This window comes from Dendropsophus ebraccatus, chromosome 4 (genome assembly GCF_027789765.1).
Source record: "Dendropsophus ebraccatus isolate aDenEbr1 chromosome 4, aDenEbr1.pat, whole genome shotgun sequence".
Classification (NCBI taxonomy): Eukaryota; Metazoa; Chordata; class Amphibia; order Anura; family Hylidae; genus Dendropsophus; species Dendropsophus ebraccatus.
The window spans coordinates 44,470,675-44,612,830 of NC_091457.1; the positions used below are offsets into that span (position 1 = coordinate 44,470,675).

Sequence of the window (142,156 nt, forward strand, 5' to 3'; positions counted from 1 at the left end):
CAAGATGGTGCTGACCCCGGCTCGGCACTCGATTGTTTTCGGCTGCAGCAGCCAAAAGCAAACGAGTGCTGATCTCATTGATCTTTACTACTTCTTTATTACTATACAGCAAAGATCTCAATGAGAGATCAAAGTGTATATACTAGAAGTCCCCCAGGGGGGCTTCTAGTATATGTGTAAAAAAATAAATTAAGTCTGAATCATAATCCTCCCCTAATAAAAGTCTGAATCACCCCCCTTTTCCCCAGGTTATAAATAAAAATAAATAAATAAACATGTTTGCTATCGCCGCGTGCGTAATCGCCCGAACTATTAATTAATCACATTACTGATCTCGCGCGGTAAACGGCGTAAGCGCCAAAAAATCCCAAAGTGCAAATTTGCGCATTTTTGGTCGCATCAAATTTAAAAAAAATGTAATAAAAAGCAATCAAAAAGTGGTATATGCGCAATCAAGGTACCAATCGAAAGTAAACATCATCGCGCAAAAAAATGACACCTCACACATTGGCCCCTTAGACCAAAGGATAAAAGCGCTATAAGCCTGGGAATCGAACAACAGGTTCCAGCAGCACCTGAAAAATAAAAAATAAAAAATGAATGGGTGCTAGTCTCACTGAATCGGACCCAGGTACGTATAATCATCCAGAAGAAACAATGTGGAGACAGCACGTCCAAAAAACTTCGCTTTTATTCACACCAGTGCAACGTTTCGGCTCTTATTGTAGCCTTTCTCAAGCAGTGATACAACACACTTCTAAGTCTCAGTATATATGTGCAAGTGTTCAGTATACAAATGATTACATCATAATAGTTTCAATAAACAAATTAAAACGAAAAAAATGTGAAAAATGCTTGTGTAACAAAAATCAAACAAGTAAGTATGGCAATACAGTGCAGCGAACAGACTATAAACAGCAGATGTCAATATGTGTAAATGAATCATGGGGCAAAAATCGCTAATGTGCTTCTCCACTGTCCTGGTATCGGTACCTCCATCTTGGAAGAGGGCAAAATTGCCCACATCCAAGACTGAGTATGCTGTATACAAAAATGAACATACAGAGGGGGAAAACTGTAAAGGGGAAGCTCTTGTAAGAGTATGTGGGCAATTAATGGGGTTTACATAATGAAATAAAGCAAGTAGTGATATAGTTAGCGGTACCATAGGGAAGAAATATATCCATATCTACATATATTATATATTTTTTATTGGACTATTGTATAGAGCAAGTCCTAGGAAGGCATAGCATGTCCTATGTGGCTACATTGAGCAAATAGGGAGATAGACCGGAACACCATCCTGGAGAGATATGCGGTCCTTTGATACCCTTAAAAGCACCACAGACCGCAACAGACCAGGTACCAGACCAGGGCCAGCCACACCAAGTGTATGTGGTCCTAGACAGTAAAATGGTTACATCAGTCCTCTCACCTAAACATACAGGTATAATACCAGCCTCCCAAGATATGGACCAAGAGCTCATATGCATGAATAGGAATAAAAATAATAAATGTAAAGGAGTGGACCGCATTTCATAAAGCATATGTTCATCCATGTATATCCATACTGTTTGCGCTGTTGCATAAAAAATCTAAGAGAAAAGAACACAACATAGCACAGCTAGGAGGCAACCCAAAAAGAGGAACAGAACAAGGTCCATGTAGATTCCGACGAATGTGTGTAGAGTTTCCGAGGAGAATAATCCAAAATCTTATTCAGAATAGCTTCCATACTGAAAAAAGAGCGAGAGAAGGTACAATGTTATAGCTGTTTACAAAATTAATATAATAGTTTCCATAAACAAATAAAGTAATGTAGTACAACCCAAAAGGAAAAAAAAACATTAACTATTAGTGATGAGCGAATACTGTTCGATCGAATAGATATTCGATCGAATAGTGAGATATTAGAATATTCGATATTCGTACGAATATCCCGCGAATATTTGATAAATATTCCATAAGCGTTTAAGTCCCCCAGCTTTCGGTTTCACCCTCCAAATGGTCAAATAGATGTTTTTAACTAATCGAATACTTGTTCCCATAGACTTTAATGGGATCGAATATTCGATCGAACATTCGAATATTCGCGGGATATTCGTACGAAAATCGAATATTGGAATATCTCACTATTCGCTCATCACTATTAATTATGTATGTAAGGAATACCCTTATTGACATAAATATATGTATAGTAAATGAAGTGTATCGTATGAGATAGTCCCCGCTAGTGGATTGGCGGCCGGGAAACCCTTGTCTGGAAGTCCAGGGGGGAGAGAGTAAAAGAATAGAACAATGTAAAGGAAAACAAAGGACAAAAAGAAAAAAAGGGAAGATGATTGTAAAAGAAAAAAAGAAAGGACATATTATAATCCTGTAGCTGGTCCTAATTTGAAGTCAATATTCAGCCCATGTGGTGTCAGATCCTCTAGTTTATGGATCCACACCAATTCACGTTTTTTTAGTAGGGTTACCCTGTCTCCACCCCTTCTCGGTCTGGGAACGTGATCAATGATGGTAAATCTAAGATCAGAGATGGTGTGATTGTTTTCCATGAAATGTTGTGGAACAGGCAGTTCCACTTTACCTATTTACCTGCATTGTCCTGTTGTCTCACCTACATACAGTAGTTTGCAAGGGCATTGAAGAACATATATTACATATTCCGATCTGCATGTCAAAAAATGTTTGATTGGAAACCTCTTGCCTGTTCTCGGATGTATGAACACTTCACTCTTCAACATCAGATTGCAATTGCTGCATCCTAAACAAGGGAAGCACCCTGTTCTAGGTCTGCCAGTCAGTGTTTGTGTGTTACCAGGGTCAAGAGGTGGGCCCAAGTCTGCTTTGACAAGTTTGTCCCTCAAATTTTTGGAGCATCTATATGCCATGATCGGTGGTGTGCAAAGTTCTGGTATGTTGGGGAATGCCCTAGATAGTATACCCCATTCCCTGCGGATAATCTGTGCCATTTTTTTTGCTCTGATGACCAAATGTAGATACAAAAGCCAACCTTGGGTTTTTTTTCTGTGTCTCTTTAGGTTTCAGTAGATTTGGTCTATTGAGGGTGGTGACCTTGTCCCTTTGTTGTCTGACAATACGTGTTGGGTAACCTCTTTGAACAAATTTCTGGCACATGTTGTCTAGCTGTGTTTCACATGTGTCTGGATCCTGCACTACTCTCTTGACTCGTAATAGCTGACTATAGGGTAATGATTCTATCATTGGACATGGGTGGTGGCTTCAGAAATGTAGCAAAGTGTTGCGGTCAGTGGGTTTTGTATACAAGTCACTAAAGAGTTTGTTTTCCTTGATGTAAATTCTAGTATCGAGAAAGCTGAGAGATGTGCATGAAAATTCTCTAGTGAATTTGATGTCTGGGTCCGTCTGGTTGAGAAAGTCAAAAAAATCATGAAGCTGTGTCTCAGAGCCTGTCCAAATAACAAAAATGTCATCAATGTATCTCCACCACCTCAGCACATGGCTGAAGTGGCGAGATACATAGATGTGACTCCTCCAGCGCTGACATGAAGATGTTAGCATATGTTGGCGCCACGTTGGAGCCCATCGCGGTCCCCATCCTTTGGACAAAGAAATCATCCTGAAAGAGAAAATAATTCTCCATCAGGATGATCTCCAAAAGTTCGAGAAGAAAGTCAGTGGCATGATGGTAAAAGTTGCTGTGGTTCAAAATGTCTCATACTACCTCTATGACTCTGTTGTGATTGATAGATGTGTAAAGATCCTTCACATCGAAGGATACCAAAATACATTCTGGAAGATCATGTAGTTCTGCCAATTTATTCAAAAAGTCAGATGTGTCTTGGATGTATGATTTAGCTCCCAGTGCATAGGGGCGAAGGATTTTGTCCAGGAATTGTGCTTTTGGGTTAAAAAGGGAGCCCATCCCTGACACTATGGGTTGTGCAGGTGGTTGAATCAAGGATTTATGTATCTTGGTAACCCATATAGAACCGTGGTTATTGGATTTGTGACAGTCAAAAAGTCTTTGAGGGCTTTGTCAATGATGTTGATCATATAAGCCTCATTGATAAGCGTATCAATGCGCCGTTTGATCCTGAATTTGGGGTCATGTGTCAGAGGTTCATATACAGAGCTGTCATTTAGTTGTCGATGTATTTCATTGACATAGTCAGAGGTGTTCCAAACTACCACAGCACCGCCTTTTGTCAGCCGGTTTGATGGTTATGGATTTATCCTGCATAAGATAAGCCTGGGAATGGAGCGATTTTAAGGAACATATATTTGTAAACAATGGTTTGAATTTTTTACAGGCTATCAGATACAATAAAAGTTATATATCATTTTAATCGTAACAACTTGAGGAACATGCATAACAAGTCAGTTTTACCCCAGGGCGAATGGTGTAGTAACAAATACCCCCCAAATAAAAGAAATGCTTTTTTTTTTTCAATTTCACCACACATTGAATTTTTTCTTGGTGTACTTTATGCAAAAATTCTGCCTGTCATTGCAAAGTACAATTAGTGACGCAAAAAATAAGGGCTCATGTGGGTTTCTAGGTGGAAAAATGCAATTGCTATGGTCTTTTAAACACAAGGAGGAAAAAAAATGCAAAAACAAAAAGTCGCCCCGTCCTTAAGGGGTTAAAGGCAGAGCCCCTTCAAAGACAAGAGGCCCTACCAGCCCTCTTGTACACCACCAGGTCACCGAGTGTGCCCCTAACCACCTCACACAGGGAGGATTTTACGCTGCGTTGATACTAAACACCATGCACTCCATGTGTGGTGTACTGTACTACAAAGCTTGGTGTCATCTGCAAAGATAGCAATGCTGTTAATTCCATTCCCAATATCATTGACAAACAAGTTAAACAGAAAGGGGCCAGTACTGACCCTTGGGGTTCACCACTTATGACTGGGGACCATTCAGAGTAGGAATCATTGACCACCAAAGATCAGTAACCCCTTTATGACTGGATGTTTAGGTCAAAATGAAGCAGCGCTCTTTTCCCCACCTTCTAAGAGCCACATCGCTTTTATTTTTTCACCTACAAGGCTGGTTGGGTTGTCATTTTTTGCACCATGATCTCTTGTTTTTATTGGTATAATACTGGTGTACAAGAAAAATTTTGACCACTTTTTATTTCTTTTTTTTTATATATAACATATCCTGTTCCCCCCCCCCTTTTCGTTTATGCCATTGTAGAAACAATATTGTTATATTTTAATAGATTGGACAGTTTTTTATTTTTAAAATGGGAAAGGAGGTAATAATTTTTTTTTTTTTTTTTTTGGGGGGGGGGGGGGGGGTTATTTTATAAGGTTTTAAAAAAATATATTTAATAAAAAAAAAATCTTTTACCACTTTTTTTTTTTTTTCACTTTACCCACTGTGTATTTGAGTTTGACACCTTTGCCCTTGAATATCGTGCCCTGTAACATGGCCCTAAGCTAAGATTTCTTGTTCTGTCTGTGGTGATAGGAAACTGCTGTAACGTGATTAAGTATAGCGACAGGTGACATAGGTAGATAGACAGCTACAGTATAAGACAATTGCAACTCCCTGTAGAATAACCTTTTCCACAGCGTATGCTCAGTAATCTTTTACAATCATCAAGGGGACAGGTTCTGTCTATTGTCATTTATGTCCATGGGGCTCGCCATAAGGCATTTTACTAAGATGGCAAGCTTAATAACAATGTAGAAAAAATCTAGGTGAAAGAGCTGAGCGGGTGATGGTTACACTGTTGGAGTAAATCCTTCTACCTTTCTGAGAGTTACAGAAATAGCACTGGAAAGCACACTTAGCTGTTTCCATAACCCTGACAACTTCTATTTGATTCAATTTGATTACAGAAATACCAAATTTTTATAGTTTTTATGTTTTACTACTTTCATTTTTTTCCTTTCCTTTCATACCTCCTTTTTCGTTTTCATGCATGGCCATATACAGTACTGATGGCTATAACTTTTGTTCTGTCTATGGATCAATGTGAGGGCATGTTATTTGTTTGGTAATCTGTCGTTTTTATTGGGGTAGGTGTGCCCTTTTGGTCGCTTTTTATTCAATATTTTCTGGAAAGTAAGTAACAAAAAAAATGGCAATTTTATAATTTGGTAAGTTAATTATTAAAAAACTGTAAAAGGGAGGTGATTTAGAATTTTTTTTTTTTACAGTTCTACTATTTCAACTTGTGATCTCTTGATAGTAGTTCAACTCCCAGTGCACCAAAACACCTAATTAGCATAGGAAATAAACTGCTAACATAATGAGTACCGGAGGATGAGGAATGAAGGGCCAGATGCCAGATCATAGGCAGCGTGGCTGGTAAGTATAGACTGCTGCTTGTGATCTGGAAACTGACAGCACAGATATATATATATAGGGCTGCATGAGTGATACAAGGATTGTTCATGCAGCCCATCTGCTTAATTTCTTGTGCCATGTAAAGGCACTGCAAACTATTTTTATGCTATTTTCTGGTTCATGTCTTAACCCCAATATTCTACAACAAAAACACCAAGCATTATTTTTGACTAATCTCTTTCTCGTGAAAGTGAGAGGAAATGTTTTAAATACATTACATATTTGCCACATGCTGTGTGCCTTATTTGTCTGCTCCAGCTAAAGAGGATCTGGCACCTCTCCTGTCCTAGCTGTTTTTGCACATACTTCTAATGCTCAGGAATTAACAATGCTGGATCACCTATTTTTATAGCTCAATGTCACTGTCTGACACAATATATTCAAAGCTGACTTAGCCATAGCAACATGTTACTGGGGTTGTAGGAGAGCTGACCAAATTTTTATTTTTACCTGTATACCTATCTAGTAGGGGTAACAGGGGAAAGGCACAGAGAACACAGATCTATGAGAGAAGATGTTTCAGAATTGTTATTTCATGGAGAATACTAGATTCAGTACAAGTATTTACTAAAACAGACGGCTCTGGAGTAGTGACATGTTGCCTTTAAGTTCTGACCCCACTGCCTGAATACTTTTTTAGTTCAGATGACTCACAGTAAAAACACACAGAATGGTTGGGTTGGGTTGCAATGAGGTGAAGTTGCGATGCAGTTGGTCATATATAGTACTTTTGGAACGTTATAATATTTATGTGTGTGCAATGGAGAAAGAGGAATCCGCACTCACCGGTAAGCAGAAAGAGTAGGTTTATTGATCCAAACACCAGAGGCAGTGGCTGGGAGGGGGAAGGTCTTACGCAGGTGAGCTCCTTACAGCAACAATTGTTTCTCGCCTGCTCGGCGCTTCGTCTGGCTGTGAGCAACGTCAGAGGAAGGGGGAGGTACAATATACACGGGATACAGGTGCACAACAGAAAACAAATCATATACACCGTAAACGTGAAAGGAAATATAAACCAATATCTACAATAATGTATTCATATCGTTACGCTCATTAAGGCCACATGGGCCTGTGGCATCTAGCTTAAGAATCCACTGGGTTTCCCGTTTTAGCAGGAGCTTAAGCCTATCTGAACCGTCTGTGGTGGGATTAACCCTCTCCAGACCAAAAAATTGTAAGAGCTTAGTGTTAGACTGATGCACAGTCCTAACATGCTCAATAAGGCAGGGTACACCTTTGCCCGTGCGCACAGAATATAGGTGTTCTTTAAACCGCGTCCATAAAGGGCGCTTGGTTTTTCCTATATAAAATCTGTGGCACGGGCAAAGGATGGCATAAACCACGTGGGTAGTGCGACAGGTAATTAGATCTCGTACCAGACAGTCATGACCTGCTAGGTTCAAATATGAGGTATTATACATTTGTACACAGTAGGTACAGGAACCGCAACGTCTGTTGCCCTCCGGTCTATTTTGTTGGAGCCAGTTCACACTACGTTTAGGCGTCACCTTGGCTAAAACATCCACATCCTCACAGGCATGGGAAAATCTTCTGAATTTAGATTATTCATAAAAGAAGCTCTTCTCTTTGTGCTCCAGAACAACTGTTTCACTTTCGAGGGAGATTGGTACCGTCAGGAGACCGGCACTGCGATGGGCACGCCGGTCTCCTGCACGTACGCCAATCTCTTTCTGTCATGGTTTGAAGTTAATCTTATTTTTTCCCCCACTAATCATTTTTTGGATGACCTGGTTTGTTACAAACGTTTCGTGGATGACATTTTTATTATTTGGAAGGGTACTGCTGATAGGTTTAATTCATTTGTTTTATTCCTTAACAACACCAACACTTGTAACATGTTTTTTACCTCCTGTTTCGGAGGCAACAGCCTTGAGTATCTAGACATTCTAGTCACTGCGACGACTACTCATCTACATACCACAGTTTTTCGCAAACATACAGCAGCTAACGCCATACTTCATTACCATAGTTCACACCCCCCCCCAAGTGCGCAACTCCATTCCATATGGACAAATGTTGCGTATAAAACGTATTAACGACACTGACACTGGTTTTCACAAACAGGCCAATGAATTGAAAGTTCGCCTCCTGAACAGAGGCTATCCACAACCTGTTGTCGACAAAGCATATGTCAGAGCTACATCCATAGAAAAATCTACACTACATAGTCCCAGGCAAAAATCTCACGCTTCCTCTGTTAGCACTCCTGATCACAGCAGATTTGTTTTTGCATTTCAGAACACCCAGATGAGCAACACTTTGCGCAGTATTATCACGAAACATTGGTTCTTGCTGCAACAAGACCCTGATCTTGCTGAGACGGCTGACAATAAACCTCTCATTACGTTTAGGAAAAATGCCAGCATAGGCGATGTTTTAGCCAAGGTGACGCCTAAACGTAGTGTGAACTGGCTCCAACAAAATAGACCGGAGGGCAACAGACGTTGCGGTTCCTGTACCTACTGTGTACAAATGTATAATACCTCATATTTGAACCTAGCAGGTCATGACTGTCTGGTACGAGATCTAATTACCTGTCGCACTACCCACGTGGTTTATGCCATCCTTTGCCCGTGCCACAGATTTTATATAGGAAAAACCAAGCGCCCTTTATGGACGCGGTTTAAAGAACACCTATATTCTGTGCGCACGGGCAAAGGTGTACCCCGCCTTATTGAGCATGTTAGGACTGTGCATCAGTCTAACACTAAGCTCTTACAATTTTTTGGTCTGGAGAGGGTTAATCCCACCACAGACGGTTCAGATAGGCTTAAGCTCCTGCTAAAACGGGAAACCCAGTGGATTCTTAAGCTAGATGCCACAGGCCCATGTGGCCTTAATGAGCGTAACGATATGAATACATTATTGTAGATATTGGTTTATATTTCCTTTCACGTTTACGGTGTATATGATTTGTTTTCTGTTGTGCACCTGTATCCCGTGTATATTGTACCTCCCCCTTCCTCTGACGTTGCTCACAGCCAGACGAAGCGCCGAGCAGGCGAGAAACAATTGTTGCTGTAAGGAGCTCACCTGCGTAAGACCTTCCCCCTCCCAGCCACTGCCTCTGGTGTTTGGATCAATAAACCTACTCTTTCTGCTTACCGGTGAGTGCGGATTCCTCTTTCTCCATTGCACAGTCATATTCATCTCCTCAGTCTCCAGCACCCCGGTTTACTAGGTTATCCTACACTGACTGTTTACTGCATTTATTTGCCCCCGGTTCCATTCAAGTGCTGACATCAGCTGGTGCCGGCTGAACCTCTCTCACCCATCGTTATAATATTTATACTTTCCATTTATAGTTATTGTGCCCTAACTACTAAATAGAACACTTCCCATTCACATACCCCTCCAATAATTTAACCCCTTAAAGACCAGACCAATTTCCATTTTTGAGTTTTCCCTTTTCCTCCTTGCGCTTAAAAGGCCATAGCACTTGCATTTTTTCACCTAGAAACCCACATGAACCCTTATTTTTTGCGAAACTAATTGTACTTTGCAATTACAGGCTGAATTTTTGCATAAAGTACACTGCAAAACCAGAAACAAATTAAATGTCTGGTGAAATTTGTTTTTACGGTGTTCGCCCTGGGGTAAAAATGTCTTGTTATATATGTTCCTCAAGTCAGTGCGATTACAACGATAGGTAACTTGTTTAACTTTTATTTTATTTGATGGCTTTTAAAAAATTTAAATCTTTTAAAAAAAATATAAGTTCCTTAAAATCAATCTATTACCATACTTAGCGTTTTTATCCCTTGGTCGAATGGGTCTGAGGTGTAATTTTTTGCGCCATGATGTGTTCTTTCTATCGGTACCTTGATTGTGCATATGCAACTTTTTAATCACTTTTATTACAATTTTTTCGGATTTGATGCGACCAAAAATGTGCAATTTTGCACTTTGGAATTTTTGAACGATTACGTTGTTTACCATGCGGGATCAGGAATTAAATAAATTAATAGTTTAGGCGATTACACACGCAGCAATACAAAACATGTTTATTTATTTATTTTTATTTATAAGATGTGAAAAGGGGGGGTGATTCAAACTTTTATTAGGGGAGGGGATTATTTATTATTAATACAACACTTTCTTTTTTTGACACATACATTAGAAGTCCCAGTGGGGGACTTCTAGTATATCCAAACTGATCTCTCATTGAGATCTATGCAGTATAGTAATTAGCAGAAAGCACACGGGATCACGGCAGTTTAAAGCAGGGTCGACGCGCGCCCCCCCTCTGAACTCCCTTAACAACCTCAGGGCGTATACACCTTATACACCCGTGGTCGATAAGGGGTTAAACTGGTTTGGAAGGTGATATCTGATTTTGTGTGGGAGGAACACAAACTGAGGATAGCTTATCACTAGAGATGAGCAAACTTCGAGCATGCTCGAGTCGATCCGAACCGAACTTTCGGCATTTGATTAGCTGTGGCTGCTGAAGTTGGATAAAGCCCTAAGGCTATGTGGAAAACATGGATATAATCATTGGCTGTATCCATGTTTTCCAGACAACCTTAGGGCTTTATCCAACTTCAGCAGCCCCCGCTAATCAAATGCTGAACGTTCAGGTTGGGATCGACTCGAACCCGAACCCGGTTCGCTCATCTCTACTTATCACACATTGACTAAACCACTTCTAGCTAGAGGCATGGGTCTGCCCGAACCCTACCTTTACCACTCTGCCACACTTTTAATGCAATTGAAAGAATGGTGGGCAGAAAGCCTGCAAAACCTACTATTTGCTTATATGTGGTCAATCCCAATGAGGCCTTCCAGCACAGGTGGCAGGTTTGAAGTGCTGGAAGGCCCCCCCCCCCCAATAAATTTTTACTATTCCTGTCCTCTCTATGGCATTAGCTGTGAGATTACCAATATCCTCTATTCCTAGTATATGTATTTGGCACAATAAGGGGATTCATACAATAAGAGACCTGCTTGATGGTTATACCCTGCATAATTTTCAGTCTCTGAAGTATAAGCTTTCTGTTAGGAATGTGACTTTGCGCTCCTCGGTCTGTGCCAGGCGGCCGAGGAAGCGCTGAATTTTTGTCTGTGTTTGCATAGGAATTGTGTCTGAACTGTGTTTTACTTCAGCCACACCTGCCTTGCCTGTGAGTCTTCTGGCAGTGCAGGGGTTACTGCACTGCTAGGTCTGTTCAGCTGAGCTTGGTGCTGGAATCAGGGCTGCTCCAATCAGCTGCTGGACCTAAGCTCTTACCCTGGATAAAAAGCAGTCAGATCCTCAGTTCCCTGCTGGCTATTAGTTGTCACTAGTCCCAGCTCCCCTACTCCTTTCCCAGCGTTCCCTGTCCTAATCCCCTTGCTATTGCTCTGCCCGTGTTCTGACCTCTTGCTTGACATTTGACTATCCGCTCTCCTTCTGATTTTGTACTGCGTTGTCTGTTTGGTTTTGACCCTGCTAGTTGACTATCCTCTATTGTGTTTTGTTTGTCTGTCTACGTTTTGTGTATTCACCTACGCAGTGTAGGGACCGACTCCGTGGTTGTCCGCGACCGTTTAGGGTCGACCGAGGCAAGTAGGCAGGTGACAGTGGGTGGGTTCAGATCTAGGGTCACTGTCTCTTGTCTTGTCTACGCCTGCCAGTCCTGACAGAATAGCCAGCCATATTAAAAAAAAAAAAAAAATTTTTTTTTTTTTTTTTTTTTTTGCAGTCACCTTGCATCATGGACGCCATGGAGGCTCTGGTTAACCAGATGCAAGGTCTGAACACGCTGGTTCAGAACCTTGCTGAGCGCGTCCAGGAGCAAGAGACTGCACCACGACAGGTGACCATGACCACCCCTCTACCTCTGGAACCTCCTGTGCAGCTCCCTGAAAAGTTTAAGGGAGACAGGAGGAGTTTCCGAACATTTAGAGAGGGATGCATGTTGTTTTTTCGTTTGCGCCCCTGCTCCTCTGGGGGCGAGGACCAAAGGGTGGGCATTATTATGTCCCTCTTGCAGGGTCCTCCTCAGGAGTGGGCTTTTTCATTGTCCCCTGGATCCATGGAGTTGACCTCCGTGAATCAATTTTTTGCTGCCCTAGGGCTATTATATGATGACCCAGACCAGGCGGCAGTAGCAGAGCATCAGCTTACTTCTCTGAGACAGGGTAAGAGACCTGTAGAAGAATATTGTGCTGAGTTCCGGCAGTGGTGTGTACCATCCGGCTGGAACGATCCAGCTCTGCGTTGCCAGTTCCGGATGGGGTTGTCGGATCAGCTTAAAGATCTATTGGTAGTGTACACTACCCATGATACTTTAGAGGGGACCATGACATTAGCCATACGGGTGGACAGACGACTCAGAGACAGACGCAGAGAGAAAGACACCCCTGAATCTTCTAAAACCCTGTCCTCTGCTGTTTCTACTCCTAAGTTAAGTCCTTCTGTTCCCCGATTGCAAGATGAACCCATGCAACTCGGGGTTGCGGATGCCAAGATTAGACGGGCTTACCGCCTACAACATAATCTCTGCTTGTACTGTGGAAAGGCCGGACACCGGGTGAGGGAATGTACCTCCAAACCAGAACCACCTCCGGAAAAACTCCAGCGCCTGAGTGACGATCGAGGGGGTCACTCAGGTGCCCAGGTACCTCTTGAAAAGAAAAACAAATTAATGTTGCCTATTTCTTTGTTTTTGGGAGACAAATCTGTTTCTGGTTACGCTCATGTGGATTCGGGGGCCTCGGCCAACTTCATTAATTCTGCATTCTGGTCAGCTCTGGGAATATGCCCGCTTCAGCTTAGATGTCCGTTGACTATTACTGGTGCTGATTTTACACCCCTGGCCCAGGGTAAAGTCAGGTACATTACTCCTTCTATGGAGGTGCAGGTTGGGTCAGTACACAAGGAGATTCTTGATTTTCTGGTCATGGATAACTTGTCTTCTGACATAATTTTGGGTTTGCCCTGGTTGGAACAACATAATCCTGTATTTGATTGGTCCACTAAGGAGTTGATTAAATGGGGTTCTAAGTGTTCTTCTCACTGTATTGCATTAAATGTCACAGACTGCTCTACTATGGAGGGAGAGATTCCTGAGTTTGTAGCTGACTTTGCTGATGTGTTTGATGAAAAATCTGTGGAAGTTCTGCCACCGCACCGTCCGTACGATTGTGCTATTGATTTGATTCCAGGGTCCAAATATCCTAAGGGGAGAATTTTTAATTTGTCCAGACCCGAGAGGGAGGCCATGCGAGAATACATCCAGGATAGTCTTCGCAAAGGTCATATTCGTCCCTCTTGCTCTCCATTAGGTGCTGGTTTCTTTTTTGTGGGGAAGAAAGATGGTGGACTTAGACCCTGCATAGATTACCGTGAACTTAATAAGATCACCATTAAGAATCAGCACCCCCTTCCTCTTATTCCGGATCTGTTTAATCAGATTGTGGGTGCTCAGTGGTTCTCCAAGATTGATCTTCGTGGGGCCTACAATCTGATTCGAATAAGAGAAGGGGATGAATGGAAAACTGCCTTCAATACCCCTGAAGGGCATTTTGAATACCTAGTCATGCCCTTTGGGTTAAGTAACGCTCCGGCAGTTTTTCAGCACTTTGTAAATGATGTCTTTCGTAAATATCTTGGTCAGTTTCTGGTAGTATACCTGGACGACATCTTAATTTTTTTCACCAGATTGGTCCTCTCATGTTTGTCATGTCCGTAAGGTATTGGAGTTACTCCGACAGAATCACCTCTACGCTAAATTGTCCAAGTGCCAGTTCGGGATCCAGAAAGTCTCTTTTCTTGGTTATATTATCACCCCTAACTCTTTTTGTATGGACCCCCTTAAAGTGACCGCTATTGAGAAATGGGAACGCCCAACTAACCTCAAGGCCCTGCAACGGTTTTTGGGGTTTGCCAATTACTATAGAAAATTTATTAAGGGGTTCTCTGTCATTGCTAAACCATTAACTGATTTGACCAGAAAAGGGGCAGATCTGGTGAACTGGAGCCCCGAAGCCGTACAGGCATCTGGACAGTTGAAGAGGTGTTTCTCTGAAGCTCCAATCCTTATTCAGCCTGATCCTGAGCAACCATTTATCATTGAGGTGGATGCTTCGGAGGTAGGGGTTGGAGCAGTTCTCTCACAGGGTCCTGTGACACTGACTAACTTAAGCCCTGTAGCCTACTTTTCAAGAAAATTCTCTAAAACAGAGTGTAATTATGATATCGGCAACAGAGAACTACTGGCCATTAAGTGGGCCTTTGATGAATGGAGACATTTTCTTGAAGGGGCTAAGCATAAGATTAAGGTTTTAACTGACCATAAGAACCTATTATACCTGGACAAGGCTAAACGCCTTACCCCCCGGCAAGCCAGGTGGGCATTATTCTTTACCCGGTTTAATTTTGAGATTACCTTTCGTCCTGGTTCTAAAAATGTCCGAGCTGATGCCCTGTCTCGCAGCTTTGATGTCAGCAGTGCCCCCAGGGAAGAACCTGAGACTATTTTAACACCAGGAGTGGTCATTGCCACTCTCCAACCTGAACTTGCAGCTCAGGTGGTAAACTCACAGTCCCTAGCACCCAGGAATACTCCAGATGGGAAACTCTTTGTACCTCCTAATCTTAGACTCAGGGTTCTTGAAGAGACCCATTGTTCTGTATTAGCAGGTCACCCGGGCATTGCTGGCACAAAGTATTTGCTCTCACGTTGTTATTGGTGGCCTACTTGGGCCAGAGATGTTAAACTGTTTGTTGAGGCCTGTGAGGTCTGTGCCAGGTCCAAGGTCCCTCGCAGATTACCCGAAGGTCTTTTACATCCTCTACCTTTACCTGAGAGACCTTGGACTCACCTTTCAATGGACTTCATCACTGACTTGCCGCCATCAAAAGGAAAGACTGTCATCTGGGTTGTTGTTGATAGATTCTCCAAAATGTGCCATCTCATTCCCCTTAAGAAACTTCCTAATTCACGTACTTTAGCATCTTTGTTTATCAATCATATTCTACGGCTACATGGGGTGCCAGAGAACATTGTATCTGATAGAGGGGTGCAGTTTGTGTCTAAGTTCTGGAGGGAGTTCTGTGGTCGATTGGGCACTTTATTATCATTTTCATCTGCCTTTCACCCTCAGAGCAATGGGCAAACTGAAAGAGTGAACCAGTCATTGGAACAATTTCTCAGATGCTTTGTTTCTGGTGCCCAGGACAAATGGAAGGAGTATTTGTCCTTGGCAGAATTTGCCCTCAATAATAGGGAAAATCAATCTATCAAAATGTCGCCGTTTTTCTGTAATTATGGTTTTCATCCAAGGTATTCTTCTGCGCATGCTTCTGAATCTGTTAACCCGTCCGCTGAAAAGACCTATAGTAGACTGTGCACAGTCTGGGCTCGAGCTCTTGAGAGCTTGGTTAAAGCCCAAGAATCTTCTAAAAGACAAGCCAACAAAAGACGCATATCTGGCCCAGAGTATTGTGTGGGTGACAAAGTGTGGCTTTCCACCAAAAACTTGAAGCTTAGGGTTCCGTCCGGAAAGCTAGCACCTAAATATATTGGTCCATATGCCATTACTGAAATCATTAACCCTGTTTCTTTCAGGTTACAACTGCCAAGAACCATGCGCATTCATGATGTGTTTCACAAATCTTTATTAAAGATGTATGTTACTCCAGTGTTGCCATCTACTCCCCCTGCCCCTCTGGTCGTTCAGGGGGATCTTGAGTTTGAAGTGGAAAAGATTCTGGACTCTCGTCGGGTGCAGAACTCTGTCCAATACCTCATCCATTGGAAGGGGTTCGGCCCAGAAGAGCGAACTTGGGTGGCGAGCAAAGATATTCATGCTCCTCGTCTCATACGCCAGTTCCATGCTCGCAATCCCTCTAAGCCAAGTCCTTTGAAAGAGGGTCCGGAGGCCCCTCATAAGAGGGGGGGTACTGTTAGGAATGTGACTTTGCGCTCCTCGGTCTGTGCCAGGCGGCCGAGGAAGCGCTGAATTTTTGTCTGTGTTTGCATAGGAATTGTGTCTGAACTGTGTTTTACTTCAGCCACACCTGCCTTGCCTGTGAGTCTTCTGGCAGTGCAGGGGTTACTGCACTGCTAGGTCTGTTCAGCTGAGCTTGGTGCTGGAATCAGGGCTGCTCCAATCAGCTGCTGGACCTAAGCTCTTACCCTGGATAAAAAGCAGTCAGATCCTCAGTTCCCCGCTGGCTATTAGTTGTCACTAGTCCCAGCTCCCCTACTCCTTTCCCAGCGTTCCCTGTCCTAATCCCCTTGCTATTGCTCTGCCCGTGTTCTGACCTCTTGCTTGACATTTGACTATCCGCTCTCCTTCTGATTTTGTACTGCGTTGTCTGTTTGGTTTTGACCCTGCTAGTTGACTATCCTCTATTGTGTTTTGTTTGTCTGTCTACGTTTTGTGTATTCACCTACGCAGTGTAGGGACCGACTCCGTGGTTGTCCGCGACCGTTTAGGGTCGACCGAGGCAAGTAGGCAAGATCTAGGGTCACTGTCTCTTGTCTTGTCTACGCCTGCCAGTCCTGACACTTTCCCAACAAGATTTTTTCTCTATTTGCAGATTTAAGGGCTTGAAAATTCTTTATAATTTATTAGGGGGATTCAACTCATTTACCAAAGATGTAGCTATTAAAGGGGTAGTGCGGCGGTAAAGAATTATTGACAGAATAACACACATTACAAAGTTATACAACTTTGTAATGTATGTTATGTCTGTGAATGGCCCCCTTCCCCGTGTCCCACCACCCCCACCCATGTACCCGGAAGTGTGGTGCGCTATACATACCTGTCACGTGCCGACTCGTCTCCGATCTTCAGTCTGCGATGTCGTCTTCGGACGGCCAGGCCGAATCCCTCCGAGTATCCTGAGTGCCGGCCGCCCTCTTCAGCGTCATCAGATGCTCAGCCGCGATTGGCTGAGCACAGTTTGGCTCAGCCAATCGCGGCTGAGCAGCCGATGACGCTGAAGAGGGCGGCCGGCACTCAGGACGCTCGGAGGGATTCGGCCTGGCTGTCCGAAGACGACATCGCAGACTGAAGATCGGAGACGAGTCGGCACGTGACAGGTATATATAGCGCACCACACTTCCGGGTACACGGGTGGGGGGGGTGGGACACGGGGGAGGGGGCCATTCACAGACATAACATACATTACAAAGTTGTATAACTTTGTAATGTGTGTTATTCTGTCAATAATTCTTTACCGCCGCACTACCCCTTTAAGTACTGGGAATCTTCACTTTACAAAATGTACTCTGGACAGAAATGGCTTAAAGCTTATAGGTGGGCGATGAGATTTCTAATAGGTACCTTGCTCTGTTGGTACTATACCCCAGAGGTTACACCAACTTTTCCCATCTGCTGACCTGACTCAAAATTGGTCTGATCTGTCATCTGTATTACAAGACATGACAGGCCTTAGTGCACAATTGACTCAAGCTTTGGCTCATTGCACAAGCTATTTTGTTCCTGGACCTGGACTTTGTTCAACCATGCCATAGGCCCTTGTTTTACAAGATATTAACTATTGTCAAATTAGCTGTAACCCGTAAATGAAAGATAGTGTCTCCTCCATCCTCCAAGGAGGTTTTAGAAGATATAGCACAAATCTACTCTATGGAGAAATATATTGCATATGGTAGAAACAACAAAAAAGCATTCCGATCTCATTGGCAAGCTTGGGAATTAAGCAAATACTTTGCCCCCTGAAGTGTTGCTGTTCTTTTTTTAAACGATTTTGTTCTTTTCTTCTCTCTTCTAGCTCGGAATGGACTCGCCTAGACTAGTCTACCTATAGTTTAGTTGCCTTGACCACCCTCACAGTCTCTACCTAACTCCTTGATTTATAGACCTGCACTTACATGCTTGTTGGTTATTGTCTATCGTTATAATGTTGGACTCACCTCGCTGGACCGTACACTACACCACTGGTCTACTTGTTAAACTTGTTGGTTCTATGCCATGGACACCGCTGTAGCCTATTTTCTCATGTGTTGACATCGTCTACTCGACATTTATGTTTTAGTTTCAGAGCTTGTTCTCTGAGATGGATGTCATCCCACCTTCAACTCACCTATGCTTACTTTGACATGGACTACACATACTGCTCACTCAAAATAGCAGTCTAGAAACTTTTTGTTACTCCTATGGACATGACCATTGGACTAAGGTTCACTTCGCCCTTTTGCTCCCCCATTATCCCCCTCCCCTCCAGCATATGATCTTAGATTATGGTCCTTTGTGTTTTCTTGCTTTGTTATGAAGTACAGTGGTACCTTGGTTTAAGAGTAACTTGGTTTAAGAGCGTTTTGGTTTAAGAGCTCACAGTTTTTCAAAATTGTGACTTGGTTTAAGTGGGTGGGAGGGCGAGTTGGGGAGGGACGTGGTCTGCATAGTGGGGTCTACAGCCCTGTACTCTGACCTAGAAAGTCTCCCTCACCTTCCAAATCATAGCAGATCCACTTCAGGCTGGGGCTTGCATCAGGGGACAGGACTGTGGAGGTAATCTCTTCATAGCTGTAACCCCTCTCTCCCCAGACAGAGAGTGCTGCATGTATGTGCCCACATATGTCCGGCTCATTCCTTCATGCTCCCTGCAGTCTCTGTCAGTCCTGATTGGTCCATGCTGAACACACACCCCTACCCCATTGCTGTCATGTGACCACACAGACCTCTGACAGCAGCCCAGCTTCTCTATTCTAGCCTGTTGTACTACGCTACTGCATTGGGGGGATCTGCAGTTCCATCCTCTGTCTACAAACTGCGTCTGTTTTTGCTGATCGCTATACTGTGCAGTAACTTATAATATCACATATTCTGCTGTTTCTGAATGTTTGTTTCATTTGTTTTACATGTTATTCAGAATATAAAATCATTTTTTTTGGGGTGTGGAACCAATTGTCTGCATTTTAATGATTTCTTATGGGAAAATTTGCTTTGGTTTAAGAGGATTTGGATTACAAGCACGGTCCCGGAACGAATTATGCTCGTAATCCAAGGCACCACTGTACTTGTTTGTACTGTTTTGTTAAAAAAAAGAAAGAAAATCTTTAATAAAATACTATTGAAACAATAACTACTAAATAGGTATGACTGGCAAGTATTTAAAATAGGTAGATTAACAACAGTATTTCCAAAGTACTTGCTGCATACGGCCAACTACAACGCAACCATAATGCAACTGCATTGCACTGTTTTTACCAGTAGGGTGGACTTACATGTGGTAAATATTGTTACACAAAATTCTGTTACTGTCCCTTCTGTCTAAACATAACTTGCAGAAAACCATATACATGTCACCAGCATAACCCCTAAAAGGTGTTCAGGGGCAGAAATGACTGCAGCAATATCTGCCTAGTAAGGCCAAAGTCTATGAACATTAGTCACAATAATAAAATTGTGATTCTGTCAGTGAGATCCATGATCCCCAATTCTCTCTTCATATAATGTCTGCTGGGTAGCTCCTGTATAAAGTTTCTCAAGTCAGCAGTCACGCCAATATCTCTTATTACGCCTCGGGGAAATACCATTTTTAGATAGCAGTTTACATACCTGTTTATTATGCAAGAAGTCATCTAGTAAATTGTTTAATCCAGAATTTCTGTGTCTTGTTCTACAATTTCTGTTGAGATCTGCAAAATCTTTGCAATTTCTCACAAAATGAATGAAGAGAAGCTAAGGAGTGTAGAGTGGTATGAAACAAGGAAAAACCTGTTGGCCTTATTATCATTATGAGAAGGCGTTTATGAGATCAAGTTATCCAGATATGCATAATATAATAAAAGCATTATATGCCATGCAGATAGTTTTGGGTGGTTTCATACAGTGGAGCAGATTCAGATTTGTGATTACATTTATTCGAACCAAAAATGGTGTACATTCCTTATACCGCAATGTTGTATGTTTTTTTGACAGTTTGTGTGTTTTAGGCTGGGTTCACACTACCATTTTTGTAATCCGTTTTTTTTTTTTTGCAAAACGGATGGAAGAACGTTTGCATTTGTGTGCACCTGTTTTGCTCCGTTTTTCCGTTGACTTCCATTATAACAAAAAACGGATCAAAACGGATGCGTTTTTATTTTAACATACACAAAAGTGTAGTCCGTTAAAAAAATTATCACTTTTGATCAGTTTTTCTTTTATATATATATTAGGAGTCAATAGAAAAATGGATGCACACAAATGCATACTTTTTTGCAAAAACTGATGAGAAAAACGTAGTGTGAACCCAGCCCTAAACACTTTTTACATCAGACAAGGGAGAGATAAATAAACGGCCACGCGCCATTAACCCCTTAAAACGCCACGCCACGATCGCAGTTTTAAAGTATAAGTGACCCGAGCATCTCCTGACTGCCGGAGGTCTCTTTCCTTCCTTAGTGCAGTCAGGTCTTCACTCTTATGATAGAGTCTGCCACAGGCAGGCTCTATCAGAAGATCACAGATAACACTGATCCCTGCTATGCTATGGCATAGCAGGGATCAGTGTATACAATCCAATGTATGTCAGTGATAGTTCCCTAAGGGGACTATAAAAGTGTAAATAAATAAATGTTTTACAAAATGTCTCAAAACCCCTCCCCCAATAAAAGTGAAAATCACCCCCTTCCCATTTATATACATACGATCTATTAAAGTAAAACAATACTATTCCCGCATGGTGAACAACGTGAACAAAAAGTGGTAAAAAAAATGCAGAGATTGCTTTTTTAATGACATTTTATGTATAAAAGCGATCAATACGCTTGATCTAGAAAAAAAAAGGTAATAATAAAAACTAGAGATCATGACACAAAAAATTACCCTGTAGGTTAAAAAATAAAAGCGCTATAGGAGTTACAGTAGGACCATTTTAAATATGACTACTTGCAAAAAAAAGTTTTACTGCTAATAACCTATGTAAACATGCATATTGCTGTGTTCAGACTGACGTATAGAATAAAGAAAAAATGCCAGTTTTACCGTTAAGTGCATTACGTAAAAATGGAAGCTGCCCAGTATTTGTACATTTTTTGATACCCCATAAATTATATTTTGGGGGTTCAGTCATTTTATGGCAGAAAGATGAAAGATGCAATTACAAAGTACAACTGCTCCTGAAAAAAACAAGCCCTCACATGGCCCTGTAGGTGGAAAAATAAAAGAGTTATGGGTCTTAGAAGGCGAGGAGGAAAAAACAAAAACGCAAAAGGGACAATTGGCCTGGTCCTTAAGGCCATTTCAGACCCGGTCCTTAAGGGGTTAACTAGCTAGCAACAACTACGGCCTTTAGCAAGTTATCCATTGACATTTGGCATTTAATGTAGTTTTATATGCCGTCTTTCAAACCATTGCTTGTTTATAGGGAAACCACTTCTTTTTTTTTTTTTATCCACTTTTAAATTTGGTTCAAAAAACAGCATAAAAATGACACATAAACAGTTATGTTAAAAAATTCCCCCTACAGTTATGGTAATAAAAAACCATTGGTTGTGCAAGTAATTAGAGGCAACTTAATTACACCTTAGCAGTAAACACTGTATTGTCCTCCTTCCATACATGGCCACATGAAGAGCTTTAAAAGCTGCTGAGTATCCAACAACAATACAACACATTGTATACTCAATAGGGCTTACTTTGTTTTCTCAAGCCTTTCATGAAACGGTATAAAAGATAGAGAACAGAGCAGGTGGGAGATGTTTGTATTCAGGTAACTTACATTGTATGTAAACAAGAGGTTGTGCCGCATTCAAACTCCATGACAATGGCCAGGCTATATCAATCTGTGTAAAACAAAAAAAATTCTGTAATTTGTCCATAACAATCAATTACAGCTCAGTTTTCCGGTAGAATATAATCTGAGATGTGATTGGTTAGTTAGGGCTAAATACAAAAATGTTTGTTTTATGCAGATTAATAATTTTAGACCAATGTGTCAGCTGCCTCCTCTAATTAGATTCCTTCTCATTCACCCAGTGACATCAGAAAAGTGAACTAAAGGGTGGTCTTTTGTTTGGTTCCGTTCCCCTGATGAAAATATTTTTTTTTCTCTTGTTGTATGATTTTTGAAAGCGCAAAAAGTTCCCAATAAAGTGCAAATTAGTTATTAGTTTTAAATTGGTTTAATTTTTTGATGCAATGATAAGAAAAATAAAAAAATAGATTACCTATATATTTGTTTTTTTAATTTTTTTTCTCATTGTTGCATTAAAAAAAAACTATTTTGACCTGGTTGTGAATTCTTTGCGCTTTTGAGAAAAATACAGAAATGAAAATTTAAAGGATACATATATTTCCATCAGGGGAATTGAGCCGAGGAAGGCAGGGTGTTGCTGGTCTCTAGACCAGTAGCAGTAGCAAATCCTCATAGAAACCTCTTCTGCTCTGGATGGTTCCTGACATGGACTGTGTCAGGCTGAAAAGAATACACCACATCCTGCAGGGCATACAGCAGCTGATAAGTACTGGAAGACTGGATATTTTTTAAAAAGTAAGTTTCAAATCTAACTTTCTGACACCAATTTACCTGAAAACATTTTTTTCCTCTGGAGTATCCCTTTAAATTCCTGAAAAACATGAATCACCTTTATTCTCAAAAACCAAAGAATGCAATAAAGAATAGTGTGGCTTCTGAATATAAAAAAGGGTGGTCTTCACAAAGTTACAAATACAGATATGTAAGAAAGGTTTATGGAGTCAAAATTACCCTTGCTATTAGCTTTCCAATACATCTTTCCATCATTTGGTCAATTAGTGTTTTAAGAGAAACAGATCACTGAGCTCAGGGAAACCAGCCAAAGATAACACTGCCGGCTGCAGATTAAAGCGCTCAATGCAGTGAAATCCTAAGTGCATTGCTTCCTGGGAAACATAAATATGCAAAAAAAAAAGAGCCTGTGGAGCCTTATTTAAGAGTCTCGATACATAGGTTTAGCTAGATATCCCTCCTGAAGGGACCCAGCAAATAGAGGGGAGATGGCTCAAAATACTCAGGGGGACTTGGTAAGAACAGCTAGGTGTGGAAGGTTTTCATTTTTTACCTCTTGGGGAAATACCCATTTTAAATCCATCTAAATACGAATATTCAAATTCAATTTGTTTATTTATTTAAAACAATATTATTAAAAAATACATTTATTTAAAAAAAAACATATTTTTTATCAACAATCATGTTTTGTGGACAGTTTTATTGTCTTATGAAATACAAATTTTATTTTACAAACATTTCAAAACATACTACATATAAGGTAGGTAAATTGTAAGCTTAACAAATCCATATTTCTATACAGCAGAAATCCTTTCTAACCTTTACTAGAACTGCTTAATGCTTACGACATGTGGCTCCAAATGTCAAGTCAGTTCAGTCTTCAAAACAGTGGTAAAACATGGGGAGCTGGCTGAGTAAGTTACCACAAAACATGTGGGGTTGAAGTACGGAAAATACTGGCCACTTTTGTAGAAAAATGATGAAGAAAACTTATCATGATGTGTTTCAGCGAGGTGAAACCAGATAATATGTAGGCCGAACATCTGTGTAAGGGAAGGATAACGACAACCTCCATGGATACCGTAACATATTGACCATAATACAAGTCACTTTTTCTTTCTGGAACCAGATCAATATTGAAGGAGACCCCTGTGTAGAAAAAGTGGTGGGGTCCCCAATATGTCTTTGATAGTTAACATGGTTTATAATGGAGCTAATTGTACAAAAATGAAAAAAAAAAAAACTACTTTCCAATATACTTACCTAATTGATAGCTTGTTGTTTGGCCTTTCACTAGTGTTGTCTATATCCGCCTTTGCCACCTGCATGTATGGTGGGTGATCTCTCATACATACCACTTCTTTTTCTCACTCATATTTTACTTAAAATAGTCCATCTAATGTCTAGGAGGTACTGCAAGAAAGTGGTAGCTGAAGGCTCCTGCACGGTTTCTTCTTTTGCCCTTCCTATAATAGACCCATTACCAAAAGTATTCTGAACCTAATTTAGGACAGTGGAAAGCCTTTGGCTTTTATCTCATCATGCAGTAGTAGCATCATGTGTATTTATTCCTAATTCAGGACATTCCAGCAATTTCTAACATCAAGTATTAGCCATGAGCAGAACAATGACCTATCTTCTTCCAGTGGTCAGATGTCAGCTGTGTTATGTGCCATAGAAACTGTTGACCATGCTTTGTAATTGACATTTGGCAATGTAAATACTTCTGAGATCTGTTCAAAGACAAAAGATGGGAGATTGTAGATAGTAAATGGGCTATCCATGAGTAGAATAAACCAGTTTCCCAGTAATCCTAATGCAAATCACTCCACTCCAAAACATAGGTAAAGGTGGGCACAGGTCACACAAGGTTCCAAATAAAATATATATCTTTTTACATTGAACCCTTAATACATTTTTTTTTAACATTTTGTACCTTGTGTGACCTGTGCCTGACTTCACCTATGTTTTGGGGTGGAGTGAATTGCAGTATGTTCCTGGCGAGGACATCATAGAGGCTGCAGTCTGATTATATATGCGTTGTAGAGAGTTGTGCCTTACTTTTGCACAATTACCAAAGGTGAGTGTTTCCATCACACTTTTGTGTACCCACCACCCTTTCAGAGGAGTCTGCACCATTGGAGCGCTGTCTTTTTTTTTTGTTTCCTGCAGTAATCTTAAGGTCGTGTCTGGTATTGCAACTCAGTTCTATTCACTTCAATGTAACTGAGCTGCAATATCACATACACACATAGAGAACAGGGGTGGTTCTGTTTCTGGAAGAAAGAAGTTGTGTTTGTTCTAATCCTGGATAACTCCTTTAAATGAAACTAGTAATACACATAGTCACATAATTACACAGTATAGTTGAAAAACAACATATTTATCTAGTTCAACTCTAGGTAATATATAAATTGTGTCCTCATAATAATGATATGAAAGGAAAAGGTAAAGTAAAGTGCAGTCTTTAAAGGAGAAATTTGTAAAACTAGGCAGCCGGCAGGGGCAAAATTGATTACAAGTAAGGACTTACCTCTTCGCTTGCCCATAGCTAGCAGCGGGTGGGATTGAGACCCCTGCCAAGCATTTTCCCCTAAGTTGTGATGATGTCACCACTCTGGGATGGGGGGGGGTTGGGGGGGCGGTCCCGGCTGATGGACTGACTGCTCAACCAGTGACTGGAGCGTCGCTCCACCCCATTCCCTGACTGGCTGAGCGTCTCGTTTACCAGCCGGGTCATGACTTGTCAGCACCGGAAATAATTGTCCCTGCATTACAGAGTTGCAGATAGGGACTTGTTTACATTAGCTGTCTCAGAAGGGGGCAAGGGGGAGACCAAGAGAAAGGCTCACACACAGTTTTTTGTGTCTTCAGTAGAAAGCAGCAGCTCAGAACTGGGTGAAGAAGACTGAAGAGTATGGAGTTGTTATACTCACCATGGGCAGCAACATATTAAAAAAGTTATGTTTGAGCTGAATAACCCTTTAAGTATAGTGGTTTACATAGGCTATAAATGCATATGAACCAGGTAGAACCCTACTCAGTAATAAACTGTAGGTTTGTAAACACAGAACACCCTAAGATGATTGGATGATCTCACCTTTGGAATGATTAAAATTCTTCGAGGAGCTGACATCAGAAGATAATAAGAGTTCTGGTATATGTAATCCTGGATCTTTGAAACATGAAATTCTCATGGCCTCAAAGTCCCATCCACAATTTTAGGCTCAATGTCTGTAACTAATGGAACCCAGTTCATCTGGTTCAACTTGTCTGTAGGGTTTTGATCTAAAGCAAAGATAAAAAGGTAAATTATTCTCAACTTAGTGTCACAAAATAACTAAACACTAGGTGGTTTGTGTAAGACACACACATAAACATATATCATTTGTGAGGGATCAATAAAAGCCAACCCTTTAAGTGTCAACTCTCCATTCTATTGAGAGATGTATATTTTATAACAACTATTACTATTAAAGAGTTTAGGATTCCAATACGAGTCCCAATACAGTTAGATTTAGATTTAAAACAAATTACATTATTGTAGACACGTTGTCCAACATAAAAATGTATGAAAACAACATGTCTAAAATTAACATCTATTATCTAATTTATATCTATTATGTTGTGTAGGGTATAATTTGGGTGGAGGTTGTCTTATAGGTAGGGCTGGGCAATATACAGTCATGATACTGATACCATCTATGATGTCGATTAACCGACCTTATGTTTGTCAGTTTGGTATTTTCAGTATTTCCTCTCTCTCTCTCTCTCTCTCTCTCTCTCTCTCTCTCTATGTCAGACTGTATGACAGGCAGGTGAGGAGGAAGATGCAGCCCACCTCGGTACTCGGTACTCGGTACTGTCAAAAATGAGTGAGTGAGACACCTGCTGTCACGGGTCCCTGCAGTATCATTTCCTGCAGGATAGTGCAGCATGCCAGTGCACCAGGGATTGTACCATCAGCCATATGCCCCTGTGCCCAGGTCAGGTACTGCAATTACTATTACTATGCAATTACTATTACTATGCAAAAAAAAATAAAAAATAGAATAGTACTTGAAGTTACTTGGGGCAAATAATATAGCATACCATAGATCAATATAAATATGCCAATAGATGTGCTGGAAAAATATTAAATGAACCCCTAAAAATATATAAAATTTGTTAAAATAATGTGCAGAAAATACTAAAAACAATATTTAATACTAGTCCATAGAAATAAAAGCTGATGCAGATGAAGATTAAAGTTCACACCATGCTGTATCCAAAAGTATACAAAGTATGATAAAATGTATCATAGAAAGCATCTCACCAGATCAGTAGTTAAAGGAGTCCTAAGTCCTGTAGCGGCCGCTACACTGTAACCCTTGTACTGTCAGTACAATGCGCTGAGCAGGATAAGCGTTGTAGAGATTTGAAGCCAATTTCTTCTTTCACCCAGTGGCACACCCAAATGGGTGTGTCTTTAAAAGGGGTGTGGCTTATAAAAGGGGCATGTCATAATAATCTGTCAATTATCGTTTACCGCGGCAACATGTACGATTAACTGTGATATTGATTTAGGCCATTATCATCTTGCCCTACTTACAGGTGTTTTTTTTTTTTTTTTTTTTTTTTATATAATAAAGGTATATATTTGAATGGTAAATTGTTTCATTTACTAATAAGAGCTCCTTACTCCCTTGCCTGCAATCTGCCGTCCACTGTATGTTAGGACAAATCTGTCTCTAGTAACAGCTAGATCAGGGCAGAACACAGAAAGTATGGGATTAGCATGTGCTCTCTTCAAAAGAAAACATAAATTACTAACCAGTAATTTCTTTTCTTTGAGCCCATGACAGTACCCCTGGGGAGGTCCACCTCCTACTCTCATTAGACAGGAAACAGGATACAGGAAATCCCTGGATCTCTAACCCCTTCAAGACAGAGCCCTTTAAAGCACAAAAGTCCGGGTCAGATTAATGCAATGTTTTTCCCTGCTTTCTAAGAGCCATAGCGCTTTTATTTTTCCACCTACAGGGCTGGTTCAGGTGTCATTTTTGTGCCATTGTCTTTAGTTTTTATTAATATCACATTGATGTAAAAGAAAAATTTTGATCGCTTTTTATTAATTTTTTTCTGATATATAATTTATTAAAATCCTGGTGTGTTTTTTTTCGGTTCACTCCGTTCACCATGCGGAAACAATAATGTTATATTTTAATAGATCACTCAATTCCGCAAGCTAAGATATGTAATATGTTTATTTATTTATTTTTTCATATTTTTATTTTTATAATGGGCAAGGGGGTATTTTAAACTTTTATTGGGAGGGGATTTTTTAAGTTTTTTTTTAATACTTATAAAAAGCTTTTTTTATATACTTTATCACTTTTAAACATGCAATCTTTAGATTGCATGTACTGTTCTATGCTATGCCATAGCATAGATCAGTGTTATCGGCGATCTATGTATAGAGCCTGCCTGAGAGTCTATACATGGATCACCGATCCGACAGGATGATTGTAAGTGACTTACTCCCGCCTTTCGGCACAAGCAAGCTATGCTGCGGGGGTCCCGATCTCTCAGTGACAGATGCTTGATCTGTCACTGAGTAGCTTTAATGCTGCGATAGCCATAGCAGCATTTAAGGGGTTAATGAAACGCAGCTGCGGGATCGCAGCTGCCTCTTATTACCTCCGGCCCCAGACACTGATGTGTGTGGGACTGCTCTCACTGCAGCGGTCCCCACGCATCAGAAGCCCCGTCAGTGCAGGAACGTATATATACATTCTTACTGCATGGAATATACATGTTACTGACGGGAAGGGGTTAAAGAAGCAAAGTTCCCTTCTCTCGCCGGAACTCAGCAAGAACTTAGGAGCGAAGCTCAAAGACAAGACACACAAAAAAGAAAACTTTAAATCACCACCTCAGGAGGGACTGCCGCTTGTAATACCCTATGTCCAAAAGTCAAATCCTTAGTAGAGGACAACTGAAGTCTATAATGTTAAAAAAAGGTGTGTAGATTACTCCATGTTGCTGCTCTAGAAATTTGATCAATAGATACAGCTGCCCTTTCTGCCAAAGAAGTTGCTACTGTTCTAGTAGAGTGGGCTCTGAACCCTAATGGTGCTACCATATCTGTGGCTCTATAGCATTCCCCAATAGCCTGCTTAACTTACCTGGCTATGGTTTGTGTAGAGGCCATCTTACCCCTATTTTTTCCTTGAAAAGAGATTAACAGGTTATTACTCAAACGCCACTCCTCTGTAACCTTTAAATAATAATAGCTCTTCTAATGTCAAGGTTATGGAATGTTGCCTCAAGGCAACATTGGTCTGTTGGATGGTATGACGCAGAAAGAGGGTAAGACTACCTCTTGAGACCTGTGAAAGTCAGTAACCACTTTAGGTAGAAAGGCCGGGTCAGGAGATCATGTAATGGTCATGTAAGGAGACTGTATAGAGAATGCCCTGATCTCACTTACTCTCCTGGCAGAAGTTATGGCCAGGAGGAAGGCTAACTTCCAAGACAGAAACTTAGTGTGGTACCCAAGGATCTGACAGGGACATTTTTCTGAAAAACGTGAACCAGACTCTTCTCGGCCAAAAGGGAGCTATAAGTATTATGTGGGCCTTGTCTTGCCGGTTCTTTCTGACTACTCTTTGTAGAAGTCTGATAGGTGGGAATGCATAGAGTAGGCCCTTGTTCCAAGGCTGAGGCAATGCATCCAGAGCCAGAGGATTGTTGGTAGGGCACAGGGAGAAGAACCTGTGGACATTTCTGTTCATGCAAGAGGCAAAAAGATCTATCTCTGAGTTCCCCACAGTCTGCATATCTGTGGAAAGACCTCTTGGCAAAGTTCACACTCCTCCTGATTCAGAGAGTGTCTGCTGAGATAATCTGCCCTGACATTGTCCACACCTTTCAAGTGAAGTGCTGAAAGGGACAGGCAATGGGGTTCTACTAATCTGAAGAGAAGGTGAGCTATTCTCATGAGTTGTAGAGATCTTGTGCCCCCCTGGTGGTTGATGAATGCCACTGCCGCTCTGTTGTCGGTAAAGATCCTCACTTTTCTTCCTTTCATTAATGGAAGAGCGCGGGATAAGGAGAATACCGCTCTCAATTCCCTCACATTTTGAGGATCTCTGGCTTCCTCTGGAGTCCAAAGGCCTTGGAAGACCTTAGAATCAAGGTCTTCAAGGTCAAGACGTCCTCTAGACTCAAAGGAAGACCCCTGGAAAGATGATCCTTTTCCGTCCACCAAGAGAGAGACCTGAGTGTCTGTGGAGATAGAGTGAAAGGAGAATCAAGAGACTCAGAAACGCCATCCTACTCACCAAGAATCTGTGCCTGTAAAACACTGGAGTGGTATTGTGCCCAAAGTACTGCGGGTATGCAGGAGGTAAAAAGACCCCAAACCGACATAGCTTTCCTAAGTGTAGTTAAAGGATTATCCAAAAGTTCCTGTGTTCAAAGACAAACTACAGCAATCTTATTCTCAGGTAAGAAGGATCTCATGGTTCTAGAATTTAGACGGATCCCCAAAAACTGACAAGATTGAGAGGGGCCTTGTTGGATTTTTCATCATTCATCTCCAACCCCAGACTAGACAAGATGCCTTCAGCTATCTTGATCTGGGACTGAGGAGAGAAGGCATAGTCACTGACAAGAAAAAAGTCATCTAAATAGGGTATGATGATAATATTCTTTTCCCTAATGTGTGCCATTACCTCCGCCATCACCTCAGTGAATACCCTAGGTGCTTGTGAAATGCCAAAGGGTAAAGATCGGTACTGAAAATGACAAATGGAATCATTAAATCTGTCTGCAACCCTTAAAAATCTCTGGTGGTGTGGGTGAATGGGTATGTGATAGCAGGCATCTCTTGAGTCTAGAGTGGCCATGAAACAATTCTTTGTGAGATTCAAAACGTCAAGACTCTATTGAGTGGCTTGAAGTTAATAATGGTTTTAAAGGAACCATTAGGCTTCCTGACCAAAAACAGAGTGGAGTAGAAACCTCTACCACACTCCACCTCCAGAACAGGAACCAAAACTTGTTTATCAAGCAATGACTGTACCTCTAGAGCATGTTTATTAGGTTCTGTCGATAAATCCATAATGATGAATCTTTCCCCTGGGGAGGACAAGAAAGAAATCTTTAAACCATGCTTTAGTACGTCTAATGCAAAGGAGCTATTGGAAATCTTGCACCATTGTGACATAACATGAAAGACGACCTCCCACAGGGACCTGGCATCATTGTGCAGGTTTCTTAGTGTTATGAGTACCCTTAAATAGAAACCCCTTTTTATTAGTTGCCGCCCCTTTGAGAATTTCTACCTCTCCCCCAAACAAACGACTGGGTTTTTGAGGGATCAGAGGGAAACCCTTCTTTTTATCAGAAGCCTTCTCGAGGATATTGTTAAGTCCGGACCAAACAGTAAACTGCCTTCACAAGGGAAACCACATTAATTGGTCTTGGAAGTAACATCTCCCTTCCACTCGTGGAGCCACATAGATCTACCAGCAGAATTAGGCAAAGCAGCCGAGCGAGCGGAAAGTGTAAATGCGTCAGCAGAAGCCTCAAAAACAAAAGACACAGCATTTTCTAGGGTCTCAAAAGGCTTAAGGAGATCCTCAGTAGATGTGCCCTTACTAATAAGTTATTTAAATTTTGACATCCAAACCCCTAAGGATCTAGAAACTGAAGTGGCGACCACCAGAGTCTAAAAGATAGAGGTAGAAGCCTCCCAATTCTTTTTAAAATAGATCTCTGCACATCTGTCCTTCTTCATGGGCGAAGGGGTACTTTCTTTTAAAAGCTCTTGGTACGAAAAAAAATTCCTGTCTGGATTGGACCATTCATGGTTAATCAGAGTCTTAATGCTTTGGTGTATAGGAAAGGCTGGACGTTTTTTAGGTGCCAGACCTTCAAACATAAGATCTTGTATAGTTTTGGTCTCAGGAGTCTCCTCGATGCCCATGGTTTCTCTGACCGCCTTGACCAATGAATCTGCATAATCAACAGAAAGGGTTGGTTAAGCAGTCTCACCCTCTGAGCATTCTTCACCAGAAGGCCCCAGCTCCCCAGGTTCCTCCAAGCCAGATAACTGATCCTCATCCTCCTCAATAGAGGAAGGTGGTTGTGGTAGGAATCTACTAGGACCTGGTTCTTCTGGAACTACAATAGGAGTAGCCGCAGGGGCAGCGGTCAGGGCTGGGGCCGGGGCAGGAGCCGGAGAGGGTAAGGAAGCCTAGGAAAAAAAGACAAACATCTTTCTAATATGAAAACCATAGAAAAATAACACAAGAAGGGAATGTATCAAAACCTACCCTAATTTCCTTCTCAATCATGTTTCTCATGTTTCGCATAAATGAGGGTCCCTGATCTTCCAGGACCCTATTCATGCAACCGCCACAAAGGACCTTGTTATACTTAACCGTTTTTTACAGACAGGGAAGTCCCTGCTTTTAGAGCGTCCTTTCCTAGAGGAACCTTCCTTTAAACAATGATGACCAAAGGAACTAAGCTTAGAAACCATAGAATAAAAATGAGTTAGGAAGAATCCCCTCTTACCCATTCCATGCCACCTGAGCTTGAGTCTTAGCTGGAATAGCCTCTGGAGATTCAGCGCTTTCAGTCTCCATAATAATCACAAAAAGAGGATCTTGGAGAGGCAGATATCACAACAGCAGCAGCAGCAGCAGCAGCAGCACAACAGCAGTAGGAGTACCAGGCAGCAGCTCACAGAAAGGAGCAGCCAAAATACCCTAGGACTGAGCACTCACCACAGTCAGGCTTCCAGTCCCTTTTAAATCTTGCGCAGAAAAAAATCATGTGACAGGCTGGCCCCGCCCCTCTGCTGCGCGCTGATACGGCATCACCCTCCTGGCGCTGCATCTGAGAAGGCCTCAACCCCCGGAAGTTGCCGAACACGGTCAGCAGTGCAACCTTCCCCCAGCACTTCCTGAAAAGCTCCTCCTGCATAGCGTGTGCGAATGCAGTGCCCGCAGTCCGGAGCATCAGTGCATGCCGAGAGGAGCCAGGGGGGAGCACCAGGGACCCATCATCTGGAGGTGTATGGGGCCGGACCAGACTGGGAGGTTGCTCCAGGAGTGGAGCCTGACCCCGCCGGTAAGCCGGTAAGAGCATTCAAATCGGTAAACCACCAGTCACCTTCTTCCTGATCCAGCGAAGGAAGGAGGAAAAAAAGAGAAAACCACCCTTCAGCTCCTGCTCCCATGGGGACAGGAAACAGAAACTGGCGAGAGGAAGGAACACATACACACACACACACACACACACACACAAGCAATTTATATGTAAATTATAATCCACCGTAGTGCCAGCCAGTTCAGTCCAGTGAACTTTCACTAGCATACCAGTAGACCATACCGATATACCAGTTAGAAGTATGTGCTGTCACTGGCCACAAAAGTAAGGGAAAGGTTTGTTTTACTGGTAATCAGACCTCGTCCACTTCGCAAATGAGGTTTAATGTGGATAAATGTAAAGTTAATAGAAAAACACCTAGATTAACCTTTGCCTCCACATATAGGGTCTGGAGTAACATTGTAGCGAAAATTATTTGCAGGGAATGGGGAATACTTACAAGGACTTTCCCACATATACTTGAATTCTGCACACAACCAATCATAACTATCGACACCACAAAAATTGAGGGATAAACTAGTGAAAGCAGATTTGAGTCCAAGTATTACAGTCACACACATTCACATATTGGCATATTGAGAACAGGCTGCTTTCCAAGCTTAGGCTGTAACAGATGTAATCAGATGTTAAAAGGGAAAGCGTTCATAAATCCCACAACAGGTTGCCGATCTCTAATGTAGATAAGAGTTCATTCTTTATGTTTTACAATGCCCATGCAATATGCTTTATGTGGGAGAAACCTCTGGAAAAGAATAGGCTTGAATCAACAGAAGTCCACAACACGTACAGGCAAATGTGAACTTCTAGTTCTCAAACATTCTGTGAACACAACCATAATATTTCAGACCTAAAATTTGCCACAGTTGACCATATCCCCAGGATAAGGAGAAAGGGTGGCAGGATTTCCAGATAAAAAAGATGTGAAATAGAGTGGAGCTATATATATTCTCTGACACCAAATGGGATGAACATATATTTCAAGCTTGGTCTAGCCACTGGGTATTGAATATCAGCTTTTTTACTCAGTTTTTTCTTGTCTTTTATTACTCTTTTTATCTTTTCTTCTCTTTCGCCTCATGCCCCTATACGCGGGCTCAAACCCCCTTGCCCCATGCTCTGCAAGTTAGGATCACAAGCTATAATACACTCATTAACAAATTGATTGTGAGCTATTCTTGATTCTAGTAATAATAATATGTAACGGGTTTTCTCTATAACCATCAAATCTAATGTATATATCTTTAATGTTTTATTTATATAGTAAGGCACCTTTCTCTTCTCTTATTTTTTTTGTTGTTGTTTTTTTAAGATTAAAAATGATTTTTTTTCTGTATGAATTAGGATATGGACCAAAACCTGAACTGAGCTACTACATACATGCGTCGGAATCTATACATGGAATTGCTGATCATATTGTTTAATTAAATGTGAAGCTTTTAACTGATTTTCTGTTCCATAGTGATGCCTTTTATTGATATATCAGCAAGCTAGTTGTTGGTCAGAAATCGGAGGGGACCAGTGCCATAGTTGCTTTGGAATGTGGGATAGGAGGAGTGCAGCCATATTACAAACCCCGACCACATACACAGGATGTTGGGGGTCCATGGCGAGTACGCTGGACATTGTGATAAACAGTTATCCGATGCCTGTACCCTTAGATGTCCAGTGCTGGCTTACCTACCTATCCCCTAGAGCCACGAGGTTGTGACAGATTAACGGCACATTCAAGTGGCCTATGCAAACCTCTATTAGAGACCGCTCAACATTTAAAGGCTATGTTGCCAATTACATTAGTTAGAGGCTTAGTCGTATGGCTTCACATAATATAGGTTTTTTTTTTTACCATACCATAGATCGTTATTTATCCAACAATACCCATACTATAATATCCGGGCATCCATTTACCTGTATCTGTCTTGCACTTTAGTCTCCAATATGTTCATCTATATATATATATAGATCATCTATATTTGAATTGCACATGTGAAAGGGGCAGATTTGCCCTTATTTAACATGTCGACATCTTCTTACTGATAGCTTTGAGCATGCGTGCACTGCGGTTCTGCCAAGGGTTGTGCATGCCCATCGGGTCACCTTGGTCATGTGATGTATGCCAGGTCATGTGACACTTTTGACAGCGCCTCGGGGCTTGGTGGCATGTGATGTCATCGGTGGGTGGTACAGTCGCAGCTTGAAGTGTCATCTCCCATGTGGATTTCATGCTTATGTGTTCTGTGTGTATTTCCTAAAGGGTATGTTTGTTTATGTTTTTCATATATTCACTGGCACCTGCATTTATTATCATACTATTGCATACAATTAAGTAAGGCTAGGTTCACAATGCGTTTTTGCAATCCATTTTTTTTAATCAGTTTTTTGCAAAAAAAGGATGAAAAACTGATGAGAAAACCGAATGCATTTGTGTGCATCCGTTTTGATCCATTTTTCCATTGACTTCCATTGTAAAAAAAAACGGATCAAAACAGGTCCGTTTTTTTTTAAACTGACACAAAAATAGTGTCAGCTACGTTTTTATGTCCGTCAAAAAAAGGATCCTTTTTGATCCGTTTTTTTTACAAGTCAATGTCAATGAAAAAATGGATCAAAATGTATGCACACAAATGCATTTTTGCAATCTGTTTTTTTCATCCGTTTTTTTTACAAAATAAACGGATGAAAAAAACAGATTGCAAAAACGCAGTGTGAACCCAGTCTTACACATTATTTAATGCATGATATTGTAGGTAATGTGTTCACTGTTATCCAATGACATAGTTTTTGTGATCATTATATCTATATTCACGATTGATGTTCATATATAAATAGAGATGAGCGAACCCCGAGCATGCTCGAGTCGATCCGAACCCGAACTAGCGGTGGCTGCTGAAGTTGGATAAAGCCCTAAGGTTATGTGGAAATCATGGATATAGTCATTGGCTGTATCCATGTTTTCCAGACAATTTTAGAGCTTTATCCAAGTTTAGCAGCCACCGCTAATCAAATACCGAACGTTCGCTCATCTCTATATATAAACACTTTTTGACTTTTGATTAATTGTTTTACAATTGTATACACATGCATATATACTGAGACTTTGGAGAGTATTGTATCATAGATTGAACAAGGCTGCATACATAGCCAACACGTTGAACTGGTATTTTTTTTGTGCTGTCTCCACATTGTTCTTTTCTAAATGAAAAGTTATGCATCTGAGTACTAATAACCCACATGCATAGTATGTCCTAGGGGGAGTTTCGCTGGTAGAGAAGGATGTGGGTGTAAGTTGATAATAAACAACAGAGCAGCACACAATGTCAGTCAGCTGCTTCTAAGGCCAGCAGGATATTGTCATGCAGTAAAACAGGCATGGACTCTCAGGACAGGGATAGAATATTACCGCTTTATAAAGCTTTGGAGCCTCATCTAGAGTATGCTGTCCAGTACTGGGCACCGATTCATAGAAGGATGTCCTAGAGCTGGAAAGGGTAGAAAGACGGGCAACTGAACTAATAAGGGGAATGGAGCGTCGTGTTTATAGGAATAGATTAAAAGAATTACATTTGTTTAGTCTCAAGAAGAGACGTTAAAGAAGAGATATGATTAAAGGGGTAGTGCGGCGGTAAACAATTATTCACAGAATAACACACATTACAAAGTTATACAACTTTGTAATGTATGTTATGTCTGTAAATGGCCCCCTTCCCCGTGTCCCACCCCCCCCCACCCGTGTACCCGGAAGTGTGGTGCGCTATACATACCTGTCACGTGCCGACTCGTCTCCGATCTTCAGTCAGTGATGTCGTCTTTGGACGGCCGGGCCGAATCCCTCCGAGCGTCCTGAGTGGCGGCCGCCCTCTTCAGCGTCATCAGATGCTCAGCTGCGATTGGCTGAGCACAGTTTGGCTCAGCCAATCGCGGCTGAGCAGCTGATGACGCGGCCGCGTCATCGGCTGCTCAGCCGCGATTGGCTGAGCACAGTTATGCTCAGCCAATCGCGGCTGAGCAGCCGATGACGCGGCAGCGGGCGGCCGGCACTCAGGACGGAGGGATTCTGCTAAAGACGACATCGCTGACTGAAGATCGGAGACGAGTCGGCACGTGACAGGTATGTATAGCGCACCACACTTCCGGGTACACGGGTGGGGGTTGTGGGACACGGGGAAGGGGGCCATTCACAGACATAACATACATTACAAAGTTGTATAACTTTGTAATGTGTGTTATTCTGTGAATAATTGTTTACTGCCGCACTACACCTTTAAGTTATGTAAATATATAAATGGCCCCTGCAAGAAATTCGGAGAAAAGATGTTCCAGGTAAAAACCCCATAAAAGATAAGGGGGCACTGTGACAAGCCTTCTTCACCATGAGAACGGTGTGCAACAATTTACCCCCAGGATCTGGTCACAGCAAAAAAAAGTGGAGGGCTTTAAAACATTCTTAGACAAATTCTTAGACCGAAATAACATAAATGTGTATTTATAGCATGTAAAATGTATCCATCATTGGTTGAACTTGATGGATGTGTCTTTTTTCAACCATACTCACTATATAACTATGTATTTATGTAACCCTGGTCCCGCCCACTGAAATGTAAAGAATGAAAAATGGAGGGGACTATCAAAGGCTCAATAACAGCAGTGAGAGCACTAAAATCTTTGTATACATCTTTCCTGAGGAGGAGCATTGGAGTCATAAGTGAATGCCCCTCATGGTGTCTCCTAGCCAGGCCATTTATTAATATGGGGGATAATTTTATGTTATCCAGTTAGTTTTGTGTCTGCTCTTCCACCCTCCCCTCTCTTTTGAGTTATGTTTTAAAGAATACTTACATCCGATTGGTTAAGCGGTGTTCAATAGACGACATGTGTTAGTTTGGTTGCTGGCCTGTCGCTAATCTGCTGCATCTCTTGATTGGTCAGCTCTTTTATCCTCCTGCCCAGTAACAGTGTTCCTATTGGAGGGCATACACTGAGGTACCAGCATATATATGTGGCTTGTGTGAGATCTTCAGCAGGTACCTCAGGGTTTAGAAGAGGGAAAAGTGCCCTGTGCCCCCGCCCACCCTGTGCTGTGTCAGAGCTCCTTCGTCAAGGTCCTAAAAAGTTTAGAGGGGTTTAGAGTTGCCAAGTTTAGGTTGGGTGGACTTTAATATGCGTAAAGTTTATAAGTTTTCTTAATAAATAAAAAATCGTTTTATCTATGGTTTATTAACCCTTAACCCCTTAAAGACAGAGCCAATTTCGATTTTTGCACTTCCGTTTTTTCCCTCCTTGTGCTTAAAAGGCCATAGCAGTTGAATTTTTTCACCTAGAACCCCACATGAGCCTTTATTTTTTGCACCACTAATTGTTCTTTGCAATGACAGGCTAAATTTTTTCATAACAAACACTGCAAAACCAGAAAAAAAGTAAATGTGTGGTGAAATTGAAAAAAACAAAACAAATGCATTTTGTTTATTTGGGGGGTATTCGTTTTTACACCGTTACGCGGGTAAAACTGACTTGTTATATATGTTTAAGTTGGTCTCTTCAAGTTGGTACGATTACAACGATATGTAACATGTATAACTTTTCTTTTTCTGATGGCTTGTAAAAAATTCAAACCATTGTTAACATAAATATGTTCCTTAAAATCGCTCTATTCCCAGGTTTATAGCACTTTTATCCTTTGGTCTATGGGGCTGTGTGAGGTGTAATTTTTTGAACCATGATGTGTTCTTTCTATCGGTACCTTGATTGCACATATGCGACTTTTTGATCGCTTTTATTACAATTTTTCTGGATTTGATGCGACCAAAAACACTTATGCTGTTTACAATGCGAGATCAGGAATGAAATAAATCAATAATTTGGGTGATTACGCACGCGGCGATACCAAACATGTTTATTTATTTATTTATTTATAACATGAGAAAAGAGGGGTTATTCAAACTTTTATTAGGGGAGGTTTTTTTTTTATCAATAATAACACTTTATTTATTTATTTATTTACTTCATACACTAGAAGACCCCCTGGGCATCTAGTATATGCACACTGATCTCTCATTGAGATCTATGCTGTATAGTTATACAGCATAGATCAATGAGATTGGCACTCGAAAACAACCGAGTGCCGAGCCGGGATCAGCGCCATTACAGCGCTTACCCCGTCCGGTAGAGGATGTGTGGATCGCTCCTCCGGGACAATGTCTCGGGGGGGGGGGGCAATCCACCCCACTAGACCACCACGTGTAAGGGACAGCAAGCAATCAGATACAGTTGTCAACTTTGACTTTCTCACACTGGCCCACATTTACTAAAACTGTCTATATTAGACTAGACCATCTTTAAATGTGCCAGATTTATCAGGCTATTTGATAAATCTGTTGCACTTATGACTGTCTGTCTAGTTTTTTGGTGCTAAGTTTACACCATCTATTACTTGGCTTGAAGTCCGCCAAAATATTTTAGCCAGATACAGGTACCAGGCCAAAAAGTCTCTGAAAGTGGTGAAAAAGTGTCTAAAATGTGTAATAAATGTGGAGAAAAGTCCAGTGCACCACTTTTTCAGGCCAAATTCTGTTCGGAGACGCATTAGTAAATCTGGGCAAATGTCTTTAATGTGTTGAAAAGTGTAAATTAGACAAAGTAATTTACCTTCTATCTCCGCAGGGCTTTTGGGTCACCTGATCAAAGTATGACACATCATGTGCTGATCAGAGTATGACACTTCCTGTGTTGCTATCGTGTCCCATAAACATACACCCGATAATCGACCCATGTAAAGCCGCCTTTTTATGATAAAGTTTTAGGATGTTATGACTTCCTTATATTATGAACAGCCAAGTTTTTCTAGTTAAAGTGAAAGTCTGTGGGGGAATTTATCATCTGCACTATTTTTTGAGCAGGAGCTGATTTTTATGAGCTGCACAAAATTTTACAGTTGTTGTTGAGCAAAATTCATCATTGGACACAAGTGCCTTGATAAATCTTGCACAATTTATTGGACAATTTATGCCTAAAACAGCTTAGCTAAAAAGCTAAGCTAGAGTAGGATTTTGTGCAAAAACTGAAAATTTGCACATGATAAATCTAATGATAAAAGTATAAAAGTACTTATAAAAATAGAAAACCATAACCCCCAAACATTAAAAAAGGCACCCTTAATAAATCTTGCACAGATTTTTATAAAGTGCACAAAATCTTATTAGCCCTAACCCCCCCTCCCCCCCCAAAAAAAAAAAAAAAAAATTATATATATATATATATATATATATATATATATATAACAAATGCGGTGATAAACTTTCTCTATGTGTTTAGATTTCCATCAGTTAGCTTCTCACTTAACTCAGCAGAAAAGGCCAAATACCCAATATCACTCAATGCTACTGATTTCATGGGGGTATAATATGGCCTAGGCCAAAATATATAACCTAGCTTAGCCCAAAATATACCTGGGTATAACCTAGCCTAGGCCGCTTTAACCCCGGGTGTAATCTGGACTGGGGGTGTACTCTGGCCTTTTACTCTGGTTGTGATCCTCTAAAAAATTGCAAGGGGACTGGGTGCAAGGAGTCAGTGGTGTGACTCCCAGCTGCTCATTGAGGAGCATGGCCTTCATTCCAGCTATTTGGGTGCTTTGCTAACGTGTCGTTGCATGCTGATGGTGGTTAGTCTGATGGTGTTGGCTCCCCTACTGATCTTTGCTAGGCACAGTTTGCAAAAGAAAAATCATTTGTCTTTGGGACTCTCATCAAAATGATGCCACACTGCAGAAGACTTGCCCCTCCCAGACTGGGTGCTCCGGGGAATACTTGGGGAACCAATTTTGTCCCTCTGGCCACACCACTGCCTCTAGCAGCCAGTGCTGCAGATCCCCCTTCTGGGTCCAGCCAGTTCACCAGTCGCTTCCTTATCCACCCCTTCCTCACTACCCTGAGACATAGGAAGCTCAACACTTGGGGGGATCAGTGGATACAATCTCCTCTGATGCCTCCTGACCCATTAGTTGGTGTGTGGTGGACAACTGACTTGGCGCGTTATCCACCATCCATGTCAACATCTGGTCATGCTGCTCTGTATTCAGTAGTGGCGTACTGAATTCTCCTACTAACAGGGAGAAGTGGCCAGGGATCCTGCAAAAGCCAGGGTGTTGTACCTCAGCCGCAGGCTCAAGGATTCATGACACCCAGAACTAAGGCTTGTGCCCCCGCTCTTATCAGTATGCCCACGTCCTTGCCCATATCCTTGTCCCTTTACACAATTTTTCTCCATTTTTTTATTAGAGAAATAGGGTATACTTAGTGTATACTAAATCACCATCAAGGACAAGTGCCGCTAGAGATCCCAGCCGGAGTATATACTATGTGTATTCAATCCAGCCGGGATTCCATAAAGGGCAGCACTACGTAAGTTCCGTAGTGATCACGGCCATTGTCGCCAACAACGGCCGTGATTATTACGCAACTTACTTAGTGTGAACATAGCCTTACACTGGTTATACTTTAAAATCCTGTATGTTTTTTTATAGCCCTTAGAAGGACTATAGTTGTGGACTGTAGATAAAACTGACACTACTATCACGTATATACCACTATACTACCCTGTTTTCCTGAAAATAAGACATCCTCTGAAAATAAGGCATAGTGGAGGATTTACAGGATATCTTAACCCCCTCCCGCAGCTGCACAGTAAATTAAATTCACTGAAGCCTATGCCTGAGGCCGTGCGTTCTGCCCCCTCCCCTCTCTCCCCTGCCGCTGTCACAAGATTGTGACAGCAGCAGGAGACAGAGGAGAGGGGGCAGACATAAGGACATCAGCTTATGGGATCATTGTGATTAGAGATGAGCGAACCGGCCGAGGTTCGGGTTCGTATGAACCTGAAATCTCGGCTTCTGATTCCCGCTGTCTGCCCGCTCCGTGGAGAGGGTGGATACAGCCTGAGGACCGCCTGGAAAACTGGGATACAGCCATAGCCATAGGCTGTATCCCAGCTTTCCAGGCGGTTGGGTAGAACTGTTGGGTATGTTGAAAAGATAATCGCCTACCTAACTATACAATCTAAAATACTACACTTGCTCTGTCCCCAGCAGCCCTCCCTGTCATGTGAATCGAGCATCAGGTAACTTAGCGCTATATAGACCGAGGTCACCTGATAGAGATGGCTAATAACTGCTATGACAGCTGCTGCATAACAGGACCTCCCTGTTCCTTCTCCCCATGTTTATTGGCTGCTTAAAGGTACGTTCACACTTACCGGATCCGCAGTGTATTTTCTGCAGCGGATCCGCAGCAGATTTCATTTAAATAACTGAACACAGCATCAAATCTGCATCATCAAATCTGCTGCGGATTCTGTAGGTGTGAACGCACCCTTAAGCTGGCAAACATGCGGAGAGGAGACTATCAATGTTATTCCGACACCATACTTGTTCAAGTATCAAGTACTTTCGAGGACCACAATACTCGAGCGAATAGTGAGATTGAACTAGTATACTTGCTTATCTCTCTTTATTAACAATTCTATAAAGAACACTCCCAAAACTGAAACTTTGCATTCATTAATTAAATTAATGTGTCTTCTAGCACGTCAAACTTATCATGGTTTAAAATATCAATGAGAGCACTTACCTGACTCTGAACTCTGTGAGGTGCCTTCACCACTACATCCATGTTTATAGGAACAAGAATGGCATTGAAGTGCTACTCCTTGACATTTACAGAAGTCAAATCCTTCCCCTTGTTCTGTTTGAATCTGCAAAAGAAAGCAATGGTCGCAAATGTGAAATGTTAGCCAGAGATGTCTAGATCATTTGGCCAATACAACCTATTATTCAGAGGTATAGCTTCATTGGAAGGAGTATTTAGAGGTATACCTTCATAGGCCAGAGTATGCAGAGGTATACCTTTATTAGAAGGAGTATTCAGAGGTATATATGTGATGACTGTCAGATCCACAGACACAAAGACAGGGTGAAGCTGAACCTACCAAGCTGAACCTACCAAGTAAGTGCACACACAAGACAAAGACAGAACAAACAATAAACAATTAAAGAAGGGTCAACTAGCCGTGTTGGTAAGGGCCCTATTTCATGCGCTGAATATTGTTAGAAAAATCGTTAGATCGTTCATAATTAAACAATAATCGTTTCACGTAATAGCAGACAACAATTAATTGACCAACGAAAAATCGTCAGTCGCTTGATAGAACTTGATAGAATTTGGACTTATTTTTTTCATGGATCATTTGCAAATTGTTCGCACATCGTTCGGTGTAATAAGACATCGTTAGGTTGTTCCCTCTACAACGAATGCAGTAGCGACGACAGGACGACCGCAAGAATGATCATAAGTAATTGGGTAAATGATTTTAGGTTGTTCGCCAAAGCGATTGTTTGTTTATCAATAACCGCAGAAAAATAGCTTTGTGGATAGGACCCCAACAGTCGGACGTCAAAGTACTAAATCAGAAACCAAGGTGGGAGTCAAAGGAACAAAGTCAAGGATCAGATAACCAGAATAGCAATTTAGAAAACAGACAGCTAGCTGAGGCACTCTACAGGAAAGGCTCTATAGCAGGCACTGAACACACGGTGGGAGTAATAGTTATGGGGGCTAAAGTCACGACTCCAGGGCCAGATTGAGGCAGGGCCTGACTGGCAGTGGCATCTGCCAGTCAGCATCACAGAAAGTCAGGGCAGCTGTGGATCAATGGCGGGCGGGGGTGATGCGGCCCTGGTGTTCAAGGCCACCACCGGCGCGTCCCTACGGCAGTGTGTCAGGAGCCGAGAGCAACAGCTCCTGACAATATGTTTATTGGAGGAAGATTATACAGATATAATGGGGTACATATGCTAAGTTTACTCCCACACACAGACCCACCCACATCAAAAATTACCCAATCAGCCAATAAAGTTCCGCATTCAAGTTCCCACCTCCAGGAATGTTGTGACCGCATTTAGTGATGAATTTTCTTTACTTTAAATGGGAGCCCAATTTTGATATTAGCTATGTGGCTCTATGTACAATTCTAGAAATAATAAATTACAGTATATGGTCTAAAGCAGTGGACCTCCTAGAGCCTAGTGCAAAATTTCTAATGGGCTACCCACCTGCTATATCCACAATAATACTGGTGCCTTCACAAGTGGCAATAAAGTCTTTGGGTCCCCCAAGCAACAGGGCCTGGATATCACTAGAATCTTGTCATCTCCCTAGCTACACTACTAATCCAGAAGTGGAGTATGGTCAAGTAATATAGCAAATGATCCTACAATACTTCTGTGCATGTAGATTATAACTGGCTGACTTCCTCATGCAAATTCTTTTTTTTTTTTTTTTTAGAAAATTATCACATTCAAAGAACTTTTATCAACATTGTTATTGATGTTGTAATACAAAAATGTCTTCCGACGTGGCTCATATATTTACATTGGCATAGCTCCAAATACTAGAACTCATTGTTACCATACCAAAGACGGAATGAACAGACAGCAATTACCTGGTTTGTTTCCTTAGAGCAGGAATCCACTGGAGAGTTATTACAGCCCTGACAGCATAGCCCATTGGGCACATAGGTTGGTGCATTACAATAGATTTCCTCCTTCTAAAATAGAATAGAAACCATAGATCTCACATTACTACTAGTACTTTCAATAATTAACTGATTTGCAGTTCACAAAAACATTACTGATTCTGAACATGCAGCAATTGACCTCAAGTACTGTACTCTGAAGACAATGAGAAGTTAATTGGGAGAAAAAATCTGAAGCAACATGAGAAAATATTACTTTACTGAAAGAGAAGTAGAACAAACTTCCAGCAGAGGTGGTTGGTAAATCTACAATAACAGAATGTAAACCTGCCTGGGATATACATATATCTATCCTAAGATAATAAGAAGGGAAATACTAAAAGGGCAGACTAGATGGACCAAGTGCTGACAATCTTCTATGTTTCCAAGAACGCAACCTAGGAGACCGAATAAAAAATATAAAGCGTCCCTGTCACACAGACATGTAAAAAGTTTAGGTTGGTCTGGGAGTTTGGACCCCCATTGATCCCTTAAAGAGGACCTGTCAAGCCCCCCCCCCCCACCGTGCCGGGGTGACAGGCTCCCGACCCCCCGCTGGAGCACCCTATACTCACCTGATCCCGCCGGCTCCCGCTTCTGGAGGTGGACGGGTGACTGAGATATGAGCGCCCGAAGCCCGGCATGCGCACTCCTCAGATGAGTTCAACGCTCATAGAGAATGACAGGCGAGTCCGAAGCTCCGTCATTCTCTATGAGCGTTGGACTCATCTGAGGAGCGCGCGCGCCGGGCTTCGGGCGCTCATATCACCATGTCACCCGTTCACCTCCAGAAGCGGGAAACAGCGGGATCAGGTGAGTACAGGGTGCTCCAGCGGGGGGTCAGGAGCCTGTCACCCCGGCACGGGGGGGGGGGGGACAGGTTCCCTTTAAATATAGACAGCTAATGCATGTGGCCATGAGCTTCTCTCCCCAGCTCGATCTTTGTCTGGCTGGAGGCAGTTTTATAGTCTTCCGGTATGTGCACACTACGGAATCTGAGCGGACAGTGCGCCGCAGATTCCGCCATTTGCGCCCGCAAGCATCTCCACCCATGCTATAGACTCCATTCTATGCACAGGCGAATTCTGCTGTCCGCCCAAAGAATGAACCGATTCATTCTTCGGGTGGACAGCGGAATCTGTCTGACCATATAATGGAGTCTATGGGAGTGGCGGACAGTGAAGCGGGAGCACACAGGGACGAGCGGCGGAATCCACGGGAAGTTCTCCGCCAGAATTACTTATTGGTGACATACCCTTCCAAAGTAAACCATCTGCAGTACAACTGAAAGGGCAGTAAGCCAGGGAGTGAAGCACACATCTTTGTGCTCCTCCCAACTCTATCTGACGTCCAGTGGAGGCCTGTACATCCAGATCCCGGCTGATTAAACTTTTGACATGTCTCTATGACAAGTGTCAGGGCACTTTAAGTGATTTACTTTGATCATTCATTTAGCTTCTAACTGCATATAATGATCAGTAGTGATCATTTGGCCATTAAGAGGCACATGTATCTATGTGTCTGAGCTCTTATTTTGTCTGATTTCTGTCTGAGCTCTTTTTTTGTCCGATACTAGATTTTTGCACACAGCGAATTTTACGCCACATTCGCCACCTTTCGTCTGATTTATCATGTGCAATTTTAAAAAAAATTGTACAAAGAAATTGCACAGAATTACTTCTGCCCTAGTGAAGTTGTTTTTTTTTTTTTAGCCAAACCGTTTTAGGCAAAACAAAAAACAATTGCCCAAGAATTATCAATGGATGTATGCCAAAAAATAAATTTTGCACGAGGAAAACAAGAATCTGAACAGTGTGTAATGACTGAGACCTGTACTAAATAATAATTATAAAAATACTCAGATGATACATTCCCTGCTAAGTGTCTCTTTTCAGAATAAAAAAAAAGAGTGGTTAGTCACATGACTAGGAGGAGTGCTACGTGTAGAAGCTGTAAGTAGGGACAATCTGTATTAAAATGTGTGTCTGTCTGTTTCTGTATGTAGCAGGGGTGTGTGTATAATGGTGTAGCAGAACTGTGTGTGTGTCTGTGGGTACGTTTATGTAGCAGAGCTGGGTATGTCTAAACCAGGGGTGTGTCGCATAGTCAGGTGTGTCGTATAAAATAGTTTAGATTTTACTCACCGAAATCTCTTCTTTCCATGACGTCCCAAGGCAGCACAACAGAGGGTTAACATTATTTCTCTTTTCCTACTAACAGAAGAACCAATCATAGTAATACAAGTATACTAGCAATTAAGAGTAATTAGCACCAGGCACCTCCCCCTTAGCTATATAACACCCTAGAGAACACACATCAGCGTGAAGTATGCAGCAATATTATTTAATGAGGGTGGGTAGCTTGTGCTGCCTTGGGACGTCATGGAAAGAAGAGATTTCGGTGAGTAAAATCTAAACTTTCCATTCGTCCCTTCGGCAGCACAACAGAGGGACATATAAAGCAATGGAAATAGAGGGAGGGTTTTTACGTAGTCGCCAGTTCCAGCACACTCCTGCCAAAGGACGCCTCTCTGTTAGGAAGGACATCTATCCTGTAGTGCTTGATGAAGGTCCCTGGTGATGACCATGAAGCTGCTCTGCAGATTTGGTCCATGGACACTTGTGCTAGTTCCGCCCAGGAAGTAGCTGTCGATCTGGTTGAATGAGCTCTGATGCCTTCTGGTGCCGATAGACCTGAGGACGAGTAGCATTGGGCAATGGTGCCCTTAATCCACCGGGCTAATGATGCTTTGGACGCTGATTTTCCCTTGTTGGGCCCAGCATATTGGAGAAAAAGACAGTCCGAGCGTCTAAAGTCCTTTGTTTTATCCAGATAGCCTAAGACAGCACGCTTAACATCTAGGGTATGGAGTTTGGCATGAGTCTCATTCTGGGGGTCTGGAAAAAAATCTGGCAGAAAAATCTCTTAATTGATATTGGTGAGGGATGCCACCTTAGGGAGAAAAGAGGGTCTCATACGGAGGATTAGGCAGTCTTGCATAACTCTCAGAAACGGATGTTCCGCTGAGAGAGCTTGTATCTCTCCTACCCTCTTGGCTGAGGTGATGGCCACCAAAAATAGAGTCTTCCAGGATATAGATCTGATGTCCGCTGTCTGAAAAGGCTCAAATGGAGGTTGAGACAGAGCCTCTAACACCAATGGCAAGTCCCAGGAAGGTAAAGGACTCTTGACCGGAGGGCGAAGATTCTTTAGAGCTCTAAAAAATTTTGTGACCAGAGTCGAGTTAGAGAAAGCACCGTCAAAATGATGATTAATCGCAGAAAAATGGACTCTTAGAGTGTTAAACTTGAGGCCCATGTTGAAACCTTCTTTGAGAAATTCCAAGACATGCGAAACAGATGGAGAGAGGATATTACGGAGATTACACCAAGAGTTAAATTTCTTCAGGATACGGCTGTAAACTTTTACCGTAGCGGGCCTATGTGCGGCCGACAGGATGTGCATGACGTCCTCCGATAACCCTATAGACTGAAGGGTTAGCCTGTCAGTAGCCACGCCGTCAGTCTCAGTCTCTCCGGACATGGATGGTAAAGGCCTGCTTGTAAGAGAATGTCCGGTCTCAACGGGATTTCCCAGAATCGCCCCTTGGCCAGAGACACAGCCAGGGGAAACCATGCCCTCCTGGGCCAGTAAGGTAGGATCGCCAGGACTGAGGCCTTGTCCCCTTTGACTTTGGTCAGAACTTTCATGATCAGAGGAAATGGTGGGAAGACATAGATGAATTTTTGACTCCAAGGGATTGATAGACCGTCCAGGAAGTCTGGCTTGTCTGCCCTGTATATTGAGCAAAAAGTTCTCGTCTTGCGATTGAGTCTCGTCGCCATTACGTCCAGCTGAGGTTCCCCGAACATGTTGACTAGATGAGAAAACACCTCCGGATGAAGACTCCATTCCGCTGGATTCAGCTGCTCTCTGCTCAGAAGGTCTGCTTGAATGTTGAGAGACCCTCTGATATGAACTGCATGAAGGTCTAGGAGATGATCCTCTGCCCACGACATTAGGAGACTGCACTCCTCCATTAGACCTGGGGACCTGGTGCCTCCCTGCTTGTTCACATAAAACACTGCAGGGAGGTTGTCCGACTGAATTAGGATGCATTGGTGATGGACCAGAGGAGCGAAATGACGCAGGGCTAGGCGGATCGCTCGCAGTTCCCTGCGGTTGGACGAGTACGAGGCTTCTTGTCTGGACCACCTTTTTTGGACCCACCTGCAGTTCAAGTGGGCCTCCCAACCTATGGCTGACGCATCTGTGGTCAGTACCAGACGCGGGGTACTGGACATAAACTTCCCCACCGAGATCTTGTCTGGCCGGAGCCACCATGTGAGATCTGACCTCGTGGGGGGCGATAGTCTCAACAACCTGTCCAGCCCCCAAGGCCTCCTGTTCCACTGCGTGAGGATGTCGAGCTGCAGTGGCCTGAGGTGAGCTCTGGCCCAAGGAACAGCGTCTAGCGAAGACGTCATAAGCCCCAGAACGCTCATGGCAGAGCGAACCGTCACCTCTGGTCCCCGAAGCAAGTGAGAGATTTCTGTCACCAATCGTTCCGATCTCTCCGAAGAGAGAAACAGTTTCATCAAGATCGAGTTGATGTTGAAGCCCAGGAACCTGCAAACTCTTGCTGGAGTGAGGCACGATTTTTGTCTGTTGATGATGAAGCCATGATTCTCTAGAGTCTCCTGAGTCAGACGTAGATGTTGAATCAGAACTGCTGGAGAGGAGGCCTTGACCAGCCAGTCGTCCAAGTATGGTATGATATAGACTCCCCGGAGTCTGAGGTGGGCAGCCAAGATTACCGCAACCTTGGTAAAGACCCGGGGAGCGGACGACAGGCCGAAAGGGAGGCAGGTAAACTGGTAGTGACGCGTCTGGTCTCCTGATGAAATTGCGACCCTTAGGAACCTCCGATGACTTCTGAGGATCGGCACATGTAGATAGGCGTCCTTGAGGTCCAGGGTCGCCATATAGTCGTCTTGATGCAGGACTGCGGCGACTGATCTTATTGACTCCATCCTGAAGTGTTTCTTTACCAGGAAGGTGTTCAGGAATGTTAAGTCTATTACCAGCCTCCAAGAACCCCCTTTTTTGGGGACGGCGAAAACCCGGGAGTAGACGCCGAAGCCTCTTTGGTGTCGAGGAACTTCCTCGAGGGCTCCCTTCTTCACAAAATCTTGAACAAGGCCGAGGACATGAGGACCGCTGTGATTGCGGAAGAAGGTGTTTGGGGGTATACTGGCCAACTCTAGGGAGTAGCCCCTGCTGATGACAGAGCGGACCCAGGAGTCTGATGATGTTTGAAACCAGACTGCAGCAAACTGAGCGAGTCTGGCCCCCACGATCCTCCTGGCGTCAGAAGGATGAGCCCTTTGTTCCTCCCGAAGAGGGCTTTTTCTGATATGAGGATGATGTATTGGCCTGGTAATTGGACTTATTCTGCTTGTACTTTTGCTGAAACCTTTTTCTAGCTGGAGACCTCCGAAAGGGCTTCTGCTGCGGACGAAACCTAGGCTTCCTTGGGGGCTGAGGAAAATCCACCCCTTTCTTAGAGCTCATACCCTCCAGGATGGGGGTAAGTTGAGGGCCAAAAAGGTTCCCAGCCTGAAATGGCAAGGAACAAAAATGGTTCTTGGAAGAAACATCCCCTTGCCATTCCTTCAACCACAATGCCCTCCTTGCCGCTGTGGACGAGGCCAACAACTTAGCGTTAAGGCGGATCATGTCCAGGGGGTAGTCCGACAGGAACTCGGCAGCCAGTTTCATATCAGGGATATCTTTTAGAATATCCTCCCGTCGGACCCCATCCTTGAGATCCTTGGACAACCGGCTCAGCCAGACCCTGAGTGCTCTACTGACCGACACAGAAGCGATAGAAGCTTTAACAGCTTGGGCGGCCCCCTGGTATATCCGCTTAAGAGAACCATCTGCCCGCCTGTCCATCTGGTCTCTCAGAAGCGCAGACTCGTCAGAAGGAAACATAGACTTTTTGGACAACCTGGCGACCGCCAAATCAACACTGGGAGTGGAATCCCACGCTTCTGAACACCCAGGGTCTAACTTATAGACCGACTTAAACCAGGAACCTAGATCCGCCTTTTTCTCTGGTTTCGCCCACTCGGCCTGCATGAGGGGGTCCAACAGCGGTTGGTTGGGTAGGGCGTGATGGGAACTCTCTGAAAAATAAAAAAGAGCCTCTTTTTTTGGAAGCTTGGAAGAACTAGGTTCGCCCTCCACTGTTTTTTTAACTGCACTGATCAGAGTAGCCACTTGATCTTTCTGCAGCAAATAATAATCATCAGGGAGACCTCGATCCGGGGTACCTTTGTCAGAGTCGGCCTCAGAGACCGAGTCCTCCTCATCCTGCGAGGACTGGCATGGTGAGGAGAGAACAGAAGCCGGGACAAGGGCTTGAGACATCGGTACCTCATGATGACGTTTTTGTACCTCATTGAAGATTCCGGAAAGCTGGTTTTTAAACCATCCCATGAATTCTTTGGCTTCTGACTGCATGCTACCGTGAGGAACCGGGGCAGCACAATTCTGGCAGACATCAGAAGCGCAGTCGTCTGGCAGAGGTTGGTTGCAGCTGCGACACATCCTGTGTCTGTCCTTGCGTCTCCTTTTCCCCGATGAGGAATGGTCCCGCTGGTTGTCCATCCTAAGAGGCAAGCAGTAGGATAAGCGGATAGAAGACACAGATAGATAAAAAGGCAGGTAAAAAAAAACATCAGCCTTAATCCTGCTGACATACCTAATGTGCACAAAGTAGGCGCTCCTGGCAGAGTGCTGGGAGCTAATCCTAGTCCCCAGCACCTTTAAATCTCCTTCCCGGGCAAATGAGGAGGCCGGACTTGCCAAAAACCAGCCAACCGCGGTATTCGGCCCTGATGACGTCACCACAGGAAGTCAGGTTGCCACATGACCGGAAGTGGGGCAGACGCTCAGCAGAGTGCAGCCATGGAGACAGGAAGTGGGGCAGACACTCAGCAGAGTGAAGCCATAGAGACAGGAAGTGGGGCAGAGAACTCCAGAGTGAGCAGAGCCTAGTCCCGGAAAGACCCCCGCACCCGCCGATACTACAAGTGCGGGGACCGGAGCCAAGCCCCACCCCCTCCCGGAGCCCACCGCACGTATAGTCAGCCAGGAGTATCCAAAAGTTTGTGGCGCAGCGCCATGTTCAGGAGAGGGTATGTCCCACACACAGCGATACTCCATGTGCCGGACCCCTCCCCCTGCAAATACACGGCATGGCTGCGGGGCGACAGACTATCAGCAACCCTGCTGTAGAAAGAGCCCAGCCACTGCATCACCGGAGACCCTCCCCAGAGAGTAGAGTCGGGAGCAATACCCTTACCTCCTAGACTTCAACAGGATCAGAGGTATGTGCAGGGACCGGCTGAGCCGAGGACCCCCTCGGTATGCCAGGGGTTTCTGAATAAGCGAAGGTTCTTCTTAGCAGAAAAAAACAGAAGAAAAAAACACGCTGATGTGTGTTCTCTAGGGTGTTATATAGCTAAGGGGGAGGTGCCTGGTGCTAATTACTCTTAATTGCTAGTATACTTGTATTACTATGATTGGTTCTTCTGTTAGTAGGAAAAGAGAAATAATGTTAACCCTCTGTTGTGCTGCCGAAGGGACGAATGGAAAATAAAATACTGTATAATAGTTTGGGACCCTTCAACAAGCCAGTGTGTAAGCAGTAGCCACTTTATAAGCTACGAAGCAGCAGCAATTTCTCCTAGACATACTGTAAGTATACAAGTTCTGACCAACCAAAAAATTCATATGAGTGTGCATGTTTGAATATATTTGTAGGGTCATGGCTTTAGAAGATGCAGCAGTGACTATTGTAAATAAGCCTAAACACCCCAGTGCCTTACAAGTAGCCACCAGTATTAGAAATAGTACATGGTTGGTGGTCCTGTTAAAGATTTTGCATTGGGGTCCAGGAAGTTTTGTCTCTATAACTGTGGTCGATTTTTGGAGCCTCTTTAAAGGGGGAATTTTACCAGACATTCACAGTGCAGACAGTAGTCCACGTCAACGATGTAGATAGAGCCATTGGTGAATATGTGGCCATTTAGATAGCAGTCTAAAGAAAGCAAAGAAAACAATGTGTTATATACAGCATTCAGAAATACCATTATTATCATTCCATAGACCATATACAAAGCACACAAGCTACTCTATTGTTATCTGCAAATAAACACACAGGGTTGAAAATTCTTTGTTTTAACAAATTTTTCACCAGATTTATTCTAAGGCCCCTTTCACACAATGGGTCTGTGCAGACCCATTCATTTCTATATCCCCATACACACATGCGTGCACATTACGTATCTGTGTTGGGGCTGTGATCCGTGCTGCAAAAAAAGAAAAAAATACAAGCAAGCCATTGTGTGGCCCGTATTTGCGACACAAACCACCTAGTCTGAATGAAGGGGTCAGTGCAAATAAAGATAGTTAGAGATGAGCATCAGTAGCTCTGTCCATAGCTGCGGGTCTGTGGCTAAGGAGAGGGCTATAGATAAGAACATGAGGCCTAATAAGGACCAAAATGGCTAGTTAATCAGTATAACTTTAAAGGGCTACAGGTCTACCTATAAATGTTTTCTCAGTACCATATTCAATAACTCTTCCATTAGGAATACCAGGCATCAGCACTTCTGCCAATATACTTACATCTTTAATAGAGTTTACCTGTAGTTAGCTTAGTTTCATAAAATGTTATTTTGGTTTCTTCCAAATCTGTGAGCGAAAGCTCTGTGTTATATGTCCAATGTTGATGGCCAGAATCACTTGGTGGAAAGACACTTGGAGGTTTTGAAGTGACTGAAGTTATATCAGTGTCCAAAGTTGATGACCTACCAGGATCATGTAAAGAAACAGGAAACTCTTTTTCTTCGACCAAAGCTCCAGAGAACGTTGTGAGTGTAGGAGAAGGTTTGGACTCTTGTACTAATTGTTGAAAAGAATTAGTGGAGGATGATTCTCGAGACAGGCCATTAGGAGATGGATTAGAGTAAGAGACATTTTGTTCATGGATCTTTGAGGTAGAGTGACTTGTTGGTGGTAAAGGTCTACTGGAGGTACCTGAGAAAGCAAAAGGCTGAGTAGGAACTACAGCTGAGGTAGAAACATACACATAATCAGTCTTCATTGTATCATTATGTAATATTGGAACTGTCAAAACATCTTTTTTTAGTTCAGATTGTAAAGCAGACACCAATTCAGGGTTTTGAGTAGCTTTATCATATTCAGTCTGTTTTGTACTATAAAATGAGTAGTGTTTCGGGATCTCTGTTTGAGAAACAAAACTTGGAAAAGCAGAAGATGTAGGAGATGTCATAGCTTTCCACCTTAATAGATGTTTTAAGGACAGTCGGCTTGGTTGGGGTGGATTGGTAATACTCAATAGCTTCATTGGAACATTTGCTTTTTGTATGACTGTATCTTGCTGAGAGTGGTGTAACTGTTTCATGTGAAAAGAACCGGGAACTTCTAGAAAAAAAGAGAATACAGGATCATAAAACATCTAATAACTTACAATAAAGCTTTGTTGTAGTAGACATACCATTCAGACAATCCGGAGTCTTCTGCTCACATGGCGTACAAGAACCCTCCCTCTCTTCACAATGAACATTTCCAGCCTAGAGAAGAAATTCTGTATAACAATCATTATATCGCATTCATGACTCGGCAGCATATGATATGTCAATGGCTAAGGGCCTTTTAACAAAGCCTGATGGGAGGCGAGATCAAGAAGCGAGACTGCATGAATAATTGCTGGATATTTCGTGTGGCATTGATATCTGCTGCACATCCCATTTAGGAAGATTCGCAGCCGAGAACTATAACACTGGTATACATTAATTTCGCTGACTACAAGATAACCTGTAATCTTTATGTATTTTGGAGTGCTGATTTTAAAATCCGTTAAACGGATGCTGAAAACGCAGTGTGAACCTAGCCTTAGACGATAAACTAGTTGTTGTTTTTTTTGCATGAAACAAGGATATTACATGCTATTGCATCTTCAGAACTTATTATCTAAAATATTAGACTTTAAAATAACCTTAAATCAACCTTTACAAAATAATGTGTAGTTAAGAAATCAAGATTTGTGGTCACCTCTGATGCTGATAGATAATGTTGTTGAATGCTTAATGTTATAGCACCAAATATGCACCTTCATCAGGTTTAAATATTTAAAGAAAAGCTGATGTGAAATACATGTTTGGGCCAGGTTCACACACAGTATGACACTGGTCATTCTGTGACACAGCCATGCAGTACTGCAGTACTGGCCAGAAGAACTTCATTTCTTCAGAATTGGGATGCATGCACATTCGGGTGTGCCTGTATTCCAATAACCCATAGCTGACAAGGTAAAGTGCAGCCGGAGCCCCACTTTGCTTTGTCTGTTCTGTCGGTATTGTGCGACTGCTATTCAATGAATAGCGGCCGCACAAAACAGACATGTCAGTTTTTTGTGCAGCCGCAAGGAATCCCAGCTGGTGTGTATACAAAGCGTATACACTCTGGCCGGGATTCCATTACAATCAATGCAATGTATTTTTTCATTTAATAATGGGCGGTGTTACAACGGCCATTATTAAATGAAAAAATATGTTGTGTGAACTTAGCCTTGGACAGGAAAACAAATCATCAGAGGTCATAGGTGAAATAGAAGTTCAAAATGAAGTAGTCAGCAAAAGAATGATTCCTAAAAGGATGTTGTTACCAAAGGAAGGTCAAAGCGAAGCTGAGAGCAGGAAAAAAAAACAGTATATACAAAAGCATGTGTATAATGGTTCAAGTAAATACAGTAAATAAAATGCAATGATACAATTGTCATAAAATATATAAAAGATAGCAGCAATACAAGTTTAAAGAAAAAAAAATTAAGAAAACAATAAATATGTATGCATAAGGGAATGGAAAAAAAGATCACAAACAAATGTTCTACATATATGTTGCATAGAATATAGGTGAGTAAACAATTAAAAACTAATAAAACAAATACCACTCATAAAGTGGACTGGGTGGTGATAGTAAAAATTAAATGTCTGATGGACATAAGAAGAGAGTTAGTGGCCTGTTTTCTCACCATTATTTTAAACCTTGTGAGTACATGTTAGTTGCCTAATTCTCATTGATGATGTTTTTACTTTCCTTTATGTATTTATTATAAACTTGTATTACTTCTATATTAATTTTATACATTCTCATTTACTTTGATCTGTTATACATGAGGTCATTTTTGACTTTGTATGAGCTTTCCTCTGACTATCCTTTGTTATCAGCTTCCATTTTGTATTGGCTTTCCTATGGCCTTCTTCCTTTTAGCATTAGCTTCCTCCTGGCCTTCCTTTTGGTATAAACTTTTAACTTTTCTTTTGGTGTCAGCTTTTGGTTTTTACCTTCATCCTTTTGTGTTTCAGCTTCCTTTAAAGAGACTGTCAGTAGGTTTCTGCTGTCCTATCCCAGGGTAGCATAAACTAGTGACAGAGAAGCTGAACAGAATGATGTATCACTTACATTGTTATGTGCATCTAATTCAGAGATTCTCCACCTGAAAAACATGGACAATAAGAAGCCCTTTCCATTATGTGCATGAGGCCCAAGCTTAACACAGGGAGGAAACGCCTGAAATGTCGCACATCAGCACTGTCATCTCAGCGCTAAAAACCCTGGTGAACTGTCACATGTGGAGCTCTGCTGAAGCCGTCAAAGATTGTGCATGACTCGGACTGTATCCTAAGGACTTTTGAGTACTACAGGTGAATATTCCGGTAAACTCTATGCTTTAAATAAGCAAATACAATGAAGCAACTATAAATGGTGTGGTTTTTTACATATTGGAGTCTGCCTGAGTCATGGACTTGGCAGGGACAGCCCACTCAGCCAACAATTGACTGTGATGGGATATCGCTGTGGCCAGTGGTTAGGTAAGAATAGTCTGTTTATTATATTGTATATAAGGGCAGCAATGTATTAAAAAAAAAGAAGGGCCAGAGTACCCCTTGATGTTACAGAGGTGTTGTGTTCACAGTGCGCAATTTAATCACATAAGCAGATCACAAACTAATTGTTAAGGTGCCTCTTCTTTAGCCATGCAGTGTACCCTATGAAATATGGCTTCTTTTCTTCCCCTTTTAGTACTTACAAAACAATGACATACGACACATGGATCAGTCTTCAGTATGTAAGAGCCTCCATTCTCCAAAACATGTTCTTCAAAGGCACATTCTGATAATACAGGGGGGAAATGGTTTTAAAATTTCACAAATATAATTTATTCCAGCATAAAAGATAATTTACTGTATTTAGTGCATACAACCTTAGTAAATCCAACCAATTAAAGGGGGCGGGGCTGTATTTAAAGTGTAACTGTGATTGAATTTATTTTTGCAGAAATCAAAAGTACAAGCAATTTTAAGAAGCTCTGTAATAGGTTTAATAAAGCAAAAGAGTTTCTTTCTGTACTCCAAAAGCTGTTTTAGAGCCTCCTCCCCTCACTTGTTATCTGTTCATTTATCAGGCAGACTGCGGTCTACATTACAAAAGAGCAAAAAAAAGATGGGTTTGCTGTGTCCATTATAACCTATGGAGGGGGAAAAGGCCGTGGTATCAGGTTGACTGTCGTCTACATTACAGAAGAGCAAAGAAAAGATGGGTTTGCTGTGTCCATTATAACCTATGGAGGGGGAAAGTGCAGAGGTGGATTAGTGGGCAGGAAGAGCAGACAAGCAGCCTGTACAGTTTAGAGACTGAGCACACAAAACACTGGATTCACAGGTCAGACTGCTGAATACTGGTCTGGGAACTTGGTGAGGTAAGATTGAAGGTTGTTCTGCTGTGCAGGGCTGCCTTTTCTCCTCTTCATGCTCACTCACTCGGCCCCCACCCTCCATAGACCATAAAGGACACAGAAAACCTGCTTTTTCTGGAGTGAAGGGGGAGGTAGGAAAACAGCTATTTGAGTGCAGAAGGAAACTCTTTTGCTAAATAAAACCTATTACAGAGTTTCTTAAAATCACTTGTATTATTGATTTCTTTCACCCCCCCCCCTTACTCTATGTGCGTTTCTTCACCTCATCCACAAGTTAGATGCTGCACATTCAATATATTCCTGTACAAAACTTGTCTGTGTCTTCTTTCTGGGGTTGCACTAGACCACCTAGGGCCCACCAGGGAAATTGATCCTGAGGGCCCACCCTATATTAACTGTACATGAAATTAGTGCCTGATTATTTTGTTGTAATCGCCTACTACACAAAGAGATGTGCAGCTAGCAGCAGAAGATTTTTTGACAATGATCAGCAAAAAAGCTCACTAGTTGGCTGATTGCTGTGTCTATTACACAGGAAGTTATCTGCCTGATTTGTAATTGGGCTTTTATGTGTATACTGTATGTTATGTGTATACTGTATGTATATTATGTGTGTACAGTATGCATGTTTTGTGTGTACTGTAGTTTATACGTGTACTGTATATATGTTATGTGTGCTGTAGGTTATGTGTGTACAGTGTACATGTATTAAATACCTATTTTAACAGGGTCCCACTGGCACTGTTGTCTCATACACAGGCTTGTGTGGTTATTTTCAGGGGTAGGTGGTAAGATGGCAAAGGGCAAGTTGCTAAGCACATTATAGTGCAGGAGCAGAACACAATTGGATGCATGTAGAGATGCATGGATGGTCCTGTGAGGAAGGGCCCAGCAAGAGGCACTGGGAGCATACCATTACCATTGCAGTAAGCCAAGATCTTGCGCACAGACACCCCGCCCCCAAACCCTGCCAACTGCCCCCCAGAAAATTACCCAGGCCGTGACCATGCCCTGACAGTTCCCTTGCCAGGTTTTATAGAGGTATAAATTAAATGTGCAGCATCTAAGCCTGTGGATAGTGTAGAGCAGTGCTTCCCAACCTTTTCCACCTCGGGGCACACCTTGGGAAAAAAAATTTCCTCGTAGCACCCCTACTAAATAATGTTCTACAAAATAAGAAAACCGTCATACAGTGACTCACAGGTGACGTCTTCTTTGATCTGAGGAGTCACTTCCCCTTTTCCTCTCCATCCGCCATGATGATTTCTTTCAGCTACTTTTCATCTCTTCAGAGCTCTCCATGAGCTAATAATGCCCCCAGAGGTGCCCCCATGAGCTAATAATGCCCCCTGCTGTGCCCCCATGAACTAATAATGCCCCCAGAGGTGCCCCCATATACTAATAATGCCCCCGGAGGTGCCCCCATGAGCTAATAATGCCCCCAGAGGTGCCCCCATATACTAATAATGCCCCCAGAGGTGCCCCCATGAGCTAATAATGCCCCCAGAGGTGCCCCCATATATTAATAATGCCCCCAAGGTGCCCCCATGAACTAATAATGCCCCCAGAGGTGCCCCCATATACTAATAATGCCCCCAGAGGTGCCCCCATATACTAATAATGCCCCCAGAGGTGCCCCCATATACTAATAATGCCCCCAGAGGTGCCCCTATATACTAATAATACCCCAGGGGTGGCCTCCATATACTAATAATTTCCCCAGAGGTGCCCCCATATACTAATAATACCACCAGAGGTGCCCCCCATATACTAATAATGCCCCCAGAGGTGCCCCTATATACTAATAATACCCCCAGAGGTGCCCCCATATACTAATAATGCCCCAGAGGTGCCCCCCATATACTAATAATGCCCCCTGCTCTGCCCCTTAAAAAAAACAAACATCCTACTCACCTAATCCGCGCTGTGCAGGCAGCAGCTCTCCTCCTCTTCTTCGGGCTCCATCTTGTGAGCCGCGGGGAGGGGACTTCCGGCAGGCGTGATGACGTCACATGATCACGCCTGCCGGAGAGGTCACGTCCCGGCCTCCAATAGGCTGCTGGCATGAAGTGCCGGCAGCCTATGGGAGTGAATATAGGAGCAGGACGCTGACACTTCCTGCTCCTATATTCTGCTTACTTTAATGTTCCGCCCGCTCACAGTGCGGGCGGAACATGAAAGTGCTCCGTGCATCCCGAGAAGCTGCGCGGCCGCAGCTTCTCAGGATGCTTAAAGAGACAGCGCTTATTTCCCACAGGGATCCCGCGGCACCCCTGGCGGGTTCTCCCGGCGCACCAGTGTGCCACGGCACCCCGGTTGGGAAACGCTGGTGTAGAGAACCGCACATAGAGTGACAATATCAATTTAAGACTTGTGTATGAGTACACCAATCTTCAGTAATGTCCCCCAAAATATCCAAAAGCAGAACTATGACAGTAATGGCCTTTAGAATCCATAATAATTAATAATAAGAACCCATACCTTCACAGGTTGCACAACATTCTCCAGGAAATGTATATGGATGAGAGCAGGAGACGAGACAGGAGATGGCTTCACAATGTACCTCACCATTCTTTAGTAAAAAAAAAAAAAAAAAAAAATTAGCCTAATAACTGGGTCCTTATGTATTTTTATTATATACGGTACCCTCATGTATTCTATTGGTGTTTTTTATTACCTATGGTTAACTCCAAATTACCTATTCCTACTTCAAACAAACTCAATTTATTTATTGGTATACCAGATTATATTACTTATGTTGCATTATTTGGCATATCTATTTATTCGATTCCTATTGGATGCCCTGGCACAATTCTAGTTATATTAACTGATAACTCCATGTTTGGTGAATATCAATTAAAATTGGTGCAACTCACCTGACAGGTGCATTGGGTACAGGGTTCACTTTCCAGTGAAAAAGTCTGTCTGTTTAACACTTTCCTTCCCTCGTATGTGCAGTCTGCAGAGGCATGAACAGTTTTATCATGTGCCAAAGGTAGCTGACACAAACGGTGTAGAATCAAAAAATGCTTACCTCTACAAACAGGGCAGCATTCTCCCTCATCATGGAAAGGGTAAGTGCAGTTAAGTGCACATTCAATGGGCGAGCAAGCAACAGTACCCACCTATAAAAATACATATCTGTTTAATATAATCTTTCTTCATAGTAGTCTAACGTTGTTCATCTAAGGCTATGTTCACATCACTTTTTCAGCCCCACGTCAGGGTACACGTCGGAAATCAATGAAAAAAGGATACTGACATGCAGCCCGGCATGCGGCCTACGGCCCCATTGACTAGAATGGCCAGGATGGAGTTATTTTGTAACTAGGTTCTGTTCATTTGGCCGACATATACTTCTTTTGTGCAGGACTCAAAAGCGTAGTCTTCCACAAAATAAGTCCTGCACAAAAGACGCATCCGTTGGGACAGCCTGACGTGGGGCTGAAAACGTGATGTGAACATAGCCTAATTCACACATTCATCCTTTTGAAAAACTATTACTATGCACATGCTTCTTACCAAACAAATACATGTCAGGCAGGGATCAGAATTTGAAGGGAAGCTCTCATTATTTCTATATGTCTTCCTTCCATAAGAACAACCTCAAAATAAGAACAAGAAAACATTTTTATATAAAACATTCGAAAAGGGTTGTTTATGTACAGTAGGTGTTTTTTCTAAATCTAGCTGTTACAAAAAATAAACAATCTTGATTAAAAGTCACCTCTGTTTTATGTACACAGCTCCTATGCAGATCAGTAACTTTGAGTGCTGTGTGGAGATCACATAACTTAAAAATTGAATGCTAAGTAGAGAATGTATCAGCAGACTACAGCCTATGTTTACTCCCTATAACTATATTATTGCCAGGAAATGACGAGCCTTTTAATTCATTGTGTGAACTAAGGCTTAGTAATTGTTTCCAAAATCAATAGCAAATGCCAAGGAACTGTTGGGCAAACAGGAGATAAACTGGTTAACACAGAAAGAGCAGACATGCCTAAAAGACCTTGGTGCAGCCTTACCTGGAATATGCAGGTCAGTTTTGGGCACCAGTTAAAAGGTAACAAAAACAATATTCTAAACAATACAATACCCTATGTCTAATATACATGTACAACCTATCTTGCACCTTTGGCCATGTTCACATGGCATAAGAGACCGGCTGTTCCGTGACCCGGTCTGGTCACGGAGCGGACGGTCTCTGGAAAGATCATCCTGGCCGGTACTGCAGTACCAGCCCGATGATCTTTATGGACGGAAAGTTCTGATGCGGGCGCAGAACTCCACACTGCACGCTATGAAGCTTGCGGCCAAAGCCGCTCGCTCTATAGTGTGCACTGACATTGTTTTCTATGGCCGCCATTCAATGAATAGCAGCCGCAGAAAACTGACATGTCAGTTCTTTGCGGCAACGCGAGGGATCCCGGGCGGAGCGTATACAATGTGTATACGTTCCGGCCGGGATCCCATAGAAGGATGGGCAACGTATGTTTTCGTACAAAGTACGGCCGATGTTGCTGATAGAAACAACGGCCATACTTTTACGAAAACATACGTTGTCTAAACATAGCCTCTCCCTGTTTTTTTCTCATTCTTATTCGCTCTGGATGTCTAAAATCCTCTACTCTGGGTCCTCTCTGACCACTCTCAGCTCCCTATTCCCCCCTAACTTTGTAGTCACAGGACATGTGATCTCTTCTCTGGGGGCCGGGTTACCTGTCTATCCCCCAGGAGACATTAACTGCATCATCTCCATGCACCTGTGCTGCTTCCATAGACGTACATGTGTCCCTGAGCCTAGGTCTTTGTAATATGAATTATAGTTTTACCTCTGCTTGCTGTCAGTGAATACAGGCATATGTACCTGTCTTTGTGTCGCAGCTCTGCATAGTGTAAGTGTTTATAGTTGTTCTTAGAGTCTGGATGGAACTTAAATGTTTTCATTCACAGTCAGCAAGCAGAGATCTAAACCCATACTACACCCCCTGTTAAACAGATGCCCGTTATGCGGCACATAGCTACACCATGCGTGCATCAGCTCTGCTACATTATCAGCTAGTATGTAATACATATTGGGGTGATGTGATGCAAAATCATAAAAAAAAACAGTTCTGTGTTTACTTTTCAACAGTAATGACAGCAGTGGGCAGGAAAGAAAGCTAAGGGGGTGAGTACACAAAGGCACAAATCAGGGAAATGCATGATGGGAAATGTGGTTTCCTGGCCGGCAACATCTTGGTTATAGATCAGCTTTTAGAAAAACTTGTAACTCAGGAATGGAAGCAGCTAGAAAGACAAAATATGGCTCAAAATACGCAGGGGGACTTGGTGAGTAAGACCAGCTAGAATTTAACTTTTTTGCTCTTAGGTGGAGAACCCCTTTAATAGAAGAGTTGCCCTGGAGTTAGAAAAAAACAACTAATGTGATAGATCGCATTGAGGATCTTAAACACAAAAAAAAAGAAAAGTCCAAAAGTGGCCCGTACAGAAATTATGCTTAAAAGCTGTTCCCATACTTTCCACTGCTAGGGATTTTGGTGGGACAAACTTTAAGTGTATATGTGATTTGCAAAAACTTTTGACATATCACAGAGACATGTCCCAAGGGTGCTATAGAAAGAGATTATTTGGATCCTATCAGTGGCGGATTAAATGTACCCTGGGCCCCGGGCTGTCCACCCAACCTGGCCCCCCCCCCCAGTCAATTCGCCCACATTATAATCTGCTACTGCGTCCCCCCCCCCCCACACACTGTCCCCAATAAACACTGCCTGCCTCCCCTCCCTGCTGGCCCCAATAAACATAATGTTTGGTCCCTTGCTGCTACCCCCAGTAAGCATTGCCCACCCCACCTCCACTGCCCCCAATAAACATATCGCCACCTCACCTGGTCCCCTGATGTTGCCCCCCCCAAGGTCACAGCAGCACAGAGGATGTCAGGAGAGGAGGGTGCTGATCTTATAGGAGAGGTCCAAGCAGCACAGAGGATGTCAGGAGAAGAGGGTGCTGATCTTATAGGAGAGGTCCGAGCAGCACAGAGGATGTCAGGAGAGGAGGGTGCTAATCCTATAGGAGATAGTCCCCCTTTATAGATGGTCTCCCTCTTTCCCCCTCTATAGATGGTCTCCCTCTTTCCCCCCTTATAGATGGTCCCCCTCTTTCCCCCCTTATAGATGGTCCCCCTCTTCCCCCCTTATAGATGGTCCCCCTCTTTCCCTCTTTATAGCTGGTCCCCCTCTTTCCCCCTCTATAGCTGGTCCCCCTCTTTCCCCCCTTATAGCTGGTCCCCCTCTTTCCCCCTTATAGCTCGTCCCCCTCTTCCCTCTCCCCCCTTACAGCTGGTCCTCCTTTTCCCCCTTATAGATGGTCCCCCTCTCCCCCCTCCCTCATAGATGGTCCCCCTCTCCCCCCTCCCTTATAGATGGTCCCCCTCCCTTATAGATGGTCCCCCTCTCCCCCCTCTCTTATAGATGGTCCCCCTCTCCCCCCCCTTTATAGATGGTCCCCCTCTTTCCCCCCCTTATAGATGGTCCCTCTCTTTCCCCCCCTTATAGATGGTCCCCCTCTCCCCCTCTTATAGATGGTCCCCCTCTTTCCCCCCCTTATAGCTGGTCCTCCTTTCCCCCCTTATAGATGGTCCCCCTCCCTCCCCTCCCTTATAGATAGTCCCCCTCTCCCCCCTCCCTTATAGATGGCCCCCCTTTCCCCCCTCCCTTATAGATGGTCCCCCTCTTTCCCCCCTTATAGCTGGCCCCCCTTTCCCCCCCTTTATAGATGCCCCCCAGTGAGTAAATAACACAAAAATAACAAAATACAACTCACCTACCCTGCGTTCCCCCGTCGATCCTCTCTCCGTCTGATGCGCGGCTGCCGGGGGTGTCCGGTCCTCTCCCCGGCAGCGCGCGCATCACACAGCTCCTAGTGCCGCCTGGGCCCTGACTTCCGGTACGTGCGCTCTCAGTACCGGAAGTCAGGGCCCCAGGCGGCACTAGGAGCTGTGTGATGCGCGCGCTGCCGGGGAGAGGACGGGACACCCCCGGCAGCCGCGCATCAGACGGAGGCAGCCGGAGACTCTTGTGACCGCAAGCGAAACAATGCTTGCGGTCACAAGAGTGCAGTGGCGGGGGGGCCTCCCGGGCGACATTATAATGTGGGCGGCAAGGCATGGGCCCCCCCGGAGCCTCGGGCCCCGGGCGGCCGCCCAAACCGCCTACATTATAATCCGCCATTGGATCCTATTTGCCCAGTTGTAGGTTTGTTCAGCCCAGGAGAGGCCATTGGTAATTTGAAAATGCTAGAGTAGGGACCATGTCTCGTAATGTTGTGACATTGAACACTCTGTTTGGTCAAATAATTTGCTAAGATCCTCATTTTTTAATTACTACAGAGCAGGTTTTTATGGTGTGTACACTTAGGGGGAGTATATACATTAAGCCCTTGCACCTGTGGGCTGCTGTTGCACTTTCTGTTTTTTTATATCACAGAGACATGTCAAATGCATTCATCATGGTGCTCAGACCCCCCCACTAATCTTTAGAAGCGGCCAAAGGAAGCATGCTGATGAGTGCCTCGGGCCCTGGCTCACTGAGATGTCCATGGTTCTGCAGAAAACAGGCTCCATAGAATAAAGCCCCTTTTACACGGTCGACTATCGTCAAGAAGATAGAAACGTTCCTTTGGCCAATAATCATTCTATGTAAAAGTTTCAGCGTTCATTTATCTATAAAGAAATGACAGGAACACCTTAAATGGGTATTCCAGGAAAAATTTACTTTACCCCTATCCACAGGAAAGGGAAAAAGTAGGAGGGTCCACTTTTTGTACCTCCCGCCGATCTCTGTATTGAGCTCCGACTTCTGTATTTTGAATAGAGGCCCGTACGGCACATGACCTATTCATTCCTATGGAACGACAGAAAGAGCCCAGTATGCTGGAAGAGCGCTGTACTTGGTTCTTTCCTTTGCTCCATAGGAATGAATAGAGTTGCGTGTCACATGCCTTACAGGTGTCTCTATTAATTATACAGAAGCCGGGGCCTGATACAGAAATCGTGGGGGTAAAGAAGGTCAGACCTTCTTTATCAAATGATCTATGAATCTGTGGAATAGACTCCCGAGTAGCTGGTCACAGCACCAGCAAGTGATGGCTGAATAAAAGGTTTGGACAGTCTTGTAGAACCAAATAACATCAGTGCTTATGTAAAACATTAATATTTGACTATTTAACCAATTTGACCACCACTTTAAGGGTAGATTAGTTCATGCCTTATAAAAATCTTATCTTCACCAGGTTTAATAGGGGGAAACAATGGAAGACATTTTGCTCCGTTGATGTTTGAGACATGTAAAGGATTTATACTAACTGAGATAAAATCAAGAGTCTCTCAAAAAGGATTGATATGCCAAGCTCAAAAGTTTAAACTCTAAAACAGTTGTGTATCTTTAAAAGCTTCTCTTTCCTTAACACATTGGTTGGCAGCCGGTTTGCATCTGTACACAGAGCGTCATGATAACAGGGTGTGTGTAAAGGTGTGTACCATGTTTATATAACTTCACACCTGAGAAAGCAACAATTTACTGATCAAGCTCTTACGGAACACTGATAAGATCTAATATTTAATAGGCAACAGTAGAGCTAAAGAAACTAATGAAGCAGAAATAAGGTTGGCCAGCTCACCTCCATAATGAGATCTCCTGTGACAACAGTATTTCATAAAACAAGTACAGTCAGGCACCTTTTAAGGTCCGACAGTTTTCTTTCTTTATATCCAGATAAAACCATTAACAAAGCATATCAGTAGCAAAGCAAATACACTTGGCTTGTGTGTAAATATCCTCCAAAGTCCTTACTTATAGCACCATGTTCTTGCCTGCCCTCGTTTTTTGGGATTGCTGTGGTCCAACTAAATTGACCATGTGCCATCTGTTTGTAAGACAGAAGTGGCTAAATATTATATGTATATGTGCAACTACAATTAAGTTTAAAGAGCACCTGTCATAAAAAAAATTGACTTGTTAGAGAGACATGTCAAAAGTTTTGATCGTTCGGGGTTTGTCCACATTGTGACCGATCAGGAGAAGCCTGCGTGCAGTGTGTTCTCTCCCGGCTCCGTGCTATGTGACTTGCCTATGGGGCTGACCAGGTCGGAAAATGGCTCGAAGCCAGGAGTGAATTAGCAGTGCATGGACTTCTTCCAGCTTGTTCTCCTGATTGGTCACGATTAGAGATAAGCAAAGTTTTTAGACATTCGGTTTGCCAGGTTAGCAAATTTATGGTGTGAAATTAACAACCAAACCTTAAAGGGGTTGTGCAGCGAAAATCTTTTTCCTTTAAATCATTTGGTGTGAGAAATTTTATTGATTTGTAATTTACTTCTATTAAAAAATCTAAACTTTTCCCATACTTATTAGCTGCTGTATGTCATGCAGGAAATGTTGTTTTATTTTCATTCTGACACAGTGCTCTCTGCTGCCATCTCTGGCCGAGACAGGAATGGTCCAGAGCAGGAGAGGTTTTCTATGGGGATTCATAGAAAACCGAGACAAAGTTTCTGTCTCTGCCAAAGATGTCAGCAGAGAGCACTGTGTCAGACTGAAAATAGAACAACATTTCCTGCATGGCATACAGTAGCTAATAAGTATGGGAAGACTTGGGATTTTTTAATAGAAGTAAATTACAAATCTATATAACTTTCTGATATAAGTTGATGTGAAAGAAAAAGATTTTCACTGGACAACCCCTTTAATGATCTGCACTTAAACAGTTAAACAATATTTAGCTGTTTTAGTGCAATACTTAACTGTCCACACTCCCCTGGTGTCCTTTTCTGTGTCTCCAGTGTCTTCTCTGTCTCCGGTGTCCTTTCCTGTGCCACCGCCAGGCTGCTTAGCCATTTACTGACTCAGATAGGACAGTAGCGGCCAGTAATTGGCTGAGCGAGCTGACATTCTACAGACAAAAGTGACAGTGTGCTTAGCCAATCACTGGCCGCAGTGCTGTCCCATCTCAGTAATTGATTGTCTGAGTGGGCTGAAGGCAGCACGGAAGAAGACACTGAAGACACAGAAGAGATAAGGGGAGCATAACCTTTTTTTATGGAATTGTAAAACAAAGCTTGCAAAAATTAGATTTGGCAATGAAGCAGATCTTTGCAAACTTCGCTGCGAATCCAGCTTTGCTGGATTCAGTTCACTCATCTCTAGTCACGGTCTGAACACTCTGACCGATCAAAACCTTTGACTTGACAGTGCCCATTTAAATATGAAGCATCACTGCTTGAGCAATAAAGTTCCTAAGGTTCCTATGAGGTGCAAAAGTGTTTCACTGTTCCGACTACCCTGATCTCCACCTGGCTTGTTTCCTGGCAACATCTGTCTGTCTGCAGCCCGTACTGACCCTTTACCATTATTGAGCGAACTGCCTTAACCTCGGCCTGTCTGACTATGCCTCTCAGTTTGGCATTGGTTCTGTGATTTGGCATCATCAGCTGTCACTAACAGATAGTACTCTCAGCTTAGCAAATTGGGAATCTAGATCCCTGTATATGGGTTAAAGGGTATAAATTGGTTATCCCTTAGACTGCACTTCTCAGTTTAGCCTTATAGTAAGCCAAATGAGTTGCAACCAAGAAGATCCACATCTCTCCAGGGGTCACATAAACTGTGCACCATTACTTTTTTGGGTATTGGGTTTGAGCAGAAGAGCTGACTATTGTTTGTTTCTCTTAGATTACTTTTGTTACCTGCTGAACAATCAGGACAGCACTGCCCTGGCACCATGATAGGGTGAGGACAAGTTTCCACACAATCCGTCTTCTTGCACACAATGGAGCCATCTGCCTAGATCCAAGCACAACAGAAATGACTGTATATGGTGAACAGTAGTTATTAGTAATATCCACGCCTCTCATGCACAAGCCTGGCGTGAAGAAAACAATAACAGAGAGAAAACTGAACTACTACATATTACAATATATAGTAACAGGTATGTCCATTTATTTCTATTGCTTATTTGGCACCATTATATTCTACAGAGATTGTCACCATTTATAGCCCCTGTCATTTAATAGGACTTGCGCTCTGGTCTCTCTATACATACAGGGGTCAATTTCATAGGAAGCCAATGAACCTGTCAGTAAGCTTCTGGAGTTTGGAAACAAAATGGAGTAACCAGAGGAACTTAGAAATTCCACTTGGATGGAACCCTAGGTTGAACCAAACCATTGCTCTAAAGGCAACAGTGTTAACCACTGAACCACCCTTGTGACCCAAGGATCATACTTTAACTTACCTGGCAAATGCAGATGGAGCAAGGATCTCCAGGGGACCAGATCTGCCCAATAGGAATCTCAATTCCGTTGTCATCAAAAGGACATCCTATATATACAGCGGTATTGTTTAAAAAAACGCAAGAATTCTTACTCAAATATAAAAGTTCCTAAGTATAGCATCTTATATATTTGTCAAAAGTTTTTCAAATGACAAGAGACAAGATTGGCTGGGGTTTGAGTGTTCAGGCCAGTAGTGGATTATAACAGGTCCGTTTCGGGCAGTAGCCCGGGGCCCTGAGCTCCTGGGGGGCCCATGGCCACCCAAAAAGACTGGTATATTTCTGCCATGATTTGCAACAAATTGCTGCTTTTTTACCGCAATTTTGCATGAATCAAGGCATCATGATATTATCTATCCTATACTATGAACAAAACACTAGTGCTGCCATAGTTACAGTAGGGTAGGGGGGGCCCAGGCTTGGTGAACAGCCCGGGGCCTTTGGTAAAGTTAGTCCGCCCCTGGTTCAGGCCTCCAATGTCTAGAACCAGCTTGGAGAAGTGCACGCTAAGCACGTTCTCTGCCACTCTCTCCTCATGACAGGAGACAGAAGTCTATGATACTGTCTCCTGCAGCGAGATGGGGAGACAAGGAGAGAAGCACTCAGCCTAGCGCTTCTCTCTGCTGGCTCAAGTAATTGGTGACAGTTGTAACTCCCAGATCCTGATTACTCAAAACTGACATGTTTCAGGGCTAGGGAGCAAAAGGCTTTAGCTGTCTTCTTCTCCCTGGACAGCTCCTTCAACTTTGTGGATTGCAATTTTTTTGACAGTACCTCACATTTTCTATGCATTACAAAGAGTTACCCATACCTGTGCTTTGTGGTGGCTCCTGACACTTGAAGCAGCACTGTCCAGCCTCCAGCACCCAGTCCTCTCTAGGGCACTCTAAGCTGGGACAAGGAAGAAAGGAGCACTCTACCACCCCGTTCTAAAGGTAAACAGCGTAAATGAAAGGTAGGAGGCAATAGTTACAATAAAGAAAAAGCACATGAGGAAGAGTGTAGTATAGTTATACAGACCTGGCACACACAGGATGTGCATCCATTTTCATCTCGACTAAACTTTGCACCATGGGGATAAAGAATTCCTTGAAATTCACACCCATCTAAAATCAAAGTATGTTAAGTGTAAAGATCAAGATCACAGTCACTGCAAGATAGCAGGGTCTGATTTGCAGATCACTAAAAATACAAGCCTCCATAACAATAGATATTAATGAACTGTTAACCCCAAAAAAATCTTTCAGATCAACTTGCATCAGAAAGGGCCAGTCATATTTTCTCACGTTGCTTCTGATCTTTTTTCTCTCACTGTTTCCCCTTATCTTGAGTTTAGTTTTTTTTCTAAAAAAAACTTCCCTCCTGAACCTTATTTAGTCCTTTAACATACTTAAAGGTTTCTATCATGTCCCTCCTTTTTTTTTTCTTTCCGCCAGACTATAGAGAGTCAAATCCTGAAGACTTTCCTGACATGGTTTATGCCTCACACCCTCTACCATTTTTGTAGCCCGTCTTTGGACCCGTTCTATTTTATCAATGTCCTTTTTTAGGTGAGGTCACCAGAACTGGACACAGTATTCCAGATGTGGCCTCACCAGAGCTCTATACAGCGGGATCACAATCTCCCTATACCTCCAGCTATACAGCCCAGCATATGATTTGCTTTCCCTACAGCCTGGTTGCACTGGTGATTCATTTTAAAATTGTCAGAAATCATTACCCCTAAATCCTTCTCTTCTGAAGTCTTTTCAAACACAGTACTGCCAATGTGATACTCGGATAGAGGATTCCTCCTCCCCAAGTGCATTATTTTACATTTAGAAACATTGAACTGCAGTTTCCATTGTTTGGATCACATATCTAGTAAAGCTAAATAACTTTCGATATTACTGACACCTCCAGGAGTATCAACCCAATTGCACATTTTTGTGTCATCAGCAAACAGACAAACCTTACCTACTATACCTTCTTCTATGTCACTTACACACATATGAAAAAGAATAAAGCCGAAGACAGACCCTTGTGGCACACCACTTGTAACCAGTCTTTGCTCGGTATATACAACACTAACAACAACCCTCTGATATCTCTCCTTCAGCCAACCACAAATCCACTGAACTATCCAGGGATTAAGTCCAATGTTCTCAAACTTCTATATCAGCTCTTTATGGGGAACTGTATCAAAGGCTTTGGTGAAGTCCAGATAGGCGATATCCACGGCACATCCAGCACTTTTGTGACATAATCAAAGAAATCAATAAGATAAGTCTGACATGATCGTCCCGCAGTAAAGCCATGCTGGTCTGGATCCATCAAATTGTTGATTCTTAGGTGATCCATTATCTTCTTTTCTAGAACAGTTTCCATCATTTTTACTACTACCGATGTTAAGCTAACTGGCCTGTAGTTACTGGGCTCTTCTCTACTCCCCTTCTTGTGGATGGGTATAACATTGGCCTTTCTCCAATCATCAGGAACATCTCCTATTGGCAGGAATTGGTTATACAGATCTGTCAGGGGGGCAACAATCACAGATCTGAGTTCTTTAAGATCCCTGGGGTGGACACCATCTGGACCCATTGCCTTATTCAACTTCAACCCCTTAGCGACCCATGACGTATCTGATATGTCATGGTGCCGCAGGGGGGTTCAGAGAGGGGTCTCGCCGGGACCCCGTTCTGAACAGCGCTGATCCCGGCTGATATGTACAGCCGGGCAGTGCCTCTATTAGCCGGCGCGGGTCCCGTTGCCGCGCCGGCTAATTAAGCCTCTAAATGCAGCTGTCAAACCTGACAGCTGCATTTAGAGGTTTTACGCCGCAAGTCCCTGGTGTCTAGTGGGATGGATCTCCCCCCGCAAGCGCAAAAAATTCCAAAGTGCAAAATTGCGCATTTTTGGTCGCATCAAATCCAGAAAAAAATGTAATAAAAAGCGGTCATAAAAAAAGTCACATATGCGCAATCAAGGTACCGATAGAAAGTACATGTCATGGCGCAAAAAATGACACCTCACACTACCCCATAGACCCAAGGATAAAAGCGCTATAAGCATGGGAATAGAGCGATTTTAAGGAACATATATTTGTTAACAATGGTTTGAATTTTTTACAGGCCATCAGATAATATAAAAGTTATACATGTTACATATTGTTGCAATCGTAACGTAGGAACATGTATAACAAGTCAGTTTTACCATAGGGCGAACGGCGTAAATGCAAAACTCCCCGAAATCAAAACAAATTCCTTTTTTTCCTCAATTTGAGAGCGCAAATTATTTTTTTCCAGTTTCGCAGCATATTTTATGGAAAAATAATGCCTGTCATTGCAAAGTACAATCGGTTTCACAAAAAATAAGGGCTCATATGGGTCTCTAGGTGAAAAAATGCAAGTGCTATCGCCTTTTAAATATAAAGTGGAAAAAGCAAAAGTGCAAAAACGAAAATTGGCTTTGACCTTAAGGGGTTAAACGTGCAAGTTCCTCTGCAAATTCAGCCTCTAAAAATACTGAAGCTAAACCCATACAACTGAAGGCAATGATGTGTCCAACCATACTGTGATTGGCCTTCTTCTGAAAACACTGAGCAGAAGTAGTCATTCCTATAGTAAGCGACCGTCTTATGTCTGTCAATAACCGTATTCTCCCCATTACTTATTTTGTTTAATGCTGCAGCTATTTTTTTCTTCTTCCTGTCACTTATATATCTAAAGAAGGTTTTATTTCCCTCCTTAACAGCCATTTCTTCCTCTTTTGAGGCTTTAGCAGCATTTATAATCTGCTTTGCCTCCTTCTGTATATTTTACGTCTCTCTGTCAGCTACATTTCCAGTCTCTTTATTCCTCCTATAGGCTGCCTTTTTCACTTTACAATGGCCTTAACCTCTCTAGTAAACCATAGTTTTTTTTCTTCCTTTTGCTAACTTCTCGTACATTTAGTCTAGTTGCTTTTAATATGGCATTTTTAGTACTGTCCAGTGAACACTTACTCATAATGTTTTCTCCCAGCCTTTTAATTCGTTATATAAATACTCCCCCATTTTCTTAAAATCTGTTTTCATAAAATCCAATACTCTTGTTGTAGTATAGGATTGCGTGCAGCCAGTTTGTATGTCAAACTATAAACACTGGTGGTCACTGGAATCTAAATTTTCTTCCACTCTAACTTTAGACACCCAATCTCCATTGAGATTTTTTAATAGAAGTAAATAATAAATCTCTTTTTTTCTGTCACCAGTTGATTTAAAAGAAAAAAAATGGGTACATAGGCCTAGTACACACCTGGGCACCGCAGACAGCAATCTGACATGAAAGGCTCAGAACATGAAACAGGCGGACACACGGGTGGAATACAGGTGATATTTCCAGCCTACAATAATAACAATACACAATAAGCATACCAGACCATAGAACAAAATGCTATTAACAACAGAAACATCATGTATATACTGTGTGTGTGTGTGTGTGTGTGTGTGTGTGTGTGTGTGTGTGTGTATGCTGCTAAGCTAGTGCAAGTGGTACCATTAAGAAAAGTTTTTTACATGTTATCTTCAGCGATTCCTAAGACGTCTCATGTTTGCTCCATGTTAAATGCTCAGGCATCATTTATGAAATCCAGACAATAAAGATTTTTATAGATTCCTGCTGTGAATGGAATTACTTTTTTCATTGACTTTTCAATATAAACATAGAAGGAGACATCTATGAAGGACCTGCCTGAGGCGTACACTAGGGAGAAGGCGTAGACTAACCCTTTCTCCCTGGCGTGTGCATGCCATATCCCCCGCCCCAATGGGTGGCCAGGGGGAGCTTGGGGCGTGGGCCCAGCAAGGTGGGAAGGAAGCGTGGCCTCCTCCCTCATCTCATTCATTATGATTCACGCCTGCGAGCCAAATCTTTACCTACTGGAAGACTTGGTACATCAGGCGCAGGTTCACCCAAGAGGCCGGATTCACTAAGAGGTGTGCAAGTACGCCAGTCTTAATAAATCCTTCCTGAGTATACAGCACACAGCACAATTGGAACACAGTATAGTAAATTGTAGATAGGGGACAAGTTATTTTTATCTTGGAATGCCCCTTTAAGGCCTAATTAAAGGACAGAGCTTTTCCTGGACTAGATGCCAAACCTAGGCTTTTAATGTGAACAGGAGTTTTATTGGCCTCTTATGTAGTTGTCTGTAGGTGTGCATTAGAGATTTAACTGTAAGCCTCATTATTGATTGATTTAAATAGTGATAAACTTTGTACAGCAATAAATTTTGTACCCTTTTCTGCAATGGCTTGTACTTTCATGAGCAATAATGACTATTTAACTATGTAACTTACCAAACAAATACATATTGTACAGTTATCTGGGAAATTGGGGAAGAGTTCTCCATCTGCCCTTAATGTACCCTCAAAGAAGCACCCTGTAAGAGACCACAAAGACGCCTATGTATGACTGTCGATAGAAATAGATAAAACCTATATTATATATAGGATTCCATGTTTGCTCACCATCACATGTAGGACAGCAGCTGTCTGGGTGCAGGATGGGGTGTGAGCAGTTAGGGCTACATAGTCTTCTTTCACATGATATGGTGCCTTCCTGCAACATGCATTTATTGAGAAAGCAAATCCATGGAGGGAAAAGAAAACTAAATCTACAAACTGTGTCACCTACCTGGCAAGTGCAATCCATACATTCATCTTCTGTCCATGAGCTGCCTGTGTGTCGTAACTCTTTGTTGTGCCAACAGTGTAGATTTGGTTGCAGTGTAGTAGGGGCTCCTGTTGGGACTATTACATTTTCCGTCATTGGCATATGGGAGATCCCTGAGGACTTTTGAGCCAGTGGTGAATGACCCGTTTTGAGATGCTGAGGTGGTGGTACAGGATCCAGATTTGTCGGAGCAGCTTGTGGTTTTGAGGTAGACATTGTGGTAAACATTTTTGCTACCATAGTACTGACTATGGTAGCCTTGCTGGCTGTGGAAACAGGTGTCCCAGGGGTTCCTGGTGTTGGAGAGGTTGGTTTAATCTCTGGTATATTGTGCACTGCCTGTAGAAAGCCAACCGTCTGTGCCTCAAGAGTAATCGCTGTAGCATATATGGAGACAAGATATTACGATGTCTTCCCTTAATAGATAAATGTTTGGTCACAGCAAAATGTTGTAATAGAATGTGTTACCTGTACAACCACCATTGATTGACAGAAAACCAGCAGGACAGGAGCAGAGGTAAGACCCTAGGGTATTTAGGCAGCTCCCTGAGGAGCAAAGGGTGGTATTCTCCATGCATTCATTCACATCTAGAAGAGAAACATATGGTAGTCTATTGTCTATTTACAGCATATGCACACAATAGTTGTAGTCACTGGAAGTATGGGCCCGCTAAGTGTTACTCAACCTGTTTGACTTTAGGCTACACCTAGGAGCAAAATCTAAGGGTGCTTTTATATGACCTAATATTAAGCCTTCCGCAGCCTTAAAGGGAATGTGTCACTTAAATTTTCTTTTACTGTATAGAGTAAAATAGAGTCATTTTATAAATTGTTATGAGAGCTGCCATATTGCCTGGGATGTTTTTAAGGCTGGGTTCACACTACGTATATTTCAGTCAGTATTGTGGTCCTCATATTGCAACCAAAACCAGGAGTGGATTAAAAACACAGAAAGGCTCTGTCCACACAATGTTGAAATTGAGTGGATGGCCGCCATATAACAGTAAATAACTGCCATTATTTCAATATAACAGACGTTGTTTTAAAATAACAGCAAATATTTTCCATTAAAAGGCGGCCATCCCCTCAATTTCAACATTGTGTGAACAGAGCCTTTCTGTGTTTTTAATCCACTCCTGGTTTTGGTTGCAATATGAGGACCACAATACTGACTGAAAAATACGTAGTGTGAACCCAGCCTAACAGCATTTAGTGAAATGCTTTAGAGCAAAACTCATGGACATAGATGACAATACACAGAGTCTGTCCCCTTCAGATGAATGTGAAACATAACTGAGCATACTCTACAGGTCATTCCACAGGGAGCTACTATTGTCCCTTTAATCTACTTGTCACATGTCACTACAATGCTGTACAGAGCGCTTTACAGCAGCCTCTTCTTAACATCACAGGCACAACAGGAAGTCTCAGCTTAGTTTTAGCCTCAGTGGTGAGAATGAAAACTGCAAGATTTCCAAATTTTTTAATAATACAGATATAAAAACTGAAAATTAAAAAAATTCTTAAAAAATGTTACAGAAAACATAAAAACATCATTCAAACAATAAGTCATTTTCTAATGACACATTCCCTTTAAATGATGTGTTAGATAACCTAAGATGTTCCATAAACTAGTGCCAATCTCACAGATTTACTGAGCCTGTAACATAGCTGGTGGCGGGGAAGCTTAATCTCTATGGTGTATGCACACACACTTTTAGAGGGAAAATGCACAATAACAGGAAAAGAATGTCGGAAAAGTTTCTTATACTATATTTGCTTGAACTATTCAAATTTAATCTATGCAAAGTTTCCTTCCAATAGACAGAAATACGCTGCGGCACTCACCTAAGGTATGCAAAAATCTTCCAAACACATGGTCGTGGATACAAACAATGTGATTTTTTATAATATCACTTGATGACTAAATAGTGCCAAAGTGAACATTTTTTATATATGGTCTATGCAAAGTCTGCAAAACTATTTTTTATATTATACAGCTGGATACTTTTTATTTTTCATAACAAATTTCTAGATATTCTCTGGACTGACTACATACATGAAGTCCTAAAAGGGATGAAACCTAATTTTCTTGTGGTCTTTGTCAGCTTTTATATTTACATACTGTGCCATCACAATAGACAAGGGGACATTGTGCTACATGCACATATTATAAAATAGCAAGAAGTAATTGTCAGTGTTTATAAACATAATTAAATGGCGGTCTAAAAAAAGGCTAATTTCCTATAAACTACTTACCAGTACATGACATTCTGTCTGCACTGAGAGCATACCCACTCCGACAGGAACAGAAGAAACTTCCTTGTGTATTGTGGCAGAAGTGCTGGCAAAGATGAGATGTTCCAGGTCGGCGACATTCATTAATGTCTTAAAGGGAACCCCAAAAATGCAACAATGTTACTTTAATCACAACTAGCTTGTGTACACTACATATAGAATAAATTGAGTATAAATATTTATAGTTTTTTTTATCATATTCCTTATAAAAGTATATGGATGGCATGAAGCCCCCATGAGTAAGAAAGGCTTTATTACACGGCACGATATTGAGGAGGAAGCAAGTGTCGACCTGTCAGGTTAGTGCTCGCTTCTTCCTCGTTCCCTGCTTATTGAAGTCCATTGCTGTCATGATTGGGCCGTTGAAAAACCACGATCAGTTAACATCGTGATCATGGTCTTTTAACATGTGCTAGTACACCAAATGATTATTGGCCAAGTACAGCTGATAATCATTTGGTGTGATACAGCTTTAAAGGGGTACTCCAGCGGGGGGGCACTTTTTCGCTGGGACCGGGGAGGAGGTGGCTGAGGGAGAAGACGTCCACTCACCTCCCCGGTTCCAGCGGCGGGTCCCGCATCGCGGCGCTCCAGTGCCCTGTTCCCGGACGCTTCTGGGTGTCTGACGCGGGCCTGAGACGTGACGTCTCAGGCCCGCTCAGCCACTCAGTGACAGAGGCGGGATCTGAGGGGACTTGAAACGGATCCTGCCTCCTTCACTGAGTGGCTGAGCGGACCTGAGACGTCATGTCTCGGGCCAGCGTCAGACACCCGGAAGCGGCCGGGAACCGGGCAGCGGAGCGCCGCGATGCGGGACCCGCCGTTGGAACCCGTCCCCGGTCACAGGAAAAAAGTGCCCCCCCCCCAGCTGGAGTACCCCTTTAACTTCTGCTCAAAAGGATTTGTTGCCTATTAATTGAGAACCCACACAGCGTGGTGATGACGTGGGCTGAAGAACTGAGCCTATGCCACACAGCTGACATTCTGCTGCATTGGACGGGAGATCATTTTGAACCCATCGGTTTAACCCCTAGTTGCTGCAGACAGTATTGACCAAGGCATCCAAGTATACTTCATCACTCTCTGTTTAGCCTCCATTGCCCTCTGAGCAAGAGGTACAGGGATTATGTCATAGTATCGTCCCCTTACTATTCAGGGAGGATATGTGGCTTACCTCAGACTTTTTTTCTTTTTTTTTTTAGGGGGGATGTCGGAAGCTTTTTCTGCTTTTTGCAGTTTTTGTGCTAAAACCAGAAGTGGATTCAAATGCGATGGAAAATAGAACTGGAAGACTTGTACTTCTCTTTTCTGTTGGATCCACTCCAAAAAACTGATGTGTTTTTTTTTCCTGGTGGTTTTTCTAGCTTTTTATCCTTTTAGTATATAGTAGTGTAGGCATTTTTATTCCTGGCATGTTAACCCCTGCATTGTTTTATTACAAGTCAAGTGATTCTTTAATCACATGATTCCAGGATTTCTATAGAAAAATTGCGAAAAATGCCAATATGCATATAGCCATGAATTATTTTAGGTGTTTTACCCCTGCTATATAAAGTATATATGTATAAAAAAAAAAATAACAGTATGCATCAATTTAGCAAAACTACCAAAAAGGCAAAAAAAAAAGCCAAAATGTCCTGAAAAAATGGCAAAAATCAAAAAAGACATGTAAGTACTGTGTGTCATATTTCCCAATTTAATGTCAGCTAACATCTGGCTGCAGTATGTTTTGGGCTAAAAACTGTCTAATTTCAGTCCATCCTTAGAAAACATTGAACTTTTAGGAATGTTGTGATATGAGCATTAAACATATGCAAAAACACACACACATAGAGAGAGACAGAAAGACAGTAAGAGAGAGATAGTTAGTTAGTTTAGATAGTTTACCATTTCATAGAATAGGTACCTGTGCACGTGCGCCCATTGCTTTGTAGAGTGAACCCGGCTCCACACAGGCACCTGTAACTCCCATGGACATTTTTACATCTGTGCTGACAAACAGATCTATGGACTGAACATTCATCAATATCTGAAAGCACATAAGAATGAACTATTGTCAGGTGTTTCATTAGATTACATACATCACATGGGCACAGAATACCAGCTGGGCAACAGTAACAAACTTGACTAAAAATAAAGTAATGATAATCTATGGTGTTGCTCAGATCTAGAGGATTATTTTTTATATCCCTGGTGTTACTAATGTTTTAATTCATTATAGTAATATAATAATAATTATACTATACCACTAGAGATGAGCGAACCGGGTTCGTGTTCGAGTCGATCCGAACCCGACCATTCGGCATTTGATTAGCTGGGGCTGCTGAACTTGGATAAAGCTCTAAGGTTTTCTGGAAAACATGGATACAGCCAATGACTATATCCATGTTTTCCACATAGCCTTAGGGCTTTATCCAACAGCAGCCACCGCTAATCAAATGCCGAAAGTTCGGGTTCGGATCGACTCGAGCATGCTCCAGGTTCGCTCATCTCTATATACCACATTTCCAGTAGGTTACTAATGTTTCTATTCTTGCAGGTTAAAAATGGCTATTACTGTTCTCCAGTGGGTTAATCATGCTGTCCTTGGTGTCTAGCATGTTAACAATGGTTATACTTATAATCCTGCTACTACACCACTTTCCAATTTCCTGAGTCTCAGTTACAGAAAACCGCCAGCAGCAGAGGAGCAGGATGGGTAAGTATACCTCTTTGTTATGTTCCCTACAGCCCCAGCAACAACAAAAATGGTTCCTGCTTGGAATAGACATGCAACTTATGGTGCATTTAAACGGAGCGATTATCATTAGAATTTTCACGATAACGATAACGCATTTGAGCGTTATTTGGCTCGTGTAAACACAGCGAACGATCAAGGAACGAGCTACAAATCGTTCATTGTCATCTTTCAACATGTTCGTAAATCGTTGTTAGTCGTTCGCTAAAACTTCGCAGATCGCTTCGTGTAAACAGTCTTTCACAGATTTACCCTATGTGTGAGATGGGCTTAAAACGATCGCAATAAAGTTTTTTAGAATGATTTTTCATTTCGTCTAAACTCTGATCGTTATAAAAACTAAATTGCTGCTTCAAAATCGTTAAACGATCGATTTGGCGAATTATCGCTCCATATAAATGTACCATAAAGAAAGAATATCCAGCTTGCCCTTCTGCAGTTCAAGGTGCACAAATCCACACTGGGCTCAGATCCAAGCAAAAAGGCAATCGATCCAGTACGCCATCAAATAAGTAGTTTATTTGAAAATCTTTAAAATCGCAAAATACAACACCTGTGTGACGTCTTTAAAAAATTGTATATCTAAGTACAAAAGTAAATGTCACAGACACGCAATAAAGTAGACTATGAAAAACAACTCACACTTTATTTGTCTTTATTTGATTGTTTGACGGTCATCTTTTAGGATGGCCATCATTTTAAGGCCAAATAATGGGCGTCATTTCATAATAATGACTATAATAATGCAAATAATGGGCGTCATTTTATAACGGACACTATTTGGCCAGAAGATCAAGGCCGTCTTAAAAGATGGCCAAATAAAAAAACTGAACTCTCCAACTTGTATATGTGACACTTTTGTTTCCTACCGAGCCCTGTAGCAAAAGATCCCAAAATACTTCTTTTTTTGTAAAATGAACGTGAATTTGAGATTTTATTTATTGGAATTAGGATATTCTACAAATTGTGGAACAGAAGATGCATCACCCCTCCAAATGAGGAGAATATCATCACTGAATCTTCCGTACCTATGAATACTGAACCTCTGTACCTATGAATAAGAGAAACTATTAAATGGGTTTTCCAGTGGAACATAAATGTCCCAGCATCTCCGGCGCTACGGGGATTTATGTAGAGGTGGACTGCCTCTACATAAATCCCGTGCGCGTCGGTGCGCACAGCCGAAAACCTGGAGTAGGTTTTCGGCGTATCTTTTGGCGGAACGGATGGTGAATCACGCGGACTCTGAGTCCGCACCTTCCGTTCCGCCCCCTTCACACCCCCTCCGCGCCCCCCGGCGTACTCGGCAGAACGTGCCAATTTGCGAATATTTTATTCGCAAATCGGCCATTTGCGAATAAAAAAATGCGCAAATTGGCACTTTACGCTGAAAATCATCCGTACGCCGGATGATACATGTCCCCCTAAGGCTTTTTTCATAACTTACATTATTGTGTGTCCCTGACATTTACACTTGTACTTATCCATATGTTTATATAAGCTCATATGTAAGCCATGCAAGTAATTACCTATAAAATAATTGTGCCATTCACACTGCTACCGTTTTTAGAATTAACTCATTTAGCTCTCTTCGCTGTGTTTGGGTGCGTTCACACTATGGAATTCCCACGGATAAACTCCGCGGAATTCCACCGGATGTACGCGCTCACAGACACGCGCCTTTCCGCTGGTTCCATAGACACCATTCAATGGGCCGGCTGATTCCGCATTTCGGCAAAAGAATTGACATGTCAGTTCTTTCGGCGGAATGCGGAATCAGCCAGCCCATAGAATGGTGTCTATGGAGCCAGCGGAAAGGCGCGTGTCCGTGAGCGCGTACAGCCGGCGGAATTCTGCTGAGTTTATCCGCGAGAATTCCGTAGTGTGAAAACCGACCTAAGGAAGTAACATATTACACAGTTGTGAATTGGCCTATATAAAGAAGGGGTGGTGAAAGGCAAAGCATCTCTGACAAAGGGTGCGCATGTACCCAAAATGCGTCTAGATGCTGCGGACTGGGACTGCACCTTGGGGTTGTGTGACGCAAATTTTAAGATTTTCAAATAAACTACATAGTGCTGGATTGTTTGCTCTTTTCCCTGGCTGGAAAACCTTATATCTTTATATCTTTGATGATAATAATAATAATAATAATAATAATAATAATAATAATAATAATAAAGTCCTTTGAATCCTTCTACCAAATATGATGCCCAGGCTCTCACTTGGTCCCTCGCAGAGCTTTATACTGCAGTATACTTACCCAAGCAGGTGCTCCTATCAGCAGCCAGCCTCAGTCCAGGACCACAGTCACACATATATCCTCCTTCAGTATTGAGACATGTCCCTTTACAGGAAGACGTTGCACATTCATCAATGTCTGGAGGAAACAGGATACATTTTTGAAGAAATCCGATACCTACAAGTTCTATATGCAAAGTGTGGGGTGAAGGATGATAGTATACCTGTGCAGGTTACTCCATTAGATGTCTCTGTCATTCTGAATCCAATAGGACAAACCCTTGAAATGTGTTCACAGCCACCATCATTACAACTTAGCTCACAGCCATATTCTCCACATGGGACTGAAGCTGGAAAGAAAGAATATGACACAAGAGTATAAAATGCAACATATAAAATATATGAAATCATTAGTTAGACAGTGGGTAGACTGGTACTGTACTGCCCAAGGGCCCAAGTGTGCTGGAACTAACACTGGCTATCCATCCATATTCAGGTATTTAAGAAATCATGGTAGCAGAGCACTGACTGTGTTGATATATTATTTAGCAAACAATAAAATGTAATTTGTATAATAAAAGAATAAAATTATACAAAAAATATTTATATATAATCAGAATTTTATTAGCAGCATTAAGGACCGTCTTATTATTTTGGAAGCCTTATGTTTTCCTTTAGATTTTTTTTTTTTTAATGTAATATGTAAAGTTAGTGTGCGCTGACCTCTAGTGTTCAGAATTTGTAGTTTTTTCTTTAATTTTTTTGACAGCAAGTAAATGAAATGGCAAAATGTATGTTTTTACCACTGCTTTAGTAACATGGGAGACAAAAGACCTTTGTTCTTGTGCTTGGTGGGGATCCTAGCACTGATATCTTCACTGCTAATATAAGAAGATTTATTCTCTGGTTTTACTTTGACACTTTAAAGGGAAACTATCAGCAGGTTAGATGTCCCTATAGTGCGCAGGGCACTAAAGATGAGAGTAAGTTTCTTACCTTCATCCTCGGTACCATTTTCATGATATTAAGAGTTTAAATTCATATGCAAATATGTTGTTTTGGTGCACTGGGGAATCCACATAGCCCCCTGGCCTGCCTGCATTGTTGATATTCATTAGCAGATGTGGGCTGCCTGGGGGCGGATTGGTGCACTGGGGATGGTAGTGACATTTGCGTATGGATTAAATTCTCAATATTGCAAAAACGGCGCTTAGGATAAAAGTAGAAAAACATATCTTCATGCTCAGTGCTATGTGCGCTAAAGGGAAATATCAGCAGGTTAGATACCTGTTGAAAACTATAAAATGTTAATACTGTAATATGTATGTTGGGTTCTAGATGGCACTATAGGGTGTAATTAGGCTGTACACTAAAGTAAAACTAGCCCAGAGAACAGATTTACCAAACCTATGCAATTTTAGTATAGTGGACACATGCTGATTGATGAATATGACAACTTAGTATAGGTGGGAAAGCATAAACAAGTAAACCAGTGACCCCATATACTGCTAATGCACAGGCGCCCTCTGTTGTCAGTGTCTATTCTTGCAGTTATGCCTTAGACTGTACACATACTGTAGTTGTTCATTTTCCCTTTTGCTGAAATAGAGCACCATTTTTAACAATCCCTAATTGTTAGTAGCTTTCATTGACAATAAGCAGATCAAACTGTATCCCTCTTCTGGGATCTTCAGATATACTGTAATTTGTGGGGTATTCGCAGTATTTCATGTGTTTTTTTACAGCGCCCCCACAGGGAAAATGAAACATAATACAGAGTTCCTTGAAACTAAAGGGTTGTCTGTGTAATGTGGGAGTGGACAGGTCCTCCAGAGAATAATACACTCTTTGTAAGTGATCTCCAGTCTGGCCAAGTTCTATAATAAAAAATAAACTTGTTGTTTTGTATTACAGCTGCATATAGTTTATATAAATAATGAGAGAGGAAGAGGTATAGATTTTATATGTAGTACTGTGACTGACACGGTTGGTGATAAACACATGTCTGGCTGAGAGATAATAACAAAGCATTACATTGTTTTTAATGGCTTCCTCTACATGACAGTGACTGTAATATTAGACTGAAACTCTACATATGTATGTCTGTACTGTCATGCTATGTTATCTACTGAAGTTGGAGAGAATTATATGGAGCCTGGCCTTTGGTGTCTGATATTACGAGACGCTCCCGGCACTCATGAGAATTGTTCTATAGTTAACATGGACATCTGCTCTCCACCAGGGAACAAGCAGACCAGGATACAGATGTTTACAGAAGGTTCTGGTTTTCTCCTCCTCCAGTCTGATGTGAGGATATGTACATTTATATAACTCTGCAAGACACGCAAGTTTGTCTGGACCAATAAAAAAACTTGTCAAATAAAAAACAGTAACTGCTCATTTAAAGGACTATATCCAACTTTGCAACCAATTTGTCAATGAATCCAAATGACATAGTGTACGAAGTTTGATAGTAGGACTGATTAAAATAGAGATGAGCAAGGTTCGTCCTAACCCAAACACTCTGCATTTGACAGTATTTTTGGCTAATATAGTTGGATGCAGCCATAAGGTTGCCAGGAAAACATGTATGCAGTCATAGGCCGGGTTCACACTACGTGAAACACCGGCCGGTGTGGCCGGTGTCAGTGAAGACCCCTCTGGCTGCTACTGCAGTACTGGCTGGATGATCTTCATTTGTGCTGAATTGCGTGCGCCTGCATCCCAATTTACCATAGCCGACAATGGTGAGTGCGGACGGAGCCGCACTCTCCTTTGTGTAAGCTGCCAGTGTTGTGCGGCAGCTATTCAATGAATAGTGACTGCACAAAACTGACATGTCAGTTTTTTGTGCGGCAAGTTGGAATCCTGGCCGGAGTGTATACACTCCGCCCGGGATTCCTCTGACTTCTATGGCAATGTATATTTTGTATAAATGACAGCCTTTGTTGCAAATCGGGAACAGCAGCCGTGATAAATAAAAAAGATACATTGTGTGGACATAGCCATAGGCTGTATCCATGCTTTCCAAGACTCCCTATGGCTGTATCCAACTTCTTCAGCCACAGTTAATCAAATGCCGCACACTCAGGTTCGAACAAACCATGAGGTTTGCTCATGTCTAACCAAAAAGATCCTACCATTTTGTGCATACTATGTTGATACACATATCTCTAAAGTAAGGGCCCTATTCCACCGGATGATTATCGTTCAGATTATCGTTAAATCGTTCGAATCTAAACGATAATCGTTCGGTTGAAATGCAGTTAACGATTAACGACCGAACGAGAAATCGTTGATCGCTTTATAAGACCTGGACCTATTTTTATCGTTGCTCGTTCGCAAAACGTTCTTAAATCGTTCGCATTGAATAAGACATTGTTCAGTCGTTCGCAATAGATATGAACGCAATAGCGAATAAATAGCGAAGAAAAGCGATCGCAATTACGATCATAAGCAACGATTATCGTTCCATGGAAATGAGTGAACGTTTTCAGGTCTTTCGCAATAGCGGTCGTTTGAGATCGTTAATAGTTAACGATTATGCAAACGATAATCATTCGGTGGAATAGGGCCCTAATGGTCCTTTTACACGGGACGATTGATTGTTCGTTTTTGCACGATAACGGTCGAATTCGAACGATAATCGTACGTGTAAACGCAGCGAACGATCAAACGACCAGCAAAAAATCGTTCATTTTGATCTTTCAACATGTTCTCAAATCATCGTTGATCGTTCACAAAAAATTCGCAGATCGTTCCGTGTAAACATTCTTTCAGCGATTTCACCTATGTGTGAGATAGGCTTAAACGATCGCAAAACAATCGCATAGCGAATTTTCCGTACGATGTATCGTTCCGTCTAAACGCTCATCATTATAAAAAAAAACATTGTTCATTTAAAATCGTTAATCGTGCGATCGGGCGAATTATCGCTCCGTGTAAAAGTACCATTAGACTGCTACTAAATCTTTCCATCTATCCTTTACTTCCTGCTAATAGAAACCTGATTTTATAAGGCTTGCTAATAAATATTATCTGATTTAAAAACATTGAAAGTTTTGATACTTTTTGCCACTCTATTGTGATGTGAACTACAGCTATTATAAGAAGAGTTCTTATATCTTACCAACAATTGTGTTGGGATGCTTTATAGGTACACATGAGCGTCCATTTGGAGAAATTTGATATCCATAGTAACACAGGCATCTATAGCTTCCAATGATGTTCTTACATTGCTGTTGACAAAGACTTGATGCTTGAGGTCGGGAACATTCATCCACATCTGACACAAAAACAAGCAGCATACTAATATGTAATATCAAAGAACATAACAATGTATAATAAAGTACATGTAGAATAGGGCCTGTAGGCTCTCCTGACACCTCCATTGTAGTAAATACTTGTATTACCTATGGAATATAGTTCTGGGGTATCTTTTTTGAAAACTGTCTGTTGTAGTTTTATCCCTCCTGGACATGTATGAATAAGTTGACAAGGGGATGTATCTAGAGCTGAGCGAACCGGGTTCGGGTTCGAGTCCATCCGTTCGGCATTTGATTAGCTGGGGCTGCTGAAGTTGGATAAAGCTCTAAGGTTGTCTGGAAAACATGGATACAGCCAATGACTATATCCATGTTTTCAACATAGCCTTAGGGCTTTATCCAACTTTAGCAGCCACCGCTAATCAAATGCTGAAAGTTCGGGTTCGGATGGACTCAAGCATGCTCGAGGTTCGCTTATCTTTAGATGTAACTATTCACCTACAAATTACCGGATGTCAACACCGTGATACAAGAGACCGTGTATAAGAGTGTTTAGGGCAATACCCCATCAACAATCAGATGAGAAATACGTTTATTGCATAGAAGTTATGACATTCAGAAAGTTTCCTGTATCCATCAGTTAGAGAAGAGGGCTACATGCAGCTGCCTTATTGATAAGACCTCTGTAAACAAACATTGCCCTGACCCCCACATATGGTCTGTAAGATTATGGCTCCAGCATACAATTAAAAAGCTTGCCATACAAGTTGGATAGTTGTCCACCAAATTATAGCTATCTCTCCTGATGAGAGGCCAAGCTTGCATGTTTATTTTCATGGGAAGAGGGAAATAAGCTGCTGCCAGATACTTCTTATCTTCTAGTAGGAACCCAACATTCCCCTCATGTCTGTTGTCAGGAGACTGCAGGGGTGTTTCCTTACGCATTAGCTTGTCATTAAACTCTGATTAATACGACGTAACTCGGCCAAATGAGTTGGTGTGTATGGCCAGCTTATCACAGTGTTCATGAGGAACTTGGATGACCAGTTGGCTGGTTTATTATTAGTTCATAGTTAAAGGGATATTTCCATTTGAGCTTGTTATCCCCTATTTATAGTATGGGGCATAAGAAGCCGATTACTGGGGGCCTTACCGTTGGGACCTCCACTAACCCAAGAGTGGGGACAAAATTGTTGGTGGACAATGATCTATTCATTCTGTATGGATCCACTTAACACTTCTAGACACTCAACTTGAAAGCAATCAGTGGATCCATACAGAGCGGCTGCCTGAGCAGCTTAATTCCTATGTGGGACTGGGACGGGTGCATATATATATATATATATATATATATATATATATATACAGTATATATAAAGATATGATCTGTTTGTTATGTGTAAACCTCCCCCTACTAAACGCCACCTTTTAATTTTGCCTGAACAACCCCCTTAACAATTCTCTGCTAAACTCCAGCTGCCAATAGCCAGTTATGAATTTAAAGGGAACCTGTCACCCCTCGTGCCGGGGCAGAGCCCGGCTGACCCTCTGCTAGAGACTTATACTTACCCCGGAGAACGAAGTCTCGCTCCTGGAGCCGCTCCTGCTGCCGAGATATCACAGTCGGAAGCCCGGCACGCACGAATCAGAGATGAGTCCGATGCCCATAGAGAATGACGGCTACATTCATTCTCTATGGGCATCGGACTCATCTTTGATACGCGCGCCAGGCTTCTGACAGTGATATCTCGGCAGTGGGAGCGGCTCCAGGAGCAAGACTTCGTTCTCCAGGGTAAGTATAAGGGTCTCTAGTGGGGGTTCGGCTGGCTCTGCCCCGGCATGGGGGATGACAGATTCCCTTAAAACATTACGCCCGTATTAAATTAGGCCCTGCCCCCTTTTCCCTACCCAAATTCACTAAGAGGTGCACGCCAACCAGCCGTATGACCAACCCTGCGCCCACTTCCAGCAGGCTTAGATTTGGATCATCATGACTAACGTCTACGAGCAGGAGTAAATCATGATATATGAGGCAAGCGGGGGATACACCAGGCGTAAGCCAGGGAGTTAGGGAAAATCTGCGCCTTCTCCCTGGCATGCGCTCCAAATGTAAATTTCATAACTGTCCCCCTATGCTCATTCCCTGTTTTTGGCTTAGGCCTACACTCTGAAAAATTTAACATGTGCTGCTCTCAGTGCAGTGATTTTTTTTCTTATTCTCACACCCACAGCAATCATTTAAGGTTAGTGAGGTCACAACATTTACTCATTATGCAGTAAACACTGATGATTTCACATCCACCTGCTTATATTATCCATTGGATCTGCATAATAATCACATTATACAGTATAAATTGTCCTATGTGTCTTATTAGTCAGGCCGCTAATGTATAGAGCTCCATTAATATTGATGTTATGACATTGCTTGCCTGATTTCTTTTACTTTCTACATCATCTTTCAATATAATAAAAGAACCTACCGTAACAACTTCTACCATCTTTTCCAAGAGAGTAACCATGATAGCAGCTACACACAGTGGCTCCATTAATAACTTTACATCCTTGCTCACACATTGCAGATAGACAAGTAAGAGAATACCCTGAAAGAAGAGATATATTTCAGTTCACATAATCCAGAGAGCGACCTACATACTATGAATACTTTATGTCAACTTTTTGGATAATTATTAATATTAAAAAGTAGCCAATCTTCTAAGGTATGTATGCTTAAAAATCATCAATCATCTCCCCAAGTAAATGGGGGATGTACTACTGACAATAATGAAATTGAAGGACTGCCCTAACGATTCAGTGATCATTCAGCCAGCTGTTCCCCATCAATGAATGAAGAATCTAATGGTGCGTTTACACAGAGAGATTTATCTGACAGATTTTTTAAGCCAAAGCCAGGAACAGACTATAAACAGGGAACAGGTCATAAAGGAAAGATTGAGATATCACCTTTTTCCAAATCCATTCCTGGCTTTGGCTTCCAAAATCTGTCAGATAAATCTGTCTGTGTAAATGCATCATTAAGCACTCTTTTAAAGCAACATTTACAATTTATTTTGATCATAGGGACTATCCGTTGGCTATACATTTCACATTGCTGTCCTCTGAACACTTTCCTGATCCTCACATACATACAGTATGCATGCTCTGCTCAAATAGGGAGGAGGGAGTAAGCATAAGCCAGACTCCATTGGTTGTATCTAGAAGAAAAAGACATGCCGCATCGGCGCAGCCTTCTCACCTCCAACTTCTGCATTCAGGAAGAGCAAGGAGGCCCCCATACTCATGAGAGGGTCAGCCCCTTCTGACAGCTTTATACCATATGTTCTATTGTTAACTATTTAAAGGGAATCTGTCACTAGATTTTATGGTGTCCTATCTTAGGGGAGTATACACTGGTTACAAATAAACTGATTACAATGATACATGAGATTGTGTAATGCCACACTGCTAATTCTGCTCACTTGCTGGTAATCAACAACTTTTTACCTATACATAATATAGACAGAAAGCTGGCAATCAGCAGCCAGTTTGTAGTATGTGCCACTACCTCTTGTATACCACCTGTTGAAAGGTAACCCTATTAGGTTTCACACTCTGTGATGATAGGTGCCTTTCACCACTTAGAGTCTCAAGGCCCTATTACAGGGAGCAATAATCGATTATCTCTCTGTGTAATAGAGACAATAATCAGCCGATGAAACAATTATCGGCTGATCGTTGGTTTATGTTTGGACCTAAAATCTTCAGGCGCCAACCGCATCGCTATATGTAATAGCAATGTGCGGTCGGAGGCTGACGAGTGCCCAAACACCATATATGTTACCTGTCTCCGCTCCCGGTCTTCTCTCCTGTGCTCTGCAGCTTCCCGGTCCTGGCAGCTGCAGCGCCTGAGCGTCCTGTCAGCTGACAGGTCACTCGGATGCTGCTGCTGCCGGGACAAGGAAGCTGCAGATCACAGGAGAGAAGACAAGGAGTGGGAAGAGGTAAGGTATCAGGTGTTTGTGCAAGGGCTACATGGACATCGCTAACAATGTCCATGCAGCCCTTACTGCCCCATTATCAGGCTGTTTATTAGGATCAGAAAACGACAACTGATGTAGCAAATCGGCACTTGTTTACTAAAATTATTGGGCCGTAGTCGGCTCATGTAATAGGATTCTTACTCTCGCCTGTTTGTTGTACACAGATGAAGGAAAAGGGTTAACTTTGCCTTTTTCACTTCTTTTTTGACAATTCACTGGTGCAGGTACCACACACACCACTGCCTATTATACTTCTTCCTTCTCCTCTTTCTGATATGTTCCCCACTAATAGGATGTTAGACCCGGTCACTCCTATATAGGCCAGTTACTTCCTGGTGAGAAGGTTTGCTTTGGTGGATGGTGGAGAAAGCAAGACATGGACAGAGAGTTCCTTTTGCAGTGTTTAGCTGGGCCTGGCCCAGGGCCAGGGCCCTTGTCGGGTACTACAGCTACAGATTTTCTTATGAGAGACTTTCAAACTAATATGCACTGCTAAGCCCAAAGGTGGGGTAACTGTCACCTGGGTTCAACCTTGCCTACGCCTGTGATCCTTCTAACAAGTCAGTTCAATCTACAGTCAAAGATTGATCCTCAGTGGAACAAAGGACCTAAACCAAAGTATTCCACTGGTATCTGATCGACCTTCTCTTAGCTTCACCCAGTAGTTCATGCCTGGGAATCGAGTCTCTGGACTCGATTGGCCAAAGGCGGTCTTCTATTCTGTTTACTTCTCCTAACCGTGAGTACAAGGATTTATTCTACTTCAGCACTAAGTCACTTTTCAGAATATCCCGGCAGAGTACTGTACTATTTAGGCAAGGTCCCCAGGACAGCCCCTGAATAGAGATGAGCAAATCGGGTTCGAGTCGATCCGAACCCGAACGATCAGCATTTGATTAGCGGTGGCTGCTGAAGTTGGATAAAGCTCTAAGGTTATCTGGAAAACATGGATACAGCCAATGACTATATCCATGATTTCCACATAGCCTTAGGGCTTTATCCAAGTTCGGCAGCCACCGCTAATCAAATGCCGAAAGTTCGGGTTCGGATCGACTCGAGCATGCTTAAGGTTTGCTCATCTCTAGTCACTACCAAAAACACTATCAACACCTGTACCTGCACCTATCAAGTTATTTAACCTGTACTGCAGTGTCCCCAGTAGAAACATCAGAGCCCACTTGATGTTACCATCTAGCACCCTAAGCCAAGGCAAGTCAGCAAAGGTAGTGGGACCTCATGAATATTCAGGATTACCAAATGTGCACTCATAATGGGGAGGGCTACTTCCCTGCACTTTGTGTCCTTGACATCTACAAAGATAGAAGAATGGCTGCATTGCACAATGTAGACAATACATAGTTGTCATCTGCTTATCCTTGATTACAGTAGTTTACAGTCCAACCCTAGTGACACACACCTTTATCTTCCAGCTCTCGTTCATGTTCACTGGTATAATGATCTGAAATGAGACAATACTTTAGACTTCCTGGACTGCATACTGGATAGATAGAAGACACCAGGGCCGGCCTTAGGGTAGATGGCGCCCTGTGCGAAATTTGCTTTCAGCGCCCCCCCTCCCCCCCTCAAGTACCCCCAATCCCAATAAATACATAGTTATAATATTGTTGCCAAAACTATTACCACTACACAGTGAATACATATTGCCTCCATACTACAGCTGAACATTACCAATGATACCACTACGTAATGCCGCCACACCATGACCACTATCACTACCTCTACAGACCCTAAAACAGAGTGCAGTTGCATCCAGTGACTCTGACGTCTTCTTTTTTCTTTTTCTCCTCGCTATAAAGTCTTTCTCCAGAATTTGCCAGAGAAATAGTTTAGGCTCCTTGTTCCAGTTTTCCTATACAGTATAGACTACTCTGTAAACTCTCTGTTATATAGCCCCCTTATGTGCAGCATCCCCATAAATAGCCCCCTCATATGCAGCATCCTCATATATAGCCCCCCCTTGTGCAGCATCCCCATAGAGTGAATTCCACCCACCCATGCAGTGTCCCCCATAAAAAGAGAAATACAAAAATACTCACACTCCCCAGCAGATACTTTCTTTTCCCTAAGCTCTGGTCCCCGGAGGCTAATCAGAGAGCCAGGGAAGTAGCTAGGATTCATGGGGGCCCATAAAAATAAAAATGATGGGGTCCCATAAATCTTGTAGGCCCCCCCTCCCAATACACATACTCACTTGGCCCTGCACAGTCCCCCAGCGTCCCTTCATTCTCCCAGCTCCCCAGCACAGGAGTGCTGTCACGCCAGGGAGCTAGGAGAAAAAACGCCAGAGGACTGCGCTGGGCCAAGAGGAGGGCCGGAGCGGAGCCGCAGGCGTACGTGCAGGCCCGCATGACAGGGTTTGTAGGCGGTCCTGCACGTAGGCCGTAATGGGGGGAGGAGTGACGTGGGCGGCGTAAGCGCGGGCGGGCGGCATTCGGCGCCAGGACAGCGAGCAGTCCCACCCTCCCTCCCTGTAAGCGGCAATCCCCTCCTCTCTTTTTTGGTTGGTGTTGGGTGTGGGTAGCGGGTCTGTGGGCTGGGCCTCAGCAGTCGGGGTGGTGGCGGAGTTAGGGTGTCATTGCAGCCGCGGCGGGGGAGGTCCTTGGGGTTGGAAGTCAAATTGGTGGGGGGACGGGGGGATCATCGTGGGGTATGACCCTCCTCCTCAATAGTCGGAATCAGTTCTGGTGGTCTGGCGCAAATTTTGGGCTCTCACTGGGGTGTAGCACCAGAGAGCAATGGGTGGCATGATAGCCACAGGTGGATGGTGTCTCCGAGTTGGGCGGGGCAACTGGAGGCAATAACAAGAAAAACTATTACGATTAGTTAAGTGGGCGTCAGACCTTGTGTAGCTTCAAGGACCTCCTCTAAGAGTTTTAGTAGTTAATTATGGTTTTTTATTGCAAATTTTTATTCTATTATTCGTTGTTAATTGTTAATAAATATTGGCTGCTGTGGCCATAAATTTTCCAAACGGTGACTCTGTGTTTATTTACGAGGGGGGGGGATTGGGAGGGGGAAGGGGGAAGGGGACAAGTCTTTGGTGGGGTGGTGTCTGAAAGCTGACCGGGCTCTACAATACCAAAGTCATGAGTACGTATGTGCATGGGGAGGCTTGGATCTGGGGCATGTAGCTCTGAAGTCCCAAAGTGAGCTACAACAAGGTGTCCGACGAACCCACCAAAGCCTGGGCTGACACTGAAACTGCACAAATATTCCACCATTGTATACACCCACACAAAGGCATATTAGAGACACACAAATATGCACACACAATAGACTTTACATACAGTATATACAGCCAATCATACTAACATACTAGACACATTACATAAATACACAATAGATGGGTGCACACACATATTACATAGATGCACAAGTATGCAAACACACAAAAATTACACAGATATAACATATGCAGATTACATATAAATATACACACACATCTATAGTACTAACACTCACAGACACATGATGACACACATGCACCAACACACAGACATTGCACAGATATGCACTCTCACAGGCTGACTTTTTATCCAGGACAGGGAACTCCAGGGGATCTTCACATCTTCTCTTCTTCCAGCCTGGACCGTGCAGCCCCTCCCCCTCCTCACCCGACTGCAGAGCTGTATACCGGAGGGGTCACTGCAGGGGAAGGGGGGTCAGGAGAGAGGAGGGGGCCCTGCTGATGCTCTCTGAATCTTGCTGCCTGTTCTGTGTGTGTGGGGGGGGCACCAGCTAACAGGAAGACAGCTAAGCCTGTTTGTTCCCAGCCTGTGAGGTAATAACGACCTGTGCGCAGAGACTGCAGGGGAGGGACAGGCCCCTGGATCTTAGTTCAGGCAAAGAGCAGCCCTGCTACCCTGCAAAGGACCCCATCTTTAATGAATATTAATGAACTGTGAAAGGCAGCAGCGCCCTGACAGCCCTACTGCTTATACTGCCCTGCTATCAAAGCTAGATCCATGGAGGCAGACCAGCTTTGCCCTAATGGATCTAGCTTTTCCTCATGCTTCTACTTAACAGGGTCAGCACAGCAGCCGGCCCCAGCGCCCCCCTTTGTTTACTGGAGTGAGGTGCCCTGTGCAGTGGCACTGGTCGCACACCCCTAAGGCCAGCCCTGGAAGACACTTGGGTATAAGTAATACACATCATTACCAGTACAGGTGATGCCTTGATGGCCATCTCTGCAGGAACACATATTGGGGGCGATACAGAACCCACTTCCACAGCCGTAACTGCACAGAGCTAAACGACAAAGATTAGTCATGTTCAAAGTGTTACTTATAGCATGGTCATTTAAAAAAATCTAATAAATTCTATACCTAATTACCAAATACCAAATTTAATATTTTAAAGGAGGTGGCCTCGCTGCCGCGAATTGGTACACCGAGGGTGGTAGTCCTGCCCCAGAGCACCAAACTACCTCATTAGCATATGGATTACATTACAAAGAACACGAAAATGGCACAGGGGATGAAGCTAAGAAATTTACCTTCATCCTCAGTCTCCAGTGTGCTATGTGGGCATAGCAGGTTAGATGCTTCTAACCTGCTGATAGTTTCCCTTTAAGGAGAGTAATAAACAAATCTTCTAACATACAAAGAGTACTGTCAAGCTTATACCTAAAAGACTGCAGAAGACTTACGCTGTAGGCATAGTCCAGTGCCTGGTGAAACAGTCCAACCGGGACAACATCCACTGCCTATACCTGAGAAACAGATGTGTGGTCCAGAACGCATTCTGCAGAATAATGGAAAAAAATTATTGTCAAAAAAGATATATCATATTATTAAATGGCACAAAATTATTTTTGGTTATCATTCAAATACTGGTGGTATGGATGAAGACCTAGGTTCATTGTTAATGGTGGTGTTCTATATTTATGTACTAGCCCTCTAAGCTCTGCCCAGGATACAGGAAGAAAATACAGTGTAACACACCAAAAAAAGTACATAAAGTAATCTGTTGACAAAAAGGAGATAAAAGTTTTGGGAATGTGAATCTAGCTGCATTATTCCATTGTTGCCTACTTGGGACATATGGATTTTAAATAAGAGGGCTCCTTATTTTGTTCCCATTCAGTTAACCAGAGTACAAAACTGGCAATAAAGAAAAAAGGCAGTGATGTATTAGAACAGTCATGTCAAACTCTGGCCTGCGGCTCAAATCTGGCCCGTGGTGCCATTATTTTTGGCCCGCCATGCTTTTCCATTGCTGTGTTAAATCTGGCCCTCTTTACTTTGCAGCAGATTATAATATGAGTGGTCCGGATGGCCGCTCACACCGCCCATAGTATGATCTCGTAAGACACTATTGGGGGCTGGCTACTATGTATGACACTATTGGGAGGGCTGGATACTATATAAGACACTATTGTGGGGGGTGGCTACTATGAAAGGCACTATTGGGGGCTGGCTACTATGTATGACACTATTGGGAGGGCTGGCTACTATATGGGACACTATTGGGGGGGCTGGCTACTATATAGGGCACTATTAGGTGTGCTGGCTACTATATGGGTCACTATTGGGAGGGCTGGCTACTATGTGGGGCTCTAATAGTAGGCCTGGCTAGTATGTGGGGCACTATTGGGGGGGGGGGGGCTACTACATGGGGTACAATTATGGGATTACCTACTTGAGGGATATAATGGTTAACTACCATGTGGGGACAAATTACTTTAGGATAGGCAGTGCCAGGAATGCCACATGCACTTTTCATTAAATATCAAGATTGGCCTGCGACTTTGTCCAATTTTTGAATTTTGGCCCACTGTGTATTTGAGTTTGACACCCCTGTATTAGAAGGTCAGCACAGGGGAACTGTATGAAAGGTGGAGCTTGTTCCTGGTGGCAACTTCAGTCTGAAAAAAATTATCATGATTGGACAGCATGAACAGGGTGGTACAAGCTCTTGGTACTCATAGCAAAGGCTTTAGAGGATAGCGGTGGTCTGTTGCCGCCACTTCTACTCCATAGAGCGACAGCAGCAGCTCACTGCTATCACAGTCGTTTGTCTTTCAACATGTTGAAAGACAAACAACAGCGACGATCAGCCAACATTGTTCATGTTGGCTGATCGTTGCCATCTATTACACGGGACGATTATGGTCTGTAACGGCCAAATACGGCCAATAATCGTTCCGTGTAATAGGGCCTTTAGGGCGCGTTTGCACAGAAAGATTTATCTGACAGATTTGTTAAGCCAAAGCCAAGAACAGACTATAAACAGAGAACAGGTCATAAAGAAAAGACTAAGATTTCTCCTCTTTTCAGATCCATTCCTGGCTTTGGCTTAAAAAAATCTGTAAGATAAATCTCTTTGTGTAAACGCACCACGGAGGAGGACATATCACTTGTGCAGCCTGTTCAGCTGCACAGGGGTCCAATCTGATAGAGGGCCTGCCAGGCTAAGACTCTAAAGTGTCAGCTCAGCATGGCACATGTATGTAGTGGGCCCTCAGGCGGTATCAGCACCCGGGAAGTGTGGGCCTCCTGCTCCTGTGGGGATCACTTAAGGCCCTATTACACCAACAGATTTGAAGCCAAAACCAGGAACAGACTATAAACAGAGAACAGGTCATAAAGAAAAGACTGAGATTTCTCCTCTTTTCAAATCCACTCCTGGGTTTGGCTTTAAATCTTTGGCAGATAATCTGTCGTCAGATCTGTTGGTGGAATAGGGCCTTAAAGTGACACTGTCACCCCCTTTGTGCATTTTGACATCTCTACACAGGTGTAAAGGGTAAATTTAGCGTTTTTCATACCTTATTTTATATCATACGTCATGGTGTTTGTTCAAGTAAAAAGTCATCTTTTATCATCTGCAGATTGTATTAAGTGGACATGGCCTCACAGCATTAGCGCCACTTAGCCCCGCCCACAACTGCACAGTTGGTCCCGCCCCTTGACGCCCATTGGTTGGCTGACGTAAAGGGGGTGGGGTCTAGACCTTTCGGCCAGCCTGTTCCAATGGCCGGCGAGGGGCGGGGCCAACGGTGCCATTGTGGGCGAGGATAAGTGGGGCTAATGCCGCGAGGATACGCCCAATCTGCAGTTGATAAAAGGACACTTTTTACTTGAACAAACACCATGACGTATGATATGAAATAAGGTATGAAAAATGCTAAATTTACACATTACACCTTTGTAGAGATGTCAGAATGCACAAAGGGGGTTACAGTGTCACTGGATGCTGTGCCAGGCTGAGGCTGGTTTTTCTCTCTCTTCGCTGCTGTTGCTGACAGCCCCTCCCCCTCCTATACTCCACTGTCTGGCATACCTTGTGTGAGGAGGAGAGGAGAGAGAGCATGTGATGACAGGGGCTGGAAGGATCCTGCAGAGTTATGGCTGCCAGAGATGGGACTGTTAACAGGCGCAACAGCAGCAGCTCTGACAGTGAGTGATTATTGTCAGTGTGTCTGTCAGGCTGCTGGAAGTTGTAAGATAGAGGGTGGACTGTGTAAGAGAAATCACAGAGCCCCCCACCCTCTGATGCTGTAAGTTTATGCCTTTTTTGCCAATAACTGTGTTCCCCTCCCCCCCTGCAGCATGGTTGTTTTTCTCTTTTATCTCCCCCTAAGCAGCCACAGACAGTACATGTACCCCACCTGTGCAGCCACATACAGTACATGTATCCCACCTGTGCAGCCACATACAGTACATGTATCCCACCTGTGCAGCCACATACAGTACATGTATCCCACCTGTGCAGCCACATACAGTACACGTATCCCACCTATGCAGCCACATACAGTACATGTATGCCACCTGTGCAGCCACATACAGTACATGTCTCCCACCTGTGCAGCCACATACAGTACATGTATCCCACCTGTGCAGCCACATACAGTACATGTATTACACCTGTGCCCTAGCAGTGATTAAGGGCCCATTTGTTCTATCCCCTATTAGGGCTGTTCTGGAGTCACCTCCACACTCTGAGCTGTATATACTCTTATTCCCCACACAGCATTCAGTGTACAATGCACCCAGGACCCTCCAAGTACAACAGCTGCAAACACTACAACTTCCAGCATTTACTGCAGTCTGCAGTCCTCAGAATGTGCTGGGATTTGAAGTACAAATGAGTAGACAATTTAAGGGGCTGTCCTCTTAGAAACTACAACTCTCAGCATTCTCAGAGAGCTTCATAAGTGTAAGGCATTCTGAGAGTTGTAGTTATTGTTATACTGGGAGTTGTGGTCACAGATACATCAGTCCAAGATGGGACCAGGTATGCATGTCGCTTCTGATGGGTTCTTTATTTGGGTGCCCCCCATGATCAGTTCTATTGGTTGGCCACAGGTACCTCAGTCCCACACTGGAGCCTGCACAGACTACAGTAAAGTCCTTTAGTGGGCCCTGGCATCTGTGCTGCGCTGTAGAGCCCTCCTGGGCATACATTTGTGTGCGACTTTAAGGCAGAAAGGTGGAGAAACAAATAGGTTATGGGGGCCCAAATACATTTTTGCCACAGGGGCCCTCTGGAGTCTGTGTCCGCCCCTGACGCACATGTTCATTAGTCAGTCAAAAAAGAGAGGGTGTGGGAGGGAAGAGGCGTGCATGCTGTGGCTCAAAATCACTTCTGTGGCACTTTATATTACAGGTCATACAATATTACAAGACGCAAGAGCACAGCAACAAGACACACAGGGGAATTTGATAATCTTGTGGCCTCAGACATCGGCTGATTCATTAAAAGGCAATTGATTGTAGCGGCTGTCCCATATGCTGCACTTCGCAATGTATGATAGCTACAGTATATAAATAATGCTATATTAATAATAATAAAAAAATAATTAATTCACCTCAACTTTTCATAACCGATCGTCATACATTAAATACATGATCTGCATTTGGGGTGTGCTTGGCAATTCCACTTACACAGATTCATGGGTATAAAAGACCAATCCTAGCTTTAGTTAGTACTATGCTGCAGGTAAGTTTTAAGTCCTTTTGAAAATAAAACATGCAACTGAACAGAAACTAAATGCCTGAATATCAAAGCTCTAACTAAACAAAATAAGGTGTCCTCACCTATAGATAAACTTAACTGTACAACAAAATGACCAGATTCCCTACACAAGGCTCTTGTAGCTTTATTGCCTCCTATACCCAGACAACACTTCCCCAGCCTGATGCACTGGGGAAGCTAGTGCCCTCCTGTCAGCTTAGGAAGCAACAGAAGGGGCCGTCTGATTGATCCTTAGATCATTTGGGCAGCCCATTGAACAGCCTATTACACGGAGGGACACGCTGCAGACCATCGCTTTGAACATCATGAACTTCCAAAATGATCTTTCAACTCATGTATGTCGCCGGCTGATCAATGCCTTTCAACATTTGCCATCACACTGAATGATTATCAGCCTGAGCGGTTGGTAATCGGCGAAGTAAGGTTGATAATAGGGCCTTTATTATGAGAAATACATTTTTACAGGCAAAATACTGCAGTCATTGGCCACCATGGTTTTGCCTGCATGCCTTTCCCACATTGTCAGTCTGTACCCTTGTTTGCAGTCTTTTCTTACCAAAGCCGTGGACTAAGCTGAGCAGTCTACACCTGAATTGAATGAGGACTGTGCAGAAACCATGGGGGAAATTTATTATTGTGCGCCTTGGCATATGCCAGGGGAAAGCTTCAGATTTTTGCACAAACAACTCGCTTTGCACAAAAATTTTCCTTGGCGTTCACTCCACTTGCTCGATGGGTGGCCTCTTCTCGCATCAGACTTTTTATGGTTTATGCCTGCAAACAGGCATAAAGATGGCACAAATCTACACCTGCTCTGCCAGATTTACTAAGAGGTATGCGCCTCTTCATAAATCCTGCAGGGTGCATGGTATGGAAGCTTTATTTAAGACCACCGTACGTGTGCTAGAGTCATGCATGTGTCTACTTCAGCCTACCCACCGAAACGTATTCTTAACCTACTCAAGACTGACCTTCCAAATGAAGCTCAAATGACCAGTCAAAGGGTCCATTGCAGTTTTTTAAATATGCAGCATGCACTAGGAATAGTGTTTTTCTACTAGGCCTTTATAGGTTTTTTCCTGTATGTGGCTCAGACAATGGAATGTTGTATAGAGATTTGTTTTCAGGCAATATTCCATAGGTAAAAGATTTGCAAATTAGAATCAGTAGGCCTCCCCTTCCTAAGCTGCTATCTACAGAGGTTTGCTTTGTATAAGATGGTTTTCTTTTTTTAAGAGAAGAACTTATTTGCACACATTCAGCCCATGAAGCATTGCCTGACAATAAAACTTTCTATTTACCAAGGGTTCTCTTCAACAAGAAAGATTACCCCTAAAGCTGTGTCATCTCTAGATCCATCCAACATCCAAGTACTGTTCTTTCTACCTTCAGGGAGCATCTACAGATGGGCATCTCATGCTACAGACCTTGCCTGTAGTGCAAGGTCTGTGACATCGTGCTATACTTGCCCATATTCTCCACACAAAGTTGTATATATAGGCCTGTATTTAGTATAGTATCTACACTATTTATTTTTATAGCACCACAACATTTTGTTTGGCTTATTAAAGTGAATGGACAAGTGAGGCTTTCTCTCAGCTTCCCGTTTTGACAAATTGTCGACATAGAACCCAATGAAAGGGTATAATTATGATGTGAATGCAGCCTGATCAATCCCTATCCCCACTTGGGCCTACAATCAATTCCACATGAACCTGTACGCTTTTGGAGTGTGGGAGGAAATCGTAGTAAACAAAAGAAACTTATGAAAACATGGTGAGCACATACCACCCTAGGCAGATGTTGATTTTGGTAAGATTTGATCTAGGATTCTAAAGCAGTAAGGCAACAGTGCCAACCACTGACTCATTGTACTGTGCCCTGGATGTATTTATGCACCTATCGTATTATATATGTATATATCGGTGTTCTATTATTTAAGGCTTCATCCACACTGTATATAGCTACAAGGTATGATTTCATCCATCCATTGCTATTAGACAACTATTGGAGATAGAGAAGTGATTCAGTATAGGGATATTCAGCCACAGTGCCATCATAACAGTGCAAGCCACAGTGCCCAACAATGAACTGAGAACATGAAAAAAGTTCCCAGCATACAGACTTCACTGTGAGAAAAGCACTTGCTGGTTTATTGACCATGTAATGTTTTAATGTTTGGGGTTGAAACTGAGCTATTCTGAAGCTGAAGAAAGAAATATCACATGGAAATGTGTGGTGAATATGACAGCAATTACCTTTCTTAAAGCGTTATGAAGCACACTGAACCAATTAGTAAAAAAAAAAAATTATTCCGCTGCTAGAAGTTTGGGTATCCATGGATACAAGCAGGCCAGGTTGGTATTGTGTGCAAGCCCAATTGGATCAGAATTTACCGCCTCGGCATAGTCGTATCCATAGATACCCAGGGGTTACAGACATACAAAGCATGGGGGAGATTTATCAAACATGGTGTAAAGTGAAACTGTCTCAGTTGCCCCTAGCAACCAATCAGATTCCACCTTTCATTCCTCACAGACTCTTTGGAAAATGAAAGGTGGAATCGGATTGGTTGCTAGGGGCAACTGAGCCAGTTTCACTTTACAAAATGTTTGATAAATCTCCCCCCTTGTTTATATGGAATAGGCTGCACTTTTTGTGAATAGTTTCAACAATGAAACTAGTCACAAAGGCAGCCATAATTGTGTCAGCTACAATGCCCAATTACAAGGCCAACCATAGGTGCCCATACCAGTAGCAAGGTGTCCCATAACATTACAGGCACTGCATCTTTTACTTTGCAGCAGTTTCTCCATCAATACCCCTATAGTATTCTCAGCCACAGTGTTAAAGCAAAGTCAACTATAGTTTCCTGTAAAAGTGCCAACCGGTGATATACACAATGATGCCATAGCAGTCAGCCAAAGTACCTTCATAACATTGCAGCCATTGTAGTTCTAACAAGATCCCAGCTAGATAACTCCCATGGTCTAGTGTGCACCCATAACAATGCAAGTACATTGCTCCTCACAGTGGCCTGTAGCATTGCCAACCAGAGTGCCCAGTGCCAGATATGGTACCACAAAACACACACAGCAAGGACACCCCATTTACCAAACCCTTATAACACTGCAACTACAGCTTCCCTTCCTACAGTGAGAGTACAGTATACTACGGCACAGTGCTAACATTTACAATGGAGCTTATCCCTATCCACAGTGTCAATATAACAGTGGCCCATAACATAGTCCTTAGTACTATGGTGGCAAATGGTGACAATAATGGTGCCCCTAAAATAATGCCAGCAGGACTGCCTTATACGAATATCAGAAACATTGGCCCAGATTATCAATTTGCCTGAAAGCAAAATTGTCTGGTGTTGCCCATAGCAACCGATCTGAGCACAGCTTTCATTATACCAGAGCGCGGTAAGAGATGAAAGCTGAGCTGTGATTGGTTGCTATGGGCAAAATCAGACAGTTTTGCTTTCAGGCAGATTGATGATTCTGGGCCAGTGGCAGCCAGACTGTCCCATAGCAGCGCCAGCCATAGTGCCCCCATAACACAGTCAACCACTTGCAGATAGTCACATGAAGGAAGACTTACTGCTCATCATATTGTAATGTGGGTTTTCTGTGTGTAATTCAGTGTATTATAATAGAGGCAGACGTGTCATGATGTTCTCCATCACAGCCATGTATGTGTGTCTAGTGCAGTGTAAGCACCATCCTGATGTAATGCAGGATGTAATCACAGTTGCTGTGTCAATATACCTCTGTGCTGTCAGCGCTGGCGGCTTCTTTCTCCCGTTGTAAATTCTCCCTTCTCTTCCAGCAGTTAGGAGGAGTATGCAGGACACCCTCATCCAAAATGGGATCATGATGAGCTCTCGAACCAGCCCCAAATCCAGCAGTGACCAATAGTGAGTGGGATCTCCTTTCGCTCTCTCTCTGCTCTCTATTGTATCTCTGTCACCTTTACGCCAAATAAAAACTTCTTTCCTGTCCGGCCACTCTTTTTTTAACCTACAGAATTTCTGCTTTGTGCTTGAGCTTCATTGACATGTTCTACCCCTTTCTTGTCCCCTGATCATCTGTTCCCTAACTCTGTGTCCCTCTCTCACCCGCCTTCTCTCTTTCTTCTATCTCTCTTTAGATCTCTGCTTTCTTCTTGCCTCTTTTTTTCCCTAATGCGTGTCCCTAGCAGAGTCCCATCCCAAGCTATCACCTTCGAAAACTCTCCATCCTCCTCTCTCTCTATAGCTCTCCCTCCTTTGACTCACTTTCTCCCTCTCTGCTCTGCTGCTGATGAATTTGATGGGATAGGAGCCCCTCACATCATAGTAAGAAGGAAGTGGCCCCACAGTGACATCTGGGAACGGATAGAAAGCTTTGCCAGATGCAGATCTCTCTATCCGCTCCCAGATGTCACACTCTCTGATGTGCCAAGATTGCGTGTGTCTCTATCTGTTCTGCGCAAGTGTGTGCTTCTATGTAGTGTTTATTAAGAAACTGCATGTGTGTGACTGTGTATATCTCCTGGAAAAGCCTCAGGACTTGTGTTCTAAACTTTCCGGTACTAAACATAAACAAGTATCTGTAACACTCAGTCTAGGACGTAACCTCCCGGAGAGATACGAAAGGGGTTAAAGAGTACAGATTTTGGCTGAGGAGGAGTTTGCTTACTTATTGCTAAATAGACTTCGGAAAAATCGAAGGTTAGTTTAAGGTCATTAGTCATTTACTATGGTTTATTATCAGTTTTGATGCTATTATTTGTTTCAATTTATATACCGCCATCGCCATTTTAGCCTGGATTATTATTATGTTCTAATACTAGTACTTATACTTGGGTGATCACCTTAACGGTATGTTTGCACTATAAAAAATCCATTGAGGTATACCCTTAAGCCCATTTTATATGAAGCCATTATCTGCCGTATTTGGCCTTTACGAGCGATATTCGTCTTGTGTGTTAGAAGACAACCATCAGCTAATCGTTGTCTTTCAACATTTTGAAAAATGAACGCTCAAAATAGCAGTAATATGCTGCCGGCGCTCTGCATAATAGGAGCAGCGACAACAGACCGCCACTATCTTCTATGGGCTGCCCCCCGCGCAGATCCCCGCGGTCCCCCTGGCTCTTACCTGGACGCTGCCCACACCTGGAATAGCGCCGACAGCTCCGATTTGGTGCATTTGTGTATGAACATAACCTTTAGTCATGGCTGAAGAAAAACATGTCTGCCTATTTCCAGAAAAAGCACTTCTCCTGTCTCCAGTATAGATGTGGTTTTGCAACTCAGTTCCATCAACGTTAATGGAGTTTAATTGTAATACCACACACAACCTGAGGACAGGGGTGGTGCTGTTTTTGAAAGAAAGTAGCTGTTTTGTTTTGTTTTTTAAACCTGTATAACCCCTTTAAAGTGACACTGTCACCCCCTTTTTGCATTATGACTTCTCTACACAGGTGTAAAGGGTAAATTTTGCAGTTTTTACACCTTATTTTATATCATATGTCATGGTGCTTACCAAACCCTTATAACATAATCTGCAGATTGCACCACCTGGTCCTACCATAAGGCATTTAGATATCTAGGAAAAACTGTCTACTCAATCCAGTTATTATGGCTGCACCATTTTGGTTATTTTGATAACGTCCGATTTTTAGGGGCTATATGTATACATTTGTCATCTAAGTTTAGCATATGTTGTGGGTTAGCAACACTAGAAAAGAGCCCTGCCCATATGTGTTACACAGAAATAACGTGATCTGAGGTCATCCTAAATTACCTAAACCTTTAAAAAAAAATGAATGTGGTCCCTAAAGCAGATATACAAAAATGTGCCTTATTGGTCATTTCATATCCTATAATGTAACGATGTTCTACAAGGTCTCAGGGGCTCAGACACTATCTGCACTTGGCTGTAAGGTTTGTTATGGTAGAGAGAGAAGGCATCCCCTCCCCCTCTCTCTGCACTTACTTCCATGATCACTTTTTACTATTTGTTTGCTTGGGAACACATCTGGAACAAATCAGCAGTCCGTTGCTCCAGGCATTATCCTTTGTACTTGTTGCAGACCCCATAACTTCCACACTCAACTGGTAAAATGAACTCCAGCCCAGTCCTTACTCTCAGTGTGTGGATCACGCAGTGTCCACACAAGAGGCTTTTAACTAAACCTATTTTCGGGCTTCCGGCTTTGCACACCCTAATCACACACACAGACACAATACAAAACTTTGTTTGTATGATGGTATCCAGACAGGCAGACAAAATGGGTGCTGTATCTCTGGGTAAGTATGTTGAGAATTTTCTGCAGATGTCTTTAGAAAAAAAGCAATAAAAGGATCTCATTATCTATAACTGAAGAAAGAAAGCCAGGACTTGGAAAACATCAAGTTCATTGGGATTACTAGTATTGCAGACCAGTCATATATACACTGGACATGTATGACAACACATGGCCTTATAGTCGCTCTTGTATCATATGTGCCGGAAATGGTAAACCTATAGCTTATACAATCTAATATAAACTGTATGTTTTAGGAATACTAACATTTAAAAGCTATGTAAGGTCACTATGTTGTAGTGGCGCAGTGGCAGTATATGTAAAAATTACATGTAATGGCCAAAATTCAGCTACCTGCCCCCCTGTCCTGACAAAACTCAAAGTGCAATCATCCCCCAAAGCCCCCCAAACACTAGCAGAATTTTGTGCAGAAAAGCACAGGAATGGCCATTACATGTAATTTTTACATATACTGCACCCCCTGCTGGACACTCCACATGAATTACACCTGATTCGTGACATCACAGTTTTTTAGAGAAATCGAAGCCTGCCTGATCTTCTAATTTGACGGAAATAGTATTATATTGCATTTCCTGTAATTAGGGTATATTAGGAATTTGGCTAACTTTGCTTATGTAATAACATATGAAAAAAATTGTTTTTGGTCAGAGTTGTCCTTTAACCTCTTAAGGACATATAACTTACCGGTACGTCATATGTCCGCACTTGCACTTCAAAGCGGGGCCGCGCGGCGGCCCCGCTTTGAAGTGCCGCGATCCCGGGTGCCGCGAGTAGCCCGGGACCGCTGCTATTAGCGGGCACGGTCTGATCGCCGTGCCCGCTAATTAGCTAATCGGAGGCAGCTGTCAAAGTTGACAGCTGCCTCCGATTACCGGAGGCAACGTTTCCCTGGGGTCTAGTGGGGGAGATCGCTCCTCTGGGACCTTGTCCCGGAGGAGCGATCTCCGTTACTGATGCCGGCCGGGGACGCGTCCAAAATGGCGCCGTCCTCGGCTCGGCACTCGTTCGTTTTCGGCTGCAGCAGCCGAAAGCAAACGAGTGCCGATCTCATGGATCTCTGCAGCATATCTATGCTGCAGAGATCTCAATGAGAGATCCAAGTGTATATACTAGAAGTCCCCTAGGGGGGCTTCTAGTATATGTGTAAAAAAAAAAAATAAAGTGTTGTTAATAGTAAAAAGCCCCCTCCCCTAATAAAAGTCTGAATCACCCCCCTTTTCCCAGGTTTTAAATAAAAGTAAACAAATAAATAAATAAATAAACATGTTTGGTATCGCCGCACACATAATCGCCCGAACTATTAATTAATCACATTCCTGATCTCGTACGGTAAACGGCGTCAGCGCTACAAAAATCCCAAAGTGCAAAATTGCGCATTTTTGGTCGCATCAAATCCAGAAAAAATGTAATAAAAAGCGATCAAAAAGACGTATATGGGCAATCAAGGTACCGATAGAAAGATCACATCATGGCGCAAAAAATGACACCTCGCACAGCCCCATAGACCAAAGGATAAAAGCGCTATAAGCCTGGGAATGGAGCGATTTTAAGGAACGTATATTGGTTAACAACGGTTTGAATTTTTTACAGGCCATCCGATACAATATAAGTTATACATGTTATATATCGTTTTAATCGTAACAACTTGAGGAACATGCATAACAAGTCAGTTTTACCCCAGGGCGAATGGCGTAAAAACACATTTCCCCCAAATAAAAGAAATGCGTTTTTTTTTTCAATTTCACCACACTTTGAATTTTTTTCTGGTTTCGCAGTGTACTTTATGCAAAAATTCAGCCTGTAATTGCAAAGTAAAATTAGTGACGCAAAAAATAAGGGGTCATGTGGGTTTCTAGGTGGAAAAATGCAAGTGCTATGACCTTTTAAACACAAGGAGGAAAAACCGAAAACGTAAAAACGAAAATGGGCCACGTCCTTAAAGGGTTAAGGGGGTTGTCTGACATTTTAAGAAAGTTGCCTAGGAGCAGGAAATGTAATTGTGATGCTGTCATGTGCATCATTCACATGACTGCTGGAGCGAATCACATACTGCAGTGATGTTTTCACGTACAGCATGAGAGCACCAAGGCTAGTGATTGGCTACAACATCACATGAATGATGTATTGTACATGACATTAACACTATAGGAACAGTGGGAAGGTTAAATGCATGAGTATGAGGTCATTTATTTTAATATTTGCTTTTAGGTAACTTTCTTATTATCCCTAGAAATAAGAAGTTTCAAGGCACTATAGGGGCATATAAGGGGCACTTACCCATATCCTATGCGCCATTTCAGTAATATTAGGAGTTTAATCCCTATACTAATAAGTCATTTTGATGCGATAGTCCTGCCCCCAGTGCACCAAAATCACTTATTAGCATAGGGATTAAACTTCTCCTATCACGGAAATGTTGCCGAGGATGAAGGCAAGAAAATTACCTTCATCCTTTCTGCCCTGTACCCTTATAGGGAGATATCAGCAGGTTAGATACTTCTAACCCACTGATACTTTCCCTTTAAATGCAAAACTAGCTTTTAGAGAATTTCTGGACATGATGGATTCTCTCCAATGTCCTGCTGCACTCATATGTCTTAAATATTAGATGTTATTTGTCTATGTTGCACTCAGTTCCACTCCATCTGTGAGTGGTTGAGGTTTCTCCGTAAACCTCTGCTGGGTTCCCTGAGGACGATGCTGTGTACATTTATCTTGTTTTTAAATTTTTGGGTTTTTTTAAGCATTGTTCTGACCCTCTGTTTAACGTCCTGTCGCAAATCATAACAAAACATGATCAGGATGCGTTGCGCTCATGATAAATTATACTTCTACTATAAACATGTTAGAAGGATATTTCCCTCCCCAGTCCCTTATCTGTGTCCAGGATTCACTCTGTGTTGCTATTGGCAGATAATCCTTCCAAAAAAAAAGTGAGGTACCAGAGAGGGGTCCGCAGCCTCAATTGTGAAGTTGCTCCGGGATAACACCATACATTGAATACACCAGAACAGCATTGCCTACGGATCAAAATGTATTGACTACGTCTATTTTTCTTGTTCCCTAATCTTCCCCACAATTCCATGTCCTATAGGACAGCTTCATGCATGGTGGGTTCATTCTTTTCTGCCTTGTTCATGAACAGAACGTCAGAATTACAGAAAAAAAGATATAGCGTGTACTTTAGTAACCCAGGACTACAACATACAGCCAAGGCTAGAAGCCTACTATATACATTATACTCCGCACTATAACAACATTCTAACAAAGTTCTACATGTCAATCAACAAGTGATAAGGGATAGGGAAGTGGAAAAGAGAGAAAACCAAGGGGAATCACAAGCAGGGGAGGATTAACTTTACCATAGGCCCCGGGCTGTTCACCAAGCCTGGGCCCCCCACCCCACTGTAACTATGGCAGCACTAGCCTGGCGTTCATAGTACAGGACAGATAATGTCATGATGTCCTGATTTGTGCAAAATTGCCATAAAAAAACTGTGATTTTTTTTTCCAATCATGGCGGAAGTGTAGCCAGGAGACAGTGCACCACTGAAAGTATAAGTCTTTTTGGGTGGTCATGGCCCCCCCAGGAGCTCAGGGCCCCAGGCTGCCGCCCAGAACGCCCCTATTATAATCCACTACTGATCACAAGTAAGCTTTATTGAGAGACAGACATGACAAGGGATGTGGGGGAAGGAGAGGGGGATTTAAGCAACTCTGTACCCACAATCTGACCCCCCCCCCCAAACCACTTGTACCTTCCGATAGCTGCTTTTAATCTAAGATCTGTCCTGGGGTCCGTTCGGCAGGTGATGCAGTTATTGTCCTAAAAAACAACTTTTAAACTTGCAGCCCCATGCCCAACGGCCGGGGCTTAGAGTATCTGTGCCCTAACCTTGCACCACCCCTCCGTCCCTCCTCCCCATCCTCTTCATCATTAGGAATGCCACTAGAACTTTTTTTCCTGTCTGAACATTGCACAGGTGCCTTAACGATTCAGCCCATATTCAGTATTCACACAGCTGATGAATAGGAGATAATCTGCCTGGAGCATTCCTAATGATGAGGAGGGCGGGGAGGAGGTACAGAGAGGGTGTGCCAGCCTAATACATACGCAATCTAGGCCACGGACGTTGGGCACAGGGCTGCCAATTTAAAAGTTGTTTTTTAGGACAATAACTGCATCACCTGCCGAACGGACCCCAGGACAGATCTTGGATTAAAAGCAGCTATACAAAGGTACAAGCGGTTTGGGGGGGTCAGATTGTGGGTACAGAGTCGCTTTAATCCTCTTTTTCGTCAACCTCTGGACTGTCCAGGATGCAATGGTTTCTGAGCAAGTGTGAACCAGCCTACTGCAGTCCTGGATGGGCACCTTTTCCCACATAATAACCATGTGATTTCAGCAAGCTATATTCCAGCATGTATAGACTCAACAGTATGATCTCCAGGAAAAAGTCTAAACATTACAAAACAGCACAACAGGTAGCTCCTGAGAACAGAGTTTCTGAGTTAATTTTCGAAGGTTCCCAACAGGGCCTGCACAAAAGGAGACCTTGGGCAGTACCTGTTGTTGCATATCCACAGAAATCTTGCCAGGATAATTGTTCCTTTCTTTCTGAACCAGACTCCCAGGAACTTGATTGAATAGAGAAAGAGAGTGAGTCAATGGGAGAACAGGACTACTCTCTGAAAAGCGCGGGTTACAAATGCTTCAAGGTTTTTGCACCTCAGCAGTACAAAGCAGATTATAAGTTGCTAGAGAGATACCTTGGATGCAACTAAGGTGGGTAATGCTTTTTCCTCAGAAGGCCCAGTGGGGTGTCCTCCTCTGTGTCTCCGGTGTCCTCAGCCACTACCGTCTACAGCCGTGCGGCAGCCAGTGATTGGCTGAGCAGGCGGCCCTCTCCAGACAAGAGGGACAGCCTGCTCAGCCATTCACTGGTTGCAGAACAGTCTCATCTGGCTGGTGGTGGCTGAAGACACAGGAGACACAGAGGGAGGAGCACGGACAGGTAAGTATTGCACCAAAACAGCTAAACAACTGTTGCAAACCAAATTTTTAAAAACTTTAAAAGCTTGTTTCTAGTATGAAATAATTTTTCCTTTAGAAGTGAAAAATATTTTATATTACCCATTAAATGCACCAACCACTCTGTACTGAGGAAGGGCAAGGACCCAGAAACAGCAGTCTACAGATGATGTACTCCTTCTTGAAGGGAAGCCTCTAGTTTTATAGTGTGAAACTTTTTAATTCAGTCTGAAAATACAACTAATGTGCTAAAAGCAGGCTTTAGTGTTGCACCTCGGGTGACATTATTATAAGGGTATTCCAAACGTAGAAAAGAGAGCTTGCACTCACCCAAAAAGTAGCTGCAAATCAATCCATTTATTCAGTCTTGGCAGACGTGAGTGGGGAGAGGAAGTGAAAGCAGAGACGTCCTGATGGCTACAGACTGTTTCCCGTGGCTAACCACGCATCTTCCGGCCTGAGGGAAACAGTCTGTAGCCATCAGGACGCCTCTGCTTTCACTTCCCCTCCCCACTCACGTCTGCCAAGACTGAATAAATGGATTGATTTGCAGCTACTTTTTGGGTGAGTGCAAGCTCTCTTTTCTACGTTTGGAATATATTTACTTTGCTATAAGCATTTTGCACCCCTATGCTGCCCTCCATCGCCTAGATTCCTCACGCACATGATCCTAGCTCATGGGTTTACAGCTGACACTACACAGACTTTGGTGCTAACTCAGACCTGCTCCACAAGTTATTATTATAAGGGTGCCTTCACACATACCGACTTGCAGCAAAAAAACTCGCTGAGAGCTTCTGCTACGAGCAGAGGTCCTGGAAGGCCCCTATCACTACATACAAGCAGTGGTCTGAAAGACCGCTGCGTGTATGTAATGCAGCCGCCCCCTTAACCCCTTTGGCTCCCGCACCAGTCCCGCACCGCTGTCTCCATACATTACCTGGCTCTGGCTGCACGGGGTCCCGGGGTCTTACTCTGCTGCCCAGCCAATCAGTGTGTTGCCCAGCCGCAGCCACTGATTGGCTGGGTGGCAGAGCAGGACCCCGGGACCCCGTGCAGCCAGAGCCAGGTAATGTATGGAGACAGCGGTGCGGGAGCCGAAGGGGTTAAGGGGGCTGCTGCATTACATACACGCAGCGGTCTTTCAGACCACTGCTTGTATGTAGTGATAGGGGCCTTCCAGGACCTCGGCTCGTAGCTGAAACTCACAGCGAGTTTTTTGCTGCGAGTCGGTATGTGTGAAGACACCCTTATGGTGTTTTCATCCTGAATTACATCAACAGAGAAATAAACACAAGTTGAGGCTTACTTTTTCTTGTTTCTTTTCTTGATTGGAATGATCTTGTTTTATTTATTGGAATGAACAGTGTTACAAAAATAGAAATCGCTGTGGCATCACAAAAACATTGTCTTACAATCCCACAGCATAGCATTGACCAGTGTTAGTAATGTAAATGCAGGCATGTAATAGTCTCCTAGGGGGACTTAAAAAGTGTATAAAAAATGTTAAAAGTTTTTAAAAATAAGACATAGCCCCTCCCCCAATAAAAGTTAACAGAAAGGTGTAACAGAAAAATTTGATTGCTCTTATAAATTTTTTTGTGATATATAATTTAATAAAATCAGCAGTCCTGGTGCGTTTTTTTTTTTTTGTTTCTGTTTACGCCGTTCACCGTGCAGGGACAATAATGTTATATTTATTGGGAGGGGGTTTATAAGGTTTTTTTTTAATACTTTTAAAAACTTTTTTTCTTACACTTTTTTTTCTTACACTGTTATTTACATTAAAATATGCAATCATTAGATTGCATATACTGATCTATGCTATGCCATAGCATAGCATAGATCAGTGTTATCGGTAATCTATGTATAGAGCCTGCCTGAGAGCAGACTCTATACATGGATCGCCAAACCGACAGGACGGAGGTAAGAGGCTTACCCCCCCTGTCAGCAAATGGGATCGGGATCACTCAGTGACAGATGCTTGATCTGCCAGTGAGCACCTTAAACGCCGCAATCGCTGTAGATTGCGGCGTTTAAGGGGTTAATGAGACTTAGCTGCGGGATCGTAGCTGACTCTCATTACCTGCATCCTATCTCACAAAGATGTGAGAGGGATCGCTATCTCTGCAGCAATCTCGCTCACATGAGTAAGCCCCTGTCAGTACAGGAACGTATATATACATTCCTACTGCACGGGGTATGTGCAGTAGGAACGTATATATACAGATTACTGACGCAAAGGGGTTAATGCTACCTACTGTCGGAATTAATGTTCCTGATCAATAATTTCGGCCATATGTAGCATTACACAACAGACGTTCTCTCTCTCTCACACGTGACAGAAAAGCTGAACAGATCAGTGTATGACTTACAACGGTCCCCAAAATGTGTTGTCAGAATAAAACATAAAACATACAAAGTGGGGTTTGATGTCTTGAGGGAAAAGCGCTTTGGTAATCAACTCTCCTAGCGGTAATACTGTACAGATCTCGCACATGCGCCAGACTGGTTAAAGAGGCCTGGAGTATAAGAGGGCGTTTTAATCCCAGAAAATCTGCTCTAAAGTAGGGGTTCGGCTTATGCGGCTTATCTTTATTAGGTTATATCCAAAACCTAGCTTATAGCGTAACTGTAATTTTTTTTTTTTTCTGAAATCAGTAGTTTAGTTTAGTAGTATAGTTTAGTAGTATAATGGGTTTTATTAGGCAAAAAGCCTCTTTCTGTACTCAAAAAGCTATTTCCAAGCCTCCCCTCGTCTTCATTACAGAGAAGCCAGTGAAGACGGGTTCTGCTGTGTCCATTAAATCTATGGAGGGGGGAGGGGCTGAGGGAGATGAGTGAGCAGGAAGAAGAGACATGAAGGTCAGCTGTTTGTAGACTGTCTGGGCACCTAAAACACTGGATTCAGGGGTCAGAAAGGTCAGTGCTTATCTAGGAACTTGCTGAGAAAAGATTGCAGGGTGTTGTGCTGTGCAGGACTGCTGTGTGCCCACTCACTCCCCTCAGCCCCTCCTCTTTTCATAGACACATAATGGACACAGAAATTCTTCTTCTTCTGAAGTGAGGGGGGACCTAGGAGAACAGCTTTATCAGTACAGAAGGAAACTCCTTTGGTAAATAAAACCTATTACAGAGTTTCTTAAAATCGCTTGTCCTATAGATATTTATTGTTTTCAGAAAAATTACCCTGAAATGACAGTTATGCTCACATATTAAACTGCAAGAGAGCCTTACCCTACCACCCTCCATACCCCACGTACACCCAAACACATATAACCATACAATTTCTTTTTTCTTTTTTTTTTACGGGGCCGATGGCCACTGTGTCATAGATGTGAGTGCTTTGGGTTGCGCAATATTGCTGATGGTCTTATGTGACCAGTTTAAGTGCAAAATTTGAGTATGCACAAGGTATATATACTTATATATTTACCGCACTAGCATTGCACTATTATTTTTTGGCAAGAGAGCCTTACCCTACCACCCTCCATACCCCACGTACACCCAAACACATATAACCATACAATTTCTTTTTTCTTTTTTTTTTACGGGGCCGATGGCCACTGGGTCATAGATGTGAGTGCTTTGGGTTGCGCAATATTGCTGATGGTCTTATGTGACCAGTTTAAGTGCAAAATTTGAGTATGCACAAGGTATATATACTTATATATTTACCGCACTAGCATTGCACTATTATTTTTTGGCAGCCCAACATTGTTTGTGGCAGTTTTCTTTTTGAGGATTTTGTGATTGCACCTGTAACACAGATGGATACTCCAGGCATTACTGAGCACATATGTTGCCTATGAATTTATTATTAGGGTAGCTTCACACGTACCGTATCGCTGAGTTTTTATCGCTGCGTTTTTAACGCTGCGTTTTTGGTTCAATTTTTACATGCGAGTTTTGATTTTCACATGAAAATCCTGTGAAAATCAAAACGCACATGTAAAAATCGCACTAAAGACGCAGCGATAAATACGCAGCGTTAAAAACGCAACAATACGGTACGTGTGAAGGCACCCTTAGACTATATTTATACTCTGGACATCCTGTATTTCTGACTGCATAATTTGGATGCATAACCAGGTCCCCCATGGTGTTGTTTTTAAATTGTCTGATGTGATGTAATTGTGTATATGTGTGTTTTTTTATAGGGGTTATTGTGTTGAAGTGACCAGTGTGTAACATTATCTTTGCGCATGTGATGTTGTCATGTAAAATATAATAATTTTATTTTTGTGACTCCCTTTTTATTGGACTGGCCATGTTGGTTAGTACCAAATAGATATATCATCCATATTCTTCTCTATGTAAACAAAATTTAAATAGTACTAGATCTTTGAAGGGGTTGACTGGGCAATTCTTTTTACAGTTGCATGGTGCATTCACACCTACAGGATCTGCAGCTGATTTTCTGCAGCAGATTTCATTTAAATAACTGAACACAGCATCAAATCTGCTGCAGATCCTGTAGGTGTGAACGCACCCTTAAAAATAATTTAAAATGAATGTTTGCTTACCTGCCGCTGCAGTTTCAAGAGTGCTCGGCCCCACTGATCTTGACACTAAGACCTTATTCAAACGTCCCGTAATTTACAGATCCGCATTTACAGATCCGAGTTAGTGCACATTGATGTCTATTGGGCTATTCACACTATCAGTAGCAGAAATGGATGAAAATCAATCCTGAAAAAAAAAGGACATGTCCTAGTACGTACCCAGTGCGGACCCAGATTTTTTTACGGATCCTCTCATTGAAATAAATTGTTTACAGATTGTTTACGGATTGTAACATGTTTGGCATCCGTATTTCCATAAAAAAAAATACGGATGAAGTGCAACTTGAAAAGCAGTGAGTAGTAAAAACTGATTTACAGAAATACGGATGCAATACGGATGCAATACAGATGCAATATAGATGCAATATGGATGTCCAATCCGTAGTTTTTAGCAGGTTGTTTCAGGACCAGAAAATATTACTGAACATGTGCATAAGGCCTAATGCTGGGTTTACATGGAACGATTATAGTGCGAATTTGCACGATAACGATCAAATTCGAACGACAATCATACGTGTAAACGCAGCAAACGATCGAACGATGAGTGAGAAATCGTTCATTTTGATCTTTTAACTTGTTCTTAAATCGTCGTTCGTCGCTAAAAATTAGCCGAGCGTACCGTGTAAACAGTCGTCGCGCAAAAGTCCGGCCGCCCACGGATCGGGGCGGCGCAGGGGGCTGCGGTTGACCATGGGGCCGGGCTGCGGATGAGCGGGGTGCCGGGCTGCGGGCGGGGAGCCGGGCTGTGGGCGCGCGATCTTAAAACGATCGCAAAACGATTTTTCCGTACGATATATCGTACCGTCTAAGCGCTGATCGTTATGAAAAAAAAATCGTTATTCCTACATCGTTAATCGTACGATCGGGCCGATTATCGTTTCGTGTAAACCCAGTATTAGGGTCCATTTACACAGAAAGATTATCTGACAAATTATCTGCCAAAGATTTGAAGCCAAAACCAGGAACAGACTATAAACAGAGATCAGGTCATAAAGGAAAGACTGAGATTTCTCCTCTTTTCAAATCCAGTCCTGGCTTTAGCTTCAAATCTTTGGCGGATAATCTGTCAGATAATCTTTCTGTGTAAATGGACTCAAATGCGGGCGCGCGATCGCAAAACTATTTATCGTACCGTCTAAACGCTGATCGTTATTAAAAAAAAACTTGTTACTTCGAAATCGTTAATCGTGTGATCGGGCCAATTATCGCTCCGTGTAAACTTGCAAAAGAAGTGCCACTTAGTCAATCAGTGGCTACTTAGCGTCCATTTACACAGAAAGATTATCTGACAGATTATCTGCCAAAGATTTGAAGCCAAAGCCAGGAATGGATTTGAAAAGAGGAGAAATCTTTGATTTCTGTTTATAGTCTGTTCCTGGCTTTGGCTTCAAATCTTTGGCAGATAATCTGTCAGATAATCTTTCTGTGTAAAGGACCATTAGTCGATCACTACTGCAGCTACTGATTGGATTAGTGGGCACTTCAGGTGTCAAAACTGAAACCAGCAAGTGCTGTGCAATGGGATAGAGCACGGAACAGGAGCAGAAGATAGTGAGTACATGTTCTGTATTGTTTTTACCCTAGAGCTGGAGGCAGCCGCTGTGTCCAAACAAAAAAAGTAAAAGTAGTGCCTTTCACAGTAATAAAAATTCTTCACCATCATAGCTTTCTGTGGCTAGCTTCACACACAGTATTTTTGCTCAGTATTTTGGTCCTCAAATTGCAACCAAAACCAGGAGTGGATTGAAAACTCAGAAAGGCTATGTGGATGGCCGTCATTTTTTGACAAATAATGGCCGCTATTTCATAACAACAGATGATGTTTTAAAATAACGCCAATTATTTGGCATTAAATGACCGCTATCCACAAAATTTCAACAGTGTGTGAACAGAGCCTTTCTGTGTTTTCAATCCACTCCTGGTTTTGGTTGCAAAATGAGGACCAAAATACTGAGCAAAAATACTGTGTGTGAACATAGCTGGAGTCACACTGCCTTAAAATCCTGGAAAAACGCCAATAAGAGCACCATGGCATCCCCCCCCACACACAAAAGAAAAAAAAACGCCAGTGGCCAGATGTTAGCTGGAAGCCAATGGAAGTTAATGATATGATATAACCTGTTTTTTTTTTTTTGTTTTGTTTTTTTTATGGGGTGCCATTTTTCTATGCTTTCTGGCCTTTTTGAGGCTCTGTGGCAGTTTTTCCATAATGCAGCATGCTGAGGAAGTGGCATTTTTTTCTCCCATAGACTTCAATGGGATTGTTCTGGTTGTCTTAAAAACGCCATTGCTGTGCGTATGGCGTTTTTGTCACCTTTTGTGATCCAGCAACTAGGTCAAATGATGACAGTGGGGAAAAAAGTTCAACAGACAAAAACTCCTTAGGGTGAGTTTACACCTACAGGATCTGCAGCAGATCGGCAGCAGATTTGATGGTGCAGATTTGATGCTGTGTTCAGTTATTTAAATGAAATCTGCTGCGGATCCAGAAAGTGTGAACGCACCCTTAAGGGTACAAACCCACACACCGTATACACAGCAGATACGCAGCAGATTTGATGGTGCAGATTTGATGCTGTGTTCAGTTATTTAGATCTAATCTGCTGCGTATTTGCTGCATATTTGCTGCGTATCGCAGCAGTAAATACGCTGCGTATACGGTGTGTGGGTCTATACCCTTAAGCACAAAAAGAATCAATTGCACATAAAGTCAAGAATGCTAGAAAAAATAGAAAAAAAACAAAAAACGAATGACTTGATGGTGGACTCCAATAGACAGTTTATGAATAGACTGGAAACACTTGTATTAGCAGATGAGAAAGAAATCCTCAGTTGCTTCGAATGTGACAATTCTGTTGTAAGAGCTAGATTGCTCCCTAGTGGTACACCTGTAGTAGTGCATATTACCAGTGGATTGTCTGTTCAATCCTTCCATCTTCTGCCAATAAATTCTAATGTAATAAAAAATACTGTTCTATAGTACTTGTTGCTTTCTCCTGTCTATATATGCAGCTTTATTTATCACCGGCACTTAAAGCATGTCTTGATTCTTTGGATATTCCAGATGCAGATATGCCATATTGCACAGGGGCTCAGAATGGGAACCACTTTCACCAATAAAAATGGTTTCCTAATGTCTATGTGCATGTTTACACCAGTGCTTCTCAATTCCAGTCCTCCGGCCTCACCAACAGGTCATGTTTTTAAGGATTTCCTTAGTATTTCACAGGTGATATAATTAAAGTGCATCAGGTGTTATCACAGGGGTTCTTTGTAGGGGATCTCCTCAAAACATGATGAGGCCTGAGGACTGAAACTGAGAAGCACTGGTCTACACTACGAAATACGATCGGAGACTTCAAGAGGGTTCCGCCTTGCGACCTCCGCTTGGAGTTCCTGCCCGTCCCATAAACTCAATGATATTCGCCATCAAATTCTGCTGTCTGCCAAAATAATTGAATACACCACTTCCTGCAGGACATACAGCAGCTGATAAGTACTAGAAGACTTGTGGTTTTTTTTTTTTTTTTTTTTACAGAAGTAATTTACAAATCCTTATAACTTTCTGACGCTAGTTGATTGGAAGAAAACATTTTTTACTAATGGTGCGTTTAGACAGAAAGATTTATCGGACAGATTTTTGAAGCCAAATCCAGGAATGGATTTGAAAAGAGGAGAAATCTCAGTCGTTCATTTACGACCTGTTCCCTGTTTATAGTCTGTTCCTGGCTTTGGCTTCAATGATCTGTCAGATAAATCTGTGTGTGTAAATTCACCATGTGGGTACAAACACACACACCGTATACGCAGCGTATTTTCTGCTGCGATACGCAGCAGATACGCAGCAGATATGCAGCAGATTGGATCTAAATAACTGAACACAGCATCAAATCTGCACCATCAAATCTGCTGCGTATCTGCTGCGTATACGGTGTGTGTGTTTGTACCCTCAGGGTATAAACACACACACCGTATACGCAGCGTATTTACTGCTGCGATACGCAGCAAATACGCAACTAATACGCAACAAATACGCAGCAGATAATATCTAAATAACTGAACACAACATCAAACCTGCTGCGTATTTGCTGCATATCTGCTGCATATATGGTGTGTGTGTTTGTACCCTCAGGGTTTCCCTTTAATTAAATGATCTCTCTCTGTATACCCATATAGGGTACAAACCCACGTATTTGCTGCGTGAATCAGTCTTAAAAATAAGCAGGCAAAACGCAGGTTGGCTTTATACGATTGTTGAAGCGTGAAGCTTGTTGTTAGCAAAGCATCAGTTGTTAACAACCTGTGCGAAAAACGCACGTAGCTTCACGCTTCAAAAATACGCAATTGCGTATTTTAACGCAGAACAATTGTATAAAGCTAACCTGCGTTTTGCCTGCTTATTTTTAAGACTGATTCACGCAGCAAATACGTCAAGTGGGTTTGTACCCATAGGGTGTGATCTAGTAAACAAGGCTGATGGAGCAAGAAGTACACCTGCACTGGACACGATTTCCTTCTCTCACTACTCTTCACCTCTGCCAGCTGCACCTGCTAAGCTCGCTACTGTAATGTTTTGTATTGCACTGAAGTTTTCTAATTTTACGTTTACACGAAGCGATAATTCGCCCAATCAATCGTTTAATGATTTTGAAGCAACGATTTGTTTTTTATAGCGATCAGCATTTAGACGAAGGGAGAAATCGTTTAAAAAATCGTTATTGCGATGGTTTTAACCCTTAGACGACCTGGCCAATTAAAATTTTTGCGTTTTCGTTTTTTCCTCCTTGTGCTTAAAAGGCTGAATTTTTGCATAAAGTACACTGCGAAACCAGAAAAAATTCAATGTGTGGTGAAATTGAAAAAAAAAAACAAAAGAACCCATTTCTTTTATTTGGAGGGTATTTTTTTACGTCGTTCGCGTTACCCCCGTTCCTGAGGTAAAATTGACTTGTTACTAATGTTCCTCAAGTCGGTACGATTACAACGATATATAACATGTATAACTTTTCTAGTATCTGATGGCTTGTAAAAAATGTAAACCATTGTTAACAAAAATATGTTCCTCAAAATCGCTCTATTCCCAGGCTTATAGCGCTTTTATCCTTTGGTCTATGGGGCTGTGTGAGGTGTCATTTTTTGTGCCATGATGTGTTCTTTCTATCGTTACCTTGATTGCACATATGCGACTTTTTGATCGCTTTTTATTACAATTACAATCTGTGAAAGACTGTTTACACAAAGCGATCTGCGAATTTTCAGCGAACGACCAACGACGACTTGAGAACATGGTAAAAGATCAAAATGAACGATTTCTCGCTCGTCACTTAATCGTTCGCTGTATTTACACGAGCCGATTACCACTCAAATGCAATCGTTATTGCGAAAATTTTAACTATAATCATTCCATGTAAACACACCATAAGTTAAAGTCATCTTAGCTTAACCCTTTGAGGACCAGGCCCAAAATGACCCAGTGGACCGCGCAAATTTTGATCTTAGTGTTTCCGTTTTTCCCTCCTCCCCTTCTAAGAGCTCCAGCACTTTCAGTTTTTTATCTACAGGCCATGTAAGTGCTTGTTTTTTACAGGAATAGTTGTACTGTGTAATGGCGTCTTTCACTTTACCATAACATGTATGACGGAATCCCAAATATATTATTTATGAAGATATAAATTGGTGAAATCGCAAAAAAGAATGCAATATGGTAACGTTTGGGGGGTTCCTGTGTCTACGTAATGCACTATATGGTAAAAGCGACATGACACTATTATTCTATAGGTCAGTACGAACACAACCATATGCAGGTTACACAGATTCTCTAATGTTATATATATTTTTTTTAAATGAAATCCTTTTTTTTGGCAATTAATTATAAATAAAATGGGACTATTGTGACGCTTATAACGGTTTTATTTTTTCACCTACGTGGCTGTATGGGGCGTCATTTTTTCCGCCATGATCTCTAGTTTTTATTAATACCATATTTGTGAAGATCGGATGTTTTGATCACTTTTTATAAATTTTTTTATATATATAATGTAACATAAAATCGGTAATCTGCCCACTTTTTCCCCTCTTTTCGTGTACGCCGTTCGCCGTTCGCAATGACGCTTGTTATATTTTAATAGATCGGACAATTACGCACGCTACGGTATATTATATGTTTATCTATTTATTTATTTTTATATGTTTTATTTATATAATGGGAAAGGGGGGTGATTTAGACTTTTATTGGGGGAGGGGTTTTGGGGTAGTGTATTGGTGTTTTTAACTTTTTTTTTTTTACACATTTGAAGTCCCTTTGGGGGACTTTTACATTCACTACTTGGATTTTTACACTGATGAATGCTATGCCATAGGCATAGCATTGATCAGTGTTATCGGCGCTCTGCTCATTGAGCCTGCCTGTGCAGGCTCAGTGACCAGATCGCCGATCGGACCGCACGGAGGCAGGTGAGAGAGCTCCGGCGGCCCGTTTTACCGATCGGGACCCCCGCAGTCACACTGCGGGGGTCCCGATCGGTAAGTGACAGGGGACTCCCCCTGTCACCTACACTTAAACGCTGCGGTCGCGCCGCGATCGCGGCGTTTAAGGAGTTAATGACACGCGGCAGCGCGATCGCTGCAGCGTGTCATTACCGGTGAGGTCCCGGCTGCTGACTGCAGCCGGCCCCCACCTCCTATGAAGTGCGCTCCGCTCCGGAGCACGCTTCATAGCGTGAGAAACACCCAGGGCGTACAGTTACGCCCTAGGTCGTCTGGGGACAGACTTCCATGGCGTAACTATACGCCCTGGGTCGTCTAAGGGTTAATTGCTGGATTCTGTCCTATTTTTGTTGCTGCACCCACACCCTACCCTTTTCAAGTGCCAGTGCCCCTGTGTCTGGGGGAGGGTATTACCACTCCTGGCCACTGTGACAAGTGAACCAGAAAAACACCAACGTCCACCTGCTGTACTAACACCACCACACAGCACCCCGGGCCACCACAACTGGACTAAGCATGAACATCCCAAAAAAGTGGATGCCTGGTGGGCCATTACAAAGGGACACAGGTTACTAAACTAAGAAGCACATGGGGCATTAGTGAGTCTATATTTCTCAAACAATACATTTAAAAAAATGCTTGCAAATGTAACATAATCAGTATACACCGAGTTTTTTTTTTCAGGACAGCTCACACAGATTATGTGATCACCTAATGACAATAAAAAAAATAAAATAAAATAAAAAATAAACGTACAAATGCACAATAAATAAACAAATAATTAAATAAATAAATAATTAGAAATAAATAAAAAATACACATTCCCCATTCTCCCATTATAAAAAATCCCTTAAATGATAAAATTTACATATTTGGTAAGGCCACGTCCATAATGACTTCATCTATTAACCTGTTACAATAATTATTCTGACGAATAGCGCCATCAAAAAAACAAATAAAAAAATAACCAAAATAAAAATTGTTTATTAATCCCGCCCTCTAAAAAATATTTTAAAAAAGTAATCAAAACGTCACCCATGTGCTGCAAAAACTCCATTGGCGAAAAATGAACCTAAAACAGTTTGGCTAAAAAGCTATGCTAGGGTAGGATTTTGCGCAAAAACTGAAAATTCACACGTGATAAATCTAACATTGTAAACAATGAAAAAAGGTGCAGGCAGTGGAAACTGAAGGAAAATAGTGTAAAACATTTAATAAATCTTGCGCATATTTTTATAAAATACACAAAATCTCCTTATTACCCCCACACCCCAACCCCAAAAAAAGTGCAACTGCAAAGGTAAATGTCCCCAATGTATTTAGACTAGTATTTAGTATTTAAGATTTACATTAGTCAGCTTCTCACTTAACTCAGCAGACAAAGCCGAATCCCCAATAAAATGTTGAGAAATTAAAGGGGTTGTCCAGGGAAAAAAAATTTCTTTCAAATCAACTGGTGTCAGAAAGTTATATAGATTTGCAATTTACTTCTATTTGAAAATCTCAAGTCTTCCCATACTTACAAGCTACTATATATCCTGCAGGAAGTGGTGTTTATTTACATTCAGAAACAGCGCTCTCTGCTGGCATCTCTGGCCGAGTCAGGAACTGACCTGTACAGTAGCAAATCCCCATAGAAAACCTCTCCTGCTCAGGACAGTTCCTGACTCAGCCAGAGATGTCAGCAGAGAGCACTGTTTCTAAATGTAAATAAACAACACTTCCTGCAGGATATATAGTAGCTTATAAGTATGGGAAGACTTGAGTTTTTTAAATAGAAGTAAATTACAAATTTTTATAACTTTCTGACACAAGTTGATTTGAAAGAATTTTTCTTTTCCCTGGACAACCCCTTTAAGTAATTCTTGTGTCTGTCACTGTTACTGATTTCATGGGGGTATAATATGACCTGAGGGGGTGTGAATTAGCCTAGGCCAAAATATACACCGGGCTATAGTCTGGGTATAGTCTGGAGTGTTATATTCTCTGGCCTGTTACACCGGCCGTACTTTACATTGTTCGCTATGGCTAATTGGAGTGTGGGCAAAATGTGCCCACATTTCAATTAAAATGAAATGATGTTCACCTGTCTGATACTGCAGTAATCGTACCAACCTGAAGATTAAAGATAACATGTCATATTAACGTATATTAAAGGAGAAGTCCGGCCAAAATTATTTTTTTATATGTTATTACTTATGGAAAGTTATACAATTTACTAATGTACATTAATTATGGGAAATGCTCATATACTGCTATTTCCCTTAATTTAGTGTATCAGGAAGTGTTAGAATTCTCTTCTGTACATTAGAAAATTGTATAACTTTCCATAAGTAATAACATATAAAAAAATAATTTTGGCCGGACTTCTCCTTTAAACGGTAAAAACCGTCAACTTGCAAAAATATTCTGGCACCTTAAAGAGAACCTATTACCTAAAACTCATTGTCCCTATTATCAAAGTTCATCTCTCGCTTAGGGCCCTATTCCACATCCCTATTATCCCTATTATCGTTCAGATTATCGTTAAATCGTTTGAGTCTAAACGATAATCGTTCGTTTGAATAGCAGTTAACGATTAACGACCGAACGAGAAATCGTTGAGGGTTTTATAAGACCTGGACCTATTTTCATCGTTGCTTGTTCACAAATCGTTTGCATTGAATAAGATGTCGTTCGGTCGTTCGCAGTAGTGACGAACGCAATAGCGACGACAAGACTACCGCAAGAACGATCGCAAGTAACTATTATCATTCCATGTAAATGGGTGAACGATTTCAGGTCTTTTGCAATAGCGGTCATTTGGATCGTTTATCGTCAACGATTATGCGAACGTGGAATAGGGCCCTAAGTCTATCTATGAAGACATGGTAGACATGACTAAGAGCGCATGCGCGAAACGCGTCGTCCAGCCACTACACTCGCTTGAGTGCACCACAGCCTTTTAATCAGGATGAAATAAAGTATGAAGTTTTAACAGCAGTCACTTTTATGTTTTTGGAAGTGCTGGATCCACCCACCCTTTTTCATTTGAATGTCTCTTGTATCTATGAAGATACAGACTGCCTTTGCCCAATCCTCTTTTTCTGTGCAGAAAGACCGGCGCCGCTATCTTGATGCCGTCACTTACGTTCCGCCGCTGGAACGCAAGTGAAGTCATCAAGATGGCGGCGCCCGGCCTTCCTGCACAGAAAAAGAGGATTGGGTAAAGTACAAGATACAGACTGCCTTTGCAGTCTGTAACTTCATTTTGTCTATTTATTTAGATACAGACTGCCTTTGCAGTCTGTATCTTATACTTTACCTAATCCTCTTGATAAGTCTAGCAAGGCCGGCGCTGCCATCTTGGTTACATTACTTGCATTCCACCACTGGAACGCAAGTGACGTAAACAAGATGGAGTTGCCCGACCTTCCAGCACCTGCATAAGAAAGTATATACTTTTTAGTCTGGATTGTTCCTTTATGGTTGCTTACAGTCTAGCTATGACCTTCAGTCTGATTTTTGTACAAGGAGTGTGTACAATCTTAAAAGAAAAGTTTTACTTTTCATCTGTTTGTATCTGCATCCATAAGTTAATGACCCTTTAAAGTTATTGCTTGTCATTGTTGCCACCTAGTGGTAATGTATATATCACTTACACCTAGTGGTAATGTATATATCACTTACACCTAGTGGTAATGTATATATCACTTACACTATCCAGGTTTTAAAAATTGATGGCTTATGCTTAGGCAGGATTCACATATCAATTGCATCCGGCTCTGTTAACTGAGGCCAGAAAAGATAGTAAAAATACATCAAATGCCATCAGGCATTCTATCCTTCTTTCCAATAAAAAACATCAGTTGCCATACGTTTCCATCAATTGTCATCTATTTTTACCAATCTGTCTATGTATCTAGCTGTAGCTGTACTCAAAGGTATGTATCAATAGAACACTAACCTCAGATGAAAAAGTGGTTTATTCCATCCAAAGGTACAAAAAAACAGTACAACATTTCAACTCTCTCACATATATATCTCCTATCTATCTATCTATCTATCTATCTATCTATCTATCTATCTATCTATCACCATACTATCTATCTATTGCCATACTATCTATCTAGCTCTTTACTCTCTCTCTCTCTCTCTCTCTCTCTCTCTCTCTCTCTATACCATGCATGGGAACAGGCAGCCTGGAAATCTTGGTTCAGTGTTTACAATCCATAAAAACAAACAGACATACATACATAGTAACATAGTAAATAAGGTTGAAAGAAGACAAGAGTCCATCAGGTTCAACCTAGGGAAACCCTACTGTGTTGATCCAGGGAAGGCAAAACCCCCCACGAGGCAGACGACAACCACCCCACCACAGGGAGAAAACTCCCCCCCCCCCCCCCCCGACTCCAATGGCAACCAGAACAATCCCTGGATGAAAATATCACCGGAAATCTAATTCCCATAACTTGTAATATTATATTGTTCAAGAAAAGCATCCAGGCCTCCCTTGAACTTATTTAATGAATCGGCCATGACAACATCATGTGGCAGAGAGTTCCACAGTCTTACCGCTCGTACAGTAAAGAACCCGAGTCTATGCTGATGGTGAAATCTTCTTTCCTCTAGACGTAGAGGATGCCCCCTTGTCATGGTTACAGACCTAGGAGTAAAAAGACCACTACAAAGATCTCTGTACTGTCCATTCATATATTTGTACATTGGGATCAGATCGCCCCCTAAGACGTCTTTTTTCTAGCGTAAATAACACCAAGCTTGATAACCTGTCCTGGTACTGTAACCCACCCATTCCCTTAATGACCTTTGTTGCCCTCCTCTGCACCCGCTCCAGTTCAGCTGTTTCCTTCTTATATACCGGTGCCCAAAACTGTACACAGTATTCCATATGTGGTCTGACCAGTGATTTATAAAGAGGCAAAACTATGTTCTCATCTTTAGCATCTATACCTCTTTTGATGCACCCCATTATTTTATTAGCCTTGGCAGCTGCTGCCTGGCACTGATCACTAAAGTTGAGTTTACTGTCCACCAATACCCCCAGGTCCTTTTCGGAAGTAGTTTTACCCAGTGTTTTATTATTTAGCACATAACTGTACTTATTATTTCTATGGCCCAAGTGTATAACCTTACATTTATCCACATTAAACTTCATTTGCCATTTCACCGCCCAAGCCTCTAGCTTCTCCAAATCCCTCTGTAATATGATATTATCCTCCTCTGTACTGATTACTTTACCCAGTTTAGTATCATCTGCAAAAATGGAGATTCTGCTCTGTAGCCCCTCAACAAGATCATTAATAAAAATATTAAAAAGAAGTGGACCCAACACTGACCCCTGTGGTACCCCACTAGTAACTAAAACCCAATCTGAATATGTTCCATCAATGACCACCCTCTGTTTTCTATTAGGGTACAAACCCACACACCGTATACGCAGCAAATACGCAACAAATACGCAACAAATACGCAGCAAATACGCAGCAAATACGCAGCAGTTTGATGGTGAAGATTTAATGCTGAGTTCAGTTATTTAGATCTAATCTGCTGCGTTTTTGTTGCGTATTTGTTGCGTTTTTGCTGCGTATTCGCTGCGTATCGCAGCAGTAAATACGCTGTGTATACGGTGTGTGGGTTTATACCCTTACACAACCAGTTACTTACCCATTTGCATACGTTTTCCCCGAGTCCCAGCATCCTCATTTTGTAGACCAACCTTTCATGCGGCACAGCATCAAATGCAACACAGTATCAGACGCAGCAAAATTGACGCAGCAAAATTGAAGAAATTAGTGATTTATTCCATCAATGAAAGGATACAGACAGTCATTATAGGGCTAAGTTCACATAATGTTTTTTCCTCTCAATTTTTAAAAAGAAAAATATGATGTCTGACATTTTGAGGTTAAAATGATGTCCATGATTCCACTGTTTGGCTGTCTGTCAGTGTAATGACTGTTGTTAGCATTGAATTTAATAGTAAAAACAGAGAAAGGACAGTGAAAAACTGTGTGAGAACAACTAAAAAATAACGTCCGCTGTTTGCAAAAGATGTCTGAAAATAATGGTCATGATCATTATTTTGACTTCCGTCCTTCATTTTATACATTGTGTGCATTGGACCGCTGTCATCCTGTTGACTTCGATGCATTGCATTGAAGACAATTAAATCATGGCAATAACGGACGTCTTTTCTCTCTTTTTTTGACATTGTGTGAACATAGCCTATAACAGTCAGCAAGTAACACATATTTATATCTGTGATACTTAAAGGGGAACTCCAGGTAGAGGTTCAAAATAATGAAACTCCTGCAGAAGCATAACGCATTACTTACCTGTCTATTCCAGTTTTGAAACTACCAAAAATCCATTTGTTTGGGGGGGGGGGGATTTTTCCAATGCTTTCCCTCAGCTGATCATCACAGTCCCCCACCTATCACAATCAGTAAAATTAGTGCTGCACCTGCTTCTGGCCATTCAGAGATAGTGGATCACTCAGGGGATTGGTGGATCAAGCCAAGCCTCCTGTGACATCACGCCCTGCCCCCTGTCTGCATCATCAGCCTGATCTCAGCAAACGCACAATATGTGAGACAGAGGTATGGAATATTTGTCTCCTAAGGGGGGATAGCAGAAGGAGTCGGAGACAATGTGAATTGGCACAGAGGCAATTTTTTTGCACTTCCTGGATTTCTATCAGCTACCAGTGTGGCAGAACCATACAGATATGATAATACATTGTATAGGGACAGCTATATAACTTTTAATGTACTTTCAATAGAATACAAGTTTTTCTTATCCAGAGTTCCCCTTTGAATAAGAATCAATGTGTATACATTTGTACGTATGTAGTCAGGTTGGATATTTGCTTTTAAAAAAAAATTTATACACATTAATTGTTATTTAAAGGAAAAGTCTAGTGAAATTGAAAAAAGGGAGGAAGACGGGGGCTGCGAAAAAAAAAAAGTATTCTTACCTGTTACCATATCGCCGATCCCATTGACAGCCACTGGCCACCTGCATGTCTTCTAGCTGCAATATTAGATACCCGGCTAATGCAGCTGGATGAGCCAGGTGCATGACAGCAGCCGTCAACACGACCCGGGAGGGGCACTACAGAGGCATGCGGATAGTTGAGTTTTTATTCTTTCGCACCCCCTGCCTTCCTTTCTCTTAAAGAATTCTCTGCTCTGTCTGTATCCTGTCATTGATGGAATAAACCACTAATTTTTTCACTTTACTCGAGGATTGCTGCGGCTATCTTTGTTTTTATCTATCTATCTAGCTATCTATCTGTGCCCAATAAGACAGGGAGTGCCTGATATATACAGTGGCTTCTCTGTACTCAGCATTTTTTCTCATAATAACTAATTTATTTGCCTTTATTTGCTTCCAGCATCCACCAATAGCTAAGTTCTGTACAGTACTATAAACTTAAAGTGTCACTGTCATTTAATTTTTTTGTAAACCAGGGGACCTGCACGTGGTACATGGGACAATATCCAACATCCTGGCATTGGTTTGTAAATGTAGCCGAGAAGCATTAGTGTCAGCCATAGGTGTGAGGTGCAGCATCTCCTTCCTCTTTTTGTCCACACGCAGCTATCTATCTGTGCCCACTCAGACAGGGAGTGCCTGATATACACAGTGTCATAATGTATTTGCCTTTAATTGCTTCCAGCATCCACCAATAGCTAACTACTGTACAGTACAATAAACTGTCATTGTCAGTGTCACTGTCATTTAGAAATTTATCTAATAGTATTAAATTTATTTAATAGTACAGGCGATTTTAAGAAACTTTGTAATTGGGTTTATTAGCTAAAAAATAGATTTTTATCATGAAAAAGCAGTTTCAGGCTCTCCCCCCTGTCTTCATGGTTATCTATGGAGAGGGGAGGGGTGGAGGGAGATGAGGCACCAAAGCAGGACAACAAAGAGTTAATTTACAGACACATCAACGGCTATCTCCTCTGAAGTCAGCACTGACCTCTGAGATTTCACACAGTTCCCACTGAGTAATCCTTTGTTCTTTGTTCTCTGTTCTCTGCTGGCGACTTATCTCCCTCCTCCCCCCTCCCCTCTCCATAGAACAGACAGGGCTCAACTGATGTAAAAGAGCCGAGATTTCCTGATAATGAACAGTAAATGAGAGAAAGGAGGGAGGGACCTAGGAAAAGGCTTTTTGAATGCAGATAATGGCATATTTGCCTAAAAAACCCAATTACAAAGTTTCTTAAAATCGCCTGTACTATTGATTTCTGCAAAAAAAACAAAACAACTAAAATGACACTTTAAAAGAAAAAAGTGCACACAGGGACCCTCACACTTCATTCATAATAGTGCAGACACATGGTGTCAGCAGGAGGAGCTGGCCAGTAGAGCCAATACGATAGACTGGGAGGTCTGGAGAAGAAGGCTCAGGCAGTTAGGAAGCAAGAGGCAACACAAGCATCTACTCATGTGGCAGATTGCAGAGTTACCTCAAGGGGAAGCACTGTCTGCCCTGTCACATATGTTCACTACGCTGCCCGCACATTGTGGAGGACCCGATCACTTGACATTTCAATCCCTCAACCTAGAGAAGATGGATGCAGCCCTAGGGCTGCCTAGAAAACATGGAAAGGGTCATAGACTAATCTAAACTTACTTAAAATTGGCTCATTTCTAATTATGACCACACATTACCACCATGCTTTTACTAAACAAAAGGCACTATACACAGACTAATATTACCTCTATACAGTGCCCACATAGTGCTAGATACCAGTTCTACACAGACTGTCTGCAGACCAGATATGTTAGTTACAGTACAATTACATCCAGTGACTCACAGGTGACGTCTTCTCTGATCGGAGTCATTTTCCCTTTTCTTCTTGCTTTGGCCCAGCCCGATATGATGACTACAGCCAGCCATGACTCATCTCTGCCAGACAAACATCTTAAAGGACAACTCCGGCGAAAAAATTTTTTGGCTTATTTAACACACATTACAAAGTTATATAACTTTGTAATGTGGTTAAATACCTGGTCTGGCCCCCTTCCCCCACTTTCCGACCCCCGACCCCCCACCCCGGAAGCTAAAGAATGTATACATTACCTATTACGGTCTTCACGGTCCTCTTCTCTGGTGTCGGGTGACGTCAGAGCTGGGGGGCGGTCCGGGTCTTCTTCCTCTTCGGCGTCTTCATTGAGAGTGAATGGGAGAGAAAAGGCTGCTGGTGCACATGCGCACCAGCAGCCTTTTAATTGGCTGGAGCGCATCACATGGCTTCCAGCTTGCTCAGCCCTGATTGGCTGAGCTTGCTGGAAGCCATGTGATGCGCTTCAGCCAATGAAAAGGCTGCCGGTGCGCAAGCGCACTGGCAGCCTTTTCTCTCTCATGGACCCGGAAGCAAGAGACATCGCTGGATGGCGGACGCAGGTGACGGTGAGGCGGACGGCGGGCGAATGGAGAGGCGATCGTCACCGGAGGGATGGTGAGTATGGTGTCTGTGTGTGTCTGTGTTTTTTTTTTGGGGGGGGTCCCGCCGGAGTTGTCCTTTAGGTTACAAACACACTTGGCGGGTCTGCAGCGAGTCTCCTTGCTGCGTATTTGCAGCGAGACTCGCTGCAGATCCCGGCCCTATACTTTCAATGTTAGACAAAATCGCAGCAGGGATGTACATCCCTGCTGCGAGTTTGTCCCCAGCCCGCCCCGTTAACCTCCCATCCACCGGAGCATATACTTTACCTGATCCCGGCTCCGGCTTGCTTCGGCGGTTCCCGGAGTCTTCAGCAAGCCGGAGCCGGGATCAGGTAAAGTATATGCTCGCTCCAGTGCCCGCCCGCAGCCCCGGCCGTCTGATCACCCCCCCACAGCCCCGGCCGTCTGATCACCCCCCCGCAGCCCCGGCCGTCTGATCACCCCCCCGCAGCCCCGGCCGTCTGATCACCCCCCCGCAGCCCCGATCGCCCGCAGCCCCGGCCGTCTGATCCCCCCCCCCCCCGCAGCCCCGATCGCCCACCCGCAGCCCCGGCCGTCTGATCACCCCCTCGAAGCACCGATCTGCGGACGATCGGGCGGCCGGGTCTGCAGGGGAGCGATCGGGGCTGTGGGGGGGTTTGATCAGATGGCCGGGGCTGCGGGTGGGCGATCGGGGCTGCGGGGGGGGGATCAGACGGCCGGGGCTGCGGGCGGGCGATCGGGGCTGCGGGGGGTGATCAGACGGCCGGGGCTGCGGGCGGGCGATCGGGGCTGCGGGGGGGGTGATCAGACGGCCGGGGCTGCGGGGGGGTGATCAGACGGCCGGGGCTGCGGGGGGGTGATCAGACGGCCGGGGCTGCGGGGGGGTGATCAGATGGCCGGGGCTGCGGGCGGGCACTGGAGCGAGTATATACTTTACCTGATCCCGGCTCCGGCTTGCTGAAGACTCCGGGAACCGCCGAAGCAAGCCGGAGCCGGGATCAGGTAAAGTATATGCTCCGGCGGACGGGAGGTTAACGGGGCGGGCTGGGGACAAACTCGCAGCAGGGATGTACATCCCTGCTGCGATTTTGTCTAACTTTGAAAGTATAGGGCTGGGATCTGCAGCGAGTCTCGCTGCAAATACGCAGCAAGGAGACTCGCTGCAGACCCGCCAAGTGTGTTTGTAACCTTAAGCTCCTGGCTTTTCCAGCACCCTCCTCACCTCTATATAGTATATAATGACAACCAATTAATCATGAAATCTTTATTTTATCAAATTGATACACATAGTCCCCCATAAAAACCCAGAATGGACAAGATGAAAAACAGAGGCAGACAGAGAGTCACTTGTTGGAGCTCAAACGTTAATACAGTACACTCAATGTCAAAACTAGAAAAGTTATCAATAACCTACATTTCCATCTTAAATGGGCCTAATACACTCATTACAAGAAAAAAAAAAAAATTATTAAAATGCACCCAGTCTATACTTAAAATACCCATAAAATAACAGATAATCAGAAAATAGATGTAGAAAATGCCAAGGTAAGCCACTTGTCAAAGCAGTTCCCAGTAGCCAGTATATGTTCATTGTTTAAAGGGTCAACTGTCGTGAATTTTTTTTTGCAGAAATCAATAGTCCAGGCGATTTTAAGAAACTTTGTAATTGGGTTTATTAGGCAAATATGCCATTATCTGCATTTAAAAAGCCTTTCCCCAGGTCCCCCCCTCCTCTCTTTTCTGTCACCACTGCTCAGAATCAGGACATCTCAATCAGACGCGTCCTGTCTGTGCTATGGAGAGGGGAGGGGGGAGGAGAGACGGAGGAGAAATGTCAGCAGCAGAAAACAGAGAACAAAGGATTACACCCCAGGGGAGCTATTTAGAGGTCAGATAGGTCAGTGGTGACATCAGAGGAGAGAGGACAAAGGGTAATGTAGCTTTTAATTAACTCTTTGTTGTCCTGTTTTGGTGTCTCTTTTCCTTCTCTCCATAGGAGAACAATGAAGACAGGGGGAGAGCTTCAAACTGCTTTTTCATGATAAAAATTCAAAAATTAAGACAATGACTCTTTAACCCTTAGACGACCCTGGACGTAGGGTTACGTCATGGAAGTCTGTCCCCAGACGACCCATGACGTAACCTTACGTCCTGGGTGTTTTTCCCGCTATGAAGCGCGCTCCGGAGCGGAGCGCGCTTCATAGCAGGTGGGGGCCGGCTGCAATCAGCAGCCGGGACCTCACCGGTAATGACACGCTGCAGCGATCGTGCTGCCGCGTGTCATTAACCCCTTAAACGCCGCGATTGCGGCGCGACCGCGGCGTTTAAGTGTAAGTGACAGGGGGAGTCCCCTGTCACTTACCGATCGGGACCCCCGCAGTGTGACTGCGGGGGTCCCGATCGTTGAAACGGACTGCCGGAAGGTCTCTCACCTGCCTCCATGCGGTCCGATCGGCGATCTGCTACACTGAGCCTGCACAGGCAGGCTCAATGAGCAGAGCGCCGATAACACTGATCAATGCTATGCCTATGGCATAGCATTCATCAGTGTAGAAATCAAAGTAGTGTATGTAGAAGTCCCCCAAAGGGACTTCAAAAGTGTAAAAAAAAAAGTTCAAAACACTATTACACTACCCCAAAGCCCCTCCCCCAATAAAAGTCTAAATCACCCCCCTTTCCCATTATATAAATAAAACATATAAAAATGAATAAATAGATAAACATATAACATACCGTAGCGTGCGTAATTGTCCGATCTATTAAAATATAACAAGCGTCATTGCGATCGTTAAACGGCGTACACGAAAAGAGGGGAAAAAGTGCGCAGATTACCGATTTTATGTTACATTATATATTTAAAAAAATCAATAAAAAGTGAGCAAAACGTCCGATCTTCACAAATATGGTATTAATAAAAACTAGAGATCATAGCGGAAAAAATGACACCCCATACAGCCCCGTAGGTGAAAAAATAAAACCGTTATAAGCGTCACAATAGGCCCATTTTATTAATATTTAATTGCCAAAAAAAAGGATTTCATAAAAAAATACATATATAACATTAGAGAATCTGTGTAACCTGCATATGGTTGTGTTCAGACTGACCTATAGAATAATAGTGTCATGTCGCTGTTACCATATAGTGCATTACGTAGACACAGGAACCCCCCAAACGTTACCATATTGCATTCTTATTTACGATTTCACCTATTTATATCTTCATAAATAATATATTTGGAATTCCATCATACATGTTATGGTAAAATGAATGACGCCATTACAAAGTACAACTATTCCTGTAACAAACAAGCACTTACATGGCCTGTAGATAGAAAACTGAGATTGCTAGAGCTCTTAGAAGGGGAGGAGGGAAAAACGAAAGCACTAAGATTAAAATTTGCGCGGTCCACTGGGTCATTTTGGGCCTGGTCCTCAAAGGGTTAACATGTTAAAGGGGTTATTCTGTAAAATTCTTTTTCTTTTAAATCAACTGGTTTTAGAAAGTTATATACATTTGTAATTTCTTTTAATTTAAAAATCTAAAGTCTTTCAGTACTTATCAGCTGCTGTATGTCCTGCAGAAAGTGGTGTATTCTCTTCAGTCTAACATGGTGTTCTCTGCTGCCACCTCTGTCCGTGGCAGGAACTGTCCAGAGCAGAAAAGGTTTTCTATGGGGATTTGTGCTGCTCTGGACAGTTCCTGTAATAGACAGAAGTGGCAGCAGAAATCACTTTATCAGACTAGAAATAATACACAACTTCCTGCAGGACACACAGCAGCTGATGAGTACTGCGATACTTCAGATTGTCCAATAGAAGTAAATTACATATCTATTGCTACCAGGGGCTGCAGCTTTACTGACTGCAGCGAAATAGTCTGCTTTGTTCCGAAATGTTCTGCAAAAGCTCTGGGCTGAAACTGGCTGGACTGCTGTAGGAGGGGAGTAGGCAGGGTGGGTGGGCTGTGATGAAGAGCTGAGGGCAAGCAATGCATTCTGGTAATTGTAGTACTTGACCAAGAAGTAGTGAGAGGACAGGGTAGAGGAGAGGATTACACACCTACAAACCAAATAAATTTTTTGGTCAATTCAGACCTTAAACAGACAGGTTTATTCTTCTTGTTCTTGTCAGATGTCAAAGTACCCCATTAAGACAGCAAGTAAAGGGTTAACCCATACAGTGTGTCGTGTTGAGCCTCACACTACTTCTGGGTTTCTTTACTCGGACAACGGCCCCGATTTAGTGTGTAAAATAGAAACTGGTTTAAAATGCCCATAGCAACCAATCACAGCTCAGCTTTCAGCTGAGGTAAAATGCAGTCTTAGCTGTGATTGGTTCCTTTGGCCAGTTTACACCTGTTTATGTTTTATAAAGTTTAAATATATTTAAAAATCTGGGCTACTGTTTACACTAAGGTTTAGTCCTCACAATGGTTGAGTTACAGTTCCCTATGACAGGATACATGATGTGACAGCCACGAGAACTGGTCCAGGCCATAGATCATTACAGGTAAAATATATGGGATTCTTGTGAAGCTTACCCCACAGACTAGGAATTATGCTGCTACTTCTTCTTGAAGGCCACAAAACAAACAGAGGTTGCAAAGTTGAAGGGTAAGGGGATTATCTAGACTTTTTTTCTCCACTTTCAAAAAACAGAATTTTCTGCACTGTTGTGGAACTCCTTCCTTCCATTCTACATTTTTGCAGCATAGTAATTAGAGATGAGCGAAGCAGGTGGAAATTGGCTTCACAAGCTTTGAGAATTTTGGGTCAAACTCGATAAGATTCGCAAATCTAATTTTGACAAAATTCATTAAAAAAAGCCAAAGTACTGGGACTGTTACAGAAGGGCAGATTTTTTTTAAAGCATGTTGTTGTAAAAGTGACAAAAATCGCAAAAATCACAATTTAAAAAAAATGTCAATCAGCCAGTCAGTCATACTATTTCTGCCATTCCTCTCTGTCCCTATATTGCTTTGTTAGTCTCTCCCTGCTCTGCTCTAACTGCCTGCTGCCATCCTGCTCTCTCCTCCACACACTTATACAGAGGGTGAGGGGTAGGTGCTGACATTACCCACAACCAGCCAGCTAATCATCCAATTTCCGCCATTCCTCTCCTCTCTGTCCCTATATCTGTTAGTCTCTCCCTACTCTGCTCTAACTGCCTGCTGCCAGGGACATATAGGCACCTGTGGTCTGGTGCCTAGGGAAGCACCTTGTAGGGGGGCAGCACAAGGGAGCAAGGAGAAGGAAATAACTATTTTGTTTATTTCTATTTTTTTAGTCTCCATCCTCCCGTTCAGACTTGCCAGTAAATCTGGTGTCTTTTCAAAGGGGTATGGGGGGGAGGGGGGGGATGGTGGTTTTGTGCAGGTCTGGTATGGCGAAACCATGCTCCCATTTCTTTCCCAGTAGTCATGTGCTGTTACCAGGATTATTTGCCATACGCCTATTGGTTACTGCAGAAGTGTCTGGTTTCGGCTGCATGTGGTGACGTACAGTACATGTGGGAACGCAGCCTAAGACTTATCAGATATCAATATGGTGTTCAGAAACTAGAAATCATGATGCTAATTGGTGAGTTAAGATGGGGCGTCTTTCGGTTCAGTGCCTAGGGCAGCAGCAGCTGGTAATACGGCCCTGACTGCTGCCATCCTGCTCTCTCCTCCACACACAGCCGACTGGCCACCTCCATTAACGAACCGCCTTATATAGAGGGTGAGGTGCTGACATCACAGAGGGACCTGCAGCTTATTGGACGGGCACTAGGGATTATGGTTAATCCCTTTCTCCCTTTCAGTGACGCGCCAGACAGTATGTGCAGCTGCCATTTTGAATTTCCTTTGCAAGTTAATAGACATCGCGATTCAAAGCGAATCTTGATTCACTTTGCTCATCTCTAATAGTTATAATACAGATTGTTTGACACAGATTGTGCTACACCAGAAAGCAGCAACATTTTTTGGATTACTGTACCACTGTATACCAGGAACACCGCCTGAAGACCTGCCGTCTTAAAGACATCTTGCCATCACAACTTTCTTTCTTTCAACTTTCGCTTTTTTTGCAGCTTCCAATTGTTCACTTGCCCTCTTCTATATCCCATTACTTGACAGGGGCCATTGTAAAAAGAATCAATGGGTTAACACTATGACAGACTGGTTCATATGATTGTAATAACTTTAAAGAATAATAATTATAATAAAAAAAAAAAAGAACAAAGTGGATTCAAAATGAAGCCCTCAATCCGTTTAACAGCTTAAATGTATCTAAACTCCCTATAAAGCAGCCCTTACATAAGTAAATGTGACAGATACCATATATTAATATTAATACTAGAATTATCTAATACTTCTTCTCAGAGCCAAAAACGAGTGCACAGATAGTAGAACGTGGAAGTCACACTTGTGATATCATGGTTTACCATGACAACAGCTCTAAACTGAGGCGGTAGCCAGGCAACAGTAGACCAATAACAATGATCTAACAGGATGAGCTAGCAACCGCATAAACAAACCCTCATTGTAAACAGCCAGTTGCAGTGATCTGAAATCCCACTACAGGAAATTGCAACAATCAAAACATAAAACGGCCCTATGTAGCGCTGCCTTGTAGTTAGCAGGCTTTGATATTTAATCATAACCAGATGAGCCGGGTCGTGTCTGATCAGGGAGGAGAAGCAAACAATGTTTGTAACGTTATATCGCTCTTTTCTGATGTGACGTTGCCATTTTATTTACCCCTTTTTAGATATAGTTCTTGCTAGAGACATCTGAGAGGCTACGGAGCAACCATGAAAAGTCACACAGTGATTGGTACTCAGCTTTACTGAGGGGCTGAATGGTCAAATGTTATAATTCACTTTAACCTCTTAGTGACCAGACCAATTTTCGTTTTTGCACTTTTTTTTTTTCCTGCTTCTGTTTAAAAGGCCATAGCCCTTTTTTTTTAACCTACAGACCCATATGAGCCCTTTTAGCCCTTAATTTTTTGTGGCACCAATTGTACTTTGCAACAACACACTTCATTGTTGTCTCTACGTTGTTTGCCCTGTGGTAAAGCTGATGTGTTTTGACGAAAATAAGACATCCTCCTAAAATTAGACACCCCCACTATGCTACCAAGTAGCCTAAAATAAGCCGCCCCCCCCCCAGAAAAAAAAAAAAATAGGGCACCCTCTGAAAGTAAGGAACCGCCTAAAAGTAAGGCCAATAACGACCCACCCGACCAAGCCCTCTGCACACCCACGTAATCCCCTTGTGGAGCTTGACAGCCGGCACTGCAGGCACACTTTTCCATGGCTTCCATCCGCACATCCTGCCGCACATACTGACAAGTACCGCACGCTCCTGGACATTAGTAAGTATGCCAAGGGGGTCCGGGGGGAGAGAGCTGCGCCATAATCTGTCCTTTCGATCGGTATCTTGTTTGAGTATACGTGACTTTTCGATCATTTTTTAGTAAAGATAAAAAATCTTCAATTTAGCATTTTGGCGGGTTTTACGCCATTTACCTTGTGAGATCAGTAATGTGATAATTTAATAGTTTGGGCAATTCTGCACGTAGCAATAGCAAATATGTTTTTTCTTTTGTTTGTATATTTTTTATTTAACCCCTTGCCGAAAAATTACGTTCCTGGAAGTCCCTGCCTCCCTGCGCTGTCCCTAGCAGGAATCAGGTAGCAGAAGGAGGCTGTGTCACACTGCCATTAGCAGTTAACCCCATAGGCGCTGCGGTCGGATCTGCTCCCTTCGACCACGACTCCGACGAGCGACCACGCGGCTTCGGGGGTTACCATAGCAACCCAGATGCTGCTTAATGGGTCTAGGCTGCTATGGGTTATAACGATCAGGCCCCTGCATATAGGTAAAAACAGTGGACTGTCAGCAGCCATTAGCTCTCTGCTCTGCCAGTCACTCTTGTGGCTGCAGCCAGGATTCTGCCTCTGGCCACAAATGATTTTATTTCTTTGCCACATCACAGAGCATACACTGTGTATATATGTATTGTAGACATGTCACAGGTGAAGTGCTCGAGGGGTGTACATCTCACCTAGGTTGATGCGCACGGTGAGATGGTAAGTCCAGGATGGATCTGTTACTCAGCAGTGTTATGCTGCTGAGTTATTTATTTTTACCGGGCCTGGATTTACATGGAATGGCAGGTAGGTTTTGGTAGTGGGACTTGCCATTCCCTCCCCCCGATCCACTTTGGGTGTTGTGATCAGGTGTGCTCTGATGAGCCTGGAAAAGGTAAAAGCTCTGCAGAGCTGCAGGTGGTTGCTCTCAGCCAGTGTGTTTGGTGGAAGCTGTGAATACAGCCACGGATGGAGCTAAGATACACCCTGCGGTATCCAGGTGAAAGACGCTGTGTTATAGTGTCAGATAGGTGAGAAGACCTGTTAGTAAGCGCCCAGACGGGCAAGAACTTTTTGTTTGTTTTATTCTTAAAGCACGGTGCTGCTGTATTTCTGTTTGCTGGACTGTTTCTGCTGCAAATAAATGCCAAGCTGATATTTTACAAGTCCAAGTCTGCTGTGAACTGTGTCCAAACACACCATCCCCCGGGAAGATCCCTACAATTGGTGCTGCGTAGCGGGCGAAACGGTTGCTAGGGGCAACGGTGTGCATCAACTTGGCTACAGCTGCTTATGTCCTGGGTGAAGGCTGCTGCTTCACTCCAAAAACAGTCAAGCAACATAGAGGAGATGATGAAGCAGCTAATGCAAGTGAGTCTGCAACAGCAGCAGGCTAATATGCAACAGCAACAGGCTCTGGCAGAGGCTAACCTGCGCCATGAACAGGCTAATAGCAACAACAGGCTCTGGCAGAGGCTAACCTGCGCCATGAGCAGGCATTGGCCGCACACCAGCAGGCTAGTAGGCAGCAACAACAGGCTCTGACAGACGCTAACCTGCGCCATGAGCAGGCTAATCGGCAGCAACAACAGGCTCTGACAGACGCTAACCTGCGCCTCGAGCAAGCAATGGCTCAACAACAGAAACTTATTGAACACCTAATAGCAAAGCAAGAGGCGCCTGCAGGTGCTAATTCACAGCCTGTAGCAGCAGCCGCCCTAGAGACTTTGTCTGTGAGAAGAGCTGTGCAGCGAGCGCTGCAAAAGATGACTGCTGATGACGATGTTGAGGCCTACTTAACTGTCTTTGAGCGTGTGGCTGAGCGGGAGAAGTTACCATCCACTGAGTGGGCAGAGGTCATTGCTCCCTATTTAACCCCTTAAGGACAGAGCCTGAAATGGCCTTAATGACAGAGACAAATTTTATGAATATGACCAGTGTCACTTTATTCATTAATAACTTCGGGATGCTTTTACCTATCCGGCTGATTCTGAGATTGTTTTCTCGTGACATATTGTACTTTACATTTCTGGTAAATTGGAGTCGATACCCCAAATAATGTGACAAAATTTGAAAAACTGCATTTTTCCAACTATGAAACTTTTTTGCGTATACAGAAAGTGGTTATATCACATAAATTATATATTAAATAGCATTAGCAACATGTCTACTTTATGTTGGCGGCATTTATTAAACGATCTTTAATTTTTTTTAGACAATAGGAAGCTTAAAACATTAGCAGCAAATTTCCAAATTTTCAGTAAAATTTCAAAATCAGATATTTTTAGGGACCTGTTCAGGTTTAAAGTGTATTTGAGGGGCCTGTATGTTAGAAAGCCCCACAAAGCACCCCATTTCAGAAACTGCACCCCCCCACACTCTGCAAAAGCACATCCAGAAAGTGTTTTAACCCTTTAGGGGAGTCACAGAAATAAAAGCTAAGTGTGTAAGAAATTTGAAAATTTTAATTTTCTGTGCAGAGATTTTATTGTAATCCAATATTTTTCATAATTATAAACCTATTACCAGAGAAATGCACCCCAATAATTATTGCCCCGTTTCTGCAGTTTATAGAAATACCCCATATGTGACCCTATTGCGCTATTTGACGCAACCACAAGCCTCAGATATAAGGGAGCGCCTAGTGAATTTCAACGCCTCCGTTATATTTGGTCATTTCTGATTGTACCACTTCAGGTTGGCAGAGGCTCTGGGGTGCCAAAACCTAAAAAACACCCCTAAAGGGACACCATTTAGAAAACTACACCCCTCAAGGAATGTAACAAGGGGTGCGGTGAGCATTTGGACCCCACAGGTGCTTCACAGATTTTCCGAACAATGTGGCGTGAAAAAAGAAAAAATTATTTTTTACACTAAAACGTTGTTCTAGCCTTCAATTTTTCATTTTCTTAAAGGGATAAGAGGAAAAAAAAGACACAAAATGTGTAGCGCAGTTTCTCCCGAGTACGGAAATACCCCACATGTGGCGATAAAGTGCCAAGGGGGCGCAGGACGAGCCTCCAAAGGGAAGGAGCGCCAATTGGCTTTTGGAAGCTGAATTTCACTGGAAAGGATTTCAAGGGCCATGTCGCATTTCCAGAGCCCTCGTGCTGCCAAGACACTGGAAACCCCCCACAAGTGACCCCATTCTGGAAACTACACCCCTCAAGGAATCTAACAAGGGGCACAGTGAGCATATGGACCCCACTGGTGACGGGCACAAATGTGGAACAATGTGACGTAAAAGTAAAAAATTTCATTTTTTCACTTTCATGGCACAAATGTGCCCGTCATCAAGGGGTCCATATCCTCACTGCACCCCTTGTTAGATTCCTTGAGGGGTGCAGTTTCCAGAATGGGGTCACTTGTGGGGGGTTTCCAGTGTATTGGCAGCACGAGGGCTATGTAAATGCGACATGGCGTTCATCATCCATTCTAGCCAAATCCAACCTCCAAAATCCAAATGGCGCTCCTTCCCTTCGGAGGCTTGCCCTGCGCCCACATGGCGCTTTATGTCCACATGTGGGGTATTTACGGACTCGGAGGAAATTGCTCTACACATATTGTGTGTTTTTTTTCTCTTTTAACCCCTTGTGAAAATGATAAATTCAAGGCTAAACCAACATTATAGTGTAAAAAATGTAATATTTCATTTTCACGCCACATTGTTCCACATTTGTGCCAGTCACCAGTGGGGTCCATATGCTCACTACACCCCTTGTTACATTCCTTGAGGGGTGTAGTTTCCATAATGGGGTCACTTGTGGGGGGTTTCAACTGTCTTGGCAACACAGAGGCCTTTTGAATGCAACATGGCCCCATGAAATCCATTCCATCCAAATCCAGCCTTCAAAAACCAAATGGCGCTCCTTCCCTTCGGAGGCTTACCCTGCACCCGAATGGCGCTTTATGTACACATGTGGGGTATTTCCGTACTCAGGGGAAATTGCT

General features: G+C 42.8%; 2 protein-coding genes across 9 annotated transcripts in view; both read right to left on the minus strand.

The window, feature by feature from the left end:
- The window catches only part of LOC138789277 (3-galactosyl-N-acetylglucosaminide 4-alpha-L-fucosyltransferase FUT3-like), a 12,001-nt gene extending 8,860 nt beyond the window's left edge, over window positions 1-3,141 (minus strand). The window contains exon 1 of the mRNA XM_069967880.1: window positions 3,017-3,141. Within this exon, the coding sequence (XP_069823981.1) occupies window positions 3,017-3,141 (125 nt within the window). The remainder of the gene's footprint in view (window positions 1-3,016) is intronic.
- Window positions 3,142-23,506: 20,365 nt separating this feature from the next.
- On the minus strand, window positions 23,507-103,276 carry VWCE (von Willebrand factor C and EGF domains). Of its 8 annotated transcripts, none has more exons than XM_069965737.1 (31): window positions 102,768-103,276; window positions 94,664-94,758; window positions 94,174-94,263; window positions 91,412-91,453; window positions 88,438-88,557; window positions 85,822-85,977; window positions 81,917-82,042; window positions 81,715-81,831; window positions 78,621-78,743; window positions 76,676-76,804; window positions 74,885-75,004; window positions 74,378-74,793; window positions 74,212-74,302; window positions 74,041-74,123; window positions 72,995-73,082; window positions 69,741-69,826; window positions 69,532-69,649; window positions 68,682-68,767; window positions 68,134-68,230; window positions 60,909-60,991; window positions 60,421-60,511; window positions 60,263-60,345; window positions 59,868-59,958; window positions 56,721-56,803; window positions 54,126-54,201; window positions 53,420-54,052; window positions 52,561-52,643; window positions 44,462-44,566; window positions 42,592-42,715; window positions 25,911-26,098; window positions 23,507-24,543 (listed from the first exon to the last, which is right to left on the minus strand). In XM_069965737.1, the coding sequence occupies exons 1-30, from the start codon at window positions 102,872-102,874 to the stop codon at window positions 26,004-26,006; spliced, it is 3,837 nt and encodes a 1,278-aa protein (XP_069821838.1). In that variant the 5' UTR covers window positions 102,875-103,276; the 3' UTR covers window positions 23,507-24,543; window positions 25,911-26,003. The 8 variants fall into 8 exon arrangements, with proteins under 8 accessions (XP_069821838.1, XP_069821836.1, XP_069821837.1 ...); XM_069965735.1 differs by having other exon boundaries at window positions 53,252-54,052; XM_069965736.1 differs by lacking the exon at window positions 102,768-103,276 and adding an exon at window positions 98,828-98,856 and having other exon boundaries at window positions 53,252-54,052.
- Window positions 103,277-142,156: the final 38,880 nt, after the last annotated feature.

Excerpts from the sequence above, each read along its gene's own strand:
- VWCE (XM_069965735.1), bottom strand. The coding sequence starts at position 102,874 with ATGATCCCATTTTGGATGAGGGTGTCCTGCATACTCCTCCTAACTGCT. Across the intron at positions 68,231-68,681 it reads GCTCCATCTGCATTTGCCAG|GCAGATGGCTCCATTGTGTG; the intron begins GTAAGTTAAAGT and ends GCTTGGATCTAG. Across the intron at positions 60,346-60,420 it reads ATGCTGCCCTGTTTGTAGAG|ACTGCACATACGAGGGAAGG; the intron begins GTAAGCATTTTT and ends ATGCCTCTGCAG.